Here is a 144,179-nt window from a genome sequence, read left to right as displayed (position 1 = left end):
CGTGGGTTCAAGCCCCATGTCGGGCTCTATGCTGTCAGTGTGAAGCCTGCTTGGGATTCTCTCTCCCTGTCTCTCTCTGCCCCTCCCCTGCTATTTTTTTCTCTCTCTCTGTCAAAATAAATAAGTAAACTTAAAAAAAGAAAAAAAGTATTTCTCTCTTCCTGCCCTGTAGGATGATTTCTGTGTCTGTGTTAGACAGCGTCTGTGCTAGGACTATTATTTGGACATTGAAAACAGGAAACCATCATTGCTTATTAGCTGAGTGACCTTGGATAAGGCTTTTGGCCACTAGTTACTTTCAATTCAACTTTCTCATCCACAAATAGGAATATTAATACCTCCCTTGCTTATATCCCATGGGGTAGTTGTGAGTATCATTGTTAACAGCGGGTGTGAACAATTTTTATAAAATACAAAAGGCTGCCCTAATTTAAGGGATGATTCTGAATCTAATTTTCTTGATGATGGGCTACTTGTCTCCCTCATCAAGTACCAAGCAGAGTGCCTGCTCTTGGAAGGCACTCAGGAAACATTTGCTCAGTGAAGGCAGAATGAAAGCATAAACAAGGCTAGAAGCAGAGGGTGGGCAAGAAAGGTGACGTTTGGCCTATTTCTGATACACTCATGCTCACAGCGCTTGGTCCTAGAGGAGCGTTTACTAGGGCCCTGTCACCTTGTCTGTCTTGAACGCCGATTCTTGTCTCCCCGGCACCATAAGACTAAGTGAATGAAGCTGAACGCTCTGCTCAGTCTCTCTGCCCTGTGCAAATGCACACACGATCCCCTCTTCTCCTGAATCTTGGCATCCTTCCACCCCAGCCCCAGTGAAGCCACTGAAAGCCCTACTCAGCTTCTCAGCCTGACGGCTGCAGCGTTTTGTTTGGCTTCTCAGCTTCTCTGCTCAAACTGATCACTCATCAACAAATGCCTTGAGAAGGAAAGTGCCAAAGACTGCCAGGCTGACTTCCATGAGCCTCCCTTCTCCCTGTGATTTTAGCCTTTGATCTCCCTCCAAAGCCATCAGGAGTATGTCTTGGTATTTGATCTGATGATTCGGATTATTCTCAGTGGGAAGTTTCGTCTGTTACAATCTAGTGCATCACAGAAGTGGAGGTCCATTGTCATTTTTTCAATGTTCCTCAGGTAACAACAGCCGGTATTGAGAGTCCCTGACTTAGGCCAGTATATTCACTGAACAGAGGGAAGCCTGAGGTCCCAAGAGGGACAGAGACTTACCTACGCATCCAATTGGTTAATACCAGACCTGGGACTCAAACCAGGGTCCCCCAAAGCCCAGGCCAGTGTGCCTTCCTTCCATGGCCTTTCAAGAGTCGCCCATTCCGTTTCTGTTTCCTTCCGTCCTCGTAAGCTGACCTGTTGCTTTGGACTGGGAGATGGGCTGCAGGCCCCTCCTGCCCACGCACTACCCCACCCATGGGTGGGGAGTGTTGGGCTCTGACAGACTCAGTACTTCTGCTCACCCCCACCTCCACCTCTTCCGGGTTCCTAGTGCAGACCACCTACTTGTCCCAGACATGCAGTCAGTTGTGGCTCGACCCTAATGGGCCAGGATCGCCTAATTATAGTCCCCGGCTTCCTGAGTAATTATGGGCCTCCCCGGGACTCCAGTGTGCTCCGTTCCTCTCCCACAACCCTGCCCCTCAGCCACACTGCTCACTTTCCTCCTTTGCTTTAAATGCTCCCCACAGCGTTTGAATTCCGCCCAGAGCAGGATTGAGCCCTCCCCTCCTTTGCCCTGCAGCCCTGCTGGTATCCCGATCTGATAATGGGCTGTGTCAGTGGCACGCCTTCCCGCAGAGCAGATACCCTGTCAACCTCTGTCTACATTCCTTGTCCCTAAGCTAACGATGAAAGCCAGGGCTGTTGACTTCCTCCCAGGCTAGACCCAGGTCCCACAGCATGATTCATGGCTGGGAGGGACCAGCTCACCTGGGGAAGACAGCCCTTCATCTTACCCTTCCCCACGCTGTGTGGACCCTCCCTGGGACAGGCAGGGCGGGGGCGGGGAAAGGGCCAGGAGCCCAGCCACAGGGTAATGAGGACCCGAGGCAGTGCGGTAGGGGGACAGAGCATGGGTTTCAGAGCTTCAGGCCCGGCTTTGAGTCCTGTCTCTACCCCTTACTGGCCGATGATCTTGGGTACGATGTCACCCTCTGCACCACATTGTCTCATCTGTAAAATGGGACAACAATCTCAGTATACAAAGCTGACACAGGAGAGACTCAGTAGACAGATGCTGGCACTCTCATTGCCCTTCCCTTCTCCGAGAGAAGGCAGGTCCCAGAGAAGTCAGAGAGTGGGCAGGGATGTCGCAGGGTTGTCACTGGCCCCTGATGCCTTGTCTGCAACAGAGGCTCCTGTCAGTAGTCCCAGACGAGGCCACCCCGCCTGATGTCCTCAAAGTGACTGTCTAGGACCCCTTTCCGTGTGCTCAGAGATGGGGTCGGTGGTGCCAGCCATGATGGGGAGGGGTATGGAGAGTGAGGTCACCCATTTCCCTGAAGTTCTCCTTCCACGCATGCTGAGGGCTGCACTCCTGGGGCAGTGAGGTGCATAGTGTGACCCAGGCTTCTGCACACACCTTCCACCCAGGCATGTGGACCCCGGCCTTCCCCATCTAGGGAAGCCGCCAAGAGCTTCCCCAGGAAGAGGAGGCCGTGAGGGCAGGTGGGAAGGGGCAGAAGAGAGGGCCTCACCCTCTTTCTCTCCCTCACTGCTGGCATAGAGACCCCTGGCAACCCTCTCAGCTAGCTGCTCTGCCCCTCGAGTAAGGGCGGAGAGGGCACCTGATGCAGACGACACGGGCAGGCCGGGGTCCCGGGGAGAGAGTGAGGGGGCTCCCGCTGGACCTGGGGGCTGTTCAGAGCAGGGCAACTTCATCGGGATGAGACTTCTCATGCTTTTCCTGGGTCGACGCTGGAAATGGGGATCGTGGACCCATTCACCCCGGGGACAAGAGAGGAAGCCATGGAAGTGGTTATAAGGGGAGAGAATGAAGAACCGGGGAGCTGTGTCCTGGGGCGGGCAGCGGGTGAGCCCAAAGAAGCAGGCCAGAGGGCAAGGACAGAGGCAGGGGGAGGGGTGGGGGGGGGGAAGCTCCAGGGGCCCTCAGGAACTGAAGTACAACTCTCAATTTTATCCATGAGGGCCTGAGCTCCAGAGTGGGCAGGAATTTGCCCAACGTCACTCCAGGGCCCCCTGACTCCCACCCATCCACCCATCCACCGATCCTCCAGGGGCCCCTCCACCTCTGAATGGCTGTTTTTCCAACCTCAGCAGGCCCAGGTGCCAAGGCCAGAGCTGGGGCGGAGACCGGTGTCATGGCTCTGCCGATTCCCAGCAAGTCCTGCCAGGCTGGGGAGGCAGTCCCTTGGTGGGCACCTCTCTGTACCAGGTTGTTCCAGCTGCCTGGTGCGGGGGAGAGGGGGCTGGGGGGGCTCCAGGGGCCTCTGCAGACCAAAGAGCAGGTCCTGCCTCCTGGCTGCTCCCTGGCGGGTCCACTGCACCGCCAGCCACCCCACCCCTGCCCCCGCTGGCCCCATGACGGAATCCCAGCCTGTGCAGCTGGCACGCCATGTGAGCCGAGCCCACACAGGGCTGCATGCCCCTGTGGGGGGGGAGGTGGGCATGGGCAGGTGGGGGCAGGGAATGGCTGGAAGGTTTTTATTGGCCCTCGTGGGGCTGACTCTGTCTGGGCTCCAGTTTCCCGTTTAGATCCCAGTTTAGAGCTTAAGAGGACGGTATTCACTGATCCACAGAACCCTCTGGGAAGCAGACCCACAGGGAGCAACAGGGGTGGGGAGTGGGGAGAGGGTGCTGGGGGCTGGGGGGCGTAAGCAGGTAGCATCAGCCAGGATTAACAGCAGTGGCATCTTCATTAGCTGGGGCAGAGCCCGGACACCGCAGACCTGGGTCATGGCCACTGGCAGGGCTCCCTGCTCTCTGAGAGGCCCACCTGGGTTCTGGTTTCCGCTCAGGGGACCCTGAGGGGACTGCTTCACCTCTCTGGGCGTTAGTTGCCTCCTCTGTGAAAGGCAGGAATTGGACTGGCTCTCACCTAGCTTGAAAATGCCAGAAGTCTTTTGCAAGAATGATGTAGCAGCAGAATTCTCAGGGAGAATTCTGTACCCGTACCCTTTGCTGAGACCACTGAAAAAAGCCAGGTCTCTGCTGTGCCTTTGCTGCATGATCCTCATGAGGCCAACGAGTCCCCTTTCCTCCAGGAATTCAGAGATGCCTTGGGGCAGAGCGACGGCCACACTCTGCTTTGTGCCCTGAGTGTTCGTACAGCTCTGGGAGCTGGTGACTCTCAGATCTAGTCAGAAGCATATTAAAGTCTTCCGACCCCTGGCTTGGGAACTAAGAAGGGCTCTTTAAGGACAGACCATGTCTTCATCTTGGCCTCTCCCCCAGGCGCTAGGCCAGAGCCAGGTGGGAGCAAGGAGTCCACAGCTATTTGGTGAATCATTCTTTTCAAGCGTGTTCTGAGTTTTCACTGCCATGTGCCAGGCTCCATGCCCAGGGCGGGGGCTGTGAGCTGTGGCCCTCAGTCTCTTCCAGAGGCTCCATAGTCTAGCAGGGTCTGCCAGAAAGGCACTGAGGGTTTGCTTTCACGGTACGGTGACTTCTTTTTCCACGTGTCAATTGAAAGATTCAGCAAGTGGCAGCCTCAGGAGCTCAGAGTAGTCAGGGTGGGCCTCCTGGAGGAGCCGTCCTTTCTCTGGGCTGTTGTGCCCACACACTAACCCTGCAAAGGGGTCTGTTTCTCCTACCTCACTTTTTTGGTTTTCCTCCCCCGTGTCACTTGACTCCATCCCTGGCCCCAGATGCAGAACGGTCATGGGCAAAAGCCTGAGGTTGAGATGAGGGTGGGGCAGGGGGTTGAGTCAAAGACTCAAGCAGAAGGCCAGGCGGCCTCCAGACCGGGACAGACAGTCCTGGCCAGTGTTGGCCTTTTCCCAGAGCTGTCCAGCTCTCCCAGTTCCCAGCTTGAGTGCACGTGGGGAACGAAGTCCTGAAGTCAGAACAGTGAGTTCTCACGGTGCCCCAGACCTCCCGCCAGACACTTACCCGCGTTATCTCAGGGTCCCCTCCTCACAGGTTGTTCGGCCGACTTAGGGAAGTCACGTAATGGGCCCGAGCTCCCAGAGCTCGCAGGCGGCAGGCCTGGCCTTTGTGTCTAGCTAACTAGACATTGTCACTGTGGCCTGGCCTGTGCTGTGTCTCCTTGGTGGGAGAGCCTCGTGAGAGCTGCCCGTCATGGACTGACTTCTCCCTTCTTCTCTCTGACCCTAGGTGCCCCTGGCCCCCCCGGACCAAGAGGACTCAAAGGAGACACGGGCACGAAAGGGCCTGGTGGCAGCAGAGGACCGAAAGGAGACCCTGGCAGCTTGGGGCCCCCGGGACCCCAGGGTCCTCAGGGGCAGCCTGGAGACACAGGACCCATGGGGGAAAGGGGACCGGTTGGCCTTCGGGGTTTCCCAGGCCTCAAAGGCTCAAAGGGCAGTTTTGGAACTGGAGGCCCAAGAGGACAGCCAGGCCCGAAAGGGGACATGGGGCCCCCAGGGCCAGAGGGGCCCCCAGGGTCTCCAGGGCCCTCAGGGCCTCAGGGAAAGCCAGGGATTGCTGGCAAGACAGGGTCACCGGGCCAGCGGGGACCCATGGGGCTTAAGGGTGAACCAGGGATCCAGGGGCCCCCTGGCCTCCCAGGGCCCCCAGGCCCACCAGGAAGCCAGAGCCGCTACTAAGGGCCCCAGGCCCAGACACTGCTGCACCAAATGCCGGGAAGGGCCTCAGGGCATGGCAAGCCCCCACCCCAGAAAGCCACCCTTACAGACAGTTGTGGTTCTTTGATCCCAAAGGGGCTTCTCCCCAGCCTGCCCCTGCACCTCGGGGCTCCCCAGTACTGACTGTACCACAGAAAGCAGCCCCTCACACGCACACACACACGCACATACATTTCCCTGCTGGCCAGGGGGGCCAACTGGGTGTCCCTGGCTGGGCAGGAGGAGAGGGCAGGAGAAGACCCCCCTCTCCTGTGACTGAGCCTGCCAGGGAGGTGGCTACCTTGGGAGGAAGGTCTTAACTCTATTTCTGAATTGTTGACCAACTTGGCTCTCCAGCTTTTTTGGAACCAGCCTAGCTAACAGTTCCCCGTGGCTCCCAGCGGTTGAAAAGACCCGGAAAACCTTTGAAGGGGATGTGGTTCAAACTCTAGGGACAAGGTGGATTTGATGACCAGAACACTCTCCTCATGACCATGGGAGCAGTGTCCCAGGAGTTGCCCCCTGCCTCACACAGGACGGAGGGACTCCACCTGAGTCACATTCTCAGGCTCTGGGCACCGAGCTCTCATGAGTTCAGCAATTTTTTCTTGTCTCCAGAAAATTCCTCACTTCATCCTTGCCTCCTTCTCTCAGGAGCATCTTGGGAGAAATCCAAGCAGGAGCTTCATCTGCATGGGGAGACTATCTAGGCCCTGGAACATTCTCCCAGAGTGGCGCCCAGCAGCTGGGAAGCTGGAAGAAGGGAGGCAGAGGCGTGAGTGAAGATGCCTCCCTTGCTCCATCTGAGGCTGGCCCGCCTGCTCCATTCCTGGGACGGGCCCCTCTGTGGAGGCTGGAGGAGGGCCAAGCCTGGCGACAGCAGCTCTCCCCTCTTGTACCCAGCTCTCCTGCCCACAGCTGCCTGCTGACCTTACCCTGCCCTGACTCAGAATGGCCCGAGGCCTCTCTGCTTGGGCAGGAAGGCTGGACGAGGAGGGAAGGGCCCAAACATCCACAAGAGACTCGCTAGGACACCATCCCTCGTCACCTCCAACTTCCTGTGCACAAGGGCAGAAAGGAGCCCTGGAAGCTCCCCCAGCAGGGTGAAGGCCGCCCACAGGCTAAACTTGTGGTAAAGCTGCCTTACCTTGGTGTTCGGCAGATCCCAACCACTCCTGGGCTGGGGGCCTGGAGCTGTCCCCTCCCCACCCTGACTCAGAGAATAGCCTCTGTCCTCATTCCAAAAGCCTTAATGCCACCTCCCTTCCTGTAATATGTGCAACTGGTTTGCACTCCCACCTGCCCCCCCCCCCAATGCCATGTAATTCTGTCTATATATGATATCATGCGATATAGTATTACTGAGTCAGTAAAGAGCTGTTTCCAGGAGGGAGGTGTCTTCTGGTCCTTTCTGCCCAACCAGGGGCATAATGCCTTCAGGGGCTCTGCCTCACTTGGACTTTGAAGGGGAACCGGTGGACGAAGGGTCCCCTAGATATTCACTGTAGAGTTTGGCCCTAACCCCCTGCCCCTCAATCTAGAGACACAGAGCTGTGGCAGGAATTCACAGCGGTCCTCTGGGGGCCAGGGACCAAGTGCATGTGAGGGAACCACCCATAAAGAGCAGGAACCCAGTGAGAAACAAGGTGAGTTCTATTATTCTTGCAACAGGCTAAACGGAGCCCTAGACAATCTGAGTGACACCTTCACCCTCCCTGTTCTGCAGATAAAACGGAAAAGCAGAAAGAGATCGGGCCAGATCTGCCCCCGAAAGCCTGCCTCTCCAGGATCCACAGGAAACAGAGGACAGCTGGGTCCCCTGTGAATCAGCCAGGTCTGCTCCAGGAAGCCAGAGTGTAGGAGGGAGCTCTGCCCTCGGGGGCTGGCTTTGAAAGCATATGTCTTAGTCCATTTTGGCTATTCTAACTGGATACCACAGACTGGCGATTTACAAACGGCAGACATTTATTTCTCCCAGTTCTGGAGGCTGAAAGTCTAAGATCAAGGTGCCAGCAGACTTAGGGCCTGGTGAGGCCCTGCTTCCTGGTTCATAGATGGCCATCTGCTCACTGTGCCCTCACATGGCAGGAGGGGAGAGGGAGCTTGCTGAGGTCACTTTTCTAAAGGCACTAATCCCATTCATGAGGGCTCCACCCTCAAGACCTAAACACCTTCCAAAGACCCCACCTCCTAATTCCATCACAGCGGAGGTTAGGATTTCAACACATACATTTGGGGGAGACACAAATATTCGGTCTATAGTAGCATAGTATGGTCACTTGCTAATAAAACGCAGCCCAGTACAAGTCCTATGCCCTGTTTCGATTTTGTTTTTTGGAAGGGAGGGGGAAGTGATGCGTGTTAGTAAGGTTTCTCCACAGAAACAAAACCAAGAGGCTATACAATAGTCTCCCATTATCTGTGAGGGGTTCCAAGACCCCCATTAGATGCCTGAAACCACAGATAGTACTGAACCCCATACGTATTCTGCCTTTTTTCCAAATATACCTACCGATGAGAGCGTTTAATTTATAAATTAGACACAGATGAGGCACCTGGGTGACTCAGTTGGTTAAGCATCTGACTCTTGGTTTCGGCTCACATCACGATCTCACAGTTCGTGAGTTCAAGTCCCATGTCGGGCTCTGCACTGACCGTGCAGAGCCTGCTTGGGATTCTCTCCCTCCCCCTCTCTCTGCCCCTCCCCGACTCATGCGTGCACATACTCTCTCTCTCTCAAAATAAATCAACAACAAAAACCTCGTGACTCAATAACGTAAGAATAAAGACGTAAGAAAACTCATGTGTCCTAGACCGTTGGCCACCAGCATCCCCGGCTGTGTGATTTGGAGGGTGAAGTTCAGCTTGATTCGCAGGCGAGGGTGAGGCACGCACCTGAGCCCACCTGTGCTGTCGCCGCCCCCCACAGGTGCATACCTCCACCTTCCCTGTTCAGGGAAGTCCTCTCAAGCCCTACCGAGGAAGGAAGAGAGAGAGTATTTATGAAATAGGCACAGCAGGCAAAATCAGAACTACAGATGCTGAAGAACAGCCGGGTCTTGGGCTTGCTACCCGTGGGAGGCTGCCAGCCTCTCAGGCTTCTGTCTTCACTGTCAAGGGTGACTGGTCTCTTCTCTTGGTGGCCACTGACCTCTCCTCTCTGCTCCCCTCTGTCCCCTTTCTCCTGACCATCATCTTCTGTGTGCATAAGGCTCAGCTTAACTGGGTTACTGCTCTCCCCTGCAAGGACCCTGTCCTTTGATTGCTCATTCCCAACCCTAGGATAGCAATTGAACTGCCAACCCTGGGGGCCCGTCCAGGATCCACCTTGATCCAGTGGGCTGGGACCACACAGGGAGAGAGTCTTGTGGTCAAATTAGAGGCAGAAGGGCCAGACTGGCTCTGAGCGAAGCTGGCCATAAATCTGTGGTTGGCAATAAAGGAATAAGGAGAATCATAGCAACAATAATAGCAGACACCAGTGGGGGACTTATGCAACAGAATACCATTCTAAGCAGTCTACATATATTTTAAAAATTTTAAGTTCATTTATTTACTTATTTATTAAGTAATAATCTCTGCACCCAACGTGGGGCTTGAACTCACAACCCCGAGATCAAGAGTTACCTGCTTCTCCGACTGAGCCAACCAGGTGACCCAACACTTTACATATATTCACACATCTAATCCTCACTACAACTTGTAATGCAGCTATTATATCCATATATACTATTATTATTCGCCCTTTACGGATGGGGAAGCGGTGGTTTGGAGAGATTAGCTTCCCAAAGTCACATAGATAATGAGTTTTTAGATGTACCTCTATTAAAACAGCCTTGGGCAAGTTACCCTCTCTATGGTTCTGTTTCCGTCCCTGTAAAATGGGGATTACAATTGCACCTACCTCCTGAGGTCATTGAGGGGATTAAGTAAGAGGATACTATATTAAAAAAAAAAAATTCAGCTGATTAAATTTGAAGATCTAGTTGGCTTTATCAAGTGATTCACTGAATCGGGCAGCACCCCATCTAGTGAAGAGAGGGAGACTGTAAGGAGTTGTACAACATGGGAAGTTTTGTTTTGTTTTTATTTTTTAATTTTTATTTATTTTTTTCATTCTATTTATTTTAGAGAAAGAGAGAACATGAGCAGGGGCAGAGGGGGAGAGAGAGAGAGAAGAGAGACTGTCTTAAGCAGGCTCTGTGCTCAGCACAGAGCCTGATGTGGGGCTCGATCCTATGACCCCAGGATCATGACCTGAGCTGAAATCAAGAGTCAGACGCTCAACCAACTGAGCCACCCAGGAGCCCCTTGTTTTTATTTTTTTTAATGTTTATTTATTTTGAGACCCAGAGCGTGAGTAGGGGAGAACAAGAGAGAGAGAATCCCAAGCAGGCTCCGCACTGTCAGCACAGAGCCCGAGGGGGGGCTCTGTCTCATGAACCGTGAGATCGTGACCTGAGCCAAAATCAAGAGTCAGATGCTTAACCGACTGAGCCACCCAAGCACCCCAAAATGGAAAGTTTTTGGAGGAAGGAGGGTAGGGCAGAAAAATTATAAGCAAAAGAAAAGAAAGGATTATTTCAGGCAAAATCACCTTCCCCTAGTGGGAAGGGCAAAGGGTTTTATTACACAGATTACCTCATCTTCCTTTGGGGGATGGAGAGGGCCCAGGTCCACAGATTACCTCATTGCTGTTATCAGAAAATTCCCGACTGACAGGTTAAGATTTACATTTCTGGGGGAGACTGAAACTGCAATTAGGTTAGGTACTAAGGCCAGGTCTGATGATCTGGCCTGGCCCAGTTACCACCATTTTGGGCCTGGGGTTTTCTTTTCAACAGTGCATTTGGCCAATTGCTTGGTGCACTGGTCAGCTCGGGCCGCCATAACAGAGGCTGGGTGGCTCAACCAATAGAAATTAATTCTCTCAGGGTTCCAGAGGCTAGGAAGTCCCAGAGCAAGATGCCAGCTCTTCCTGGCTTGCAGATGGCTGTGTCCTCACCTGGTCCAGGGTGTGGGGTAGGGAAAGAAGGGGAGGGGAGAGAGGGAGTGAGAGAGAGCACTCTCTTCCTTTTTTCATAAGGCCACAGTCTTAACAGATTAGGGCCCCACCCTTAAGAGACCTCATTTAACCTCAGCTACTTCCTAGTACCTTATCTCCAGATACAATCGCACTGAGGGTTAGGGCTTCGGCACATGGATTTCATGGAGACACAGCTCAGTCCCCAGTACCTGGCAGTGGTGGTCAGGCGATTAGCAGCCGTTATCATGTGCATTATACAGATGCAGACCTTCTTGAGTGGCGGTCACCACTGCCCACTGCAGATGAGTGGTCGGAACGGGAGCCCTTGCAGCTCCCACTGCCACATTCCCTATATCGTTAGAGCCCAGAGAGAGCTGGTGAATCACCAGGCTCAGCCTCTCTACTTTCCAAGAGAGACAGCAAAGGCTGAGAGAGGTGAGGAGTTTGTCACCCACCTGGGACTAAAGCTCAGGTCCTGGTCCCCTCAACTTCTCACATCTCTGGTTGTGCTGTAAACTCCACTTCTCAGGCCACTTTGCCGTTGGTCACAACCATTGGGCTCCTGATGCACATTCCCCAGAAAGTGCCCGCGGGTCTCTGTCTCTATCCCACCTCATCAAATAGCCCTCGCTACTAATGTGACCCTTCAGAATGTCCAGACCATTTTAAGGTTCTGGAAAGCCCGAGAGCCAACAGGTTTTGGTGGGGAGGGCAGTTGGAACCATAAAGCCTGCAGCAAACACCATGAATCGATACACTGTTCTGTGCAAAAACTCTGTGATCCACCCGCATCACGTGGGATGACTGGGTGGGCTCCATGATAGAATTCCTTCGCGGACATGGAACTGCAATGGGGCAGGCTTCTACCCCGCTGGGCCCTCCATTTGTAGTGGGATTGCAGGCTGACACCACGCATCTCCGACGTTGGTTCCTCTACCAGGGAACAAAGAGAGTGGCCGGGTCTTGACGCCATCAGGAAGTCACCTGGAATGCGCTGGATTTCTCTATCCTGCAATTCTGACCAAGTGCTCTTCCTCCCGCCCTGCTTGGTTGCTCCCCTGGAACTTGCCAGGGCCGAGGCGTTAAAGTCTGAACCCGGACTAAGAGGTGATAGCCTGCGAGATTTCTCATCACTGGATCAGAATCATGGCCTTTGCCGTCAGGTGTTTTACTCCCCGCCAGGTTTGCAAAGCCTTGAAGGAGCTCCCGGGCTTCCTTCTAAGGAGACAGCAAGGGGGCTTCCTGGGGGCCACAGGACTGGGTTATGTCTAAAAACCCTGGGCCTGCCCACCATTCCTCCCCAGGCCACTTCACCGCCCCTCCAGCCTGGGCTGAGCCTCTGGGCCTTCCTCCGGCTCCTCCTCCCTGGCCCAGGCTGTGCTGGCAACATGTGCTGCGCCAGCCTTGGACACACCTGTCAAAACAGAGCCAGAAATGACGCGAGCAGGGAGCTGACAAACACGGTGGGATCATGCCGCGCTTTCCAGCAGCGCTGGGCCGGGGCTGGGGAGGGCCTGGAGGGACGCTGAGCAGCCTCCCAGGGGATTGCTTGACCTGCAGAAGCACAGGTTGTTTTCCTTGCCATCACCTACCCGGTCCTTTTGTTTTCTTTTGCACACTTCAAAGTGCAAGGCTCTCTGTTTGATGTGGTGGGAGATGTTACAGAGGTTAGGGCAGTGCTCTTAGCAGGGACAACCACCCAGGAGGCCCTAGAAATGCAGGCTGCAGGCTTCCACTGCCCACTTCAGAATCACAGAGGGGACAGCACAGGGAGGAGTGAGGGGGAGAAATCCACAGGGAATTCTGGTGCACCCCCCCCCCCCAAAGAAAATTTGAGAACCACAAGTGTAAGAGAGAAAGCATACTATGTTCTTTAAAATTTGTGTGCAGTATCTCGGGGCGCCTGGGTGGCTCAGTCCGCTGAGCATCAAACTTTCGCTCAGGTCATAATCTCACAGAGTTCGAGCCCTGTATCAGGCCCGCTGCGGTCAGCACAGAACCCACTTCAGACCCTCTCTTCCACTGGCTCTCTGCCCCTTCCCCGCTTGTGCCCTGTCTCGCCAAAAATAAATAAAACATTTAAAAACTAATATAAAATAAAATCGGTGTATAGTATCTCATCCAATTCTCACAAACTGAAAGTATTTTCATTTTATAGGTCAGAAAACAAGGCTGAGAAAAGTTAAGTAATTCACTCAAGGCCATGTAGAAGTTATGCAGATTTGAACTCAGAATGTATGGAAGCCAGCTATGGTGAGGTGCTTCTTACAGAAGGATAGGATTGGGGGTTCAGTTGGGCCTGTGCTTTGCACCTGAGAAAGCTGAGGTCCTCAGAAACAGATTTGTTCAAGGACTCAGAGCAAGCTATTGACACAGCTGTAACAAGGCGCCAATCTCAGGGCCTGCTGGGCTTCTCTGGCCCAGTTGCCTTGTCACTAAACATGTGACAAGGCACATATTTAGGATTAGGGATTAGGAAGAGCAATACAGGGGTTAGAGACAGGAGCATAATCTCTGCTGTGAAAGCTGGGGGCTTTACAAAGGAAGCCAGGTGCCCACCAAACTCCCAATGGTCTTTTCCCTAAGTCCAAAATGGGCACCCAACTAAATCCTCTGGGGTGAGGCACAAACTATTAAGTATTAAAATGTCTACTACCTGTGTTTCATCTATTCTAAGTCATGCTTTCTTTCCACACAATCAGATCTGACATGAAGTCAGCCAGAAAGTTTGGAATGACCTAGAATATGATTTGAAAATAAATTTATGTTCATTATCTTTAATCCTAAACAGCGCCCTACATGCAATTATGCCTGGAGACATTAGGCAACAATAGAAACATGAAAAATTCTATACAAACTCTTTCAGAAAATAGAAGAGGAGGGAACACTTGCTAACTCATTCTATGAATCCAGCATTATCTTGATAACAAAACCTAATACATATTACAGGAAAAGAAAATCATAAGAAAACTACAGATCAATATCCTTAGAATATAGCAGCAAAATTTCTTTAAAAAATTTTTTTTTAATTTTAGAGAGAGAGAGAGCACAACAGGGGAGAAGGGCAGAGGAAGAGAGAGAGAGAAAGAAAATCTTTTTTTTTTTTTTTGAGAGAAAGAATCTTAAGAAGGCTCCCATGCTTAGCACAGAGCCCAATGGGCAGCTCAATCCCATGACCCTGAGATCATGATCTGAGCCGAAATCAAGAGTCAGAGGCTCAACTGACTGAGCCACCTAGGCACCGCTAGAAGTGAAATTTCTTAACAAAATTTTAGCAAACTGAATCCAACAATATATATGAAGGTAATATATCAAAAATGAGTTTTATCTCAGAAATACAAAGTTGTTTTAACACTCAAAATAAAGATAATTTGCCACATTAATAGAAAATAAGATAATATAATTCTCTCTATAGATGCAGAAAAAGCATTTGAAAAAATCCAAAATTTATATATTAGAAAAACCTCACCACACACTAGGAATAGATTGAGCCTTTCTCAATCTGTTATAAAACATCCTAAAACAAACAAACAACCTAGAGTTAACATCATTCTTAATGATACAAGGCTTAATGCTTTCCCCTAAGACCAGAAAAGAGTCAAGGATGTATGTATGCTTTTACCACTTTGAGTTAACCATGTATTGACAATCCTATCCAATGCAATAACAGAAGTAAAAGATAAAAGAAGATGCCCAGATTGAAAAGGAAGAAGTAAAACTGTCTTTATTTGAGGACAGTGATTGACTAGGTAAAGAATACTAAGGATTTGCCAAAAAAAAAAAAAAAAAGACTCAGCAATGAGTAAACAAAATTGAGAACACAAGGTCAATAAACAAATATCAATTGTATTTCTATACACTAGCAAGGCACAGCTAGAAGTTGGAATGAAAAACTGTAATACAATGATATCAAAAATGTGAAATACTTAGTAAAAAATTTGGCAAATACATGTAAGACCTGAGATTTAGAAAACGGAAAATCACATTGCTGTGAGAACTTAAGGAAGACTTAAATAACTGTAGATAAATACAATATTCATGGATCAGAAGACTCAATATTGTTACAATATGAGGTTACTCCATATTGATATATAGATTGAATGTAATCCTAATAAAAAAATCCCATCAGGAATTTTTAAAGAAATAGATAAACTTACTCTAAAATTTGTTTGGAAATGCAAAGGACCTAGAAGAGCCCAAACTTTTTTAAAACTATTTTTTTAATGTTTATTTATTTTGAGAGCGAGAGAGCATGAGCAGGGGAGGGGCAGACAGAGAGGGAGAGAGAGAAGCCCAAGCAGGCTCTGCACTGTCAGCACACAGCCGGATGCAGGGCTGAAACCTACAAACCATGGGATTATGACCAGAGCTGAAACCAAGAGTCAGATGCTCACCCAACTGAGCCACCCAGGTACCCCAAAGCCAAAACTATGTTTTTTAAAAAAGAAGAAAGTAGGGACACCTGAGTGGCTCAGTCAGTTGAGCATCCAGCTTTGGCTTTGGCTCAGGTCATGATTTCACAGTTCATGGGTTCAAATACCTCAACAAGCTCTGTGCTGACTGTTTGGAGCTTGGAGCCTGCTTCAGATTCTGTGTCTTCTCTCTCTGTCCCTCCCCTGCTCACTCGCTCTCTCTCAAAAATTGAATAAACATTAAAAAATTAATTTTTTTAAATTAGAAAAATAGAAGAAAGTAGAAAGACATACTACCTGATTTCAAGATGTACAAAGCTATAGTAATCAAGATAGTGTGGTATTTGTATAGAGATAGACTCATAGATCAATGGGACAGAATAGAGAGTTCAGAAATAGATCCACTTATATATTGTCTGTTGATTTTCAACAAGATTGCCAAAGCAATTCAATGAAGAAAGAATAATCTTTATAAAAAGCAGTACTGGAACAATAGTATAATGATATACAAAATATGAATCTTGGCCCTTACCTCTTAACATACACAAAAATTAACTCAAAATGGATTATAGACCTAATTGTAAAAGCTAAAGTATAAAACATCAAAAAACAACATATAATAATTTTAGAATAGTGAGTTAGGCAACAGTTTCTTAAATATGATATTAAAAGTATGTCAACATGTAAAAGCATACAAACACGGACTGTAAAAGAGATTTTCATATAAACAAAGCTGAGCAGTTTATAACCAGTACACTTGCACAAAAAAGAAATATTTTTTTTTGCTTCTTTTTTTATTATTATTTTTTTATTTTTTAATATATGAAATTTACTGTCAAATTGGTTTCCATACCACACCCAGTGCTCATCCCAAAAGGTGCCCTCCTCAATACCCATCACCCACCCTCCCCTCCCTCCCACCCTCCATCAACCCTCAGTTTGTTCTCAGTTTTTTAACAGTCTCTTATGCTAAAAAAGAAATATTAAGGGAATATCTTTAGGCTGAAAGGAGATTATACCAGTTACAAACTTAAGTTTCACACACAACACTCTTTTACCCAATGAAAGAAACAATAAGTGTTAAGTTTATGGATATAAAATACTTTTTCTTTTTATTTCTTGATTTCCTTAAAAGAAAATTTATTGTTAAAGGGATAATCACCACAATGCATTGTGAAGTTATTACATACAAAAAAGGAAAATGAATGATAACAGTGGCAAAATGAAAGGGAGATAGATAAGTGGAAAGTTCTTACATCATATGTGAACAAAAATAACATTAATTCAAGGTAGGATAGGAAGGAAGTATATTGTAACTCTTACAGCAACCACTAAAAAATAAAGCCAAGAGGTAGAACAGAAAAGCAAATAGAAGAGGTAAAATGAAATACTAAAAATACTTAATTGAGCTAAAAATAGATGAAAAATAGGAGTAAATGAACATAAAAAACAAGACAAATAAAAACCCAAAAAGAAAGATATGGGCCTAAAAAAATTATATAATAATTACATTATATATAAGTGAACTAAATACTCAAATTAGAAGACAGAGAATGTCAAACTAGACTTAAAAAAAAAAAAAGTAAGACCTAACGATACGTTGTGTGAAAGAGATGCTTCTAATGCCACACTTTTTCTTTTCTTTCTTTTCTTTTTCTTTTCTTTTCTTTTCTTTTTTTCTTTTCTTTTCTTTTCTTTTTTCTTTTCTTTTTCTGGAAGCTTCATGAATTTGCATGCCATCCTTGCACAGGGCCCGTGCTAATCTTCTCTGTGTCATTCCAATTTTAGTATATGTGCTGCTGAAGTGAACACTCTAATGCCACACTTCTAATTATATAGGTCAGAGAAAAAACATCGCAAAGAAAATTAGAAAAATTTTTTAACTGGTATTAAAAATATAACATACCAAAATTTGTCAGATGCAGATAAAGTAGTTCTTAGGAAAAAAAAAAAATAAAATAGAGCTTAAGTGACTATATAAGTGGGACACCTGGGTGGCTCATTTAGTTCAGCGTCTGACTTTGGCCGAGACCATCATCTTACAGGTTCATGAGTTTGAGCCCTGCATCGGGCTTTCCCTCTCTCTGCTCCTCCCTTGTGCTCTCGTGCTCTCTCTCTCTCTCAAAAATAAACATTTAAATGACTATATAAAAAAAGAAAAGCAATTTTTAAATCATTGATTTATGTTTCTGCTTTGACAAACTAGAAAAAGAAACAAATGTTAACACAGAATAAGATAAAGAGAGACAACTAAAAAAGCCAAAATCAATTAAAAAAAGACAAACAATAAGGAAATTAACACAACCAAAAGTTAGTCCTTTGAAAATATGAATAAAACTGATATACTCTTAACTAAATTTTCAAGAAAAACAAAGGAAGAACAAATAAATTAACAATATCAGGAATGAAAGAGGGGACATCACTATGGATCCTGCAGAGTGAAGTATAATAAGGTAATATTATGAACCAAGTTATACTACCAAATTCAACAATCTAGGTGAAATGAAAAAATTTCTTGAAAGACAAAAATTACAGAAGCTAATACAAAAATAATAGAAAAGTCTCCATAGTCTTAAGTGCATTTTAAAAACTGAATTCAGAATTAAAAACCTTTTCCTAAGAAAATTTATTTTAAACATTTACAAAATAAATAGCAATCTTACACAAACTCTTTCAAAAGGTAAGGAGGGAATGAGTAAAGTGCAAGAAGATAAAATCATAGACCAATGATCTTCATGAATATAAATGCAAAAATTCTTAACAAATTGAATGAGGGTACTAGCAAATCAAATCTAGTCATATATAAAAAAGATAATTCATCATGACTAAGCAGGTTTTGTCACAGTAATGCTAGGTAGTTTAACACTTTGAAAATCAATTAATATGGTTCATCATTTATACAGAAGAATAAAGGAGAAAAATCATTTGGTCATCTCAACAGATGCAAAAAAATTGTAACAATTCAATGTTTTCTAATTAAAAGTCTCAGTAGACTTAAGAATCAAAGGAAACTTCAAACTTTGATAAAGTTGTCTTATGAAAATCTTTCGATTAACATCATATTTAAATGTTAAATACCAAATGCTTTCTCTCTAAAATCAAGAACAAGGCAAAGGTATGGACATACCACTTGCATTCAACATTGTACTGGAGATCTTAGCCAGTGAAATAAGGCAAAAAAAGAAAATAGAAAGACAGGGAAAGAAGTAAAATTGTTTCTATCTACGAACAAAATAATGGTACATGTAGAAATTCCTAAGGAATCTATTAAAAAGCAAACCTTACTTTTACCAAAAAACAACTTCTCAAGGGCAAAGGATACAAGAGCAATACATAAAAATCAATCATTTGTCTATATACTAGCTACAAAAAAAAATGAAAAAGGAAATTAAAAAAATATCACAATAGCATGAAAGAACATAAGATAATTGGGAATAACTTTAACAAAATTTGTATGAAATCTGTATGTATAAAATGACAAAACGTTGCTGAGAGAAATTTTAAAAGACCAGAATAAATGGAGAGATACACACGTTCACAGATTGAAAGACTTAATAGTGGACATTCTCCCCAACTGATCTATAGTTAATGCAATCTCAAAGCTCCTGCACGTCTTTGTTATAGAAATTGAAAGGCAGATACTAAAATGTATATGGCAATATAAATGACATAGAATAGCAAAAAAGAAAAAAAATTCATGAAAAAAAAAAAGAACCAATTTGGAGGACTTACATAGCCTGATTTCAGTAATGACTATGAAGATTTAGTATTCAAGATAGTACGGTACTGTCACAAAGATGAACAGACAAGTGTAACAGAAACAGAGTCAGAAATTAGCTCAACATTAATTAGCCCATTGATGTTTTGTTTTGTTTTGTTTTGTTTTGTTTTGTTTTACAAAGGAACCAAAAGAAGTCAACGAGAAAAAGAAAGATTCTTCAAAAATGGTGCTAGGACAATTGGAAATCATAAGGAAAAAAGTGTATCTTGACCCCTAGCTCATGTTACTCATAAAAATTAATTCAAGATAGATGAAGGCCTAAATACAAATGTTAAAATTATAGCACTTCTAGGAGCGCCTGGGAGGCTCAGTCACTTCAGTGTCCGACTCAATCTCAGCTCAGGTCTTCATCTCAGGGTCATGAGTTCAAGCTCTGTGTTGGGCTCTGTGCTGGGCATAAAGACTTACTTAAGGGGCGCCTGGGTGGCGCAGTTGGTTAAGCGTCCGACTTCAGCCAGGTCACGATCTCGCGGTCCGTGAGTTCGAGCCCCGCGTCAGGCTCTGTCTCTCTCTGTCCCAAAAATAAATAAAAAACGTTGAAAAAAAAAATTAAAAAAAAAAAAAAGACTTACTTAAAAAAAAATTATAGCGCTTCTAGAATAAACGCAGAAAAATACCTTCATGATCTTTGGGTGGCAAAGATTTCTCAGCTAAAACAAGAAAAGCATTAACCATAAGAGAAAAATGTGATAAATTTCATAAAAATTAAAATCTGCACACCAAGAGATCCACTTAAGTATATGATCAGATATGTTACACATTGGAAGAAAACATTTGACAAGTAATTTATAAATAGAATATATAAATATCTCTTGCAACTCAGTAATAAGACAAATAACCCATATAAATGGGTGAAATGTTTGAACGGACTTCACAAGAGACATTTATTAGTGCACAAGAAGATGGTCAACATCATTAGTGATCAGGGAAAAATATAAATCAAAACCACAATGAGATACCACCACAAACCTATTAAAATTAAAAAGACTGACCAAGTGCTGGTGAGGATGCGGTGAGGATGAAACGCTCATATACCACTGGCAGGAATGTAAAATAATACAACCACTTTGGAAAACAGTTTGGTAGTTTCTTAAAAAGTTAGACATAGGGGCGCCTGGGTGGCTCAGTCGGTTAAGCGGCCGACTTCGGCTCAGGTCATGATCTCGCGGTCCGTGAGTTCGAGCCCCGCATTGGGCTGTGTGCTGACAGCTCAGAGCCTGGAGCCTGTTTCAGATTCTGTGTCTCCCTCTCTCTCTGACCCTCCCCCGTTCATGCTCTGTCTCTCTCTGTCTCAAAAATAAATGTTAAAAAATTTTTTTTTTTTAAAGTTAGACGTACATTTATCATATGGTTCAGTCATTCCACTCCTAGGAATTTATCCCAAAGAAATAAAAACATATATCAAAAAATACATTTATTCATAATAGCCAAAAAGTAAAAACAACCCAATGTCCACCGTCAGGAGAATGTATAAAATGCATACAATGGAATGCCCCCTCAGCAATGAAAAGGGAAATGTTATATTGGACACAAAAATATGAGTGAATCTTAAAATAATTATGCTGAGAGGCGCCTGGGTGGTTCAGTTGGTTAAGCATCTGACTTCGGCTCAGGTCCTGATCTCATGGTTGGTGAGTTCAAGCCCCGCGTCGGGTTCTGTGCTGACAGCTCAGAGCCTGGAGCCTGCTTCAGATTCTGCGTCTCCCTCTCTCTCTGCCCCTCCCCTGCTCATGCTCTGTCTCTGTCTCTCAAAAATGAAAAAAGTGTAAAAAAGTTTTTTTAATAAAAAAAATTATGCTGAGTGAAAGAAGCCATCCATAAAAAAGAGTACATAGTGATGATTCTATTTATATGAAATTCTAGAACAGGCGAAACAAATAAAAAATGATAGAAGTAAGATTAGTGGTTACTGGGGCAGAAGTGGAGAGTAATCAACCAGAAAGGGGCATGAGAGTTTTCTGAGGTGACAGAATTGTCCCTATCTTGATTAGGGATGGTGATTACACAGGTGTGTACATTTGTTAAAACTCAAGAAATTATACACTTAAAATGTGTGCATTTTAAAATTATACACTTAAAATGTGTGCATGTAAAGTATACATCAATAAAATTGATTTTAATTTTTTAAAACATTTATTTATTTTTGAGAGAGTGGGGGGAGGGAAAGAGGGGCAGAAAAGAGGGAGACAGAGGATCCAAAGCAAGGTCTGTGCTGTGTGGGGCTGGAACCCACAACCGTGAGATCATGACCTGAGCTGAAATCAAGAGTCAGCCACTTAACCGACTGAGCCACCCAGGTGCCCCAAAATTGATTTTAAAAAACAACTAGGATACCATATTTTACTCACTAGAAGAATTAATATGGAAAAGACTTAAATATCCAACTATAGTGAGAATGTTCCTGTTGGGACTGTATGGTAGAACCTCTTTGGAAAACCAGTTTGGCAATTTCTTATAAAGGTAAATATGCACTCACCCTATGACTCAACACTTCACTTCCATTCCTAGGTATTTACCCAAGAGAAACAAAAACATATTCCACAAAAAGACTTGTACAAAAACATTCACAGCAGCTTTCATCATAATTGCCCCAAACTGGAAATAGGCCAAATATCCACCAACAGAGGAATGGATAAATTGTTACATTTTTGTGCAATGGAATATGAACTACTCCAAAGAAGATGGGGAAGAAGGGGAGGGGGGAGAGGTTGAAGAGGAAGAAAAAAAGCAACAACCAAAATGTATAAGCAATACATTAAAAAAAAAAGAGTCAAAAATACTATATTGAAGAAAAGTAACACACAAAAGAGCATATACACTATGATTCCATTTCTGTTAAATTAGGGGGAGGCAAAGCCATCCTATGACACTAGAGAACAGAGTGGTTGCTGCCTCAGGGTGTGCAGGGGAAAAGCAGGAATCGATGGAGAGACCATAAGACAAGTTTCTGCTCTCATGGAAAAATGGTCTGTGTCCTGACAGCTGTGTGACTTCTCCAGATGTATGCATTTAGGGAAACTCCTCGAACTATGCACATAATCTGTGCATTTCACTGAAGGAATGTGAAGTAGCACTCAATTTTTAAAAATTATTTTAAGAAATAGAAATTTATTTCCAAAAGCTCATGAGTCAAAAAAGAAAAAATAAAAATTACATTGAAATAGACATAGCAAGTATTTTTAAGCCGGTTTATTATGAAATGTCTCATAATAAAATCTCAGAAGCTGAGGAGTGTAGTTGGGCAGTACTTGAAGAGAAAATTAATGGTCTTAAATACTTACATTAGAAGAAGAAAGGCTACCCAGTCCCCTCTCCCGTCCAGAAAAAAAAAAAAAAAAAAAAAAAAAAAAAGAAGAAGAAAGGCTAAAGTTAATGAGCTATGTGTCCAACTTGAAAAGTCTGAAGTCCACCAGAACACACATAAAGTTGAAGGAAGGAAATAATAAAGGCCTAAAATTAATGACATGAGAAAAAGAAAGTTTTGAATGGAGAGGACAGACAAAGCCAAAAGTTAGTTCTTTTAAAAGACTAATACAATTGATAAGCTATATGCAGTATTGATCAAGAAAAATGAAAGCATCAATAACAGACATTGAGAATAAATAAGACAACATTAAATGGAATTGCCATGAACATTTAGTCGCGATACATTTGAAAGCTTTGATGGACCGAACAAATTCATAGGAAAATGTAAGTCATCAAAACTGACTCAAGAAGTAGAAAACCTGAATATTCTGAGACCATTAGAGATGTTGGATCAGTGGTTTAATATATTCCCCCAAAGAAAACACCAGGCTCATGCAGAAAGACTTAGAGGCAAATTCTATCAGAACATTCAAAGACAACTCTAATCCAACACAAATTCTTCCAGAGAACAGATGAAATAGGGAGACTTCCCCAAATTTATTCTATGAGGATAGAAAAGCTTGTTACAAAAATCAGAAAAGGAAATAGATGAATAGATGCAGAAAAATCATTTAGTAAATAAGGCATCCATAAGATGCCTTATTTATTTCATCCTATGTGATAAGAGAAGAAATCTTATCAAACTAGGGAACTTTTAAATCTAAAATGTAGTATCTACCAAAAAAGTCCACAGCAAACATCCTTCCTAAAGGTGAAAAATGGAAACTCTTCCCTTTAAGAAAACCAGACATCACATGCCTCCTGACATGATGTAATAGAAAGTACACAGCACCACCTATTAAGTAGATTTGCCAAAATAAAGAAAAGAAAATTGCCGCTAGTTGTAATCAAGCCTCTAGATCTATCTTCCAGTTTGCCCACAGCATCTCCAAAGAGAGAAACATGTTAACACCATCTTCATGATCTTGAACCGTCAACCTAGAATGACTCATTTTTTCAACAAATAAATGGCATGGGAAAAGTAGCGTGGAGGAGATGTTATAGATCAAAAGAGACATTAACATAAAATAACGTAAAAGTTTATTCAAGAGAGAGGCTTAAACATATCCATCAAATGCAATGTTTGGACTTGGGATTTTAATTCAAACAAATCAGTTTATAAAGAATTTTTGAGAAAATCACAGAAATTTGAACACAGATTTGTTATTATAATATATTAAGAAATTATTAAGTGTAATAATGTATTGTGATTACTGGGGCACCTGGGTGGCTCAGTTGGTTAAGCATCTGACTTTGGCTCAGGTCACGATCTCACAGTTGGTGAGTTTGAGTCCTGCATCGGGTTCAGTGCTGTCGACGAGGAGCCCACTTAGCATCCTCTGTCCCCCTCTCTCTCTCTGCCCCTCCCGAGCTTGCTCACTCTCTAAAATAAATGAACATTAAGAAAATAATGTATTGTGATTGCTTTTTTTAAAAAAAAAAAAACTCTATGTTAAAGATACATGCCTTGATGGGGCGCCTGTGTGGCTCAATCGGTTAAGCGTCCACTTCGGCTCAGGTCACGATCTCCCTGTCCGTGAGTTCGAGCCCCGCATCGGGCTCTGTGCTGACTGCTCAGAATCTGGAGCCTGTTTCAGATTCTGTGTCTCCCTCTCTCTCTGACCCTCCCCCGTTCATGCTCTGTCTCTCCCTGTCTCAAAAATAAATAAAACGTTAAAAAAAAAAGATACATGCCTTGAAATATTTAGAGCTGAAATGATTCGATGTCTGGGATTTGCTTTAAAGTATGCCATGAGATAAGATAAAAAAAAAAAACAATTGGCAAAACATTAACAATTATAAAATTGGGTGATGAGTGGTACATGGGTACATGGGGGTACATCATCTAGTCTCTTGGCCTTTGGTGGAAACCCTCTGTAATAACAACATAAAAGTCAAATAGTGATGATGGTGGTGGTGGCCACAACAACAAATATTATTTTGAAAACAAAACAAGGAAGGCAATAAGCCCTCCTCCTCCTTCACCATCGTGGGGCTTCCCAGGGAGACCAGGCTGCTAGTTAAACTGTCTCCAGCCCATCTCCATGGCTTTTGCTTACACCATTTCTTCCTCCCAGAGTTCCCTTTTCACTTGTCTTTGCAGACATAAGCCCTGACTTCCCGCAAGCCCAGCTCCCAATGTACCTATGGCAGATATCTGCTGTAGTTACTGAATCCCCACCCACTCTTCTTCAAGTAACAACACCCATCCATCTTTTCCTTGGGATAAACACTTCATGTGGTTCAAAGTTGACCCGCCCCGCCCACATCCCCCCAGCGACAGACCAATGACTCAGGTCTGACCAGTGGTAATACCACTGCTCTGTCCACACTCATTGCAGGAATGGACATGTTACCCAGGCAGGGCCAATTAGCCAAAGAATGTCAGCCTCCACGTTTTTGCTGAAAATATTAGAAAAGAGGTGCTTTCTCTTTTTATGGGGTAGCTAGGTGAGCAGACTGAAAGCTTGGAGGGGCTGTGTCCATGTCCCTAAAAACAGGAGGGGATCTTACCTAAGAAGCCACTATAAGAAAGCAGAGACTCAGAGACTCAGAGCCTGGTGACAATTATAATCCCTATATATAGCCACACCTCCTCCTCTCCATCTTCTAGTACATTAATTAATAAAACGCCCGCGCACGTATGCGTGTGTGTGTGTGTGTGTGCACATGCACAAAAGAGAGAGAATGCAATACATTCTGTTCAGGATCAAGAACAAGGGTGCCTGCTGCTATCACCACTTGTCCTCAACGTTGAACTGGAGGTCCTATACATTTCATTAAAGTAAGAAAAAGAAACAAATGGTACAAGGCATATAGTGCATATAGTGCCTGAGATATTTTTTGTCTTTTACGGTCTAATGAAGTGTTCATTTAGTCAAAATCCTTTATTTTGCCATTGGCCTTCTACCATGAACTGAATAGCCAGCCTGCTGCATGATTACATACCCGCCAGTCTGCCGGTCAGTGACCGAACCAGTCAATCAGAAAAGAACTGAATATCAGAAGCAGTGCCTGAAACGAGTGTGTCTGGGCAGCATGAAAGGATCCCGAGAGAGAAATTTGCTAAACCGGTTCTAGAAGTTCTGACCAATGTGAGGTTGATAACTCACTGAGCCATGTCTCATTTATATCTCGTCATCGTCCTACATCACGGAGGAGGGATTCAGGTAGGTCGGGCAGGCTTCCCAGGGCCCTGTCCTTGGAAACAAAAGTCCTATTGTGTTTGGATGTGAGTGTTCAGGCACCGAGAAGGCACTAAATTGCTCTAGAATCTATGTTCGGGAGTAAACTTGTCCAGTCATCTCAGGGCCTCAGGGCCTCAGGGCATTGGGACAAGGGCGGGCCTAGATGTGCTCTCTCAGCTCTGCTCAAGGTGAACCAGACAGACTCTGGGTGGACTCCTAAGGGATCCCAAGGAACCTCTAAGACCAAACTGGACCAGAAAGCTGATTGAGGTTATTTATCATGAAGGACCCATACTTCTAGACATCCTTCCCCTTTATCCAGAGAGATACAACCTTTCCCAGTATTAGGGAACCTGAGAGGCCCACCAAAAGCTGCTCAGTTACTTTGGAATTGCCAGCACCTTGCTAAGCTTGACTCCATGTATGTCCAAGGACGTTTACCGTCCAGTATGGAATAGCAAGAGACTAGAAATTAACCTGAATTCCCATTACTATGAGACTAAATTGTGAGACATCTATAACATGAAATTATGTGGTCGTTAAAAAGTAATAAGGCAGTCCTCTGTGAACTGATTAAGAATAATTTCCAAAATATATTTTAAAAGGTAAAATTTATAAAAAGCGAAGTGCAAAAGAACCTATACATTATGCTATCATTTGTGTGAAAAATGTAAATATGTACATTGCTGTTTTTAAATGTTGAGAATGTCTTTGGAAGGATCTATAAAAGCCTGATGATAGAAGCCTCTGGAAAGGGGAGCTCAGGTAGGGGACAACAGAGGCAGGAGGGAAATCTGCCTTTCCCTGTAAATTCTTTTGCATCTTTTGGACTTTGTGAATGTGTTAAGCAATTGTTTTTATTTTAAAACATAAAAAAGTAAAGAAGCTTCCCAAAGCAAGGAATATTTTTACATTTAATCCAGACTGGGGAGACTTCAGCAAATCATCAGTAGGCCTGTGAGAGTGCAGCCTTCCAAGGACCACATATTTGAATCTCCCAGCTCAGTTTCTCTCCCTTGGCCAGAGGAGCAGAATCTGAGATTCTTATTTCCCTTTACTTTTTTTTGCTTTTTCAAACTCTCAACCCCTTCCTTTCTTCTTGCACTTGTCATGACATCATGATTCATTTCAATATTTCATGGCACGCTAACATTTCCAACCAGACCACTCATTCATCCTGATTATAAATGATGTTGGCACCACTTGCTGAGAGGAGGGGAGCCTGATTGCACTCACCTGGTTCCTGTCAATCCACACGTGAATGACTTCTGGGAAGGCTCTCAGTCTCCTACATTAATCCTGCCCCCTGTGAATTCCTGTAAGTTTCAGTGCCACACTCACCTGGTTCCTGTCACTCTACATATGAGTGGCTTCTGGGAAGGCTGTCTGCTGCATTAAATCTACCCCCTGTGGATTCCTGTAAATTTCAGGGCTGAATGGCCCTTTTGTCCCCTGAGGTTCTATTCTTCCCGCTGACCTCATCCTCAATCCTTTCTCCTCCTAGACCTTGGACTCATTCCCTTGTGAGTCCTATGATTCCCTTCCTGTAGTTTTCAATTATTTTAATCTCTGATCTCCTCCCCACCCTTCTCATTCTCCTCTGCCTGATCACAAAGCCTCCCAGATCACACAAGTTTCTGATGGAGATTATAACACAAGACCCCTAATATCTGACAATTTCCATCCAGGTAATGCTGGACGATTCCGACTTCATGAATTAGGGAACTGCCTGCTTTTTGACCAAATTTATTCACAGACACCTTTCTGGGTAGAAAGTATTGCATAGTGAAAAGAGCCCAGATTCCTAAAAAATAAGTGTAAGAATCCATACTTCACAAAGTAGTAGAGCAGATTAAATGAATTTTGTATATAAAAGGTTATTTTAGTGTCTTGACTCAGAACCAATGCTTAGTGAATATAGTTCTCTACCCCTGGATGTTTTCCAGCTTCATTTCATAGAAACTATGCCAAATAAAGTCTCACTCATATATGTAGGAATACCTCTCATCAAGCATACATATGTAAATCAATTAATATATGTAAATCAATTTATAAACTGATATAAATTTTATAAATAACACAATATAGAAATAATTGTAGGGGTGTCTGGGTGGCTCAGTCAGTTGAGCATCCGACTCTTGATTTTGGCTCAAGTTGTGATCCCAGGGTCGTTGGATTAGGCCCCACACTGGACTCCACACTGCATGTGGAGCCTGCTTGGGATTCTCTGTCTCTCTCTCTCTCTCTCTCTCTCTGCCCCTCTCCCCTGTTTGTGCTCTCTAAAACAAAATTTAAAAAAATTTAAATAATTAATTGTAATAATTACATAAATAATATAATATACATTGATTTACATATATAAATTGATTTATACAAAGATATATAGATCATATTCATATGGCCCAAGAGACAATAATTTTTTCAAAAACAGGAAAGCAAACAGAGGAAAACTACATTTAGAAGAAGAAAGAAATGAGCAGATAGTTGGAGAAATGAAAAGCTGAGAAGGTGAGTGAATGTGTAGGAATGAGAAGTAAACATAGCTTTGATCAATAAGAGGCACACCCCCATGGTAGTTTGGTAAGTACAAGTTATTTGTGACCTAATTTGTAAACTTCACCCATTCACAATAGCAGGAAACAGAAAGAGAAATGGAAGCTAGCCACAGAAAGAGAGATCTGTGCCTATTTATTGCCTGCTGGAAGATGAGCCAAAGTAGTTAAGTACATCTGTGTGTCACCTCAGGTCCCCACAAGATCAAATCACCAGAAGGCAGGACTATAACTGGAAAAAAGGCATACAAAAATAGGAAGGAATGGAAATGGAATGGAAAATGGTGGAGCTGGGTAAAATAATCCATCCTCATCAGAGTCGATCAAGGGTTTTCTAAGTGGTCTCCCTCAACCCTTTACCATAAGATATAGACTGAAGTGATGTTGAGACTTCCTTGTCTGAAATCCACCGATGACTTCCACTTCTGGATATAACAGGGTAACTGGTACCATACCAGCCCTCCCATCATAAACAATCATAACATGGGACAAAATATATGACACAACTGTTTTCAGGCAGTGGATAATGGGCAGTGCAAGACTTCAGTCCCCAAGAGAAAGAAAACCCACAAGGTGAACTCATGATCACCCTGGAGACAATTTTGTAAAAGAGGGCAGAGGGTTAAAGTCTAATCTAAGCATAGCAGTCTTGCTGAGCTGAGGAGTCAGCATGCAGAGTTCAGGAGGGGTAGCTGAAGCAGTGGAACTACAGAGCAGGGCAATGAATAAGAAAGGGATGTACATATAAAAGGCCCAAAAGTTGTGTTTGGGTTACCCATGAGGCCTTGGGTGAGGGCTGTATACACACAGGTAAAGACTACAAAGGATTACTTGTGATGCTAATATGGGCTGAGAACAAACAGAGACATGAGATCATGAATTCCTGGAGATATTGGAGATACATAACAGCAGAGTGGAGTGATGTTATTAATAATTTGTCAACATCTTCAGCATCAGGCTGAGACATCAGAAAAGTTGTGCTTTAGGAGTAAGAACTACACTCTAGATCAAGGCTTATCTTAGGCTCATTATAAAAAAAAAAAAAGCCAAGCTCTGGAAAATGTCCAAGAAAGAAAGTTTGGAGGCTGAGTCCCATAAAGTTCGAAGGTGGGAATAACAAACTTGCCATAAAAAAACATCAAATCAAATCAAGTTCAAAGGGATCAATCAGTGATTGAACTGATTATTAGAACATAAATCAATACTCTACTGAAGAGAATAACAGATTCCATAGTCTCTAAAATGTGTCATCCATAATATCCAAAAATTACTAGACATGGCCCCCAAAAAGAACAAAAAAACAACCAAAAAATGTGACCATTGTCAAGAAAAAAATGTGACCATTGTCAAGGAAAAAAAAAGCAATAAATACTGATCCAGAGGTTACACAAGTGTTAGCAGACAAAGATAATATATTAATATGATAATAAATATATTTAAAGAACTAAATGAAAATACAGTTATAATAAATAACAAAGCAGGAAATCCCACAGAAAAGTGAAAGCTATAAAAAATGGTAATTTTAAAACTGAAAATTATAATAACTGAAATAAAATATTCACTGGATGGAATTAACATTGCATTGGAAACAGAAAAGAAAAAGTCAGAAAAACTTGAAGATAAATCAATAGAAATTATCCAAACTGAAGGAAAAAATACAGCAGGAAAAACAAACAGAACCCCCAGGGGTACTTGGGGATAATGACAAATAATCCAACAGACATGAAATTGGAGAACCAGAAGAAAAATTGAGAATAGAAAGAAAATCACACCTACTAGGCAAACTGCTAAAACCCAAAGATATAGAGAAAATCTTAGAAACATCTAGAGAATAAAACACACATTATATACAGAGGATCAATGATATGACCCTAATTTTTAAATCAGAAGCAACAGACACAAGAAACAATGGAATAAAATCTTTGAGGTTTTAAAAGAAAATATTGTCAACATAGAATTTATATCCATTGAGAACATCCTTCAAAAATGAGGATAAAAAAAGGTATCTTCAGAAAAATTATAGCTGACAGGATTCAGAGTTGAATATCTGCGTTAGAAGAGTTGATAAAGTATATTTTTCATACTAACAGGAAATATTAGATAGAAACTCATATCTATAAAAAGGAATGAAGAACAGCAGAAATGGTAAATGAGTGGATAAATATTAAAATTTATGGAATTTTTATCTTCTCTAAATTGTGCTAAAAGATAACTGACTTTTTAAGAAAAATAATAACATTGTAGAACATTTATAGTGTATGTATCTGCAATATTTTAAGCAGATATAGCAATTGTACGTCGAACAAGGGGAAACATGTAAATGAAATTGTGCTGTTGTAAGGTTATTACATTAGTGAAATGGGATGTGTGAAGTGGGAGTGTCAGGTGCAAAGTAAGAAATAGGAAATGTGAGTTATAAAGTGAAAAGCAGTATAATATTGAATCTAAGTAGGTAGACTTATAAGTTAAAATGCTTATTATTAACCCTAAGCAAACACTAAAATATAATAGTGAGATGTATGGCTAAGAAGCCAATAGAAAAAGTGAACTAGAATATTAAAAATTATTCAATTAACCATGGAAAGGCAGGAAAGCAGCAACAGAAGAATAGAAGACAAAAGGAACAGATAAACACATGGAAAACAAATACAAGGTAGTAGACTTGCACTCTACCATAATAATAGTTACATTAAAGGCTGAAGGACTAAACACTAATTAAAATTCAGAGATTGTGAAGCTAGGTTGGGTTTTTTTGCTTGTTTTTGTTTTTGTTTGTTTGTTTTCATTCGTTTGCTTTTTGTCAGGCCAGGTTTTTAAAAAAGACCCAATTAGATACTATCTACATAGAGGTGCTTTAAGTACAAAGATAGATTGGAAGTGACAAATGGCAAAAGATCTACCATGCCTACAGTATGCATAAGAAAGCTGGCAGGGCTATCTTAATACCAGGTAAAACAGACTTCAAGACGTTAAAGGAGATAAAGAAGAATATGTCACAATGATAAAAGAGATAATTCACCAGGAAGACATAACACTGTTACACATGTATAAACTTAGTAACAGAGCTTCAAAATTCAAAAAGCAAAAATAACAGAACCAAAGAAAGAAAGAAACTCACAGTCATAGTTGGGTATTTTAACACTTCTCACTCAGTGATTAACAATAAGTACCCCAAAAAACTACTAGTAATTGTATAGAAAATCTGAAGCAACTGGAGTTGGTAATTATAGAATGCTATGCCAAATAAGAGCATAATAAACATTTCTTTCAAGGAAATATATGCCATCAAAATAAAACATATATTGGGTCATAAGTTAAGTCTCAGTAAATTTTAATAGATTGGAATCTTACATAAAACATCTCTGGCTATAAGGGAATTGTATTAGAAATCAATGAAAATAAGATGTCTAGAAAATCCTCCAAATAATTGTAAATTGAATATCACACTACTAAGTGACACCTGGGTCAAAAAGATATCATAAGAGATATTAGGAAATATTTAGAATGAAAGAGAAAAATGCAACCTATATAAATTTATAAGATACAGCTAAAGCAGTTTTTAGAGGGAAATTTATAGCCTTAAATATTTCTATTAGATAGGAAGAAAGGTTAAAATCAACTTTAAGAAACTAGATATAGGGGTGCCTGCGTGGCTCAGTTGGTTAAGTGTCGAACTTTGGCTCAGGTCATGATTTCGTGGTTTGCAGGTTTGAGCCCTGTGTCAGGCTCTGTGCTGACAGCTCAGAACCTGGAGCCTGCTTTGGATTCTCTGTCTCCCTTTCTCCCTCTGCCATCCCCTGCTCATGCTTATGCTCATGCTCATGCTCATGCTCTGTCTCTGTCTTTCTCTCTCTCTCAAAAATAAATAAATATTAAAAAATAAAATAAACACTAAAAAATTAAAAAAAGAGACTAGATATAGAAGAGCAAATTAAACCTAAAGTAAGTAGATGGAAAAGAATAATAGAACAATAAGAATCAATGAAACAAAAGCCATACAAACAATAGAGAGTGTTAACAAGGCCAAAAATAGGTTATTTAAACAAATTAATAAAACTGATAAACACCTAGGAAGATTAGTAATAAACAAAAAAGAGAACATATAAATTCCAATATCATAAATGAAAAAGGACTATTACCATAGATCAAACAGACATTAAAAAATAATAAGGGAATATTATGAACAATTTTATGCCAATGCATTTGATTACTGAGACAAATTGGACTTATTGCTTGAATAGCACAACTTATAAAAACTAACTCAAGAAGAAATTTAAAATCTGAATAATACTATATGTGTTATAGAAATTGAATTTTTAATATAAGGAAAATTCTCATTAAGTGAGCACCAGTCTCTGATAATTTCACAGATGAATTCTATAAAATTCTTAAGAAGGATATAATATCATTCATATGCAAACTGTTTCAGAAAATAGAAGAAAAGGGGAATCTTCTCAATTTATCATATGAGGCCAGTACTATAGACTGAATAATTGTGTCCCCCCAAAATTCTTATGTTGAAATCCTAACCTCCAAGGTAATGGTATTAGGAGGTGGAGCCTTTGGGAGGTAACTGGTTCATGAGGAAATAGCCTTCATAAACCGGATTTAGTGCCTTTATAAAAAAGACCTAAGAGAAGTCCCCTACCCCTTTTACCACCTGAAGACACAGCAAAAAAGAAGACTATGAACCAGGAAATGAGCTGTCACCAGACACCAACTCAGCCAGCACCTTGATCTTGGACTTCTCAGACTCCAGAACTATGAGAAATAAATGTCTCTTGTTTATAAGCTACCCAGTCTGTGGTATTTTGTTATAGTAACCCGAACAGACGGAGACAGCCAGTATAAATCTGGTAACAAAACCAGACAGGGGCATTACAATGAAGATAATTATAGACACATAAACTTATTGAAATTCTTTTTTTTTTAAAGTTTATTTATTTGAGAGAAAGAGCACGCGTGCGAGCATGAGTGGGGGAAGGGCAGGGAGAGAGAGGGAGAGAGAGAATCCCAAACAGGCTTTGCACTTGCCAACACAGAGCCGGACACGGGGCTGGAACCCAGGAACTGTGAGATCATGACCTGGGCGGAGAATAAGAGTCGGATGCTTAACCGACTGTGCCACCCAGGTGCCTGTGCAACAATAGATTAAAAAAAAAAAAAAAAGATAATGTACCATGACCAAATAGGGTTTATCCTAGAAATGAGAGATTATTTTAACATTTGAAAAACTGATCAAGGTAATTTACCACATTAACAAAACAAAGGAGGAAACTTATACAATCTTTCTAATGGATGTAGAAGAGTAACTTAACAAAATCCAATAGCATTTCACAATTTTAAAAAGTAATTCCAGCAAATTATAAATAGAAAGAAATTTCTTCAACTTGATAAAGAACATCTATAAAAAACACCCTACAGCTAATCCTATATTTGATGGTGAAAGACTACAGTCTTTCTCTAAAATTAGGAATAAGGCAAGGATCTAACCTCCTACCCTTTTATTCAATATTTTTCTGGAGGTCTTCACCAGGGAAATAAGGGAAATAAAGAAATAAATATTGGAAAGAAAAATGTAAAGCTGTACTTATTCATAGACAGTAGGGTTGTTTATATAGAAAACCCTAAGGCATCTATAAGAAAACAATTATTAATAAGTGAGTTTATCAATGTCCCAAGATAGGTGGCCAATCACTAAAACCCATTGCATTTCTATATACCAGGAGCAAAATAATTGGAAAATTAAATTTAAAAAATTATCTAGCAATAGTAATAAAAACATGATACGTAGGGAAAACTTTACGAAAGATGTGCAATTCTCTATATTGAAAACTATAAAACATTGCTGAGAGAAATTTTAAGCTATCTTTACAAATGGAAATATGTATCATGTTCACATATAGGAACGTTCAATATTATTAAGATGCCCATTCTCTCTATATTCATCTACAGATCCCATGCATTCTCAATACAATCCCAGCAGATTTTTTTTTAATTGACAAACTGATACTAAAATATATATGTGAAAATGCAAAGGGCCTAGAAAAAGCCAACAGAATTTTGAAGAGGAGTTAAGTTAGAGGTCTTTTAATATTTGATATCAAGAGTTACTCTAAAGTAACAGTAATCAAGACAGTGTGATAATAGTGTAGAGATAAACATACAGATCAATTAAATCACACAGAAAATGCAGATAGACCCATACATACACCACCAACTGATTTTCCTCTAAGACACTAAAGAATTTCGATAAGGAAAGAAGTCTTTTCAACAAACGATTTTTTTCCATATTGAAAAAATTAAGCTCAACATTACCTCATACATACCACACAACAAAAATTTATCTTTTATGACCACAGACATAAATGTAAGAACTAAGTCTATAAAATTTCTAGAAAGATATATAGGAGATAATTTTCATGACCTTGTGATAGGCAAAGATTTCTTAGTATACAAAAGTCACAAGCCATAAAAGAAAAATCTTGGTAAGTTACACTTTATCAAAATTAAAATGCTCTGTTCTTCAAAATATACCTTTAGGAAAACAAAAAGGCAAACCACAGAATGGGAGAAAATATTTGCAATGCATATATTAGACAAAGGACTTTCATTCAGGGTATATAAATAACTCTAACAATTAAATTTTAAAAAGACATATAGCCCAATTTAAAAATAGGGAAAGGACTTTAACAGAAATTTTGCAAAGAAGATCTACGAATGACACGTAAGTGCATGAAAAGTGCTCATTCCTTATCAGAGAAATGCAAGTTAAACCACAATGAGATTTCACTACAATGGCTTAAATTTTAAAAATTGACAATACCAAATCTTGACGAGGATGTGGAGAAACCAGAACCTTCATATGCTGATGGTGGGATTGTAAAATTGATGCAACCACTTTGGAAAAGTTAGGCAATCCCCTGTAAGTTTGAGCATACACTTTATTTTTAATGTTTTATTTATTTATTTTGAGAGAGAGAGAGAGAGGCAGAGAGAGAGTCCCAAGCAGGCTCCACGCTGTCAACCTGAGGCTCTACCCAGGGATCGATCCCACGAACCCCAAGATCATGACCTGAGCTGAGATCAAGAGTTGGACACTTAACCAACTGAGCCACACAGGTGCCCCAAGTTTGAGCATATACCTAACAAATGATCCAGCAACTCCACTTCTAGATATTTACCCAAGGGATGCAAAGACTTATATGTAATATTCACGACAGCATTATTCACATAGCAAAAAAACTTGGAGACAACTGAAATAGCCATCAATAGGTAAAAGAGTAAACAAATTGTCTTATATCCATACGCCAGGGTAAAAAAAGGAACAAATTACTGACACAACATCTCTGGTGAATCTCAAAAACTGAGCAAAGGAAGTCAGACTCTAAAGAGCACGGACTGTATGATTTCATCTAGATGAAGTTCTCGAACGGGTGAAATGAATCTATACTTACAGAAACCAGGTAAGTGGTTACCGGGTATAGGATGGACAGGACGGGACTGGCTGCAAAGGAGCACTAGGGAAGTTTTTGGGGCAAAGTAAATATTCTGATTGCTGTCATAGTCACATGGATATATGCACTTGCCAAAATTCATTGAACTGTACATTGAAGTATGTACATTGTATTCTTTATTAATTATACCTAAATACAGTAGGCTAAAAACAAAAACAAACAAACAAGAAGTCTATCCCTACCTTCCCATTCAGGAAGGTGTCGCCGTGGTGAAACTTCCCAGCTCCCCTACCAAGAGCTAGTCTCTACCATCACCAATTCCCATGGCTTTATGTAACCTCTGTTAGATCACTCATCACATGCTATTATGCGCATTGTTTCTAGATCACGAGCTGCTTGAGGCCTGGGACTGACGTGACCACCCACCCACGTTTTCATTACCAAAACTGGGAGAGTCCCAGGCAAATACACGCATGGAGGGATCTCAAGGTTCTGTTTTGATGCCCTCACGCAAACAAGCCCAAAGAGGTGAAGCCAGAGGCAGTGGTAGATCCAGGCCCAAATGCCAAGCTCACTGTCGTGCCCGTGGCTCTGGCCTCTCTACCATGACACTGGGTGTTCCAGAAGGCAGATAAACAAGCCCTGTTTAAGTTTTATGGAGAGCAAACACCTTCCAGGGCCCCATCTCCAGGAAGCTCCACTCCCCACCTCCTGGCCTACCATTTCCCCACTCCGGGGAAGTCATCTGACCCCAAGTAGCCAACTGTTTCCTTTCTCCCCACGCTTCCCAAAGCCACTCTCGAGTGCCAGCGCAGCCTGGTCTTAGTGCTGACCTTCCAGGGAGCAGTTCGGTTGGAAAGTAACTTTATATAAACAAAAACAGCCTTCAGGTTTTCCAGGGGCAGGCTTGTTTTCCTCTTCAGGTCCCGGGTAGAAAAATACCCAGTGGGCGGGAGGAGAGAGCGACGAGGAAGTGACCCTCCCTCCCAGACCTTGGGCCTCTGTCCTCTCAGGCCTGTCCCTCAGGGGCTCCTTTGCCAGAACTCGGTTCTCAGTGGGGAGAGAGGCTGGGGGTTGGGGAGGCTGGGGATTTAAACAATGCCACTGTGTCTGGCAGTGGACTGGATGCTTGACCTGATTAGGCTCCATGAGCCGGGGCAGAGGCAGGGAGGAGAAACTGTTTTCCATTCCCACCCAACAGATTATTCTCCCCTGCATCTCTGCCAAGGCCTCTTCGTGGGTGGAAAAGGCTACAGTGTCTCATTTCCCCAAGGTCGGCCGGTCTTTCTGCCCTCCGCCTGCACAAAAGTTTTGACCTGCCTGGCCTCTCTCCCTTTTGTCTTTCCGTCCCACCAACCAGCTCCCCAACAGAGTGTCTTTCACACGCGCAGCCTCCCTCCTCAGGCCCCGCCAGGGTGAAGCCGGCCCGGGAGTCCTGCTGGCGCCCACATGAAAGCCCTTCCTGTTGAGAACCCACATGGAACAGAAAGCTGCCCACACCCACAGCCCTGGCCCAGGGTCCCTGAACGCAGGGCCGTGGAAACTTGGCCACAGCGCTCCAGGGGAAGAAACAGCCCTGAGCCGCACAGGAGAGGAGCCTCCCCTGCCTGCTGCCAGCAGGGTCCACCAAAGCAGAAAGGAGCCGTGCCCAGGTCCCCTTAGCACGCTGCTTTGCAGCACCTGCGCCTGGCAGAGGACATTTAGAACCGCGGGTAATAGTGCTTGGGGTAGCACTTTGTGTTTGTTAGTGCAGGTGGAGGGAAGACAGGAGCACGCTGCAGTTTCCAGTGCGTTAGCAGAAAAAGTGAAAGCTGAGAAGGCAGGGATGAGGCCCAAAGGGATGTGAGGGGGTGTGTAGCTGGGCCGAGAAGCCAGGTCTGATTCTCGAACTGGTGGCAAAAGGCCACAAGGCTGGGGCTCCCTTGGGAGAAAAAATCTGCTCTGTCAACCTGGGTGTGGTAGCAGGTGGCACAGCTGAGGCCTTTTCCTGCCATCCAGGTGTCGCCTGAGGAAACGGAGATCCAGAGGCGAGCAGGGAGGGCTTGTGATTTGCTCAGGACGGAGCTTCGGCGTCAAAGCCAGGCCTCCTGACTCAAGAACCTCCTACTCTTATTCTCACAGAGAAATCTGGGAGAACACGCACCAAAATGTCAACAACGTGATGACGGGATGAACTTTAATTATCTTGTTGTTTTGGGTCACTTGGACTTTTTTTTTTTTTTTTTACAACAAGCAAGGGTTGCTTGTGTGAGCTATTTCCAGGGGAAAAAAGAATTCTCACCAATGACATGCTACACATAAGACGTTTAGCAGAACGAGGGGCTGGCATCTGCTAATGGATAGTATTAGCTTAAGGTGAAAGGGGGAGAAGAGGAAGCAGGAGGAAAGAGAAAAAGAAGAGAGAGGAACGTCTGAAATGAGGACGGAATCAAAGGAAAACGAAAAGGAGGGCAGGAGGGAAGGGGGCAGGAGGAAAGCATAGGCATGGAGGGCCTGTCCTCCTGCCAGTTTCCTGGGGCGCCGGACGGGCCTCTCGGAGAGTAAGGCACTAGTGACAGCAAAAGAAACATCAGTCAGTGTTCCCTTCACTTTTCTTAGGGTCGATAATGAAAACCCTGGCCTGGGCTGGACTAGAAGGAAACTTCCCGAACTAGCTGGGGAACCAGTTAACAGAAGCATTTACAGAGCCCCTGCATGGGGTTTGTTTCTGGATCTCTCTCTCTCTTTCTCTCTCTCTCTCTCTCTCTCTCACACACACACACACACACACACACTCATACTCGCAGCCGGAAGACACTGAGCCAACTCCCTTCGGAGCATCATTACTGTTTTGAAATGAGTGCTCTTCCTGTCTGTCTCCCGAAGGAGCACGAGCTGGAGGTGAGGGAGGGGTGTCTTTGCTGCCAGCACCCCACAGGGTAATCAAACCATCCTTGGTGACATCATGTTTTCTGAGTGGATGTTTGCTTCAAAAGCTGCAAAATAATCTGAAACTTCCAGCCTCAATGTCTCCCCAGAGGGCAGTGTCCTCTGAATTGGGCCAAAATAGAACCCACACCTCTGCTCATTAAGGCACTAATTAGTAAGGGTACCAACAAACTGCCTCTCTCACACTTCCCACCCACTTCCCCCATAAAAATCCTCATAGTCTGGGTTTCTGTGGGTGCCAAGGGCTGGGAAAATGAGTGCTAAGGGTGGTTAAGGAAGGGAGGGGAAAAGGAAGCATAGGTCCAAGGAGTCTGGTACAGAATGGGGAATGGCCCCCCATCTGCCTTCCTCTGGGGCTAGTGTCTTTTATTATGGGCACTTGGCTAGCAGAAATCCATGGCAGGATGTTGGCAGACCCAGGCAGGAGCAACTGAAAATCAATGCTGATGGTAAAGCCACCCCAGAGAACGCTGGAAATTTAATCCCTCCGTAGCCAAGGTTAACATACCTGAGGCAGAGGCCAGGGCCTAGGAAAGCAAGTGCAGCTTGAAAGAGGGAGCACCCATCATCAAACAGGGGCTGACAGGCCTTGGGAGAGGGACCTCAATGCAGCTCTTAGCTGGGTGAACTTGAATGATTTGCTTGGCCTCTCCAAACCTCACTTTCTTCACATGAATATGGGAATCTAACCATTTACTTACATGTCTATTTGTTCAACAACTATTTATTGAGTGTCTACTATGTTCAAAGTGCTGTGCAGTGGTAACCAAATTATGTCCCTGTTCCAAAGGAGCTTGTAGCTTACTTAGGAAGGACAAGTAGTGCTGCCCTAGGGCTATATATAGGAGCACATAGTAGTTTGGGGACGAGGAACATCTTTCCCATGGTTATGGCATCTAAGCTGAGTTTGTCAATACAGGAAAAGTTTTTGAAAAGAAAAAGGAAAGCAAAGAAACAACATGTGCATAGGCTTTGCAGTAAAAGAAAGCATGGCTTAAGGAACAGAAATAGTTTAGAATGGCCAGAGATGGAGTGTGTGTGGTAGGAAGGACATCAAGGAGGGGATAAGCTGAAGAGGACAATGGAGGTTGGCTATTCATGCTGGGGTTTAGATTTTATCCTAAGTCTATGCTTTAATAGAGGCTTTCAGCAGGGAAATGAAATGATCATATTTGTGTGGCTACAGGATGAAGAGCTGACTGAAGGAGAGGAATACACAAGAAGGTGAAGAGATTGTTAGAAGAAGCCTGTGGGAGTGAACTGGGCAAGAGACAACAGAGGTCTGACTGCAGAGGTGAAGTGAAAACAGAGAAGGGGAAAATGGGTAAGTATGAGAGGTGACTGAGAGGAAAAATCAGTGGAGCTTGAAGACTGACTGGATGTTGTGGAAGAGGCAGCTTTGATGATGGAAGGGGTAGTAACTATTTTAGCACTGGAAAGAAGAAATGTGCTAGTGGAGAATAACATTAATAAGGAGAAAGCCAATCCATGCCATAGACCCCTGGGAAAACTCAGAATGTGAAGGCACCAGGTAGGGAGGAGGGTAGAATGAGGCATGGGAGAAAAATGAGGACATAGGTTAAAAACTTGTCTACCTTCAGAATTATAGCACCCAGATACTTATTTCTTAAGCAGGAGATAGCATTTATTCTTGGAAGAAAGAGAACTGAAGAAGTTATGTACTTAAGGATCCAGGCACCAAATAATGAGGGTGAGATTCAGGGCTGGAAAGGATTAGTTGAAAGTCTGACTATGGAGCAGCAGATCTCTAGCCCCTTCCTCTTGCCCTACCTGCTAATTGGCATCTTTTTCCCAGGTAGGAAAATAGCATTCTTTAGGGGAACTGAATGGTGCCTAAGGAAAAAAACTTCCAGATGCTAATATTCTGGGGGGGGGGGGGTGATGTCTTCTAAAGAAATGGGGAAGTTTCATCCCATTCACCCTAAAGTGATAAGCAACACAGAGCTTACAGTCAATGCTTGTAGTTTCTCATTGTTAAATATGAACACTCAATCTCATACATTCATAGATATGAGAGGCTATAAAACAAGAACAAGGTGCTATGATAAAGGAATAATCATTTGACAAGAAAGAGTTCTTAGAAATTAATAGATAAAAGAAAACTTTTAACAGAAGGTTAGAAGACAAGATTGAGGACATTTCTGGGAAAGTAGAATACAGAAATAAGAAATAAGAGAGAAAAGATAAGAAAAAAAGAGATTAATCCAAGAGGTTCAACAACTGACTAACAGAAAGTCCAAAGAAAGAGAAGGTGGAAAAGAAGAAATTATCAAAGAAATAATGTAAGAAATATTCACAGAACTAAAGAGAACATGACTGGATTAAAAGAACCTGCCAAGAGCCCAGAACAAAGAATTTTAAAAGATCTAAACCTAAATGTTTGATCCTAAAATTTCAGGATACCAAGCATAAAGCAAAGAACTCAAAAAGCTTCCAAAGCCAGAACATACCAACAAATTACACACAAAGGATAAGAATTACATTGGACTCCTCCAGAGTAAATGTATCTTAAAATTATGACAGAAAATTATTTTCTATATCCAGTTCATCTATCAGCTTAGTGTGAGAGGAGAAGAGAAATGATTTCCAAACATGCCAAGATTCAGAAAATTTAGTTCCCAGGGCACCAGGGTGGCTCAGTAGGTTAAGCGTCTGACTTCAGCTCAGGCCATGATCTTGAGTTTCATGAGTTTGAGCCCTGTGTTGGCTCAGGGCACCAGGGTGGCTCAGTAGGTTAAGCGTCTGACTTCAGCTCAGGCCATGATCTTGAGTTTCATGAGTTTGAGCCCTGTGTTGGGCTCTGTGCTGACAGCTCAGAGCCTGGAGCCTGCTTCGGATTCTGTGTCTCCCTCTCTCTCTGCCCCTCACCCATGCTCTTTCTCTCTCTCTCTCTCTCACTCCCTCTCTCTCAAAAATAAACATTAAAAAAGAAAAATTGAAAAAATAAAAAAGAAAATGTAGTTCCCATCCACACTGCCCTAGGAAACTACAGAATAGGTGCCAGCAAAACAAAAAAGTAAACCCAGATAGAAGTCATAGATTCCAGGAAATGGGGTTGCAGCTAGAGGTGTAGCGAAAAAAAAGTCCTAGAGGACACTCTATAGCAGAACTAGTGAGTGACTTGTCCAGACTGGAGAAATATGGACTGCTCTGAAAGAGAGTTCTCTAGGAAAAAACACAGACCTGATAGTGTAAGGGATACAGTAGATTATATAATGGAGCTTCCAAAAAGAAGTATGGACAGTTATGCAAGTAAAAAAAGAACAATTAATAACTCCAGGAAAAAAAAAAAAACTATGCAGGAAAGAGGATGCAATCAGCGTGCTACTTGACTCTGCCACAAACAGTATTTACAAAATCTTAATGATGTAAACCCTGATTACTGCTATAAAATAAAAAATAGTAATTTAACTATATTGAGAGGATGGGAAGACAACAGGTGGGAGAGATTATAAGAGAGACAATATCATATACTATCATAACAGAAATGTCTAAAACTGATGTTTCAAGAAAAAAACATAATCATATTATTTTTATATTGTAGAGTTAAGTAGCAAAAGAAATGGTGGAAGTGGTTGTCTAGGTGGTTGGTGGGGAAAAGGTTTTGGAACGTAGGGAGAGGTTAAACAGATGGTTACTGTTTTTCATTAGACTTTTAAAACCACACTCAGATGTTTCTTTTATACAACTTTTGTGTTTAGGAGATTAAATGTAAATGAAATAGCAAAAAAGAAATGTGAGTTCTCATTCCCATTTCCAACCATCCCCCCTCCTGAGAGTGTGACGAGAATCCCAGCAGAGTAGCCGTTGCCATTTCAGAGTCAGAAAAGGGGAGAAAGACAACTTGCTGAAAGTATTATTTACAGTCTATGACTGTCTTCTGGTCGGAGAACACAGCGATGAAGTTGGTAAAGTACCCAGCACAGAAATCTCCTCAGGAAATGTCAGTTTTCCTTTCCCCCGACCCTTGAATGAGCACTTCCCATCTATTTGATTATTTAATTAAATGAAAACAGTTCAGAGAAAGGCAAAGGATCAGGTAGGAACAGACTCCAAATAGCAGAAGGAGACTTAGTGACCATGAGGTTGAGCACATGGTTTCTACGCTGTGTGATCAGGAGAATTACCTGATGAGATTTTGCAAGAAAAGTTTTCCCTCCTCAAGACCTGGGGTAACTTGGACCCAGGGAGGAAGAGTAAGTGACCAGGTCACGAAGAGGCAGAACTAGAACAAGGTCCCAGCCTCTTGCCCACAGTGTCATGGCCTCTACACACCAATCTGGGCTTCTATGCCACCTTGGTTTTCTCTTAAATGGATCCCATTAGGTCCAGAAAGCTCCAACCATGCACCTTTTTGGAGAGTGTGATTGACATTCAGTGCTGAGGCAAGGAGAAGTTTTGGGGAACGGTGCTTTGAGTCCCATAGAATTCATCTCAGACTCACCTGCCCACCTTCAGATTTCCCAGACCCAGAGGAGCGGTGGAGCTCCTTTGCCAAATAGACAGCTTCCCCAAATGTCCTTCTGTGCCCAGAAGCATGGAATGCTGGCCCAGGGCTAGAGCCAGAAAATCCAGCTGTGTCATTTGCATGGCCAACCTAGTGCTAATACATGGTTCCAGCCAACTCTGATCCATACACTTCAGCACTTGGGCAAGATCCCACCCACTGTCCCTCCTTTCTTCCCTCCCTCCTGATCTCTCTCCCTGCAACCGGTTGATGGGCTGGCCCAGGTAGCTCTACCACAGGACACAGATGTCAGGATCCCCAGGTTACCAAATTCAGTGTTATGTGGTTGCAGAAAATCACAGCCTTAGGGTTGTGTCTCTTAGGGTTGAATAATTAAAATTCCCTTATACTCATTTTTTCCTATATTCTTATAGCTTGGGGCCAAGAAAAATTCTTTTCGGGAGAAGGAATTGAAAATAAAAACAATCTCACTTTATGTTTGCATATCATTTTCTACATACAGTCTCTTTCGTGTATATTATCTCAGATATTTGAACCTCACAAGCGATTTTTATGTTTGCTATTGGAGGCTCTAAGTCCAAGGCCCAACACTGCCCACCTCATCTACCTCTTCTCTTGTTTCTGTTCCCTTCTTGTTGGGTGGAGAAAGATGAAAGTTTTCTGTTCAAGGGGATACCATTAACACAACATGACAGAGGATCTCCTGCTCCCCTCAGAAGTGGTTGGAGCTAAGGAAGGCACTAGAGCCAGAACAACCTAGGCGGAAATCAACAGGCACATTGGGTTAGCTACATTTAGAAATGTTTCTTATGGAGAATTTAAAGCATAACAGAATTAGAGAGCAATGAACTGCTATGAACTGATCACTCAGATTTTAAAAAAAGAGATGAACTCATGGCCATCCTTCTTTCAACTGTATCACTGCCCCCTCCATTTCTAATCTCCCCAAATGGATTGTTTTGAAGCAAATCTGTGTTGTCATAAGATAACCAGGCAGTTTCAAACTTCCCCCAAATGTTCACATAGTATTTGGTTGATATGTCTCTTAAATTTCTTTGAAACTATATGTTTATGCTCCCTCTTTTTCCTTGTGCACTTGATTTGTTGAAGAAACCAGGTCATTTTTCCTATAGAGTTTCCCATATTCTCAATTATGCTGGTTAAATTTTTAATTTTTTTAATAAAATGTTGATTTCGGGGTGCCTGTGTGGCTCAGTCGGTTAAGCGTCCGACTTCAGCTCAGGTCACGATCTCACGGTCCGTGAGTTCAAGCCCCGCATCGGGCTCTGGGCTTATGGTTCAGAGCCTGGAGCCTGCTTCCGATTCTGTGTCTCCCTCTCTATCTGCCCCTCCCCCATTCATGCTCTGTCTCTGTCTCAAAAATAAATAAACATTTAAAAAAATTTAAAAAAATAAGTAAAATGTTGATTTATTTAGTTTGAGAGAGAGAGATAGAAAGTGAGGAGGGGAGGGGCAGAGAGAGAGGGGGAGAGAGGATCCCAAGCAGGCTCCACAGCTGTCAGTGCAGACCTCGACATGAGGCTTGAACCCACGAACCGTGAGATCATGACCTGAGCTGAAACCAAGAGTCAGACACTTAACCAACTGAGCCACCCAGGTGCTGCTTTAATTTTTTTAAAAAATTTTAATGTTTATTTATTTTTCGAAACAGAGAGAGACAGAGAGAATGCAAGCAGGAGAGGGGCAGAGAGATGGAGACGCAGAATCCAAAGCAGGCTCCAGGCTCTGAGCTGTCAGCACAGAGCCTGACATGGGGCTCGAACTCACAAACTATGAGATCATGACCTGAGCTGAAGTCAGACACTTAACCAACTAAGCCACCTGGGAGCCCCTAAATTTTTTTTAATGTTTATTTATTTTTGAGAGAGAAAAAGAGACAGCATGTGTGAGGCAGGGGAGGGGCAGAGAGAGAGAGGGAGACAGAGGATCCAAAGTGGGCTCTGCACGGACAGCAGAAAGAAGCCTAATACAGGGCTTGAACTCACAAACCACGACATCATGGCCTGAGCCAAAGTCAGACGCTTAACTGACTGAGCCACCCAGGCGCCCTTATTTTGGTCACAATTTTAAAACTTATTCCTCTGTCCCAGACATTTCCTATAAACTGGCAGTGAGATGTATACAAGTGAGGTGTGATTTTTGAAAAGAATACTTCATAGGTGATGCTGTGCCATTAAGAGGTGTATAACATCTGATCTTTTTGTGATTTTGGTGAACACTGCTGATCATTATCTAGGTCCACTAGCTCATAGGGGCTTTGATGATTTCAGTACTGTATATTCACTCACAAGCTGGGATTCTTACAGATAGAAGCCTTTAGGGGCGCCTGGGTGGCTCAGTCGGTTAAGCCTCCGACTTCAGCTCAGGTCATGATCTCGCGGTCCGTGGGTTCGAGCCCCACGTCGGGCTCTGTGCTGACAGCTCAGAGCCCGGAGCCTGCTTCGGATTCTGTGTCTCACTCTCTCTGACCCTCCCCTGTTCATTGCTCTGTCTCTCTCTGTCTCAAAATAAATAAATGTTAAAAAAAAAAAGAAGCCTTTATCTTCAAATAATGACTACTTTGAGGAGATCTTATAGGATTCTTCAATCCTGTAGGATTGGTATAAAATTCCTACAGGAAAGGCAGATTGAATTCTTTTTTCCCCTTCCTTTTTTATTTTTGTTTTGTTTTCTAGTGTTCAGAATAAGTTGGTCCCCCCACTATATCAGTCAAAGATGACCTATCAGTTCTTTTTATTGTTTTTATTAATATTATTATAAACTCATAGGTTTTAAGAATGTTAATGTGTTTAACCTACTACACTTATTATTCTTTTTTTTTTTTTTTGTAGTTTATTTATTTCTCAGAGAGAGAGAGAGCAGGGGAGGGGCAGAGAGAGAGGGAGAGAGAGAATTCCAAGCAGGCTGCACACTGTCAGCACAGAGCCTGAAGCAGGTCTCAGTCACATGAACTATGAGATCATGACCTGAGCCTAAATCAAGAGTCAGATGCTTAATGGACTGAGCCACCCAGGCACCCCAGCACTTATATTCTTATTTGGGGCCAAATGAGTCCCATCTTTGGCCTCTTCAAGCTTGTTTCTGAATTTTTCCTACCCAACCTTAGTAGTTGTTGGTAGTTTCCTTGCTGTCTCAGGAGCGATAAAATTTTCTCAGCTTATCTTGTATATTTCCAATATTAGACCTGTATTCTAATACTCTTTAAGGAATTCTGATTCCTTTTGGTGGAAAATGGTATTTAGAATTCATAATCTGGGCACAGGAGACACTCACTGCTACTGGCCGATCACTGTTTCTGATTCTCTTTAATGGATGGAGCTAGAAAATACATCTATTTTGGTGCTATCGTTTTTAGTTTTGAAAAAAATTCAAACTTATGAAAAAGTTGCAAGTAAAGTACAAAGACACCCTCCTTCCCAAATGGGAATAAATTCTGGCATGAATGTCCTCTAACTCCCAAATACTTTAGAACAGTTCTCCATCTTTCCTTGAAATTCATGCCCTTGACATTTCTGAAGATGATAGGGCAGCCTTGTGGAACGTCCTACAGTTTGTGTGAGTCTGATGTTTCCTCATGATTAGATTCAGGTTGAGTTTCCAGGGCAAAAATATCACAGAAGTGACATCACTGCATCTTATTAGGTGACACATGATTTCAATTTGATGAATTATAAATAACATTTGGTTTGGTCACTTGATTAATGTCAGGTCTGGTAGCCTTCTCCATTGTAAAGTAATTCTTTTCTCCTTTGTAATTTAATGTTTTGTTTTTGTTTTTGTGTTGAGACACACACACACACACACACACAGAGAAAGAGAGAGAGAGAGAGAGAGAGAGAGAGAGAGAGAATCCCAAGCAGGCTCCACACTGTCAGTGCAGAGCTCAACACAGGGCTTCATCCCACAACCATGAGATCGTGAACTGAGTGGAAATCAAGAGTCAGACGCTTAACTGACTGAGCCACCCAGGCACCCCTCCCCTTCGTAATTAATGCATATTTTGTAAAGACGTATTCTAAAAACTTTGTCAAATTTTCAATTTAATTATTTACACATTTATATCGTATAGGCTCAAGTTTTCCTATCTTATTAAATGGGTTATAATCCATTGCAATTGTTATTTAGTTTGGTGCTCAGATTGTCCCAGATATGGCCAGTAGATGCTCCTTCAGACTAGTTCTGTGTCTCTCTGACTTGTATCCATTATGTTCTAGGTTCATCTTGTCTTTTGCCCATCCCAGCTGTGAAATAAGCCATTTCTCCAAAGAATCCAGTTTCTTTTAGTGTAGAATAGTATTTGGAAGCCAAGATCAGGACACGGGATGGGTTTATTGCTTTCTGGGGTGTCTGTATTCCTAGGAATTCTCTCAATGGACATAGCTAGGGGAGATGCATGTGCACACACACACACACACACACACACGCACCTATATTTGCTTCTATTTTCATAGAGTTCCATTCTAATCTAACACCAGAGGGTCCATTCTGCTTTTTCCTTTCTGTATTTGTAATACGTTTTTCCAATGCTTAGACAATTATTCCCATTATCCATAATGTGTTTACCCATTGGGTCACTCCCCAACAATCTCCCTTAGCAGCTGCCACTTCCTGTCCTATGAGGATCCCTCTGCCCACCCTACTGGGGCACTGGTCCCCACTTCAGGTGCTGCCACTGACTATGTGGACACCCTCTTCATCCTGCCCCCACTCCAATACCCAGTGTGAGGCTGCTCCTTCTCACAGCCACTCTCCTTGTCCCATTTGGCTCTGACCCCCCATGCTGGCAGCCCACCCTTCTCCAGGGACACTGTGTACCCCCTGGGCTCCTCTGTCCTGAAACCTCAGCATAGACACTGATTTTACTCTTCAGCTGCACGTTATGGCTTTAGGGATGAATTGTTCAAGAAAAGAAAGGAAGGGATGGGGCGCCAACTTTCTGAAGTTGACTTTGGCTCAGGTCATGATCTCACAGTTCATGAGTTCAAGCCCCACGTTGGTCTCTCTGTTGTCAGTGCAGACCCTGCTTTGATCCTCTGTCTCCCTCTCTCTGTGCCCCTCCCCCCCCAAAATAAATAAACATATTTTTATTTTTTTTTTTAAATTTTTTTTTCAACGTTTTTTATTTATTTTTGGGACAGAGAGAGACAGAGCATGAACGGGGGAGGGGCAGAGAGAGAGGGAGACACAGAATCCGAAACAGGCTCCAGGCTCTGAGCCATCAGCCCAGAGCCTGACGCGGGGCTCGAACTCACGGACCGCGAGATCGTGACCTGGCTGAAGTCGGACGCTTAACCGACTGCGCCACCCAGGCGCCCCATAAACATATTTTTAAAATAATAAAGGAAGAGAATTGAAAGGAAAGAAAAGAACAAGGAAAAGGAGGAATAGCTACATTTTTTCTTTAAATAAAGAGAAAATAGGGTGCCTGGGTGGCTCAGTCGGTTAAGTGGCCGACTGGCTCAGGTCATGATCTCGTGTTTCATGGGTTCAAGCCGCACATCAGGCAGCTCGGAGCCTGGAGTCTGCTTTGGATTCTGTGTCTCCCTCTCTCTCTGCCCCTCCCTGCTTGCACTCTCTCTCAAAAATAAATAAACATTTAAAAAATGTAAAAAAATAGATAAAGAGAAAACACTTCTTGAGTATATATAACATTTCTAATTCAGATTTAGGAGGTGGACACGATCTTACTTAATTTCCTTGATTGTGTATCTTCATCTTTTTTCTCTTAAGCTAAAAATCTTAGTTTCTGACAACATCAATATTATTACTTATTTACTTTACCTTATGGCATATTTAATTATTTCAGAATAACAAAACCAATACCATTGCAAATAATATGGTGGAAAAAGTTTAAGATCTTTTAAAGTTCTTTTTATCCTTAGGGTATTCCCTGCTAAAACTATACAGCCAAAGTACTGTGCTTTTTGGTCAATTAAAATATTACTCTCAGTGTGATTAAACCTCCAACTCAAAATGCAGTTATGCTTGTTAGTTTCACTTGCCTTTGTATTTTAGGAATAATTAGAGGGAGAAAAGAGAACTGAGAGTGGTAACAAATTTTGGCAGAAAGAACACTCTGGATGAGGCTAGTTCGGGATAGATGCAGGATAGAGGAGAAAGGTCCAAAAAGTCAGGCAATGGTCAGAGAAAAGGATTGAAAAGCCACAAAAACTACCTAACCTATGCTTTAAATTTAAATTTTTTTTACAGTAATCCCTAACCCAACGTGAGGCTTAAACTCATGACCCCGAGATCAAAAGTCGCATGCTCCGCTGAGCCAGCCAGGTGCCCCAACCATATAACTTCTTTCGAGAGGAACTTGGTAATATCTATCAATATGTACTTGATACTTGACTACCATATAATATTTTCTTACTCACTATAGACTCACCATGTAAATCTCTACATAAGTCTACTTACATGCAGAGTTGCCCCTTGACTCACAAACCCACTTCTAGGAACCTATCCCAAAGACACACCAGCAGCATAAATATGAAAAGATACGTGTTCAAGGCTATTCGATGCAGCACTATTTGTAAAACATTAGGGGTAACACAAATGTCCATCAAGATGTTGAGACAATCATAATAAATGGGGCCAGGAGGGGTCATGATAAACCAAAGTCAGAGGAAGCAGAAACGATGCGGAAACAGAATTATGAGGGAGATATACAGGGAGAGAAGAAAAGAATCGATATCAACTGGAAGTTCCGTTAAGCCAGACAGAAACCTTTATGTCTGAGTCACTCAAGTAACTCAAACACCTGCAATGGTGCTTGGCACATAATGAATGCTCACTAAATAGTTATTGATAAATAAATAAGTTAGCAAGGTAGGAAGAAAGGATGAAGCTGGCAGAGAGCTGTGGTGGCCAAAAAACAAAAAACAAAACTAAACAAAAAACAACTATGCAAGCCACAAAAAAGAGACAAAGCAAGCTTCCTTTCCCTAGTCTACCGTGTTTGTGTTCGTAGGGTGCTTGATTCAAAGCATGCTGCGATCCAAAGGTCTAACTCAGGGTCACGATAAAATCTGCCCTCTTGTAAATTCTACCCCCTGTAAATCAGAATCAAAATATGTATTCAAACTTCTAGCTTTTTTCTGTTGAATAGATGAGAAATAATACTTCTGCGTAGTTCAATTTGCATTTCTTTTATTAAGAGTAAAGTTGAGGGGCACCTGGGTGGCTCAGTCGGTTAAGGGTCCGACTTCAGCTCAGGTCATGATCTCGCGGTCAGTGAGTTCGAGCCCTGCGTCAGGCTCTGTGCTGACAGCTCAGAGCCTGGAGCCTGTTTCGGATTCTGTGTCTCCCTCTCTCTCTGCCCCTCCTCCACTCATGCTGTCTCTCTCTGTCCCAGAAATAAACATTAAAAAAATTTTTTTAATAAAAATTAAAAAATAAGGGGCACCTGGGTGGCTCAGTCGGTTGAGCGGCCGACTTTGGCCCAGGTCATGATCTCGCGGTCCATGAGTTCGAGCCCCGCGTCGGGCTCTGTGCTGACAGCTCAGAGCCTGGAACCTGTTTCGGATTCTGTGTCTCCCTCTCTCTGACCCTCCCCCGTTCATGCTTTGTCTCTCTCTGTCTCAAAAATAAATAAACGTTAAAAAAAATTAAAAAAAAAAGAGTAAAGTTGATCATCTTTTTATATGTTTTTTTAAAAGTAGGTTCCACACCCAAAGTGGGGCTTGAACTCACGGCCCTGAGATCAAGGGTTGCATGCTCTACTGAGCCAGCCAGGCACCCCTGTTTTTATATTCTGAATCGCCATTTGTACTTTTCCTTTTTGGCCCCTTAATGTCCTTTTAACTTTCTGATTTGGGGGAGCTCTATATTGCCTTTGGAAACACAATAAGCCTGTCTTAATTACTTTATGACATAAATTGCTTTTTAGTGGCACAAAAGTTAACAGCAGTTAGCTACAAGGAGGTAAATGCAAGGTGTAAGTAAAACAACTTCCTAACAAAGTCCATTCTAGGTTCACCCCTGGCCTCGCCCTCCCCTTACAATCCCCAAATCAGCCCAAACCTCAGAAACAATAGGAAACCTTATTACATTCTTAGCAACACCATCTGGCCAGAGACCTCAATTATTCTCACCTCCTCTTGCCCCACTGCCTACACCACCTTGTCACCATGTTGGGAGACAAATATACCCTTCCCTCCATCCTCACAGTTATAACCACATCCTAACTGGTTTTTCTGCCTCCAGGCTGGCCCCGCTCTGACCCTTTCTTCACAGACTTTCACAGTGGGAAGGCTTTCTAATGGTGACTCAAAATCTAGAAGCCATAAAAGAAAAGATTAACAAATTCAGTTATATAAATAAAAATTTCTGCATGGAAACTATACTTGATGCAAAGTCCAAACGGAAATAGAAAACTGGGAAAAGAATTTGCAGTGTAATCTCCCCAGTACCAGAGGTCCTATCCATCAAGAAGTCAAGAAGGATGTGAACAAAGAAACAGAAAATGAAATACAAGTGTCCTATATGAGAATGATGAACTTCACTCTTAATAAGAGAGATGCTCTCAAAGGGGGAAAATTACAGTGCACCTCCACCTTTATTATTTTTTCAATGTTTATTTTATTTTTGAGAGAGAGAGAGACAGAGCATGAGCAGGGGAGAGGTAGAGAGAGGGAGACACAAAATCCGAAGCAGGCTCCAGGCTCTGAGCTGTCAGCACAGAGCCCGACGTGGGGCTCAAACTCACAAACCGCGAGATCATGACCTGAGCCAAAGTCGGATGCTTAACCGACTGAGCCACCCAGGCACCCCAGTGCACTTCCATCTTTAAACCAGTAATCTCTCTCATGAGAATTTATCCTGCGGATTTATCTGTACATGTACAAAATAACACTAACCAGGGTTATTCATTATTCATTTTAACATTCCAACAGAGTGGAATCAATCCGTGCGCTATCTAAATGGGACTGATTAAATCAACTGTGGTACATCTACAAAATGGAATACTATGCAGATGCTGTGTTTTAAAAAGAAATATACTTAGGAATGCAAGCTGGTGCAGCCACTCTGGAAACAGTATGGAGGTTCCTCAAAAAACTAAAAATAGAACTACCCTATGACCCAGCAATTGCACTACTAGGCATTTATCCATGGGATACCAGTGTGCTGTTCTGAAGGGGCGCATGCACCCCCCTGTTTATAGCAGCACTATCAACAATAGCCAAAGTATGGAAAGAGCCCAAGTGTCCATCGATGGATGAATGGATGAAGAAGATGTGGTATATATATATAGTGGAGTATTACTTGGCAATCAAAAAGAATGAAATCTTGCCATTTGCAACTACGTGGATGGAACTGGAGGGTATTATGCTAAGTGAAATTAGTCAGAGAAAGACAAAAATCATATGACTTCATTTATATGAGGACTTTAAGAGACAAAACAGATGAACATAAGGGAAGGGAAACAAAAATAATATAAAAACAGGGAGGGGGACAAAACAGAAGAGACTCATAAATATGGAGAACAAACTGAGGTTTACTGGAGGGGTTGTGGGAAGGTATATGGGCTAAATGGGTAAGGGGCATGAAGGAATTTACTCCTGAAATCATTGTTGCACTATATGATAACTAATTTGGATGTAAATTTTAAAAAATAAAATATAAAATTAAAAAAATAAAAAAAGAGAAATATACTAATAAGAAGTATCTCCAGGACGTATTAGTGAAAAACCAAAATTCAAGCCTGTGTACACATATATGTGGCAGACAGCGGCTAGTTGTTTTCCAAAATGTCTCCTCTTTTCTCCTGGCACACCTAAGCGACAATTCTCAGCCTTCATTGCAATAGGACTGGTTATTGATCAAATTCTGGCCAACAGAATATAACCAAAAGTGATTAAATGTCACTTGCAGGCCTGGCCCATAAAACTGTGCCATGCACCATTGACATTCTTTCCTTCTTACACCTACTGGCTAGATGGATAGAAACCTACAAAACTTTCCAAAGCTTTAATGTGTGTTAGAGCCACTAATGAGAAGAAACAAAGTTCTTGAAAGTCTGTATGATCTGCCAACCAATGCCAGACCATTGTGAGAAAAGATAAATCTTTTTTGAGATGTAGGGACTATTTGCTATACCAGGTAGCACACATTGATCATGACTACTAATTAGCTACCAAAGTAGTTAATTCTATGCATCAACCTCATTAGGCTATGGTCCTCGGTTATTTGAGCAAATACCCATCCAGATATTAGTGTGCAGGTGGTTTTTAGATTGATTAACATTTAAATCGGTAGACTTTGAGTAAAGTAGGTTATCCTCCATAATTCAGGTGGGCCTCATTTAATCAGTTGAAGGCCTTAAGAGCAAAGACTAAAGTCCTCCAAAGAAGAAGAACTTCTGTCTCTAGACTGCAGTATAGAAATTCTGCCTGAATTTCCAGCCTACTGACTCAAAATTACAACATCAACTCCTGGATTTCTAGCCTGTCCAACTGGTGTTCAGATTGCAGACTTGCCAGAGAAGCCCCACAATTGCATGAGCCATACTCCTTCCAAAAAAAAAAAAAAAAAAAAGGGTGTGTGTGTGTGTGTGTGTGTGTTGTGTGTGTGTGTGTGTACATGGGCGTGTATGTATTGTCTAAGATAGCCGTTAATGATGAGCCACAGAAAAATGGCATTAGAGCAGGTGGCAGGGGAATCCCACTGGTTGGCTACATGCATGAAATTGAACAAATAAACAAATAAATCGTGGACAATGAAGTCAGGTTTCTCATTGACAGAGAAAGTAGGCATAAATATGAAAAGGGGGAAAGGAAGAATGAACCCTGAAGTATAGAGTGAAATTGAAAGTATCTGTGTGAATTCATGGGTTAACAGATGATACATGGATAGACAGGTAGGTAGATAGATAGATGATAGACAGAAGATAGATAGATACATACATAACATATATACATAGATGATAAATGGACATGTAAAGGGGTATGTGTGTGTCCACTGAGACAGCTTAAGAGCAGGGCACCCCAGTAGAAAAGGAACTCTGACATCTAAATGGCTGATGTTTAAATACCACTCTCTACTAAAAGGAAACAGGAATTCATGGAAAAAATGGCTGATTCCAGGGCTGGGGCAATGGCAGTACAAGATGAGTCTGGAATTTTTCTTTTTTTTTTCTTTTTCTTTTTTTTTTTTCTTTTTTTAGAATTAAGGAAATGCTCAAAGGTGATGGAGATATGTAAAAGGACATGGAAACTAGCTTGAAGGGGCTCCTGCTTATCAAATCGGGAACAATTTAAGCCTCAAAATAATGATATTAATAGTTTTTAATCCACTACTTAAAATAGGAAATCCACATGGATATATGTAAACAAACAAGTAAATAAATGGGAAGAAGAGAAAGCTCTTCCACATAATAAAATGCCACCTAATAAATACAAAAGAATGATGAAGTTTAAAAATAAACCACTTTACGGTCACCCTAGCAATAATTAAATCAGACCAAAAAAAAAAAAAAATCAAAGGATGTTAAAACTAGTAGGTGAGAGTGGAATAAGAAATAGAATAATTACATAGTCTCAAAGGATCGCCACACCAAGTATCTTTTTGGTACAAAGTAGGAAATATGTCAATTTCCAGTGGAGAAACCTGGCAGACACCATCTTAAGTGATTAAAACTAACGCTACCAGGAATGGAACAAATCAACATGTGAAATCTAACAGTGTTCCGCAAGAACACAGCATCACTTCTGTGCTAGTCCGGCCCCCCACCCCCACCCCGGCAAATGCATAATCTGGGTGTAATCACAAGGAAATGTTGCACAAATCCAAACTGCAGGATCTTCTACAAAGGCTGGCTTTATAGTCCTAAAAAAAGTATGTTCAGGGTCGGAAATTCAAGGAGGACCTGTTCCAGAATGAAGCAGACTGGAGAGGCGTGACAGCTGGGTGTGACTTGTATACCCTTGCACGGCATTGACGCCAGTGCTAGAATGTCACTAGGACAATTGGTGTAGCGTAAATGGGGGCTCTGGCTGAAGTCCTTCGTAGCATTCTTGCAACTTTTCTGTAAGGCTGAAAGTGCTCCAAAGTAAAATAGAGATGTGGATGTAGATACAGATACAGGTATAGATATAGATGTAGATATAAACACTAGAATGATACAAAAAATTAATAAAAGTGGTAAGCTAGGGCACTGGGGGATGGGGGAGTGAACGGATGGAGTCAGGTACGAGGACAAGACTTCTCAGTATATATCATTTAATACAATGTTTATTTTATAATTCTATTTTTTAATGTTTATTTTTGACAGAGACAGAGAGCACATGAGCAGGGGAGAGGCAGAGAGAGGGGGACAGAGGATCTGAAGCAGGCTCTACACTGACAGCAGAGAGCCTGATGTGGGGCTCAAACCCACGAACCATGAGATCATGACCTGAGCTGAAGTCAGATGCTTCACCAACTGAGCCACCCAGGTGCCCCTAATACAAAGTTTACTTCAAAACACACAAGTACTGATTACTCAAAAAATAAACCATTTTCAAGAAATATAAAGCACAACACTGACCCTTGTCCCTGTTCTGCCAAAACCTTATCATGCATAGCATTTAGTTCTGTCTGTCCTTCTGTCTGTCTCAAGCAAGCTTCCTTGCTATTCTTATCTCCAGTCACACCCCCTCACCCCTGCCTCCCCAGACCCTCCCTCAGGTTCTATTACTACGATGAACATTTAAGGGCACTAAGTACTCAGGTTGTGCTGGGCATTCGGCACATACCTTATCTAATTGTATGCACTTCCTTGACTATGGCCTTGGTTCCAAGACAGACCCTCTGCCAGGAATGCTCCACCACCTGGTAGGTTCTCACTGATCCTTTGAAACCCACCTCAAACCCAGCCTTCTCTGTGGAAACTTCCCTGGCCCCTGCTAGTTAATTGCCCCCTCCTCTGGGCTCTCAGGGCACTTGGTCATCTGGTCCCTTGTCAGCTGCGGATGTGTCTGCCTCCAGCAACTTCAGCAGTGTCTTCGGGAAAAGTTATCTGCTTTCGCAGAGCCTTAGACAAGACCCGAAAGGGTCAGATGTCTCATGAATGTCTACCTACTTCATTTGGATTGCCAAAAATGGTCCCCAAAATGTCAGACCAGCAATGAAGACCTTTACTTGGCAAAGAATGATTTCAAACAAAATCGGGGATCCTATGGCTCTTATAGCTCAACAGAACCCTGGGAGAGCTCAGAAGTTTGGGGCTCTCAGTAGCTCCATTGTTTCCAAAACTTCAGCAGGATTGATGGCATAACTCTAGGTCCTGTGGGCAATGGGGGAGTATTTCCTTCTTGGGTAAAGGATACAGAACAGTGGAATAATTCATTTAGGCCACAAGAGAAGCAGTATGTAAGTGTAAGAGCAGCTTTTCACCAGCTCAAGACAGAAGGACTCGGGGAGAGGGGGGAGATGCCCCATCTCTGCCCCCCCTCCATTAGGACTCATCAAAATTTCAAAACACCCAGGTGACTGTACCAAAGCAAAAGCCTCAGGCCTTTCTGTTCTCTCCCCTTTTGTGAAGTAAGGGGTCTGTACTCTTACAACTGACTTCAGAAACACAGAAAATAATTCTTATGTTCTTCTGAAAGGGAAAGACTAATTACTTTCCCTGTCTCTTAAATCGACTAGGCTCAGTCCAACAGATACATCCAATAGTATCAAGACACAAATAGAAAATCATTATGTTTCGGGGGCGCCTGAGTGGCTCAGTTGGTTGAGCATCTGACTCTTGATTCTGGCTCAGGCCATGATCCTAGGGTCGTGGAATCGAGCCCCGTGTCCAGCTCATGAGATCAAGCCCCATGTCCTGCTCTGGACTGAGAGTGCAGCCTGCTTGATATTCATTCTCTCTCTCTCTCTCTCTCTCTCTCTCTCTGTCCCTCTGCCCTGCTCATGCTTTCTCTCTATAATAATAAAAAAATTTTTTATGGGACTGCAAACTGGCATAGCCACTCTGGAAAACAGTATGGAGGTTCCTCAAAAAATTAAACTAGAACTACTCTACGACCCAGCAATTACACTACTAGGTATTTATCCACGGGATACCCGTGTGCTGTTTTGAAGGGGCACATGCACCCCAATGTTTATAGCAGCACTATTGACAATAGCCAAAGTATGGAAAGAGCCCAAATGTCCATTGATGGATGAATGGATGAAGAAGATGTGGTTTATATATACAATGGAGTATTACTTGGCAATCAAAAAGAATGAAATCTTGCCATTTGCAACTACGTGGATGGAACTGGAGGGTATTATGCTAAGTGAAATTAGTCAGAGAAAGACAAATATCCTATGACTTCACTCATATGAGGACTTTAAGAGACAAAACAGATGAAATAAGGGAAGGGAAGCAAAAATAATATAAAAACAGGGAGGGGACAAAACATAAGAGACTTAAATATAGAGAACAGAGGGTTGCGGAGGGGTTGTGGCAGGGGGATAGGCTAAATCGGGAAGGGACATTAAGGAATCTACTCCTGAAATCATCGTTGCACCATAGGCTAACTTGCTAACTTGGATGTAAATTAAAAGATAAATAAATTATTAAAATTAAAAAAAATTTTTTAAAAAGATCATTATGTTTGGAATGTCATACCTTATAAAGTATTTTAAGGCAAAGAGAAGCTACTTCCCCTTGCAAGAAGAAACGCAGGCTGTCCCACTCTGGGAGACTGTTAGCATGTGGAGGTTTTGAAGACAGGCCACAGCAGCACGCATGATCCTCTCCACACCGCGACGATGGGGTGGATAATGCAGATCGCTTCCCGGAATGGTGAGGCCTAGGCCGTCTGATGCTGAGCGAGCCACTTTGGTTCTTGGGGTCGGTGCCCTCACCTATTTAATGTGCATACTAGCAAAGAGTCTTAAGGATTAAACAATACTGTATCTGGCACATAAGAGGCAATTCATAAATTCCTGTTGGTTGTTGTCGTTTCCCCCGTGCTTTTTACGTTTTTGCAGTTAGAGAAGCAGACGTGGTCATGGGCAAGTGGATTGTCTCCATCGCCAACTGCTTTTACACAGCCAACCCTCCTCACTAATTTGAACTTCTGCCCCCCAAATATCTTTGCATTTAAGAGATAAAAGGCACAGTCCTTGCTTTCTGGGAACAAATAAATGATTCCTCTTTACTTTGAGAAGGGCTAAATAGAGATAATTACAGAAAACCAAGGAACACAAAGAAAAAGCAAGCAGATCGGCCGCAAGTGGATCAGGGAGAGCAAGGCCTTCCAGGATGAGCGGGACTTGGCCAGGTCAAAGGAAGGGAGGGGACCAAGGCTCCTCCCCAGGAGACACGGTTGGGGTTTCGGTGATTACAGGACACAAGGGTGCTCCAAGGCTGGCTATCAGCTGGGTGAGGAAGTGCCCCTAACTGCAGACAGGAACTCAGAGGTGCCAAGCCGCCCTGGCTACAGAGGCGGGGTCTCCAGCCTCACCGGAAGCGGAAGTGACAGAAGGGGCCAGATGAGGGTGATGGTTCTCAGGCTGCAGAAGCCCGGTAAAGCATTGGGCCCTGTCTCAGGCCCAGACTTTCCCCTTTGTTCTTCCCGTGAGCTTGAAGGGTAGGTCTTCTCGGCGCCGCATTTTGGGAGTGGGAGGTGTAGAGGGGATTGGCGCCCTGGGCAGGCCCCGTTCTCTCCTGGCCGCCGTCCGAGCCCACGGGACGGCTGGCTCACCGCTTTCTCTCACTGGCAGCGCCAGACCTCATCAGGGAGGAGGAGGGATTCTCTCCCAAACAGCTCCAGTAACCTCCTCAATTAGGTTGGTGCACTTCCTTCATAAGTCACGTCAGAAAAATAGCACGTTTTTGTGAATCTTGTCTACAAGTCTGGGGCCTGGTGGGCCTGGGAAGTGAGTGGGTCAGTCCTTCGTGGGTATGTGTATGGAGTAGAAGCGGGGAGAGAGGTAGGCCATTCGGTCTGTGCCCAGCACTGGGTGGATCCCAGTTTGGGGGAGCCTGAAGCTGATACAATTTGACAGGAGGCGCTTTTTAAGAAGAGGAACAGAACATTACAAATGCAGAAATATAGACCTTGGGTATAGGTCTTTGTAAGTGTAACTTCGCCATCACTGGTTTCATGGTAAGCCCACCTCTGCTAAGATGCTCACCACATCCTCCACCCACCTTGTGTGGAGCTGGTGGGAGAGGTGGGGGGGTGGGTGGAGGAAGAGGGACACAGGATGGAGGATAGGAAGAGAGGACTGGCCTGGGAGTCAGGACCCTGGTTCCAGTCCTGCCTCTGCCACTCCCTGGATGATGAAATCAGGGCACATCTCTGTCTGGCTGATCTCTAAGGTCCTTTCCAGCTTTATTCATCCATCCATCCATCCATCCATCCATCTATTCATTTCATGAGCAAGGCCATTTAAGTCATCCAAGCCCCTATTACCTTTTGTATAGAAGCCCTCTCCCACCTCATGTTAAATGCAACAAAATTTATTCATATCACCCATTAAGTATATTGTTGTATTTGCTGTAAAATGTGAAGTATTTTTAAACTTTTAAAAAACATATAAGTTGAACCTTTTCAACTTCACTTTTGAAAATTTCATTCATTCAGCAAATATTTTATTGAGCTCCTAGTGTGAGCCGAGCACTGTTCTAGATGCTGGGGTACAAAGTTAACAAAATCCCTGCCCTTATGGAGCTTATGCAGATCAAGCCCAACAAATAGATACAAAAAAATGTATAGTATGGCAGATGGTGATATGCTTGTGAGAAAAGTAAAGCAAGGGGAAAGGCAAAAAATAAATTAAAAAAAATAAAGCAAGAATGGGGGCAAGGTTGGTTTATTGTCCACAAAGGCCCCCTGGGGTTTCAGTGGTTAGTTCTGGCCTTAGGCCATGATTAATAAAGGATTAGTGAAATTAGCTCTGGTGAGATAAAGTCAGTGAGACTGGGGTCTTGCCAGAAAAACTCAGGACCCTGGAGCTCAGCCTTGATTCAGAGATGATTCAGATGTTGTTTGGCTTTGATGAACTCAATCACTTTACAGATGATTACGATCGCTCAGTAATCAACGTGTATTGCTAAGTTACAGGTTTAAAATGGAATGAAATGTTTATAAGCGCTGAATCTAAGCATATCAGAATGGCATCCTAGTACTACATTTGTAGGCATTCGTTAAGTATGTATTCGATTATGTTGGCTTCTATTTCACTTTGGAAGCCGACACGCGTTTTTAAAGGTCTCACCTATTTTGTATGCCTGGGAAAGCTCGCAGGTATTGTGCCGAAAAAACTGTCCTGTTAATGAACTCCCCTACCCCCCCCCCCCCCCCCCCCACCCCCACCGCCCATGGTCAGCTGTTCCTGTGGGCATGTTCCTGCTTGCCTTGCAATTACATTCATATTAACTCTGGGCTTCTGCATTTATGAAAGAGAGATCATCTCCACCCCATAGGGCAGTTTGAGGCTGCAACAAGATCGCCCCTGGTCCTCACACAGGCGCCCCCCTCCCCAACTCTTTGTGCCTTCCTCTATGTTATCCACAGCAACTCTCCTTGAAAACCCACCCACTGGCTCCCCTGCTGGGTCCTGCAGCTCCCCATTTGGCCTCAGCCCCATTCCTGCAAGTCTGACTCCAGAGCTCCTGTCCCAGAGGCCTGTCGTTCCAGCATCATCATCATGAATTTCCATTAAGTCTCAATGCCTTTGTCTCCTTCACCCTTCTCCTGGGTCAAGGTGGCTTCCCCTTGTCCTCTGGGGACATGTGGGGAACCCACTGCCATCACGTTCTAGGGCCATGTAGGAACCTGCTTCGTTCCCTGCTGCGGCATCCAGACCATTAACCCACCGCTGTCCCCCAGCTCCTCATTTGAAGATCATACCATCTGGTTCTGGTACTTTCCCCTTCAACTCTAGCGACTCTGGCACCTAACGTGTGGGCCTGGTGCCCTGTCAGTGGTGCTAGCCTGCACGGGGATGCCCCACCTGAGCCTGTTCCCTTTCTCCTGATGTCACTCTCTGCTGGTCATCAGCAGCAGGTCCACCACTTCCCAGGCCACATGTCATCCTGCTCTGTGAGTCTCATCTCTGGGCCTTCCCTTTCCCACCATAACCAAACTCACTTCTCCTTAAACCCCCAGTCACATAACCTATCCCATTTTCCCCAGTCCACACCTCCTTTTGTTCCATCTGATTTCCTTCCTCTGGGTTCTGGAGCTCCTCAGCCCCTCGGCCCCTTTGGTTTTGCTCCCACAAAATGGCCTAAACTCATCTAAAATTTACCCCTTAGCTGGTGCACCCTCAGCCCCAGACTGTCCTGTCTTCTTTCTCCTCTCCTGCTCCTTGGCTGGGAGTTGGCCAGTGGAGAGAGTTATCATTCCATATTAAATGGACCAACTATGAAATTATCCTAACCCTACCATTTCCTTTTGGCAATCTGATTCATTTCTCATAAAAGCATGCTTTCATTACTCCAGTGACTATCTCAACCTTCCCCTTCACCCTCAAGTTCTTAATCCTACTCCTACTGCCAATTTCTGAAAATTATCTCATCTGCCATTTTCTGGAAGCCAATCATTAAGAGCTTTGTCATCTTCTCTGTGCTAAAAATGCCTTCCTTGTCCCAGTAGATAAGCTCTTGTCCCCCTGGAGGCATAACCCCCTGGCCCAGACAAAGGACATTCCAGGTACTGAAAACTTGTGAAGAAAGGCCGTGCAAGATTATCTGTGACCTCATGAAAGGCAAGAGATTAGCAATTGTAGTTCTGGTTTTCTGAAGGTCAAAGGTGATTCCCTACAATTTTAGGCTTGGTGAGCTTCTCACCATCTCAGGCAGAGTTATGGAAGGGCTGTTTTATTTGATTTAGAAAATGTTACAGCAATTATTAGGAGCCAATACAAGTTTTCTAAGTCTTATTTTGACAAGGTTGCTGAATTGGTAAATCAGGAAAATGCCATGAATCCATTTGATCTGGATTTCAAGGGAGGTGTTTTCTGACAACCCCATGAGCAAGTAGAAAAATATGGTCCGTATTAAAGTAAAATTAAGAGGATTAGTTACTGGGAGAATGTTGCCCAAAGAGTGCTGAATAATCGATTAATCTCAATCGGAAAGGATGGTTCTAGAAGTTTGCTGAAGGGACTACCCTGAGACCTTCCCCATTCAATGTTTTCCCAAATTTTTTGGATTATAATACAGAAGGAATGTTTACAAATATGTAGACAATATTTGTAAAGGGGACTATTTTGGAGTAAATCATTAAAGCAAGAATTAACTCAGTGGACTCTAACAAGATACCTTTAAGAGGGAAAATTCATTAAACACATAATATTAAGTGAAAGAAGCAAATCATAGAAAAAAACTACAAACAAAATTCCATTTATATAAAGTTCGAAACAGGCAGAACTAAACAGTGTATTGTTTTGTTAGACAAAAGTATGGGATAAAGGCCATGAAGAAAAATAAGGGAAAGGTTATCACAAAAGCGATGAGAGTTGGGAGGGAAGGAGCAGCCATGAAGAGGGGCGGGCACAAAGGGGGCAGGGGTGGAGGTTGTTCAATTTCTTAGCCTGGGCGATAAAACACAGGTATTTATATTATCATTCTCTTTCAAAGTGATTGTATCTTTCCGTGCACTCTTTTGGGTGTTTGTGACATGTTACAGCAAAAAGAAAAATCGATCAATCCATCCACCCATCCCCCTATCTAAAGTCCTCTGATCCAAAAAAACTCCCCAAGGTCCCAGCAGTCTAATCACTGTGATGTGTGGAAAAGACATTGTCAAAGAGTCAGGTGATCTAGGCTACATGTGGAGAAGAATGGGCTCTCGACCCTGCTCTGTGCAGGCCGCTGGGGTCATGGCTAGTGAATGTGAACAGTTGGGGAGCTGCTGTTTACCTGGGAGTTAGGCAAGTGGGGGTGGGGAGGTGATCCATGTGATGTGAAGGGCCATCTTCTGTTCTCAGATGCCTACTTTTTCTGCTAATGGGATGTTTAGGAGCAGTCTCATGTGGCAATTAACATGTGATCCAGCCTTCCAAGCCTGTTCATAGAGGAGGACTTCAACTTGGTCTGTGTAGCTCCAGAAGACAAAATGATGGGTTGAATTCACTGTGGGACTGACTTTGACTCCATAAAGTAATTTTCTAATAACAAATGGCTTTAGAAAGTACCGAGCTTCCTGTCTCTGGATGCATTCATGCTGACACTGAAGGAGTTCTGTTACAGGATGTTGTAAAGGACACAGAAGAGTGTGATCAGCTTAGGTGACCTTCAAGGTCCCTTCTAAACTCCATGGGCTATGTTTCTATGAAATTCCATGATTCTACAAAACCTGTGCATTAATACCCGTAAGGGAAAGCTAGAAGCTGAATCTGAAACAAAAGAAATGTTTTTAAATATAAGCATTGTGTTTTGAACAGCCATTTGCTTTTTCAGTCAATACATGCTATTGGTTTAGAGGGGTCAGGCACCTTCTGTCCTACATTTCTAAGATTTCAATGGCAAAGACCTTCGAGAACCCACCCCCCCCCCAACTCACCACCAAAGCATAGCTTTTCCAGATGTGCTTCAAGATTCTTGGTGCTGGAGGGATACCTGAGGTCCTGTGTTCCACCTCCCATCCAAATGTCAGAATACAACATGGACTCACAAGTTGGCAGCTGGAACCACAACTAGACAGAAACTGAGAACCATGCTATTCTCTCCTGCCACCTGCTGGCCTTCCCCTCAGGTCTTGTTTCTCTAGGACACTGGTGATATCCACCCAGGAGAGTTCATTTCCAGGAGGCCTCTGCCACCCAGAAGTCCTGGGGGAGTGGGGGAGGAGGGTTGGGGGGACCCTGACTGTAAGGGGAAACCTTGGATGACTTCCAATGTTAATGTTTATTTTTGAGAGAGAGAGAGAGAGAGAGAGAGAGAGAGACACACAGAGTGTGAGCAGGGGAGGTGCAGAGAGAGACACACACACACAGAATCCGAAGCGGGCTCCAGGCTCTGAGCTGTCAGCACAGAGCCCAACACGGGGCTCGAACTTACAGACCGTGAGTTCATGACCTGAGCTGAAGTCGGAGGCTCAACCGACTGAGCCACCCAGGCGCTCCCCAGGGTTTCTTAATCTAGGAAAATCGTAACTTCACAGATGACAGTGACTAGAAAAGACCTTCAAACTCATTCTAAGCCAGAGCCCTCCAGTATAGCCCACAGATAGGCCTGGTTTGGCCCAGTGGCATTGAGTAATTTTGAGCTCGCATGTACAAATTTGACTTAAAAATCAGATTCATGATGTCATTTGCTATTTATTGGGTATTCATGAAGTCGTAAAGCTGAGAGCAGTAAGTAGGTGAGTGAACTCCCATTCCAGTTGTGAGACCCACCAATAGTGAGATTACAACAGTCACAAAAGATCCCTACCCTTGGCCTTTGTCTATCTTTCTAGTCTCTGCCCTGCTTTGAGGGAGGGGAGCGACTGCTGGGGAAGAGGGGAACATCAGAGCATCTGGGGAGAGCTAGAAGAGGCGGTGACCAGTCGGACCTGAACTAGCAGGTGGGTTGAAGTTTTGAATTATATTTGTGACTAAAGTTTTGACTTAAATGATCAAGTTTTTAATATCTAAAAGGATGTTGTAATTTAAAAATGGAACCGTTCCATTTTGGGAAGTTGATCAGAAAGTCCCGGAATCTGATCTATTGGTACAAGATATCATCAGAGGGTGAGCAAGAGAATCCAGAGTACTACTGAAGAAAGGCCTGGAAGAAAACAGCCATTTCTTTTTTTCTGTCCTGTCAAGTTTAGCCCCTCTGGTGAATCGGTTAATAAAAACTTATTTCCCCCGTGGCGATCATTGGCCAGAGCTGAGAGGCAGCTGCCCCATTTAGAAGCTCATATGGGGTGTGTGTGTGCACTTGCCCACCTCACGGGCCCTCATTCCCATGACCTGCCTGATCCCCACGGCACTTGAATTTACCCTGCTCTCGTCCTACTCCCCATTTTCCAGCGGGCAAAGGGGAGCCCAGAGGGAACAACTGACTTGTGCTAAGTCACATAGAAAAGGAGCTGAGTGTTCCTGAAGTCCACACTCCTAAAGATAAAACCTAGGCACGGAAATGGTGTCCGGCTCCTTTTCCTTCATTTTACTGTGCAAATCCTCACCCTTCTGTGCCCTCTGCCCTTTTAAACCTAGTTAATAGAATTGAAAACATTTTATTTATTTATTTATTTATTTATTTATTTATTTTACTTATTTATTGGAAAACACTTTAAACATTCTTCACTAGATCTTTTTTCCCATCCTCTGTGTCATGGGAGGAAAAAGCACTGGGTGTTGGGCAGCTAAGGTAGTAGGTGGCAAGGACATCTTGACTTACTCGAGGCCAGTCCTGTCCCCATCACCCCCTCTCCCACCCTCAAGCACAAACTGAGATGAAAGCAAGCAGCCTTCTTCCTTTCCTTGTGTCCATTCTCCACGGAGCTCAGATTCAACTGGAACACAGGATTTCATTGAGGGACAGCCTGTCCTTTAACTCAGTGTCCAAGCAGAGGTGGTTCTGTGGTTGGGGACACCAAGGCACTCCTAATCCTCTTGTTCCTCTCCATTTCTCTCACTGCCTTCCCCTAAGCACCAGCAGCCAGGGAAGTCTGGGAAGTGGCTGCACTGTTTCTTTTGGCTTAGATGCCCCAGGAGGCAAAGGCAGAGAGAAGCCCCTCTCCCTCTCCTTGTTAGTTGAGCCACTGCTACATCCAGGCCAATAAACAGGCAGAAATTCCCCCAGCTAAAGCTGAGTCCAGATGGGGAAATTCTACCTTTGATAAAAAAAAAACTGGTGGTTTTTACGGTTGCCTCCAAGAAGGAGAACTGGGAACACTTGTCCCGCTGTACCCTTTTCTTCTTTTAAGTAGACTTTGTTTTTTAGAACACTTTTACATTTGCTGCGCAACTGAGAAGATACAGAGGTTTCCCATTTATCACCTACCCCCACGCATACACACAACCTCTCTCATTATCAACATTCCCACCAGAGGGGTACATTTGTTACCATGGATGAACATCCACTGACCCATCCTCTGACACAGAGTCTAGTTTACCTTAGGGTTCCTTCTTGATGTACATCCATGGGTTTGGACAAATGGATATTGACATATATCCACCATACAGGATCACACAGAGTAGCTTCATTGCCCTAAAAAGCTGTGCCCTCTGCCCTTTTATATTTAATGAATATAACTGAAAACATTTTTTTTATATTTGTTTTTTGAAAACATTTTCAACATTCTTCCCAGTTCAGAATCCCAGGAGATCCTGGGGGTGGGGGGCTCCTCCAGTAGAGTTCATTCACGGCGCTTTCATGGAAGAGTGGGCAAACTGAAGTGCGGGAGGGTTTGTGTTTCCAGCACTTTCTTTAATCCCTGATGCATGAGAAGTTGTCTGAATAGAAACGAAGGAGAAAACAAGTCCAGGTAATCAATGTATTGTTCTGTTCACCAAGGTTTTACTGTTACCAATCTCCAATCGTTAACTGGTTTTAAACATGGTGGATAATGCTTTTCACCATGGCAGAAGAGGGACCAAGCAGGACCTCACTTTGGGGGTGAGGGGCAGGAACATGGATGTACTGCCTTCTCCCTTCTTGTTGAAAAAGGAAACATTTTCTAACCCCATGCACCTGTAAAGGCTTCTCTGTGACCAAAATTAAGCCCTATTTGAGACCTTCTACCCCTTTGCAAAGACTTTCCCCCCCCTCCCCACATCAAACATTTTAATAATGTCCCAGAAAAGGTCAGGGAGAAGGAAATTTCACAGTTCCTAAGCAGGTAGCTGTAACTTCAGCTCCTCCTGCAGCAAAGGAGGTAGAAAGACCAGGCTGACCTCAGGAAAAGGCAGGGGCAGGGTGCTAGGTGTGGCCACAAAATTTACTACCTGCTAGGAGCTCTGGAAGCACCTTGGGGGAGACTGGGAGATGACGGTGGGTGGGGGTTGCCCAGGGATGCCTTCACATCCAACATTCACACCTCTGGACAGCAGCCTTGGGAGGTCTCATGCCCATTTGCAGATGAGGAAATGAAGCCTCTCAGAGGTGACGTGGATAGACCAGCACACAGCAAAGGCAAAGAGAGCAGGGCCCGCACAGTTTCATGCAAGGTCCGGAGCAGGACTGTCAGCACGGAGGTCCCCATGGTGACTTTTGTACACTGTACAGTGGCTGGCTGAAGATGGGCTGGTTGTCATTCTCATCGATGAGGGTGATCTTCACCTTGGCATAGCCCACACGGTTGGGCAAACTTTCATTGGCAAAGAGGTCAAAGTTGTGGCGGTCCGGAGTCTCAGAGTCCAGGAGGATGGCCACCCAAATGCGAATGTCTGCTTTCCCGTGGACAGAGGTCGGGGAGATGACACAGTGCTGGGAACTGTTCCCTACCAGGTACACCTTGACCATGCTGTTCAGGCCTGGGTTCCATTACTCTGTAATGGACCAGACAGCAGAGATGAAGGAACACTGGAGCTCGGAGCCCCCTCCAGAGGAAATGGAGTTCGGAGAGGTTGAGTGAGCCCTCCAAGGTTGCACAGGACATTGGAGGCAGTGAGGATAAAAGCCCAGGCCCAGCTTCTAGGCCAGGCTGCCTTCCGGGCCGAGGGAAGTGGGGTCAGGGCATCCCCCAGTTGTGGCTCCAGGGACCGGAACAGAGTACCACTGGGCACTCCAGGGCGGGTCTCAGTGAACACCTGCAGGTGAGGCCAAGCAGGGAAGGCTGCCCTGAGAAGGGGAGTTTTGAACTGGTTTTAGGAATAAAGGGAAAATGGATTAGACTCTTAAAACAGTTCTACTTTTGAAAGAGGTTATGTAAGCCTCACTGATACGGAGTACATTAACTATAAAATTAAAAAGTCAGAGTTTGAAGTGATAGAACAAAGCCAAGGGCTTCACAATGGAAGAGAATTCTGGCAAGGCTGAACTGGATAAAGGGCACTGCCTCTAACACTGTTTTTCTCTTTACCTTTTTCAGTCTGTAATTTTGACCCGTTGACCCTGGATTTGGCCAAGAAGCTAAAAAGGTTCAAGAATAACAGACCAGCCTTTAAAACCTGAAAGATCCTATTCTCATAAGCATATCCCAGAAGTCTTAAGCAATGTTAGCCTCCTCTATGCAGGGCAAACTGCTGAGGCAGAAACCAAAATACCAGCAGGAGTGCGGGCAGCGAAGGGTTCATCTAGGCAGGATGTGAAATGTCAGGCCATTAGTCTTATATTTTTACTGCAGTGGTTACAGGATGGGGTTGACATGGGAATGAAAACGCATACTGACTTGGGAGAGTTGTTTTTTTCTCCCCCCCCCCCCCGCCAGCCTCAAATATTGACACCCACGCACCAGGTTTGGGAATGAGTAAAAGCTACATAAGATTTCAAGGGTGAGCCTTCATTTCCCTTGGCCTCCATTCCTTGGCCATCAACAAAAGCAGAAAATGCCAGGTCAGTGCCAATCAGTATGTGCCAACAGCAGGGAGGTTTCTTATTTCACCTGGCCATGGGGCAGAACTAGAGTCACGGGCATGAAGGGGGAAAGTTCCTCAAGTTATTGATACCATGAAATCAGAAAGACACAGTAAAGCAATCAATGAGAGGCAGAAAAACAGAGGGCAGTAGATTCTAATGATCAACCATGGTTAACACACAGTGTCAGATAAGCATTTTTCAGTGTACCCTCGACTCTAACGGGTACGCATTCATCTCTACGTTTTTTTGTATGCAAATTCTGGTTTCAACCTATCTTTCCCATATGGGTTAATTTACTCAAAAACTTAAACCTCTTGGGGCACCTGGGTGGCTCAGTCAGTTAAGCAACCAACTTTGGCTCAGGTCATGATCTCGCGGTTCTGGGAGTTCAAGCCCTACATTGGGCTGTGCTCAGAGCCTGGAGCCTTCTTCGTTCGGATTCTAAATTCTCTCTCTGCCCTTCCCCTACTCATGCTCTCTCCCAAAAATAAACATTAAAAAAAAGTAAAAAAAACCTTAAAACTCCAGAATTCTCATAGTGAAGGAGGTGAAAACCAAATGGATGTGGGTATTGCCCCGACCAGTGAGAAACAGAACTCAAATGTCTTCTAATAATCATTTAAGAATTCCAATATGCTTTTGCAGCTGGGAGAAACTTGAATGTTTCTGTGGCTCCCTCTACCCCCATACCTGCCTGCAAACGCACTCAGTTACAGAATAAGCACTGCCACAGAAGGGCTGCAGCTGTCAACAACGCTGGTCTGGACCACTCCACTCCTCAAGGGTATCATTCCAGCAAGTCTTCACATTTGTAGCCTCGTCCTGGTCAAAATCTCAGCAGACCCCTAGGATTTGTGGCAGGCAGGATTATCAAGTCGTGAACTTCAAATACCAGAGCTCAAGTATCATGGCCCTTGAGCGCCAGGCTTTTGACTTCTCTTCCTGGAATCTCTTCCCGGATTCCTAGGCAATCTTCCCTTCACCCTAGTTTGTTCTTTTCCTCCCACTAAGAAGCAAAACTGTTTGAAGGGCATCATTTCAGGCAGCCAGGAACCTCCCCGTTCCTACTGGCCTAAAATAAGCATGCAGAGCCCATCAGTGAGCCTGAGGCTTGGAGGAGCAAAGTGAAAAGTAAAATCCCCTACACACTTGGTTCTACTCAAACTATAAGCTTTTATTGAATTTTACATATCATTCATCTGGGACATGATGACTATGCAGCTGGCATCTTCTCGTTCGTGAAATGATACAGCACACATAAAGTCTCTTGCCCCGTGCCGGGCCCACGTGTGCCGAGCAGAGAGCTGTCACGGAGTGAAACTCGAATGTGAGTCTGCCTGGGCACTGGCAGTGGCTTCCTCATCTCTGAGCTGTCACACTCGCTGGAGTTACACGGGTCAAGGCTGACAGCTTGGAATTTAAGTTTCTAATTTTACACTTCTGATTTTATTAAGTTACAGACTGTTTCATAGTCTACTTTAACATCAGAAGGTTGCCCACCGACTTTACTCATGTTGAGTATGAGATTTGTTATTCACCATGCTACACTTCCAACCAAACACAGAAAGAGCAGGCTCGCATCACAGCTTAGGAAGAACTGGAGAAGTGTTCTATTTCCCTACCCTGTGCAGTTTTCCCCATAACCTGTTCTATGAGAACAAGGGTTTCCCCTCTCAGATGCAAACGTGGAGGGAGAGCACTGGCTCTGAGCTGGAGGCTAGGGCTTAATTCTCTCTACTCCTCTGCGTACTCCTGACGCCTTCCTTCCTGAGTGGGGAAACCCTGGCACTGAACAGTTAAAAGGCTCACCCAAACCTGTGCTTCGAGACAGAGTCATAAACAATACAACAAAATAAACGTGAGCTACCGATGGGGCTCAGCTAACGCTTATTGCCTATTCTGCTAATGTCAAAGCCTTCTGTGCTTTGGGAAGTTTCCGAATACGTGTTCCTGCACAGGAACTGTGACAGAGCTCCCTTGCCAGAAGATCGTGAGCCCAGGTCAACAAAGGTGGGTAAGAAACAAATTCTTTAGCTGTAAGAGTAAGACAGAGCAGAGTTTGTGAAGTAAATTCAATAATGTGAACCTCACCCACAGGCAGGTGAGTGGGGAAATGAGACAGTTAATAAGAGAAGCCCTCAGGAGGCAGGGATTTGATCAAGGGCACAGCTCATAAAAGTAACGATTGGGAATTTTCCTATAGCAAGTTTAGGAAACATGCCAATAGCAAGAAATGAGATGGCTCCAGTGCCAGAATTTTGACCTGTTGTCACTGAACCAGTGTCCTCAAGAGAAAATGTCCTTGTTGTTTTTTTCCTGGGATCCTGGGTGCTGGGGAAAAGACTGCCCAACACACACAGGCAGGGAGCTAGGAATCCAACTTGGAGAATTCAGAGAGGCCTTGACGTTGTAAACCAGTGTGGGGAGAATTAGGACATGTTTGAAATTCGGACCCCAGGATCTCTCACACTGCACTCAAAATACAGGCCTGCTTCAAAAGGACCAGCTACACCTGTTGTGACGTGGGTTACAGAGGAGTCCTTCGGAAGTGGTGGCAGGGTGAGGTGACGCAGGTGGGGCTAGAGGCAAGATGTCCCCGTTTTCGGTGTTTGCCGCAGCGTGAAAGACGTGCCTCCGTACCGGGCAGGGCGGCCAGCTCACTGAAGAGGCACCGCTATCAGCTCACACTCAATCCAGAGAGGGTTTGGGGAAGGTCATGCACTTTGGCCCAGCGGGCATCTGGTGTGGGGGCGAGATGCACGTGACAGTGGGGGAGGAAGAAGATACCCCTCTAGAACCTGCCATGTTGAGTCTCAGATGGATGAGGGTATTTTTTTTTTAGAGCCAGATCATCCCCAAAACCAGCTTGGGGATGGGGATAATGAGCAGATTCTAAGAATTCATGTATCAATGTCCTTCCAAATAAAAAATGATTCTTTATTATTACATTTTTAAAATCACAGAACCCCAGGGTGAATATTATTACACACACACACACACACACACACACACACACACACACCATCATTAATTTCTGGAGTCATTTCCCATACCCCCTCTCAAAAATCTGGCTGAGCTATGCCTCAGGGAAATTTTCCAGTTTCCAACTCCACACACCAATTTGGGATAAATAGAAACACTGAAGTCTTTTGGTTTTACCCATAGTTCCAAAGTGCTATTATAGGTAGAGTATTTGTTGGAGGAGATAATTTTTGCTGGGTTAGAATACAGTGAAGAATAAAAGAAGTTGCGTGTAGAGCTCTGGGTGTGGTTAAAATGTGAATCTGCATGCCTCCTGACCTGCAGGCTTTATTCTTTTCCCCTTTCATGGTTTTGTTTTGTCTCTTCCTACAGGGACTGCAATAAAAATAGGTCTTCTATTTGGAATCACACTGAAGAGGAGGTGGTTCAGATGAGCAGTCTTGTTACATATTAAGTTATTGGGTCTACAATTGAGAAATCTGAACTCTGGGGTTACAAATCAAAATAAATATTATTTCAAGGTAAATAAACAAATTACTTGGCTGGCTCATGAAATGCTTAATGTTTTTTCCTAAAAGCATAACCGCAACACGGACTTTTATTTTAGGCTGCATCCCAAGACAAAAATCAGGTAACCTACATCTTCAAAAGGACGCAGAGCATGCCTTCCGGTTTCTCCCCTCAGTGCTGAGAAATGGCTCCAGAGCCTGGAAGTCGTCAGGCACGTGGCTTGGGTTACGTGGTGTTCAAGTAAACACTGCCACACGCCCAACCTTGATGAACACTGACTACTTCTCTAAGTACGATGGTACCTGGGGGGGAGGCCCTCGCTCAGAGAAAGGATGCAGAAAAGTTAGGACAAGCTGGGAGCTGAGGACAACTCCGCTAAGAGACTCAGGTGACACAATGGAACGGGAATACTGAAGCCAGCAACCTTCTGAAAATATCACCACCACCATCAAAACCCATAAGCTTTTTTTTTCTAGTCAGGAAATCAAGGCTGAGGGGAACATTCGCATATACTGCTCACTAATACATTCTTCTTAACAGAAGTGAAGCTATTTTAAGAACATGAAAAGGTTTTCAAGACATCTGTTTTCAGGGACAGAGCACAGTAACAAATACTTTTCAGAGCTGGTTCATTCTAAAGTCTATCCCAGGAACAAGGGCAGCCAAGTTTCATGAGGTACTAAGACATGTTCCGGCAAAAATATTTTCACTTTCCTAAAGTTATGTGCTATTTTCAAGTCCAAATATATTATAAATATCTGATCCTTTTCTGTTGGCAAAAAAGGAAACACTTTTTTTTTTAAACTCTGAAGTTGGTAATATTTGTGTAGAATGAAGGTAGAATTTTACTCATTTTTTTATAACTCAGAACACAGATGAAATCAAAACGTCTGCAACTGTCCCTAAATTCACATCTTTAAAAGGTCCTTTCCTCCATTTACATGAATTCATCTGAATCATTGCCGTCCTGTAGGAAAGAGAAAAGGTACACTGTGAAAGCCTTCAAAATAAATAACTCCGTTTTAAAAATGTACACAATTAGTCTTAAGTAATAAGCTTCCTCATGCGTAACTGCAGCGGTCAGAAAGTAAAAAGTAAAATCACTAAATTCACTCACGAATTCTCTATCTGAAAGTAGGAGTTGTTTAAAAGAGCTGGCTTCTCTAAGTTGTTAATAACATAGTGACAAGTGACCAGTGGTTTCCAAAGTATGAAGTAAGGCTCCTTCAGCAAATACACCAAGATAGGAATCCAAACAGATCTTGCCTCAAACCTTCTGCCCATGATCCTGCCAGTATGCAAACCCTTTTTTGGTCTATATTCCATTATTTTGAGCCTCAAGGTTATCACAAGATGTTTTTTCTTTTTTTTTTTTTCTAAATAGGAAAAGTGATTGGGAAGCCACAGGCTAGACACCAAGTTAGTTAGCCTGCCAAGTTATTGATTAAAAACCCGACATGATGGTATGTAGTATAAAGGCGCTGATTTTATTGTGTGGCTTATACACGAGTCCTGAAGGCCAAGTACAAAAGAGTGCCAGACTCCATTTTGAGCTACCGCATGCCCTGAACACTGCTCCGGGTGCCAATGTTTACTAATAGTGTAAGTTTGGGACATTCGCTTGAAAATGTCTCAACCTGAACATATCAATTGTTGCAGCTTCTCTTTCCCATTGCTTGATACCCGAGCTGTTAGAGAAGAGGAGAGGGCTCAGGCTTACAGGTGTATATGTTTTTCACCTTCTTAATAGCTCTTATGAAAGATGGGTAAGGAAACAGGAGATATAGGCAGGAAACAATGGTCTGAAGTTTGGTTTGATCTCCGGTTTCATTCAGTAGTTTCCTCTGTGCTTTTCTTCAATTAGCACAATGCACCCAGGCCACAGTAAAAATGTCTTAGATAACTGTACCCAGAGAAAACTCCTGTTGGTACTCTATGCCAGAACCAGAACTGTGACTGCTCTAGAGTCTGACGCTGACATCACAGCATTACAGATGTTCAGAGAGTCACCATCTATCTCGAAGGTCAGCATTAGATCTGGAACACTGAGGAGGAAAAATGCTCTAAGATAATCTGGGCTGGTGACAATGAAAGTGTGTCACTCTCTATAAAAGCCGGGAGTCAGATCCGCAGAGTTCCGGTGTGTGTGCAGATCTGTATCTGGGGATTACAGTAACTTTTAAATATATGTCTGAGACCAAGACTTTATTTGGACAATTTTTACATTTAAGATTCCCTTTAACAGTCAATATGTTTTTCCTTCTTTTTTTTTTTTTTTTAAAGTTTATCTATTTTGAGAGAGAGCAAGTATGTGGCAAGTGTGAGTGGGGGAGAGGCAGAGAGAGAATCCCAAGCAGGCCCCATGCTGCCAGCTGCCAGCACAGAGCCCAACTCGGGGCTCGATCTCACAAATCGTGAGATAATGACCTAAGCTAAAATCAAGAGTCAGATACTTAACCAACGAGCCACCCAGGCGCCCCAATATGTTTTTCAATGTAGCAAAACAGGTATCCTGTCATCCACCTATAAAGTGATAAGGAAATAAAACTGAATTGAAAGTTAACTATTTATTGGCACCAAATTTAGAAAGGCTAGGTAGAAGTTACAGATTGAAAAGAATTATTCTAAATAGAACAAAAGCTCAAAATTAAAACCAACTTCAGAGTGGAAGACTAATATTTTTCCTGATAAATTTATATGAGCTTAATTAAAAATCAAGTCCTTTGAGCGCCTGGCTGGCTCAGTTGGCTGAGCGTCTGACTCTTGATTTCAGCTCAGGTCATGATCCCAGAGTCGTGAGATCAAACTCAGCAATGGGCTCTGCACTGAGCATGGTTCTTGCTTAAGATTCTCTCTTCCTCTCTCCCTTTCCCTTTGCCCTCTCCCCAGCTCGTGCTCTCTCTCTCAAAAAAAGAAAAAAAAAAAAATCAAGTCCTATCTTATATAAACACTAGGCTTTAACTGAAAATCAACTGAGTGTGCAGCCAAATTAGATCATAAAAGGTCTGTAATCCCCTCAACAGCAGAAAGTTACAAGGAGAATTAAAACCTATTCTTTTGAAGTCGGGGGGAAGGCTGTAAGAGTCCTTCCACTACAAGAGAGAATAAAAATACCCAGTGCAAAAACTTCCTTGGAAATGTGAACCTGATTGAAACCTGGAACTCAGGGACAGAGGAACAAGCAACAGAGGGAAGGGGAAAGGTAGAAGAGTTCGTGATCCTTTGTTCTACAAATCTGACTTGCTAATCCTGGAACTTTTAACATCTGTCACTAATCAGATCATGTGTATGTGTGTGTATGGATATATGTATGTATATTTGTCTGTGTGTATTAATTCCAGAACGCTCAAACTTTAAAAATCAACAATGATGGAAATGAAAATGCCTAATGTCGTACATAACATTATATAGGTGCCAGATTTCTGCTGGTGTAGTCTCTAAATAACAGAACATTTTGATAAACAACAATAAGCACAAAACAAAGACATTAGATTTAGGGTATGTTAAAGACTTGTTTGACTATTAAGCTGTTTTAAGAGTTCCAAGAAATCCAAGAGTAGTTTCCAGAAGCAATTAAATACATCTCATCGTCATTAATCCTGATACTGTGTGGGGAAAGAGAAACTAAGGACTCTATCAGTAAGAAATAACAATGACTGGGGTGCCTGGGTGGCTCAGTTGGTTAAGTGTCCAACTCTTGATTTTGGCTCAGGTCCTGATCTCACGATTCTGAAATAGAGCCCCACATCGGGCTCCATGCTGGTGCATGAAGCCTGCTTAAGATTCTCTCTCCCTCTTCCTCCTTCCCTCCCCCGCTCATGCAGTATCTCTCTCTCTCAAAAAATAATAAAAAATAAAAAATAACAATGACCATTTATATTCATAGACTAAGGAAGAACTTTCATATATATGTCCTTGTTTAAATTTTAGTGCAGACCCATGAAGTAACAGGTCTCTTCCACTGCTGATGAAATCTCCCTCAGAGAGGTTACATCACTTCATTAGGCTTATCCAATTAGTAAATGACAGTTTAAGGCTCTAAACTTCAAATTCAATGCTGTATTTAATTACATAATGCTACCCTGGAATGTTTCAGGATAAAGTACAAGGCTACATCTTTGACTCACAAAGAAGCCTCATAAATTTTGTTCTTCACAGAGACATGAATAAGAATATTGTTCTTACTCATTTTTAGAAGGACATCCAGATATGAACAAGGTGTAAAGTCCTACTAACAATTCCAATTTATGAACTAAATATGGGGTTTGACTAGATGACCTTTAAGGGATCTTACATTCTATTAATTCTTTCTAAGCATCTGAAGCAATACTGCTTAACAGTATTTTCTGTGATGATGGAAATGTTCTATTTCTGCACCATCCAATATGGTAACCACTAGCCATATGTGGCTAGTATGACTGAGGAACTGAGTTTTTAAATTAAATTAAGTTTTCATTAAATTTAAATAGCCACACGTAATTAGTGCCTAGTATCCTACACAACACAGATCTAAAGCATATATAGTTGATCCTTGAAAAACATGGTTTTGAACCACACAGGTCCACTTTTACAGATCTTTTTCAATAAATATAGTACAGCACTGTAAATGTATAAACTTTTTATGATTTTATATTCTTGTCTCTAGCTTCCTTTATTGTATGAATACAGTACATAATATGTATAACATAAGATATGTGTTAATTGGGGCGCCTGGGTGGCTCAGTCAGTTAAGCATCCAACTCTTGATTTCAGCTCAGGTCATGAACTCTTGGTGTGTGAGCTCAAGCCCCGCATCGGGCTCTGCACTGACAGTGTGGAGCCTGCTTAGGATATTCTCTCTCTCTCTGCCCCTCCCTTGCTCACTCATGCTCCCTCTTTCTCTCTCTCAAAAATAAATAAACTAAAAAAAAAAAAAAAAAAAAAGGGGGCATGTGTTAAATTGACTGTTTATGTTACGGGTAAAGCTTGTGGTCAATAGTAGGCTACCAGTAGTTAAGTTCTGGGAGAGTCAAAAGTTATATGCAGATTTTCAACTGCGTAAGGGGTTGGGGTACCTAACCCCATATTGTTCAAGGGTCAACTATATTTGTAAACTACACTATAAAATATGCAATATAGCAAATATATCCACCCAGTTTCAATCTTCTGCAGACTGTTAAGTGATAGCTAAATTGTGCTATCGCCAGTCACTTGAAAATAAATTCGGGGAAGATAGTACTCATGGACAAGAAGTTTCTGACATGGTTCTAAGAAAATAATTAGGTGCTAATGCTAAGAAGATTCTTTCAGTACTGTAATATGGATCATCATTGCTTTTTACCTTAGGAAGTACTATCAGACCACACTTCACAACAACGTACAACAATCTCTTTCCATGAGGTGACCTACTTTAAAAACACATGAGCGAGTCCACAGGGGAGGAGGGGCGATGCCTCATAGAATCCACTTGAGTGTACGATGGTTACCAAATTATGTCAAGCCATCAGCAACACACGAGTCGGTATTGGCTAGTAACTCAATTATTAAAAACTCTTAATTATTTTAAGGCACAACATTAGAGCAAATAACTTGAACATACCTGATTTGAAGACATATTCTCAACTTTCATTAGCGACGAATAGCTCCTAGAAGAAGAAACACACATTTGCAATCAGGTTATCGAGCCAACAAGTATTTCCTGAACATCTACCATGCATCCAGCACTGTTGAGGGTCTTTTTTGAAGAAAATATAATCACTGCCCTCAAGGAGAGTGCAACAGAAAAGAGGCAGAGATCTCTGAACAGTAAATAAGATGTGCCCAGTGCTTTATAGTTTACAAAGTGCTTCCTCAGACTCATGTCATCTCCACACTGACTGGGAGGTAGGTGGCATTATTCAGATGAGGAAATCCGTCTACAGCCAAGAGCAGATCGGATTCCTAGTCGGGGCATACTGCCCAGGTCGCAGATGCTACAGGAATTCAAGCGGAAATGCATCAGCGTGGGCAGGGCTGCTGGGGCCCTCTCCTCAGATGAGGCAGAACCCAAAGGGAGCCTAATAAATATGTGGGATCAGTGAGGGAGGCAGACGCAGAGAATGGTAGGGGCAAAGACAAAGAGTTGGTGTTTATAATGACATTTCAAACCAATTCAAGTGGAGTCTGAAGGCCAAGTAGGGAATTAGGCTGAATGTGTAGGGCCCAATTATGTTGTCCTAATTGAGTGAGTTAACACAATGTGAACAGCAAGAAGCCACAATATAAGATGGGAGTAGAGAAGAGACATAAGAGATTCAACAAGCATTTAGTAAATATCCGTGATGTATAAAGCCCTATGCTAAGCCTGGGTGGAGGATAAGACAGGAAGAAAACAGAAAATGATGAATAAGCCAAAGCCTTGCTCCCAAAGAGCTTACCAGGAAGGGAGATAAGGCCTATTCAAGCCATAGCTATACAAAAAGTTCAATTAAAAATACACAAAGAGACAAAGGAAAGTGATACCACATAATACCAGTGTTTTAAAAAGGGTAATCTGTAGTAGACAGAAAAGAGGGAGAAGGGAAATAAAGGCAAGGAGATTAGTTAATAATAACAGTATTTACCATTTACCAAGTATTCTTTATTTGCTAGAATCTGCGTTATATGCTTCAAAAATTACTACTAACCCCAACCACCTTATAAGGCAATTGATAGTACTATGCCTACTGAATACCCTATGATTTCACTCATGTGGAATTTAAGAAACAAAACAAATGAACATACGGAAAGGGGGTAAAAAAAAGAGAGAAGGAAACAAACCACGAGAGATGATTAAATATGGAGAACAAACTGAGGGTTGCTGGAGGGAGGTGGGTGAGGGATGGGCTAAATGGGTGATGGGTACTAAAGACGGCACTTGTGATGAACACTGGGTATTGTGTTTAAGGGATGAATCACTAAATTCTACTCCTGAAACCAAAATTACACTACATGTTAACTGGAATTTAAAAATTTGAAATGAAAAAAAAAAAATGAACATACAGGAGGCAGAGTCAGGGAAGTTAAGGAAGCTGTCCAAAGTCTCCCAGCTAACCAACTAATGGAGAAGCGGGCTTTTGCACCCACATCAGACTCCTGAGCTCACACTCTTGCCATCATGCTCCAGGCTGCTGCAACGTCCCCACCTGAGGACACGAGTCCATGCTGTTAGCAGCTGTCCTGGTAAGAAAGGATAAAGCTCAAAGAATCAAGGATGACATCAAGGTTTCTAGCTTGGGCAATTTGAAGAAAGTAACGCCACAGCTGAGATATATCCAAGTAGATGTGTACTGTAGAAACTGAAAACTGAGAACTCGAGAGAAGAAATGTCACAGAGACAACCATCTGGGAGATAACTGGAGACAGATCAGGTGAAGGATGTCAGACAAAGTGGTGTCTGGAAGAAATAAATAGGTAAGATCCATACACTACATGAAAGGCACGCTGAGAAAAGAGTGGGCAGGGCAGGAAATCTCAATCATGGCTGCACTGTTAAACCACCTGTGGAGGTTAAAATGACGATGAGTACTCACAAGCCAGGTTCCAGTACCAATGGGTCTGAGGGCCCCTCCTCCGAGCTCCATCCCACCCATCCAATGGCCTATCTGACACTTTTTTGGGTACCTCAAAGGTATTTTCAGATTCATATGTCCCTGGGCAACTCATGGTCACCCCACTACCAAAAAGTTTGGTTCTTTTCCAGGACTCCCTAGCTCAAAGAACTGTATCACTATCCATTCCATTTCATAGACCAGAAACCCAGGAGCCATTCTTTTTCTCTGCCCCCACACCCTCAATCTGAACTATCTTCAGATCTTGTGATTTTATCTACAAAGTTACTTCTCCCTGGTCCACTTCTCTCCACCTCCACATCACCACCCTATTTCAAGCTACCAACATCTGTCGTGTGGACGACTGCACAAGCTTGCTAGCTGGCCTCGACACACCTACCTGGTTCCCTTCCCAATCTTGCTAGCTGGCCTCGCCACACCTACCTGGTTCCCTTCCCAATCTGGTCAGCAAAGCAAGATTTCCAAAACATAAACCTTTATCATACTTGGGTTCAAATTTCAACCTTCTAGGCTCCCAATTTTGAAAAATCTCTATCTCAGGTAGTCATAGTCCCTATCTTTTTCTTTTCTGATTTGTTACTCACTTACCCTCTATTAACTACATTTCTCCATTATTTATTTCTTCTGGCTTCAACATCCACATGGTGGAACCTGGTCTTGATGTTAATAGTGTTTGTCACACTACCACAAAGGCCAAATAAGTGAACACAAGACTGAAATGGAGTAGGTAAGCTTTTACTTGGATGTGACAACAAGTTCAGCTATGGAGATGAAACCACACTACTGGACACACTGAAGACAGCCATGGATACTCTTCCCCAGTATATGCCAATAAATGATGGTGTCTACTGGGAGACTCCCAGGTAACCTGCTTAAAGGTTTTCTCCAAATGCCTGCTCACTAAAACCAAAGGTAGACTGAGTAGAAGCTGTTCTCCTTCTCTCACTCTCCAAGCCAAAGTCACTTCTAAGACTCCAACTACTTTGAAAACCTGTGTGGAGTCTCTCCTGTTATTTTCTCTTACTCTATGTATGGCTTATAAGGTAGCAGTCATGGAAAGAAAATAACATGTGAGGATTCCTCCCTACACCTAACTCTATGCAAAGAATCTCTAAACCAGAACCCCATTAGATCCTAGCCTGACAGGGCATGTGTGAGCTACAAAAACTGTCTAAGGAGCTAACGAATAAGGTGGTGAGAATTAACACACAAAGTCTAAGGAAGGGGAATTTTTACAAAATGGTTAACAGAGGGTGTTAATATACTACCCTCCCAACAACCCAAATATTTCTAAAACCTACCTGAGAAGATGGTCTTTATGGAGACTTATGTACATTACCAGATCATTACAATTTCTGCACACTGAGGACAAGGAGTAAAGGGCTCCATCTACAAGAACAAGATGGAGTTGTCTCCAGGGGCTACTGTTGTGCCTCTGAAAAGGAAGTCAGTGCCTTCTGTGTGGTAGGCTTTGCCTTGTTCACTGCTGAGCTGAAGGCTGATGGATAAGATCCTACCTAGAGCTCAAAGAACTTGGGACAATGCAATGGCAATTTGATCCACTTTTTTCCATTGCCATTCTTGTTCAAAAAGCTGAGAGGGTAAAGGAGACCAGAGTCTGAATAATGGTTTCAGAATTGGAAGGAAGCTGGAGATCTGTGGATGTGAGGCTGTTGAGTGTTTCTTCACTGAAACCATCTGGAAGCACTGGGGATAGCTTCCAAGATAAGAATAGCTTCCTGGCTTCTCTGTAGAATCCCCTGCAGATTCAAAAGTCAATTTCTTAAGCAATCAGAGCAACTAAAGTGGACATTCCCTACCAGATGTTCCAAATAAAAGAACCAACTGCTGGTGAAACTTAATAAAATTTTCGCTGTCAGAAAGCCAAGAGAAAGACTTTGGAATGAGAGGCTTCTGTAGGCACAGCATTTGACCTCTCAGGTGGAAGAGTCAAAGACCAAAATTAAAGTGACGTATGAAGCCCTACGGATGTGAGAAAAGATTCTAAAACAGCTCAGAAGCGCGGAGCTCGCTGCTGGGATCTCGCCAAAGCTGCGGAACACGGCACCCAGACGGCAGCGGTGAGCCTGCCAAGCCAACACGTGCTAGGTCACTGCGTCGGTCCCCAGCCCCGCAGCTCTGCCCCGCCTCCTGCTACCTTCCGGCAGCTTGTGAAAGCAAGTCAGTTTTGTGGCGTCGGTTTCACAGAAATGAACACCAAAAAAGTGGGGTCTTTTGGTTTCCTGAGATCCGTGAAAGTGTATTAAAAAGAAAGCGGTAGGGACGAAGTAGAAAAACACAGAATAGAAAAGTGATTTTTCCATTTATTCCACTTACGTTTTCCTTTTGATATATATGTTACCAGAGTGATAAGAGGATAAAAATTTGTGTCTGAGAAAACAAATGGAAAAAATACAAGTGACTAGGGACAACTTAGAAAATAGGATTGATTAGGAGCACCTGGGTGGCTCAGTTGGTTAAGCGTCAAACTCTTGATTTTGGCTCAGGTCATGATCCCATGGTTGGTGGGATCAAGCCCCACATCTGGCTCTGTGGGGATTCTCTCTCTTTCCCTCTCTCTCTGCCCCTCCCCTGCTCACACGTGTGCTCTCTCTCAAATAAATAAATCAACATTTTTAAAAAAAGAAAGAAAATGGGACTAAATTTGCTCTTGAAGCAAAAATTTCATTCAATAACAATGAGAATTTTCCCCCTCAGCTAATTTAAATGTTTTGTGTTGTTGAAACAATAAAAGAAAATTTGAGATATGAACATTGTGTTTTAATTTAAACTAGTAAAATCAAACATACAAAATTCCCTAAATTTTACAAGTACACAGCTTAATTTGAAACAAAAATGTAATGTATTTTAAGATAAATTGCCATAAGTTACTTGATTTATAGTAAAATTTTACTTTAATACTGAATAGACTGAACGAGGCAGAAAAGTGTGGTAATAGTGTGTACGAACTTGAGAATCAGATTAACTATGTGACTTTGGGTGAGTTACTTACATGCTTTTTAGGTTCAGTTTGCTCTTCTAGAAAACACCAATAACAATATTTGACTTACATGGCTATTGCTAGGATTAAATGAGATCACGCAGCTAAACCCAGTACAGTGTTTGGAAGATGACAAGTGTCCCAAAATGTTAGCTATTCTTAAGTTTTTAAAGTTTTTTAAAAAACTATTATTATTTTTCATTTTAGAGAGAATGTATGTGTGCAAGCAGGGCAGAGAGAGAGAGAGAGATGGAGAGGGAGAGAGATGGAGAGGGAGAGAGGGAGAGACAGGGAGAAAGAGGGAGAGGGAGAGAGAGAGAGGGAGGGGGGAGAGAGAGAGGGAGGGAGGGAGAGAGGATCTTAAGCAGGCTCCATGCTTAGCATGGAGCCAGACACAGGGCTTGATCCCACCACCCTGGAATCATGATCAGAGCTGAAACCAAGAAATGGACGCTCAAGTGACTGAGCCACCCAGGTGCCCCTCTTATTAAGTTTTCAAGTACATTAAGTGATATTATTATGCCTAACATATTAGGTTTCTAAACAAAATTGTTAGGTTTGTAAAGGGCACAAGAAGGCATGTTTTCGATCTTTCCTCCACTCCACACTAAAAACAAAAATGAGTAAGCTACTCTCAATCCCATACTGCTCAAAATTACACACATTTTACTGCACTGATCAAGTTGATAATTTTTCTTTCACTCACAACACAAAGCAGACTCACAATCTAGGTCAAAAGAAATCTGTGCATTTGTTTATCTCATGTTAGCAGATTATAACTCAAGATAACACTTCTGGAGTTCTCCATTTGAAAATTATATTTTAAATGAGGCCACTTATCCTGTTTTAGCAGAACCCCCAACAGGAATACATGCATGCAGATAACTAATACCAGTACTTGATCATAATACCTGCATTCTGACCCAACAATCTTTCTAATAATCCAGTGTATTCTACGGAAATCAAGTCAGCATGTGGCAAGACAGCTCATTTTGATCCTATGCCATTTCCAAAGGCACAGCAATACATCTTTCCCAATTTCTTTTTGTTACATTTACACAAATGATATCTATGGAAAAATGTGGGAAAATCTAGAAATTCTATAAGTAGAAGTTGCAGGACTAGATTCCTTCTTCGACAAAGAAAACCTAAGAGCCTCCTCAGGTATAGCACAACACACCCAGTGGTAGGGAGAATAATGATCCTACTCAAAGATGTCTACATCCCAATATCCAGAACCTGCAAATATGTAACTTCATCTGGCAAAAGGGACTTTGCAGATGTGGTTGGGTTAAGGATCTTATATGGAGAGGTTGTGGATTGTCTGGGTGGGCCCAATGTCATTACCCTGGTCCTCAAAAGCAGAGAAGGTTGGAGAGGGGGCTGTGACTTTGGAAGGAGGGTGTAAGAGATGCCAGATTGCCAGTTTTGACGATGGAGGAAGGGGCCACAAGCCAAGGAATGTGGATGGCCTCTAGGAGCTGGAAGAGGAAACAGATTCTCCCCTAGAGTTCCAGGAAGGAACACAGCCCTACTAACACCTTCCTTTTAGCCCAGTGAGAACCATGTTGGACTTCTAATGTATGGATAGGTGGAACTGTAAAATAATAAATCTATGTTGTCTGAAGACACTAAATTTGTGATAATGTGTTACAGTAGCCACAGAAAACTAATACAGTCAGTATTCTTATACACTAGTATTTCAGGACCCAAATTGTATTTTAACTATGATTTATCATTTTACTTATTTTTATTTAGAAAAATTTTTTTTGATTTATCAACCACCAGCCTTTTTATTCACAGTGTCATATATCTTTTTTTCCTATTTTTTAAATATGAAATTTATTGTCAAATTGGTTTCCATACTACACCCAGTGCTCATCCCAATAGGTGCCCTCCTCAATGCCTATCACCCACCTTCCCCTCCCTCTCAGCACCCATCAACCCTTAGTTTATTCTCAGTTTTTAGGAGTCTCTTATGGTTTGGCTCCCTCCCTAACTTTTTTTTTGCTTCCTCTCCCCCTTGGTCTTATGTTTTCATTTCACTTATTTTTAAAAATTTTTATTTTTTTAAGTAGGTTCCATGCCCAACGTGAGGACTGAACTCACAATCCTAAGAGAGAGTCACACACTCTACTGACTGAGCCAGCCAGGTGCCCCTCCTGTTTACTATTTTAAAATGGAGTGTTTTGCGATAGGCCTCATGACATTAATTACTTCAAACTTTCAAAATATTAACAAAAACGGTTCTAAAAACAGATTTTAGGCACTGGTCTTTGGAGCTAAGACAACCTTATTCAAATATACTAATTGATGTTAATCCGTTAATATAGCATATTTTCTTCTGAAGAGGTTTACAAACCAAACTCTAAAGATAACCTATGATAGTTTAGCTAAGAATAAAACCAGCTATTTTATTTCACATGCTCTCATATCCTGCCCCTATAAAAGCATGTCATTTGACCAACGCATCCGCATAACTACCTTTTTCTAAGCTGTTTAAGGCCCTGAGCTTGTCCTATGTCCCTCTCTCCACCAGTATATACTTCCTTCAGGTTGGTCCCTGGTGAAAATCAGCAGTGAGGAATCTCCAAGGTCAACACCAATACCGTAGCTCAGACATACCTAAGTTCGTCCATTTCTCGCTTCTTCTTCATCTCTTCCTTCTCTCTCCTTTTCATTTCCTGAATTTGGGCTTTTTTCTCATTCCTCTCTTCTCGGTCTCTGCATTCCTTCTCTGCCGCTAGGTCTGGAAACCGCTCCATTCTGGTCTTTTCTAATCGGTTCAGGATCTCATTCACTTTCTTCTCCACTGTCACAATTTTCACCTTTGAGAAAGGGGGGAACAAAACTGAAATCTTTTTTTTTTTTTAATTTTTTATTTTTTTTAACATTTATTCATTTTTTTGAGAGAGGAGACAGAGTGTGAGCGGGGGACGGGCAGAGAGAGAGGGAGTCAGATTCTGAAGCAGGCTCCAGGCTCTGAGCTGTCATCACAGAATCCAACATGGGGCTTGAACCCATGAACTGCAAGATTGTGACCTGAGTCAAAGTCGGATACTTAACTGACGGAGCCACCCAGGCACCCCCAAAACTGAAATCTTAATCATACGTTTTCCCCCCCAGAACAAAGGAGTCGCTGTCTAGGGGCTGAGCAATGCAGCTGAGAGGGACTTAGAAAACATACATCATACTGAGCCTTTGACAATGAAAGTGTTAGACAGAGAAGACCAGGACTCCACTCCGTGTCCTCTGGTGGCGAACAACACTTACATCCTTCTGCCTGTGAAAACCTATCTGTCCCACATCCATGTCAGCTGTTTTCTTCAGGTTAGACCACGGTGTATATACCACATTCACATTGTTCATCTTGCAGCCTGCCAAGAGAGACTGTCTTCAACATGCGGGTAGGACACTAAGCAATGCATTCCCTCACCCACTGGCAAATTACCAAAATCCAACAGAGGAAAAGGCTTCGCATAAATAGCCATCGAGTGATTCAAACCACAGAACACTTTTTTTTTTTTAAACCCACCCACAAATGGCAAATGGCAAAGGTGAACAACACAATTCAAGCAAAAGTATTAGGAAGGAAAGCAGGGACTTCTGAGACTCCCTTATATCGGATGCAAAGTTTATGATATGCACTTTTTTTTTTTTTTTTTTTTTTTTTACAGTGAAAAGGATCAAATAGGTTTCCTCAAAGGAGTCCTTGATCCAACAAAGGCTAAACAGCAAGATAAAGCAAAAGGCCAAGGTCTGGGATTTAAGGGACCTGCACCACCATGATCAGCTATGTCACTCAGGGAAAGTCCCCACAGCTCCCAGAATCCCATTGGAAACATGAGGAAACTGGACTGGTTCAGTAGAGGTGTTTTTTGTTTTGTTTTGTTTTGTTTTTTTAGTTTCTTTTAGCAGTGGCAACTCTGTTACCAAAGAAAACATATCAAAGTAATAAAAGCACAGATGCTTTGGAAGAGTGCAATGCATGCACTCTTGCTCAAGTGGAAGAATCAGACCAACCCAAATCACAAGACAGTCTACAACTGGTCTCCACTCAAGGTGTCAATGTCTTGAAAGACAAAGTAGTGCCTTTAGATAAAAAGAGACTAGAGACATGGTGAGGAACTATAACACATAATCCTGCATCAGAAAAAAAAAAAAAATGCTATAAAGGGACCATAGTGGGAGAACTGGAAAAACTTACATGTGGGCTGTGTATCAAATAACAGTATTCTATCCATGTTAAATTTCCTGAAATTTGATCACAGTAATACAGTCACTTAAAACAATGTCATTGCTCTTAGGACATGCTGAAGGGTTATAAGATCTATAATTTTCCTCCAAATGGTTCAGCTAAAAAAAAAAAAAGAAACCAAAAACCTAATAATTAGAGCATTATAGAGAGAAAGCAAATGCATACAGAAAAATTGTTGAATCTAACTACAGGGTATACAAGAGTTATATTTTTCTTGTAACTTTCCTGTAGGTTTGAAATTTTTTCAAAATTAAGATTGAAAAAAATCTCCATGTGCATGGTGCTAGGGGAGATCCAATATGGATCAATGGGTCTTGCCTTCCAAAACTGAAGGAAGGCAGATAAGTACATAAATAACTATGATGAAAAACAGAACTTATCAAATGATATTGGAAAGGTATAGGTAGAATGGTGAAGTAGCTCAGAAAGGGCAGTGGTCACCCACACTGGAAGAAAGGAAAGGCTCCACGGGAGAGGTTAATACAGTCTAGTGGTTAAGACAGAAGACTACAAAGACACTGTCTGACTTCAATGCAGCTACTGCCACACTTCAGAGCTCTGAGACCTTGGGCAGGTTCCTTAATTCCCTGAAGCTCAGCTCCCTCATCTACAGATGAAAATAATATGCATAACTCAGTAGGGTTGATAAATGAATTAATCTGTAATGTTCTTAGCACAGTGCCAGACATGTAATTAACATTCAACGGTAACTCTACTACCATTACCACAACTACTGGGTGGACCTTGAACCTTAGTTTGGCGCTAGACATGGGATGATTGACAGGGAAGACAAAACTGAGGGCAAAGGAGACAACATAAGCAAAGGCATAAGGTAGGAAAACAGCAAATACGTGCTTTGGCTGGACTGTGAAATAATCTGAAGGGAAACAAAGCCTGCCGTCAGATCAGAGATGCTTAACTTCCAGCTTAACAAGTCTGGACTCAATTGTACAGGTAAGGTGAGGCGTGTCACAGGGAGTGTCGAAGCTTTTAGAAAGTTTAATCTAGCAAAAGATTCTAAAATGAATAAACTGGCTGACCAGATTCTATGATGACAAACAAGATTAACCCAACGCCCTCGGTTCTGAGGTCAAGCAGGGGGGAAAATATTTCAACTGCACCGCAACAGGAATGGAGTGTCCCTAGCAAACCCCGCAGGAGAACCCCTTCTTCACTCCTTGGCATCCTCTGCTGGGGACTCACGAGTGAAGTTCCTGGGCTTGGCTCCTTATTTTGCTAAGTGAGCTCTCACTGTGGAAGGCCAAAGAGCGGAGAGAAGTAAGGCAGTATTCTCTTCTGTTTTCTCTAGAACTGGTAAACTATAAAGAGATTACAAAGCAAGAGACTGGGCCCAGAATAGAGTCCAAAGATCCTTTAATAAAGTTACATCTGCTAGCCAGGGGCATGGAAAGGGGACAAGAACATGTGAAAGAGGTTGCAACACACAGAGAATAATGATTGTTTTAACTTTATTATTTTTACTTTAATAAAAGAAGCTCTTAACTGGAAATCTTAAGAAACCCTGTCCCACTCATAAAAATGGAATGTCCTAAAACTAACTGCAACTTAATGATTTACGGGGCTGAAAGTCAGTGGCTCTACAAGACCAGCCTTCTACTTTCTTTGGCTAGGTATCTGACTCATTAAAGCTGCCCAAGTTAGATTTAGGAAACACAGTCTAAGCGATGGAGAAGGGGTACACGGTTAGCTCCTGTCCTGTAATCACCTACCCCTGGTACCTGCTCTCAGTCTGCCCTGTGCACTTATCCTCCACCCAAAGCAGATTTCTTTCCAACCCTCTGGATCACCTCTGACCCTCACATCAAACCAAACTTACCTCTACTCTACCTAGGTCTATGTCCTACACACCAAAATCCAACCTCCTAACTAGCTTAATCATTCTTGGCAGCATACCATCTCCTTCCTGGCTCCCCTTTTTAACTCTCATTTCCTCCCCAAAAGTTGTCCTTCTTGACCTATACTGACTACTGACAGATTAAATCTACTACTGACAGTAGAAACAAAGAAGCACCAAGCCCAGAATTACAGGCCTTACCTAAAACACTTAGAGCAATTGTTCTCAACCCTCTCTGCACATTATAATCTCCCGGAGAGCACTGTAAAAATATGGATACTCCTGGATCACCCCAGACCAACCAAGTAAGATTCTCTGGGAGATAAAAAGATCAACAGACTCGATACCTTCACAATTCGCAGGGAGAAAGAAGTATTTAGGAGGAGAAGGAGAGAAAGAAAAAGTAGGAAACAGGGATGTAGAGACTTGAGCTCTAGGATCTAAGGACAAATGACAGAAATAAAGACATCACACAACATTAAAAATAAAACCACGAGACACATTTCTTGCTTAGCCATTAACCTCATTTCTGAAAGCCTTTCTACATAACCTCAAGGGTAGGCAGGTCTAGACAACTTTCTAGTCAAAGGAAGGAAGACAGGGTAGAAAGAGCCAAGAAAGGGCCACCGTCATTAGAGGGGTGGGGAGATGGGTTTTTAGTTCTCTGATAGGTAGCAGAACTGCCACTTGAAAGGACAAAACAGGGGAAAGGCATACTACAAATTATTCCTTTGACTCCAGCCAAAGTCCCCGACATATTCTCTGAAAGTATTCTACTTCAGACACAGAAATCGGTGTTAATTCTGAAAACACCTCTAGGAAAACTGACCTTGAATGCTATTGGCCTTCACAAGATGGGCACAGTCCATCAAGACTTCCTTTGGGATGTCTTCTATCTTTTCCCCCTGAAACAAAAATAAACCAGATGGTCGACTACCTTGTAACTGATCGATACTGGAGCACTTACAGGGTTTTAGTGCCTTACGAAGCACAATTTTATTAAAAGCAGAGACTCTTCACTATATTTCAGAACACTGAAAAATGAAGTCTATTATGGGAATGTTTGAGAGAAGGCAGTACAAGTAATACAGAAAATACTAACACTTAAGAAGTGAGGAAAAAGGGTATTGAAAACCCCCCACCACAATATTAACTATAATTATGCCTGAGTAACTTTCCCCTCTTTCTTGTTACTTTCTTCTCTTCATTCTTACTTCTAGAAACCGTGTAGGGAAATGGTGCCCTATTTTTGATAAGTGGAAGTCTTCTTTGCTGAGGTCCTTACGACCCTGCTCACAAAGAGACACCTCATAGTTTTGGCTGTCAAACATCTGGTAGGTCATCTATCAGCCTTCATTAGAAACTCAGCTCTTAGTGTGTTAGATACAACCATCCACCCTAAGGGAAAAATAATATTGACTCATTTTCTGTACAGATAATGTAACAAAGTCAAAGCTGAATAAGCAAAGCCATCCCAAAACAACAAAAATACTTCAGAGGCAAGAGCAATGGAATCACCTCAGTACTGGCTCCAACCAGGCATGGGATTAAAGAAGCACTTCTGTATGGGAACGAAATGTTCTTCCTACTAAATACTTGAGATTAATTTATACCATCATGTTTCTAAATTTGTTTTTGTTTGAAAATGGGGATCTCTCAAATACATAAATTGTGACCAAAAAATAAGTGATTTAAGTTTGCCATTACTTCAATGACCTATCTCAGGCTGTGCAATTCTCTGACCACTAAAATAAAGGATTCTGAATTTCACATCTTGATAACACAATGTCATTATTAAGAATATCAAACATTACACCAGGTTATAATATGATGCCTTCAGGGACTTCTAAAATACACAGAAGCAGATTGACCCTACGCTAAATAAATCAAAATGAGTAATTAAAAAACAAAACAGCTACCATGTTTTAAGTACCCACCATGTGCCAGGCACTAAGTAAATAGCCATGTGAAATAGTTTACCTTCACTTTAGCAATGAAGAAACGAAGCTTAGCAAGGTTAAGTAACTGGGCCAAGGTCCCCTAAATCTAGTAAGTGACAGGACAGAGGTGAGAGATGAACCCAGGGCTAAAGCCATGTTGTAGCAACTGAGCCCAGAGTAGGGTGCTTAAGAAATTCTCGTGGAAACATACTTTCTTGGTCCTTGATGTCAGGCTTCATCCTGATAGCCCTTCTTAATACCTGTGTCTGTCAGTATTCCTAAAGCAACCTCATCTTCCTGTTTTGCTACTTCTAATATAATACGAGCAGACTTAAAAAAAAATCACTCAGCTTAGCATTATGAGTAAAGTCAGAGTAAACTCTGTGGAGAGTGTGAGGTGCCCTCAATACGTAAACGTCAGAATGTAACTGTGGGCTTTGTGCCATCCATGTTAATGAGATTAGAGACTCTTCTATGGGTTTTCAAAAACCAAAGCAGCCTAGGAAAGAATACTGCTGAATATCTGTGATCTTCAAGGTCTAGATTGAATTCAACAACAAAATTAACACATACGATGCTTAGCATGTGCCAGGCATTATCCTAACTGCCTCAGTCATGCTAGCTCACTTAATCCTCAGTAACATAGGTACTGATTGCTCCCTTTTACAGATGAGAAAACGGGCACAGCTAGGTAACTTGCTCAAAGTCACACAGCCAGTAAGCAGCAGAGCCAGGATTCAAATCCAGCAGTCTGGATCCTGAACCACTCTAGTCTTATTCCATCACTAACACGTACTTGGTACCTATTAAGTACAAAAGGCTATGCCGTTTACTACAGATCAACCATGTAAATGGTGCCTAAAAAGCATTTATTTTTACTGAGCACATTATGTGCTTCCAAAAGAAAATGAAATTAAATTTCTTTTCACACATGGAGAAACCGGTGGTAATGTCAACTTGGGACTACTGCTATTACTTCCATTTTCTGACACAGAGTCTAAAGGAAAAAAGTTTAATCTGAACCAAGAGGAAACTTGGTAATACCATACTTTATTTCCTCTAAACTTAAAGTAGTTCCAAAATGGCAAGAAGTTGCCAAGGAGAATCCAGAGTTTTGTTCCAGCACAGAGTTCACAATCTTTCTCATTTCCTTTACAACACAGTTCTCAAAAATATCAACAGTATAAATAAAGATGGGGCACAATGTTTAACCTTGCTAGTAAATTAAGAAGTGAATATTATAACCATAATGAAATAGCATCTTGCATTTATTGAAAAATTGTCAAAAGGTTGCTATATTTTTTAAGTTATAAAATCCCAGGAAGGTCTGGAAAACCTGTATATATCAGGTAGCATTTTAAGCTAGCGCAATATTTTTAGAGGGCAATCTGGTCTTTGAAACATCTCCCAAATGCTTCTATCTTCTGGCTCAGCGATTCTACTTCTGAAAAAAAATTTTTTTTAATGTTTTTATTTTTGAGACAGAGAGACAGAGCATGAGCAGGGGAGGGGCAGAGAGAGAGGGAGACACAGAATCCAAAGCAGACTCCAGGCTCTGAGCTGTCAGCACACAGCCTGACGCAGGGCTCGAACTCACAAACTGTGAGATCATGACCTGAGCTGAAGTCGGATGCTTAACCAACTGAGCCACGCAGGCACCCTGAGAATTATTGTAAAAAAACCCAATTCAAAAAGAAAAACAGAAAGTGGTTCATAAAAAAAAAACTTCGTGTTGGGGATTCATGATGCTGAAAACTATAAACAACTTATATTCTGACAGGGGAGCTTTAGGACAGGGGAGCCAGGTAACTGTGGCATATCAACTCAAAGCAGCCAGTCAAAACAATAAATATGAAAATAATACAGTAACATGAAAAAGTTTTCAAAACTGTCACATGAAAGAGTAATACAATCAACTAGGGGAATTAAAAATTGTTGTAATAATACAATCAACAGGATGGAATATAAATGGAGACAAAAGAATTGGAGTGCATGGCATGACATCACTGAAAGGCATGGGGTAAAAAAAAAAGCAGCTTACAAATAACTTTGGAAAACAGCATTTCAACTGGAAACTGTAAGGCAAAAAGACAAAAATAACTGCACATATAAACAGCATACTTTAGTTGATAAAGTTGTTTCGTATGGGGATAAAGCTTAACACATCTGAAACCACTTCCACATATAGTGGGAGTCAAAAAGCAAATAGATGGTAGATGGTGGGAACCAGGCTTCTCACTGTGAGAAGGAATTAATAGAGAAGCAAAGAGAAAAGACTAGAATGGCCTCTATAATAACAGATTCATCACAGACATCAGTTTGAGCTCATGCTTAACATAGATACAGATAGAGAAACAATCCAACATACGAATTACTAATGTGGGTTAATATACATACATGTACTTCCTAGCTCTTTCTGCTGAGAGGGCCTAGAAGCAATGACACTCTAGGAGCAGTGAGCACACCAAGTCCAGATCTTGGCTCCTAAATACAATTCCCCAGTAAAAGGAATCAGGGTTCCTTGGAGAAAGGCCCGATTCTAGGACTGGGGCAGGGAAAGTACAAGAAGAGCCTACACCATCTTAGAGTGTCACAAAGGAAGTGCTCAAAAACCAAAAGGATGGGAGCATATCAAAGCAACACAGGAGCCAAGCTGAAAGAGCTCCAACCAAAGCTGGAACAATTTCAGCAACCAAATAACATAGAACCGATTATAACCTGAAGTATAAAATAAATGTATGAGTCCATACTGATACACGTAAACTACTGTAATATGTAGGGGAGAAGAGATAGAATCTTCTTTCTACGTTTATGTAGATACTCCCCACTCCAAGAAGTGAAGCTTAATTCCATCCCCTCCCCTACAAGTATGGGTTGGACTCGGTGATCTGTGTCCAAATAACAGAGTATGGGAGAGGGGAGGAAACCTGGCAAACACTGGCCTGGCCAGGAGATGAAGGTTAGCATCACTGGTGATAAATCCTACTAATGCACGTGCCCCTGACATGATGTGATGAGGAGGGCACTCCACTCCTGTGCTATTCTTCCTCCAAAACCCGTAACTCCAGTCATGAGAAAAACATTGGATAAACTCAAATTGAGGGGCCTTCTGTAAAAAAACCTGACCAGTACTTCTCAAATTGCCATGCTCATGAAAAACAGGGAAAATCTCACTTTCAGGGCGTGAACTGTCACAGACCAGAGACTAGGCAGACGTGACAACTAAACACAACATGGGACACTAGACTGGATCCTGGAACAGAAAAATGACATTAATGGAAAAACTGGTGAAATCAAAATAGAGCCCGGAGCTTAGTGAACAGTAACATACCAATGTTGCTTTCTTTGTTCTGACAAATCTGCCATGGTCATGTTAAGACGTTAACAATGGGGGAAGCCAGGCATGGGGTATATGGGAACCCCATGTAGTATAGACTATTTCTGCAACTTCTTTGTAAATCTAAAAGCATTCCAGGGGCGCCTGGGTGGCGCAGTCGGTTAAGCGTCCGACTTCAGCCAGGTCACGATCTCACGGTCCGTGAGTTCGAGCCCCGCGTCAGGCTCTGGGCTGATGGCTCAGAGCCTGGAGCCTGTTTCCGATTCTGTGTCTCCCTCTCTCTCTGTCCCTCCCCCGTTCATGCTCTGTCTCTCTCTGTCCCAAAAATAAATAAACGTTGAAAAAAAAAAAAAAAAAATTAAAAAAAAAAAAAAAAAAAAAAACACACCAAAAAAGAAAAAAAAAAAAAAAAAAAAAAAAAAAAAGGCAATACACATACCAAGTACGTATACCCTATGATTCAACTGTATAAAACCTATGAATGTTAAGGCATTAGAAATAATAGTGGTCTTATGTTACTCGGAAACATTGCATCTTTTTCCTTTACTATTATAATGCTGTGTTAAATGTCCCAAAGAAGCCCCTGATAACTGGGAACATCTATCCTTGGTGAGGCAGGACAATCACATGAGTGTGAGAAAAAGGAACCACATGTGATCTCCACTGGAGAAGACAGAAGGTCCAGAACTGTCAACTGAAATGAAAGGGAGAGAGAGCAGAGGTGACGAACATACCTAAAGTTGCAGGATAATTAGAGCAGTGGTTCTAGCTAAGGTACGTACACTATGTCCCCTTTCAAGTTTCAAAGTCACCAGAATTTCCCTTTGTCATTTTCTGGGTCAGGGGTAGGACAGCTCTTCATTTGCTACCTTTTTTTATCTTTTGCACATATTTATTATTTTAAGCAATTTAACTGCCAAAAAAAAAAAAAAAAAAAAAAAGGACAGAGGACAAGAGAGGATGCTCATCACTAAAGAAAAAGCATGAGTCCATGTTTAAATCCAGTTACCTTATGTAATCGAAGGTATACATGAGCCGAAGAGAGTTTGTCCACGTGAAACCTACAAAGAATGAAAACTACTTTTAGCAAGAGGTACAAGACAACCATCTCCTCAGGCCCCTTTCATTTAAAGCATTCCAATCCAAAAAGTATTAACTCAGTGCTTACTACATGTCAAGCATCATGGGGAGTAAAAACACGATCACTGCCTCCAAAGGGCTCACTGTCAACTGGGAGAGGTAAGGTAAACAGGGCAAGTTCTGCAGCTGCAGGAGACTAAGAGCCAAGCTGAATACTAGAGACAATAAATGGAAATGCCTTGGAAAGGGCAATTTTTTTTCAAGTGAGAAAGAGCTATCAGTGATCACAAACTTCACTGATCAACTGAGACTCAGAGGGTATCTGACTAAAACACAGGACGTAGAGAAAACACAGGGAAAGGAATTTCAGGTGAGGAGAGAAGGGAATGAAAGAAGTCATCAAGATCCACGGTGTTGCAAGCCTGGGAGACTGGCAGGACTATAGAGGAAAATACTTTACAGGTGGAGAAGGCACCAGTTTGGGGAAAAAAGATGAGAGGAATGGTTTGGGACGTCCTAAGTTTAAAAACAATCCAAAGAGAAGTACAGAGTTGGACAAGCCATAAAATGGGTCAGACCAACAATTCATCCCTCCTTGTATCTGACAATGGCACTAATATGTTTTCTGGGAAAGCACGGGGATTGCCCTTTATGATACAGTCCTAAAAAAATCCCAATGTCCTAAATTTACCTTTCATTAAGCCTCTATCATCCACCAATTGAAAGAAATCTTTCTAAACTTAATTCCTTTTACACCCTAGTCTAACATTTGGAGATATTTACCAAATAAAGTTGACGTTCTCTCTTTCCAGCTTCCAGAGATGCCCCCAGAATTCTCGCACCAAACAACGGTAACACATGATGGTCACTTTGGGATTCTGATAACATTAGTCATCTCTTCCTTACTCCTCATCTTTCTAGACTGAAGAGTGTTCAGTAAAACCCTAAGGAGGCACCACTACACCCCATTATATATTTCTCTAGACATTTTCTTAGCATTAATGTGTTTTTAGAAGTGAAAATGGTCACACACTCATGCCTACTGTAAGACGTGGACAGCATGATTCTATACAAATGTTAAGATTATGGTGTTTCTAATGCCCTCTTAAGGAAGTTAAGCATTTTGCTAGTCACCATGGATACAGAAAAATACTACACATTTTTGGCAGTCTGTGATACCTCTAGGTTTTTTTTGTTGTTTGTTTTTTTTTTTAACATGTATTCATTTTTGAGAGACAGAGTGTGAGCAGGGGAGGGACAGAGAGAGAGGAAGACACAGAATCCAAAGCAGGCTCCAGGCTCTGAGCTGTCAGCACAAAGCCCAATGCGGGGCTCAAACTCACAGACCGTGAGATCATGACCTGAGCTGGAGTCCCACATTTAACAGACTGAGCCACCCAGGCGCCCCCTCTAGGTTTTATTATTATCCATTACTGGTAACCAGAATTGGACATTGGTTTATTTTTCTCATATAAGATTTATATTCCCTATAAGAGATTCCTACTGATTACTGTCTTTAGCTTGGCCTTTTCCACTGAAAAAAAATGTGTTTTTGCAAATCCAGAAATTATGTATCTAATTATCCTCTTTCAGGATCTTAGGAAGCAAGTTCAGTTGAAAAGTAACTTGCCCCATTCTGACTTGTCTTAAGCCAATTCTCTATTTATAACAACTCTTTCCTACATACCCATAGTAAATCAATTGTATCCTGATTTTTCTTAAAGGTCTGACATGGAATTTTGTCCAAAGAGATACATAAGTAATTCAATGTCTATCTGATGGAGTCATACAAAAGTAATCAAAATCCTAAAACACACACGGGAATATCACTGCTGATGCACAGAGCAACTCCAGGCTGGGAGGTATATTGCTACAAGGGCAGGGGGAATGTGTGGAAGTGTGGGGCTTTGGTTGCACTGTAAATCAAAAAAGCCAGCTCCCTAAACAAACTATCTTGGGGAGGTTCCTTAAAAAAAACCTTCCCAAACCTCCCAAAATGTTTACTCCGAAAAGTTTAAATTATGCGTAGTAGAGTTCCCTATTTCCTTCTGGTCCTTGTTATCGTCCTCTCCCTACTTAATCACTGTTTTCTTTACTGAATGCAGAGACTAAAAAGTTCAGTAAATGAGCACCAATGACCTGGGGATGCGGACGCAGGGCCTCAGAAGCTGGGCAATTGAACTCCTGAAAGTGGGGTCCCTGGAGATACTATTCTTTGGGGGTTTGGAGGCAGTAAACACACACTATTTCTATCTTCTTTTGTTTAAAGATAAATTCAGTTCCATTCTCATTTAGTCCTGGGAAAATCCTTTCCTTAAAGGTGTTTTCTGGTATAAACTCAGATGCTGATATCCACGCAGGTGAAGTTCTAAGGTTTACCTCAGAGTGAACCAGGCTGAAATGTGCCCTGGGGAATATCGATCAACTGAATCATTCTTAGCATGCCCAGGAATGTTTCCAGGATTGACACAACAGTCTTGAAATTTAGGGCTGGCTATTCTACCTCACAGCAGACCTCGAATAGCTTCTCAAAGTAAAAGTCAATCACTTCCAGCAAGAGTCATGAATTTCAGGGTGTCAAAATGGGTATCTGTAGACACCAGTTTGGTTAAGTAGCATTCCAGGAGATAGTCAACCATAATGAAATCAAAAACCCAACTGAGACTACATAGGGCGTAGGCTGTAAATTGGAAATTTCTCTTCCACTTACTTAAGTGTAAAAAAAAAAAAAAAAAAATCAGGTAAAAGGCTGTGGCAAATTGACTTTTGTGGTACATCTGGATATGTAACCTTTTCTATGCAGGTGTTTATGCTTCAAACCTGACATGTTAAAACTTCACAGCAGATAACTACATAACAGATGCAGCCACGTAACAGATGCAGTAGCTCTAATCTCCCTTGACAGGATCTGGAGATCTCTGGGTTTTAAGAACAACTGGAATAATCCAGCCTGGTGACAGGTGCTCAAAATGGAGACACCAGAATGCAGTTACTGTGAAGAAATGTCCAGCAGAGATCATTTCTACACAGGCAAAGAGTTAGTTAATTAGGAAGTCAACAAATATTTTTTGAACATGTACCAGGTGCCAGGTCCTATGCTAGGTAACGGGATGTGGGACTGAACAAAACAAGTGATCGCTGTCCTCGTGAGGCTTATGGTCTAGGGTTCTAGGAAGGGAAGCAGCATTCAATCCAGAAGCCCTCAGCAGTGCAAACTGAACACCTGAAGTGAAGGGGGTACCAAGCGGTGTCTCCCTTGATGACACTTGTTACCTGAGCTCAGCAGATGGGCCTGTGCTGGAACAGGGGGCAGATAAAAAAAAAAAGACTTTAAAATTCCTCAGGTTTGTCGTGCCTCTTGGTTCCTGGAGTGTGGACGTTTAGAGAGGGCAGACAGGAAAGCATTTCCTGCTTTTTAAGTTAGTCTCTGTGTAATAGTTTTCCTAATAAATGTCCAATGCTGTCCACTTCATTGAAAATCAAGCAACTCTCCTAAAAAGTGACAACCTAAACTCTGTCTCTGTAGGGAATTAAATGAAGGATTCGGGCCCACACTTGGAGAAGAGGTCCGGAGAGAGTTGCAGCAATGGCCTGAGGAAGGAAGGAAGTCACCCTCAGACAAAGAGCAGTAGCCTAAGGGAAGAACAAAATTGGTGATTCAGAACTAGAGCCGGCTGGGGGGCCAGCAACAACCACAGCAGATCCGTTCAGTTTCTTTTAGCCTTAGTGTCCTCATCTGAAAAATGGGCACAGTACTAAGAACTATTTTACAGGGCACTGTGAAATTGAGTATATCAATAAGGTAAACACCTGCCAATACTTTGCATCTAGTTAGGTATTCAATAACTAATGACAGTGTTCATTATTACTATCATTAAAGCAAACAGGATCCATGTGCCTATCTTCAGGGACAGCATTTGGTAGAGGGGTGTTTGTGGAGTTGTGGAGACCACACCCCACTCTAGGTGTAGAATCAGGCAAACTGAGTCCGAGAGTGTTACATCAAAGTAACAGGAGTCCAGGTCCTCCTAAAAGGTTCCAGGTCTGAGTGGTAGAAACTCCCACGTGGCATTCTAAGGCAGTTAGAAAAAGAAAAGAATGCAACTAAAATGAGGAGTTTTTGGTTTGTTCTGTCATTGCTTTTTGGGCTGGGTTTTGTGAGCAGCAAATGAAATTATCTCAGAAGGCAAAGAAAGCATGATTATTATTTTTTAAATTTCCAGAAAATATTTTAGAAAGAGGGGGTAGAGCCTGGATCGAGACAGGGCTAACCTCATGAGGGAGTTGAGAAGACAAAGGGAACCCAGCCTGTTTTCTTTAAAGCTGGACCTGGTCAGATGCCCTATCTATTCCATCCACATGGAAGCTTCTATTTCCCTCACCACTTCTTGTGAAGCCCTCATCCATCTTCTCAAAAAGAGTGGCCTGAGCACATGAGTGTGGCGGTCTCACGAAACCACTCTGAGAAGACACACCATGAGGTAAAAGAAAGCTTCTGAGGTCCGGCCTCCAACCTCAAGGTTGCTGAGACATCATCCCCAGTCGACACGGCAATTAGAAATGAAGGGAGCTGGCAGTCAGCTACTTATCACCAAACATGAACAAAACACAAAGTAGGAGTTTCAGTTTTCATCATAAAAGTGAGGTGGTTGGCCAAATCCAAGAAAGTATATAATGCATAGAAAGCAGAACCGAAATTGTGACTTACCAAATATCTTCAGGCCAGCCATACTTTATTAGATCTTCGTCTAGAGTGAGATACAAGAAAACAAAGAAAAGGTTAAAAAAAAAAACCTGTCAAATGAAAATATGCCAGAGTTTATACCAATCCTTCCCACAACTGTTTCTCTCCCTTAATGGAGAAAAGAGTAGTTGAGAGAGGCTTTGATGCCTGAAAATAGAGAAAAAAAAATTTGTAAAAATAGCTTTTAGAGTTGTCATAATTGATACAATTTTTATAATACTTAAAAGAAAGTTCAAGATATTTCTAATTTTTTAAATTGTATTTATTTATTTTAGGGGGGAGGAGCAGAGAGAGAGGGAGAGAGAGAGTGCCAAGCAGGCTCCGCAGTGTCAGCATGGATCTCACAAGCTGTGAGATCATGACCTGAGCCAAAACCAAGAGTCAGACACTTAACCGACTGAGCCACCCAGGCACCCCCAAAGATATTTCTATTAAAAGTTAGTTAAACTTCAAATTAGAGCAGCTGAGAGGTTAGATGAGGTCTTGGGAAATTGATTCACTGTAATAAACTTATTTGTCAAAATGGTTTTGTTCATCAGTGAACTGTGTTTTACTTCTTAAAAGAGACCTCTTAATTATAAAATAGTAGAAAATTAGAAAATAAAACCACCACCAGAAGTATAAAAAAGGAAATAGAAATCACCTAAAATTCTGTCACATATGAAAGTAAAAATAAAACAGAAGAAATAGCTATAAGTTAAAAGTAACTGTCTCTGCAGGACAAAACAAGGACAGGATGGAAAATATTATTATGATACATATTCTGTTACTATTTGAATTCTAAAGCTATGTATTTCTTAGATAAAAGTAAAATTAAAAATTAAAAAGGTCTTTGGAAACAATGACTACTTAATTCTACCATATGAATAAACTTTTCTATTGTTCACATGTTTTGTTTATTTTTAACTTTATTTATGTATTTTGAGAGAGAGAGAGAGAGCAAGCAGGGGAGGGCTAGAGAACAAGGAAGAGAGAGAGAATCCCAAGCAGGCTCTACACTGTCAATGCAGAGCCTAACGTGGGGCTCAAACCCACGAACTGGGAGATCATGACCTGAGCTTAAGTCAAAAGTCAGATGCTTAACTGACTGAGCTACCCAGGTACCCCTGGGCTGTTTTAATTACAAATGCTTCAGTAACTATTTTTAAAATAAATATGTTCATATTCCCGATTATTTCCTTAAAGCATACTTATATTTGTAAAAGGTAAATTATTAGTTCAAAATGTATACTTCTGTATTTTTAAGACTAATAACATATATCACTACAGAAAGGTAAGACCTATACACACGAACAGCCATGCTAATAATTAGAAATGAATTGTGTCTAATACAAAAGCGTTAAAGTATTAGATACAAAGTTAAAAATTATAAGGCAAACAAAATGATTGATGTGATGACTTAAAATGTACCCAAGGAAGTATAATCTATCTAACTTGAATGGGGTATTCATTTTCCAGAAAAGCAAAAGGATGATAAATCTTGGATAATCTTAGAAACTGTAGACACTAGGGGCACCTGGGTGGCTCAGTCAGTTAAGCCACTGACTTTAGCTCAGGTCATGATCTCGCGGTTTGTGAGTTCGAGCCCCACAGCCCCTCTGTGCTGACAGCTTGGAGCCTGGAGCCTGCTTCCCATTCTGTGTCTCCCTCTCTAACCCTCCCCTGCTCACATTCTCTGTCTCTCAGAAATAAACAAATGCTAAAAAAAATTTTAAAAAAAACTGCAGACACCATACATTTTCTGAAGGGCTTTGTATTAGCTTACATGGGAAGCTGAGCCAATAGCCAACAAGTAATCAAAAAAAGGAAAGGGAAATATAAAAACCTCTTTTCCTCAGTCAGGCAATGTTTGGCCTCCTGGTGACACCTGCTGGCTAATAAAAGGAAAACATCTGAAAGCTTTTTAGTGAAGAAAGTAAATTATTCAATTAAAAATGCACTGATGTTCCATCCAGCCCTTAGGCTGAAGTCATCAAGGCTATCACGAATAAGTATGATGTGCTAGGAGCACTAGGGAACACGGTGCTTTAAAAATGTAATCTCTTTTTTACAAAGCAATCTAGGAAAGTTGGCACCTCCAAATGACTCCAAGGGCTCCTGGGGTTTTTTTTTCCCCACATACATTTTATTACTTTTTTAAAATTTATTTTAAGAGAGACAGAGTGGGGGAGGGGCAGAGAGAGAGGGGAGACAGGGATACGAAGCAGGCTCTGCATTGTCAGCATGAAACCTGAAGTTGGGCTTGAACCCACGAACCGTGAGATAACCACCTGAGCCAAAGTCGGACTCTTAACCGACTCAGCAACCCAGGCACCCCTCTACATACATTTAAATGACAGCAAAACTCGACTCAAGTGGACTCTAGAAAGAATCTAAATTTACATCTGCAGACATAAATTCTATATTTAGATTTATATCTGTAGATATAAATTCCTACAACAGACATTTAAAGGATTCTACGTCAAGCCCACCCTAACCCACTCCTCCTTGGCTCTCCCTAATCACATTTATGCTGCCCCCTCCTCTACTTCTACAGCACTTATTCATATTGCTTCATTTCACCTATACTTTTTAAAATAGACATTTTTTATTTTACTCTTTCTTTTTGAGAGTGCGTGAGTGAGCAGGGAGGGGGAGGGAGAGGGAGAGAGAATCTTAAGCAGGCTCCACGCTCAGCACAGAGTCCGATGTGGGGCTCGGACTCATGAACCGTGAGATCATGACCTGAGTCAAAATCAAGAGTCTGCTGCTCAACCAACTGAGCCACACAGAGGCATCCCTAAATTAGACTTTATTTTTGAGAGCAGTTTCTAGGTGCAGAGCAAAATGACCGAATACTTGTTTTTGCATGTGCTTCTCCACCTTTAATACTATGAAAACAGAGACTACATCTTCCTCTTTGGATGCTCAGACAGGCTGGCGTATGGGTCCACACAGATAAACTCTAGCAAACACTGAACTAAAATGGAAGGAAAGGGGCGCCTGGGTGGCTCAGTCGGTTGAGCGTCCGACTTCGGCTCAGGTCATGATCTCACAGTCCGTGAGTTCGAGCCCTGCGTCGGGCTCTGTGCTGACAGCTCAGAGCCTGGAGCCTGTTTCAGATTCTGTGTCTCCCTCTCTCTCTGACCCTCCCCCGTTCATGCTCTCTCTCTGTCTCAAAAATAAATAAATGTTAAAAAAATAAATAAATAAAAAATAAAACGGAAGGAAAAAAGAGACCTGGTGGGAATGTCACTGGCACAGCTGCCTTAGGTCAGTAACACTAGCAGCCCAGCAGTGTGAGCCAGTATCAAGGCAGTCCTTCACTGTAAGAAATGTATCAAGTCCCCTGCCCAGAGTTACACGGTGCAAAACCCAGGCAACCATACGTAGCAGCTCTCCTTTAGGTGCTTCTCAGTAACCTAAGTCTTGGGTTAGCATCCTTGATATGGTAGAAAGGAAAGCAGATTTGGTTAGGTGTGGATCCCTATCTACTGCAGATAACCAGGGCTGGTTATAAACAGCCTCCTTGCTCGAGGTAATACAAGGAGATAGCATCCCTGGTCAGCTACATTCATCAGGATGGGGCTACGAAAAAAATACAAGTTGCCTCTGATGATGTAGGAGTTACTAAGAGAAACATAAAAAGTATACTGCAGACTGGGTGCCTCCATTAAGTCAGACTAGAGACAATGTCATGAATTCATTATAATGAAAAACTGTTTAAAAATTAGTTATTTTATTCTGCTGGTTTTTTTCTCTTGGCTAGGATGTAATAGGCTTGCTTATTCTGATTCTGCCTTATGGTAACCAGTATTACCACACAGTTCTAAACCATTTATATAGATCCGATTAAGAACTATATATATTTAAATATCGGGGTGCCTGGGTGGCTCAGTTGATTGAAGGTCTGACTTTGGTTCAGGTCATGATTTCACAGTTGGTGAGTTTGAGCCCCACACTGGGCTCGCTGCTGTCAGCGTGGAGCCCACTTTGGATCCTCTGTCCCCCTCTCTCTCTGCCACTCCCCACTCACACTCTCTCTCTCTCAAAATTAAACAAAAAAAATTTAAAAATAAGATTTAAAAATAGCTATTACATATATCACGTTATATATTTTATACATGTTTTATACATGTTTATTACTTTTTATGTTATGCATACATATATGTTTATGTTATGTTGTATGTTAATCATATATATGTGTTAATTATAGTTATATATTTACACATATCATAGTTACACATAACATTACTGTTCTTTGACATCTTTTAATTTTTGGCCTTACTTATTTCATTAATGTCAAATGTCCCATGCTGAAGAATGTTATTCTTGTCTCTTTTAAAGAATCAAGTTTAAACTGTTGTCAGTTTCAAACTGCACCTAGAACAGACACTGATGGTTGTAGGGGGTTAAAAGAGCTAAAGAAGCTCCAGTGGTGACAGCTGCCATTACTGAGTGCCTACCCTGGGCCAGGCACTTTACCCAGGCTCTTTGGTTTCACCTTCACGACCCTGCAAGGCAGATACTGTCTCATGATCCTCTTCTTCCATTTCAGCAATGTGAGGTTCAAAAAGGTTAAGTAACTATAGCTACTTTATTAAGAGCTGGGATTTTAAACCAGATGGGCCAGACTTCAGGGCTGTCTTTTCTAGGAAATTACACTAGCCCTGTGAGAAGAGCGATTGTATCTTCCCCAAGCGTGAAGAAGTGTAATTCTGTCACTTCTCCAAGCTCCTTTGTTGCAGATGTTTTCTCCCTCAGCCCAGTGCTGTCAACTCAATGCTCTAGAGCAAGAAAGCTAAACTTCTCCCTCTTCACTCATGCAGTCAAAAGGCCATCCCCTTAAACGGTTTTTCCTTTTAAGCTTTAGTTCAAATTCATTAGTGGGTATAAAAATTAATTGAGCAGGTTGAGACTAGCTTTTTAAAAACAAAACAAGAGGGCACAGCGAAGAGTATGGGTATTTTTTGTAAATTTTTGTTTTAGTTACATAAATGTATGCAATATGGAATAATGTAGTTCATTCTGAGGAGAGTGGTCAATAAAGTCTGAAAAAACTGTTAACATTTCATGACTCAAAAAGAGCCATCTTCGGCCTCAAAAAAACATAATAGATATGTTTCCTCTATTCCTAAATGTGGTAAAAATGTACAGAAAATGAGCTTTTCAACCAAGTCACAGATTATTTTTACTTGACATAAACTAGCATAGGTTAACCTGATTCGTATCACCCTAAATCAAATGATACCACAAAAACTCTTAATAAAGTTAACTTTCTAATCAGCAACAAATGGTCTAAGAGGCTCTAATGTTATTTGATATAACTAAATTCTAGGAAAGTAAACCCACTGGAGTTAATGGACCTAACTAGTAGTAGTTAGTTGAAAACTCATATCCAACCAACCATGTGGGGTGGGGGGAGGGGGCAACTGACACTTACCTGTTAGAAATTTCAAAATCAAATGCTTTTGAAAACTTACTTTCATATTTATCCTTTCCCATGTAAATAGTGTAAGCAGATGAGTTAACTAAGACAAAACAAAAATATAAAAAACAGTTAGATAACTTCATCCCCAGCAAAACTGCTTCATGGGAAAATCAAGTGACAAATGCTTCGATTAGGGGTTGCAAGACATGGCCTGTAGGTCAGATCCAGCCCTGTCTTTGGACAGCACACAAGCTAAGAAATGACTTCTACATTTTTAAAGAGTCGAAAACACAAAATGAAGAAGAATAAAGCTACAGAGATGTGGCTCACAAAGTCTAGAATATTTACTACTGGGTCCAAAGAGGAAACGTTTACTGATCCTTACTATAGAAGCTACTTCCCTACTTTCATCAGGACATAGTTTAATACAACTCCAGTTTAGTCCTATAATTTTGCCGTCTTCAAAAGAGTTAAAAAAAACAAAACGAAACAAAAAACCCAACCTTCACCTCAACCATTTAAAAACAGGTTCCTATACTTAGCTAAGCCTTTTCATTATTTAGCCAATATTAGTTTTTTCCAGGTGTGCTACACATTATAATGGGCTCCTAACCTATTCTGGGGAAACACGGTTTTCAAACATCTTCTAAATCAGTGATTCTGAACCCTCATTACACATTAGAACCACCTAATTGTGTCCCAGCTCCATTAAGACTAACCAAATCCAAATCTCTGGTGGGTAAGCAATAGTGTTTTTTTAAAAGGATCTCCAACTATTTCCAATGTGAACTCAGTGTTAGGAACTCAGTGTAAGTCAAACTGAATATTCTAGGTATGGCTTACCTTAGAAATGACATTTGCTTTACTAAGCTAGTGTCTTTTAATGTAGGCATCTTCCATCTGGGGTCAACTAAAAAGTTAACTTTCCTAATTGAAATTCTATCTGGGTTCTGGGCTTCCAAGCTGGTCTACCAAAACTTGTTTGACCCCATTTGTAGCAAAACTCCTGAATTAATGGTCACTGGGCCCCTAGTCTGGGCAGTTTGTTGACTGTCACTAGACAGCACAGAACCAGGATGTGTGAGTGGAGCTCTAAAGGCCAGGGAGCAGCACTCTTTCATTTATAAATTCTTAAATAAATTGCCTGTACTTCCAGTAATGAGAAGCTCTCTAAATTATCATAGTTGCCTCTCTTGGGGAGGGAAAAATCTCAGATCCTTCAGTCAACAGTTATAATGACTACAACCCAAAATTACTTGGAAGTAGTTGAGAGAACTAATTGGAAAGGAGAGAGTATTTGCATTCACAGAAATATCTGCCTATAATTGAGCATTACATTAGCTTGGTAAGGCCTTAGCATAGCCAGAACAGCCATTATAACAAATACCAGAAGTGCACAAATAAAACCATTTCAGATTCTCTCTGCACGACCTAGCAATATTCACCCTTTGATCCTACAATGTCACCATTAAGTACATACTATAATTACTCTATCAAGCAATGATGTTCTTTTTACAAACTAAACACTCATTAATTGAGACTGGTTAAACACACTATAGAATATCCATAAACAAATACCAGGCACCCACCGAAAAGAAGAGGTAGCAGCAATTAAATAGAACAGCATTTTTGTATATATAAAGCAAGATTCAATTTGTAAAAAATGAATATATAGTTGTATGTACATATTTACAAATATATTTTTAATATATGCACCTATTTTCTGTATATGTATGGAAAAATATACATATAACTGTTAATAATACTTACCTTGGCTAGCTCACTTATGAAATATGTAGATGGTTTTGTAATCAGACTGAAAGTAATTTTTAAAATGATTAAAATAAAATAAAGCTGTTTGTGCAGGCTAAGCCATCTAAATCACAACCAAGAGAACGACACACTATTGTTTGGACGGTTGACCTATAAAATGAGGTGATTAAGAACATAACTCAAATGCAAACTGAAGAATATTCTACAAAATAATTCAACAACAGTGTCATGAAAGGCAAAGGCTGAGCAACTGCTCCAGATTAGAATAGACTAAAGAGTAATGAATGACAGTGGAATGCAACAATGATTGGTAATTGCCCTTTGTTATAAATGCATTAGGACACTAATGCAAACTGAACAAAAGCTGCTGATTATATCATAGTATTGCTGCAATGTTAATTTCCTAATTTTGATAATGAGGAATGTTTTGTGATTTTAGAGCGGGGGAGGAAACCTGAAGTATTTAGGGGTAAACTGCAAATTACCAACAAATGGTTCAAGAAAAAAATGTCTGTGTGTTTGGAGAGAGAGGTAAAGAGAAAGGAAAAGAAAGAAACAGAAGTTAAAATGTTAGAATCTGGGGGAGAGGTTATAAAGGAAATCTTTTATTATTTTTGAACTTTTCTTAAAGACTGAAATTAGTCAAAATAGAAAATTGAAAACAAAAAGGAGCAAGAATTCTCAATGAAGTTCCTGTCTATGTTAATAAGGATGAAAGAAAAGTAAATTGAATTATTCTAGTACTTTTGTTATTCTTGCCCAAATAATATGTTTGATTAGTATGGGAAGTAATTATCTTGAAGGTACTGGATTCAGGTATAGCACCAGTCCACTTTAGAGACTCTGATAATTTCATAATTTACAGAACAATCTATCTGGATATAGAGGCAATTAAAAGGTACTAAAAGTACAGGAGGACTCAATGAGCTAAGTGTTGATACCTTGTGGGTCCATAAATCAGATGGTCTTGAATTAGTGGAAATACAGAAAGGCTAATGTTTCATTATTCCATTATGACAGGGCATGAAACATGAATGAAGTTAAAGAGATTTTAGTCAGATACTAATTTTAAAAGGAAAGGCAGAAAAACAAAACAAAACAAAAACACCCTCAGATTTTCTCCCCATTTAAAAAATTTTTAAACAGTGGGGCACCTGGGTGGTTCAGTGGGTTAAGCACCTGACTTCAGCTCAGATCATGATCTCACAGCTTGTGGGTTCAAGCCCCACATCAGGCTCTGTGCTGAGAGCTCGGAGCCTGGAGCCTGCTTCAGATTCTTTGTCTCCCTCTCTCAAAAATAAAATAAAATATTAAAAAAATTAAAGAATATCTTTAAAAATTTTTTTAAATGGTAAACCATAAGTTGGTTGAAATGCTTGGCTATCTATAAGAAGTCATTTCCTGAAGATTCTGTATGTTCGAGCTCTTTTCTGTAATGGAATTATGTAGTTTTACCACTATTTAACTGAAAAGGTTATAATTTTTCCATTAACTTTGTAGTTTTAAAAGATTTGCTGCACAAGTGCATTTTTGTTAAAGACCAAATATTTTTCCAACAAGAAGCAACTGTGACCTTATAACAGAAGCCAATGAGAAAAATATGACCCATAATCTGTGGGCACCTGGGTAAGTATGACTAGTGCTCAAAAAATTTCGAATGGTTTTAAGGAGAATTAGGCAGCTAGCATAAAATACATTTAGTACCTATATACGCTGCCTGTATTTTTTTTAATGTTGATTCATTTTTCAAAGTGAGCGGGGGGTGGGGGGGAAGAGAATGGAATAGAGGAGCCTAAGTGGGGTCTGTGCTGACAGCAGAAAGCCTGATGCGAGGCTCAAACTCACAAACCAGGAGATCATGACCTGAGCTGAAGTCAGACTCAACCAACTGAGCCACCCAGGCACCGCACCGCCCCCCCCCCCCCGCCTGTATTTTTTTATTCCATTGTTGAGCCTGTACGGATATCTGTGTTGTTGGGAAGCTAAAAACTGATGCAAACAAAACAGAACAGAAAAGACGAAGGATGAAAATGCTACCAGGGGCCTGTAACGATTTTTCAGGCTAGTGTGAATTTTATTTTTGATAATTTTAATAATATGGGTAAGACAAGCCAGATCTATAAAGGCAGAGAAATAGCTTATGGCACACTGTGGCAGTCTAGACTACTGAACAAAATGGTGCGATGTGGCAGTGTGATGGTACAGGAGGGGTGAGTGGAAGCTATCTGTATTACAGATTCCTTGGGTCTTACTGTTCTCATCTTTACATTATCACCCTATTCGAACCCACACAAGCAACATGGAACTAGTTAAACTTAAATCTCACCTTTTACAAGCAAGAAGTGAGAGTAGCAATAGAATAGCATGCGTTTTGACTAAGTTAAAAAAAAAAAACAAACACACACACACATTAGTTTATTCAACAAGCATTTATTAAGTGCTATGAGCCAGGCACTAGGCTAGGGAAACAAGATAAGGAGATCCTGCCCCTGTCCTCAAGAAGTTTACACTCTATCCAGATCAAGCAGACAGCATTTAATACTATATAAGAGCAACGCCAAAAGTACACATGCGGTGTTAGTGGGGTGCCCCAAAGAGGTTTATCTAAGCAATCTCGGGGGGGGGGGGGGGGGGGAGTAAGATCGGGAAAGGCATTTGAAAAAGATGGGCCAGAGTTGTCTTAAGGAAGTTAACTGGGGATTGACCAGGCAAAGGGAACAACATAAGCAGGAAAAACGAGGTCCAGACCGTAGCATTTCCTGGGAACTAAAAGCACCCTTTTCTTGTCAGCCAAAGACAAATCAGAAACACTATCACATGTCAATTTTTGATATCTGGGACATCAACTCTGCCTCTTTTTATTGTTTTCTGTTGCCTTCCAAGCCCTACCACCCTATCCTAGAACGGTACGGTGCCCTTCCTGTAAGGCAGAGTTCTTGGCAGGTATTTCCTTTCTCCCTCAAAGTGAATAATTACCAGGACGCAGCCAGAATAAAGGCTAAGGAGGTGAGGGTGAGACCTGGGATGGGGGTGTGAAAAAGCCCACAAACTCTGCCCAATTCCAGATAGCGAAAGGAGGTCTCTCCAAAGGAAAAGAACTTCCGAATGCAAAGACAGCAGGTGTGACTGTCCATTTACCTCCCCGCAGGCCGTGGTCAGGGGCACACGGGGACGACAGGGACAGATCCAAGTGGGGACCGAGAAGGGGAGGGAAGAAGCACCCAGTGACGAGCAGGCGCTTTAGGCGAAGTGCAGGCTGAACAGCAGCCTGGGGGTCCCGGCTTCGGAGCCCCGTTGTCGAGCTGTGACTGAGGAGGTCACAGCGCCCACTCACCGCTGCTGCTGGTAAAGTAGAACACCATGATCCCGGCGGCGGCACAGCGACTCCAGCGCGGAGTAGGAGCACTCAACTCGCAAGATACCAGGATACCAGAAGCGCGGAGGCCGCCTGTCCCCCGGAACTCCTCGCTCACTTCCGGCGGACGTCGGGTCGCGTCATAACGCCAGCCCGTCGGCGCCATCTTTAATCCTGGCGAGGAGGAAGTTATAGGCGGGCTAAGAGGCTATATTGGCTTGGGGGTTGAGAAGGAAAGATGGAGCTAGGGCAATTCGTGGTTGGAAGACACAGCGAGAAAACTCTGTCTTCTTGAAAGAAAAACACCTTTGGCCGATTTTATTTGCAGAACTTTCACCGAGTGGGCAGTCTTATCTTGAGGCTTATGTATTGGTTATATCTGCCACCCATCACCGCCTTACGGGTTCCCTGGCAGCAGAAACTGTTTGCCTTCTTCACAGGTGTTCACTGTGCTATTCACAGTACTTGACACTGAGTAGAAGCTCATTTTACTTGGAAATGAACCCGAATTCCTCCACCTTTCGCATTCTAGTTCCGCCACTTGTAAGGCGCTCCTTGAGCACACTGTGCTTCACACCTAATCTGCTAAATGGAGATGAATAGACCAACTAATACATAGGTTATCTTGCTAAGGTTAATAGGCGTAAAGGGTTTAGAACTTAGTGCTCAACCAAAGTGGTTTGTTAGTGATATTCCCCAGAGGCATATGCTTATTGAGGTTTGGACTCTTGGACTGTTCTGCCTTTAAATCTGAGATCTCCCATCTATTACCTGTGTGTGATAGGGCAAATTCCAAACCTCGAACCTCGAGATCTAACTGCTTTTGTCAAGTTGGAATAATTGTACTCACGTAAAGCTCCTCAGCAGTTAGTTTTGACCTGATTTTTTTCTCTTCATTCCAACAGACTATAGTCTATTAAGTGAAGTGCATCACTTAACTAAGAATGTGCCAAAGACTGTACCAGGAGTTAGTGATCCAAAGATAATAACAGCAGCTGACAACCCAGGAGTACTTTAAGAAGAACCATACGGCTTCCCAAAGCAAGAACCTAAGCTATATTCTATAAATAGTAATTGTTTCTAGGCCCTCAGTTTTATTCTCAGTAAAATGGGAAAGATAATACATATCTCAGATTGTGACAAGAAGTGAATGAAATAAAACTCGTCAAGCGTGTGAGACTGCCTGGCACATCACAGATGTTCAGTGCCATGATTTAATTTTTTTAATTTAAGTTGAAAAATTAAAAAAATGAACTAGAAATCTAACGTTATTACCAATAAAAAAAACGTTAAACTAAAGACAAAGTTTTAAATGTGGAAGATAACTGCCTTGAAAATCTTGGGGAGACTCCTTTGCAAAAACATGCTAAGCCAAGCGACCCCAGAATGTACCTGGAGTTCAGGAGCGTGCCTTTATTCTGCCGAAAACTACATTTCCCAGAATGCATCTAAACAAGACCACGGGAAAGGAGCGCTGCGCTGCCGCAAGGGATTATGGAAGGCGTGGATTCCCAGCGGGGAGAGTGAGTTTCACCTGCCAAGGGCGGGAGAATGTTTGGAGACCGCCTTTCGCACCGACCCGGCCAGCGCTAGTGAGCGACCAATCACCGAGCCAGCCCCCTGGAAGGTCTGAAAAGCGGCGAATCAGAACGCAGAGGCTTCAGCCTTCACGGGCGCGCGGTAATTTGAATACAGTGGAGGAGACACTGGCTCCGCTGGAGAGAGGTCGCCGGCTCTGAGGCTCAGGTGAGTGCTGCGGCGGGCCGAGGCGTGGGGTGGAAGACCGAAGAGAACGGGAGACTCTGTGGAACGTGGGGGTGCATGTCGAGGACAAAGAGCTTTAGCTCAGGGCTTGGCTGCTGGAGACCGAAGCCACCCACAGGTTCTCCGCACTTAGAGGTCACCGGGTTTCCATCTTTCTGACGCACTTTTCTGTCATGCCTTCTCTCATTCAGCCCCAGAAGAGTTTTCTCTTAAGCCGCGGCTGGACATTGAGTTCCAGAGACCCTGGTTTTCCTTTTAACCTTGAACGTGCTTGTGTAATACTTTTTTAAACGTACCTGATCCGAAGGAAGGGGAGGGGAAACCTTCTGTTGAGCCAACATACCATGCTGTCTCATGCTCGAGAATGAACGTGCATGATTTTATTTTCAGCAGCCTTAGGAGGTCCGAGGATTTTACAAACTAGGAAACAAGCGGCTTGCTCAAGGCTCCTCAGCCTGGAAAATGGGAGGGGATTATGCTAAACCCGTTTTCTTGCTGAACTCTGAAGGAAAGGCTAGAAACTGGTCTCTGCCTTCACTGAAAAGTCAGGCTGTTGGGGAAGACAGTTAAGCCAGCAAGAAAATGCCTTAAATGGCATATTAAAGAAGTGTGGGGTCTGGCGAGGGTAGTCACAGGAAGATAACCCCGCAGAATATTTTAACTTGGTGTGAATTAATCAGGCTAATTAAAGAGGAAACTGTGACCTGAAATGGGGTTAAAAAAAATACTTCCTCCTTGGGAGGATTATTTTCCAGCCTGAAACAGATGTACTAATTCTTTTATTTCTTGTTCCTAATTGTTACTGTGATGCAGTGTTTTCCTTTTTTTTTTTTAACCTCCATGGCTTAAATGTTTATTAAAGTGATTTGCTTTTTAAAATACCCTCACCCATGTAAAAACTTTTTCAGACTCTTAAAGTAAAATTTTGATATGGTGATTTTTATACAAATTGGATACATTTGGTTATTATAATTTTCCTATTGATTTTAGGAGTTCAGTTAAGAAGATGTCAGCTTTTACTCCAAGAAAAAAGAAGCAGCGTTCTTTGAGCTGTGACAAGTGAGTCTCATTTTATGGGTAGAAACTCTTAAAAAAGAAAAATCCAACCTCTTGTCTGTCTTATCTTCTCTCTTCTATTTCTTAAAATTTCCACTATTCCACTTGTCTGCTCCTCGTGGCTATTATATATTCTTTTTTTTTTTTTAATGTTTATTTTTGAAAGAGAGAGAGTGAGACAGCATGAGTAGAGGAGGGGCAGAGAGAGAGAGAGGGAGACAGAATCTGAAGCAGGCTCCAGGCTTTGCGCTGTCAGCACAGAGCCAGATGCGGGGCTCGAACCTACAGACTGAGATTAAAACCGAGCTGAAGTTGAACGCTTAACCAACTGTGCCACCAAGGCGCCCCCACTATAGTATATTCTAATTCTAGTCTGGAAATATTGTAAGCTTTCAAAATTAATTATTTGGTGCCTTTGGAGAGAATCAGAAAGAGCTGTTTTCTATGACTTGGAAATGTATGTCAAATCTTTTATTTCCTTGCTCCTCTCAGCTCTCTTATGTAATAACTAACATAGTGTTTTTCATATAGTACTCATCTTTGAGCATTCTTTGAAAGTCTGCTCACTCAGTGCTTACTACATGTCTTAACAGGATATAAATTACTTCCCGCAGAATAGGCTTGAGGTCAGTTTATTACATAGAACTAATCATTTTAGGGGACATGTAGCCTGTCAAGCCAGGTGAGCTATAACTCTATGGGCTATAATTTGTATATGGCCACAATTTCGATATAGGTTTAAAATGTTTTTTAATGTTTATTTATTTTTGAGAGAGAGACAGAGACAGGGTGTGAGTGGGGGAGGGGCAGAGAGAGAGGGAGACAGAGAATCTGAAGCAGGCTCTAGGTTCTGAGCTGTCAGCACAGAGCCCAACACGGGGCTCAAACCCACCAGCCGTGAGATCATGACCTGAGCTGAAGTCGGCCACTTAACCGACTGAGCCACCCAGGCGCCCCTAGATATAGGTTTTGAAACATACACATACACATACCCACATGATATCAAATCCTTTTTTTTTTTTTTTTTTTTTTTTTTTTTTGAGATTATTTTTGAGAGAGAGTATGTGTGCAGGTATGTGCCTGCAAGCGGGGGAGGTGCAGAGAGAGAGGGGACAGAGGATCTGAAGCAGGCTCTGCACTGACACCAGAGAGCTCCATGCAGGGCTTGAACTTGTGAACTGTGAGATCGTGCCCTGAGTCAAAGTTGGATTCTTAACCAACTGAGCCACCCAGGCACCCCAAATCTTCTTTGTTAACAGTGTTTGTTTTTGCAAACATTATTGGGACCTTATTTTTGAAAGATATTTGAATCCTTTGGTAAAGACAAAATTTGAGAATCCTATTTTTATTTACATATGTGGGTATGTATGTATTTTTTTAATGGGGGCAGAGGGAGAGAGAGAATCTTAAGCAGGCTCCATGCTCAGCGAAGAGTCCTATGTGGGGCTTAAGCTCATGATCCTGGGATCATGACCCGAACCGAAATCAAGAGTCAGATGCTCAGCTGACTGGGCCACCCAGGTACCCGGAGAATCCTATTGTTAAACTGATAGACAATGTTTATGCATGGTTATTTGGTAGAGAGGATTGTTTTTAGTATGACCTACCAGTATAGTTGTTTATTACTTAGTAGTAGATTGGCATTAAATTGAAGCAAAATGATACTTATCAATGGACTTTGTTTCTTTTCATAGCCTATTATCAGACATCCCATCAAAGAAATTAATTTTGGACTTTGCTGAAAACGTATTTCCATCACCTGATCAAAAATACATTTCCCAAAGCAGTGATAGCAATGAAGAAAAGGTACTTTGCTCCCAGCAAGGCCATTTCATTTCAAGTTCACTCAAAACAACTGAAAAATCCAGATTGGCATCTGCAAATCAAGGTTCACCATTTAAATCTGCTGTGTCTACTGTATCCTTTTACAACAAAGATCAGTGGTATCTGAATCCATTAGAGAGAAAGCTGATAAAAGAGAGTAGATCCATTTGTCTAAAAACTAATAATGAAGACAAATCTTTTCCCATTGTGACAGTCTGCTCCAAGAAGATAAACAAAAAGCAACAAAAGTGTTTAACTTCTAAATATCAACCGAAATATAAATGTATCAAGCCTGTATCAAAGAATTCTAAAAAATCCAAGCAAAATCGAGTGGCCTATAAGCCAGTTGTGGAGAAAGAGAATAATTATTACTCAGCTCAAAATAATCTGAATGCTCCTCGGGTTCTAAGCCAAAAAGTCAAACCACAAGTTACACTCCAGGGTGGAGCGGCCTTTTTTGTTAGGAAAAAGTCCTGTCTTAGAAAATTGTCTTCAGAAAACAAGCCATTACTGGAACTCACGCAAAAGAATCCATCAGAAGTGATTGAAGATTCTGATGTAAAGACTGTCCGTAAAAGAAAAGGTTTTGAGACAAGGCAAGTGCCAAAGTGCTTGTTACTAGAAAAGGAACCGAATGTTGAACTGCTTTGTGCAAGAAGTAAAAATGGAGAGAAATTAATAAAGGTAAAGAAAACCGAATATGTCACTTTAAAAACTAAGTTGGCTATCTGAAAAAACTTCAATATACCAAAGAGATATATATATATATAACATGGCTGAACAAAATTTTGGTGTCTTTGCAGCCCAGAGGACTGTTTTTATTAGCCAAATAATATAGTTTAACCACTAGAAAGAATTTAGGGCAGGTGCAATGATGGGACTTTTCGCCTTTTTTTGGCTTAAGGAAGCCTACAACATTTTTTTGCATTAAGGTATACATTTCACTAAATCCCCTTATTACTAAAATCCAGAGAAGCTTAGCAATTTTTATTTGGTAGTGTTTTTAGTATGTGGAAATAACAAAACTTAGGTAGTGGATTTCCAGCATATGGACATAATTGTTTTTTGTTTGTTTCAGCTTGTCATTTAAAGTACTGGATTATTCCACAAAATTTAAATTAAAAAAAATTTTTTTTAATGTTTATTTTTGAGAAAGAGGGAAAGATGGAACACGAATGGGGGAGGGGCAGAGAGAGAAGGAGACACAGAATCTGAAGCAGGCTCCAGGCTCTAAGCTGTCAGCACAGAGCCCAGTGTGGGACTGGAACCTATGTAGTGTGAGATCATGACCTGAGCCAATGTCGGATGCTTAACTGACTAAGCCACCCAGGTGCCCCTCCATAAAATTTAGAGAAGACAGAAAGTATTAAAAAATTTTTTTATGGGGGCGCCTGGGTGGCTCAGTCGGTTAAGCGGCCGACTTCGGCTCAGGTCATGATCTCGCGGTCCGTGAGTTCGAGCCCCGCATCGGGCTCTGTGCTAACAGCTCAGAGCCTGGAGCCTGTTTCAGATTCTGTGTCTCCCTCTCTCTGACCCTCCCCCGTTCATGCTCTGTCTCTCTCTGTCTCAAAAATAAATAAACGGTAAAAAAAAAAAAAAAAAAAGAATTAAAAAAAATTTTTTTATGTAAGCCCACTACCTAGAGATAATCACTGCTCATGTATAGTTGGGTTTTGGTTTATTTTATGTAGTATGTTTTCATGGTTGCCATTCTAGGCTTTTTCGTTCTTGCTCATATTTGACACAGCCAGCCTGGACTAGTGTTGTTTCCTAGAGATAGGATACCAAATTTACAATTTTCTAGGGGGAAAAAAAGGTGAAAAATGTTTAACCCAATATATTTTAAATGTTACCATTTCAATATAATCATAACAAGTGATTAGTGAGGTATTTTTTTAATTTTATTTTTTATTTTTTAAAATTTACATCCAAATTAGTTAGCATATAGTGCAACAATGATTTCAGGAGTAGATTCCTTAATGCCCCTTACCCATTTAGCCCATATACCCTCCCACAACCCCTCCAGTAACCCTCAGTTTGTTCTCTGTATTTATGAGTCTCTTCTGTTTTGTCCCCCTCCCTGTTTTTATATTATTTTTGTTTCCCTTCCCTTATGTTCATCTGTTTTGTTTCTTAAAGTCCTCATATGAGTGAAGTCATATGATTTTTGTCTTTCTCTGACTGACTAATTTCACTTAGCATAATACCCTCTGGTTCTGTCCACATAGTTGCAAATGGCAAGGTTTCATTCTTTTTGATTGCCGAGTAATAATACTCCATCGTGTGTGTGTGTGTGTGTGTGTGTGTGTGTGTGTATACATACATATATATATATATATATGTATGTATACACACACACCACATCTTCTTTATGCATTCATTCATCGATGGACATTTGGGCTCTTTCCATACTTTGTCTATTGTTGATAGTGCTGCTATAAACATTGGGGTGCATGTGTCCCTTTGAAACAGCACACCTGTCTCCTGTGGATAAATGCCTGGTAGTGCAATTGCTAGGTTGTAGGGCAGTTCTATTTTTAGTTTTTTGAGGAACCTGCATACTGTTTTCCAGAGTGGCTGCACCAGTTTGTATTGCCACCAACAATGCAAAAGAGATCCTGTTTCTTGGCATCCTCGCCAACATCTGTTGTTGCCTGAGTTGTTAACGTTAACCATTCTGACAAGTGTAAGGTGGTATCTCACTGTAGTTTTGATTTGTATTTCCCTGATGATGAGTGATATTGAGCATTTTTTCATGTGTCGGTTGGCCATCTGGATGTCTTTGGAGAAGTGTCTGTTCATGTCTTTCGCCCATTTCTTCACTGGATTATTTGTCTTTTGGGTGTTGAGTTTGATAAGTTCTTTATAGATTTTGGATACTAACCATTTATCTGATATGTCATTTGCAGATATCTTCTCCCATTCGGTTGGTTGCCTTTTAGTTTTGCTGATTGTTTCCTTCACTGTGCAGAAGCTTTTTATTTTGATGAGGTCCCAGTAGTTCATTTTTGCTTTTGTTTCCCTTGCCTCTGGAGATGTGTTGAATAAGAAGTTGCTGCGGGCAAGATCAAAGAGGTTTTTGCCTGCTTTCTCCTTGAGGATTTTGATGGCTTCCTGTCTTACATTTAGGTCTTTTATCCATTTTGAGTTTATTTTTGTGTATGGTGTAAGAAAGTGGTCCACATTCATTCTTCTGCATGTCACTTTCCAGTTTTCCCAGCACCACTTGTTGAAGAGACTGTCTTTATTCCATTGGATATTCTTTCCTGCTCTGTCAAAGATGAGTTGGCCAAATGTTTGTGGGTCCTTTTCTGGGTTCTCTATTCTGTTCCATTGATCTAAGTGTCTGTTCTTGTGCCAGTACCATACTGTTTGATGATTACAGCTTTGTAGTATAGCTTGAAGTCTGGGATTGTGATGCCTCCTGCTTTGGTTTTCTTTTTCAAGATCGCTTTGGCTATTCGGGGTCTTTTCTGGTTCCATACAAATTTTAGGATTATTTTTTCTAGCTCTGTGAGGAATGCTGGTGTTACTTTGATAGGGATTGCATTGAGTATGTAGACTGCTTTGGGTAGTATTGGCATTTTAACAATATTTGTTCTTCCTATCCAGGAGCATGGAATCTTTTTCCGTTTCTTTGTGCCTTCTTCAATTTCTTTCATGAGCTTTCTATAGTTTTCAGTGTATAGATTTTTCACCTCTTTGGTTAGATTTATTCCTAGGTATTTTATGGTTTTTTGTGCAACTGTAAATGGGATCAGTTCCTTGATTTCTCTTTCTGTTGCTTCATTGTTGGTGTATAGGAATGCAACCGATTTCTGTGCATTGATTTTATATCCTGCAACTTTGCTGAATTCATGAATCAATTCTAGCAGTTTTTTGGTGGAATCTTTTGGGTTTTCCATATAGAGTATCATGTCATCTGCGAAGAGTGAAAGTTTGACCTCCTCCTGGCCGATTTGGATGCCTTTTATTTCTTTGTGTTGTCTGATTACAGAGGTTAAGACTTCCAATACTGTGTTGAATAACAGTGGCGAGAGTGGACATCCCTGTCTTCTTCCTGACCTTAGGGGGAAAGCTCTCAGTTTTTCCCTATTGAGGATGATATTAGCATTGGGTCGTTTATATATGGCTTTTATGATCTCGAGGTATGCTCCTTCTATCCCTACTTTCTTGAGGGTTTTTATCAAGAAAGGATGCTGTATTTTGTCAAATGCTTTCTCTGCATCTGTTCAGAGGATCATATGATTCTTGTCCTTTCTTTTATTGATGTGATGAATCACGTTTTTTTCCAGATATTGAACCAGCCCTGCATCACAGGTATAAATCCCGTTTGGTCGTGGTGAATAATTTTTTTAATGTATTGTTGGATCTGGTTGGCTAATATCTTGTTGAGGATTTTTGCATCCGTGTTCATCAGAGAAATTGGTCTATAGTTCTCCTTTTTAGTGTGGTCTCTATCTGGTTTTGGAATCAAGGTAATGCTGGCTTCATAGAGTTTGGAAGTTTTCCTTCCATTTCTATTTTTTTGAACAGTTTCAAGAGAATAGGTGTTAACTCTTCCTTAAATGTTTGGTAGAATTCCTCTGGAAAGCCATCTGGCCCTGGACTCTTGTTTTTTGGCAGATTTTTTTATTACGAATTCAATTTCCTTACTGGTTATGGGTCTGTTCAAATTTTCTATTTCTTCCTGTTTCAGTCTTGGTAGTGTATATATTTCTAGGAATTTGTCCATTTCTTCCAGATTACCCATTTTATTGGCATATAATTGCTCATAATATTCTCTTATTATTGTTTTTATTTCTGTTGTGTTGGTGGTCATCTCTCCTCTTTCATTCGTGATTTTATTTATTTGGGTCCTTTCCTTTTTCTTTTTGATCAAACTGGCTAGTGGTTTATCAATTTTGTTAATTCTGTCAAAGAACCAGCTTCTGGTCATTGATCTGTTCTGTTTTTGTTTTTTTTTTTTTTTTTGGTGGTTTTTCTTTCTTTAAGAAGTCCTCTAATCTTTATTATCTCCTGTCTTCTGCTGGTTTTGGGTTTTATTTGCTGTTCTTTTTCCATCTCCTTAAGGCGTAAGGTTAGGCTGTGTATCTGAGATCGTTCTTCCTTCTTTAGGAAGGCCTGGATTGCTATATACTTCCTCTTATGACCGCCTTTGCTGCATCCCAGAGGTTTTGGGTTGTGGTGTTATCACTTTCATTGACTTCCATATACTTTTTACTTTCCTCTTTAACTGCTTGGTTAGCCCATTCATTCTTTGGTAGGATGTTCTTCAGTCTCCAAGTATTTGTTACCTTTCCAAATTTTTTCTTGTGGTTGATTTCAAGTCTCATAACGTTGTAGTCTGAAAATATGCACGGTATGATCTTGATCTTTTTGTACTTACTTAAAGGGCTGATTTGTGTCCCAGTATATGGTCTATTCTGGAGACCATTCCATGTGCACTGGAGAAGAATATATATTCTGCTGCTTTAGGATGAAATGTTCTGAATATATCTGTAAGTCCATCTGGTCCAGTGTGTCATTCAAAGCCATTGTTTCCTTGTTGATTTTTTTATTAGATGATTTGTCCATTGCTGTGAGTGGGGTGTTGAAGTCTCCTACTATGATGGTATTACTATCAATGAGTTTCTTTATGTTTGTGATTAATTGACTTATATATTTGGATGCTTTCACATTTGGCGCATAAATGTTTACAATTGTTAGGTCTTCTTGGTGGATAGACCCCTTGATTATGATATAATGCCCTTCTGCATCTCTTGATACAGTCTTTATTTCAAAGTCTAGATTGTCTGATATAAGTATGGCTACTCCAGCTTTCTTTTGTTGACCATTAGCATGATAGATGGTTCTCCATCCCCTTATTTTCAATCTGAAGGTGTCTTTAGGTCTGAAATGGGTCTCTTGTAAACAGCATATAGATGGATCTTGTTTTCTTATCCATTCTGTTACCCTATGTCTTTTGATTGGAGCATTGAATCCATTGACGTTTAGAGTGAGTGATTAGTGAGATATTTTAAATTCTGTTTTTGGTACTAAGTCCTTCAAGCCCATGTTTATTTTCACTTGCAGCATATCCCAGTTGGAACTAGCCATGTTGCAAATTCTTCTTAGCTACTTGTGACTGGTGGCTACCCTAACAGACCGTGTGGGTCTGACACTTTCTATTATTGACCTCTTATCAGTAATCTTACCAGAGGAAAGTTTCCCCCACCCCAGGTACCTGGGGCAGAAAGCAATTGAGACTTTAAGAGAGGCTGTCTCCCAGTTTGGGGCTTGCATGTCTGTGGTGACTTGTTTATACTCGTCACAACCTATGCAGCTAGAGAAATGATAGGCTTTCACATGCTGTTCAGTACATCCTGAGGCTTATTTATTGAGCAGTTCAAACTCTCTACAGTCCTTGCCCTCCTCACCACCTCCTCTCATTATCGTTCTTATTGCCTCCTCTCAAATTCAACCCCAGTTGCTACCTCTTGTAGTCATCTAAATTTCAAGTCTCAGTAGCAAAAATTATAAATTGGTGGCCAGTAGGCCACATCCAGCACGTGGGTGTTTTGCTAGGCTTACATAATGTTTAACAAAAAAAAAAAACAACAAAAAAAAATTGAGCCAGCATTCTAAAGAAATGGTGTTTCATGAAAGTTGAAGTCTGATGTATCATGAAAAATGGAAATCTGACCAAGCGAAGCTTTCATTCCTCTATAGCAAACTCTTGGGACAGATTATCAGGCTACCATTTGACAGGTATGAGCTCCACTAAATCAACGTGTGTGTATGTATTTAGATCAGTCCAGTTTTGCTATGAATCAATTTCACTTACCTGCTGTCCTTGTAGGCATTTAAGTTTGCAATCCCTACTAAATATTTCTGCCTGCTTATCAAGTATTGCCAAGTATATTGTTAAATGGAACATGTTCTTGATGGCTAAGCCATGACACTCCGATTTTATTCATTCTTCATATTTTTTTCTACCAAAAAACACCCCTGTGTCTTGATTGGAGTTTTGGTGATATGAGTGTATAAATTTATCAAAACTGATATATCTGCCCTTCACATAAATGCACATCAATTTTTTTTCAAATGTACAATTTGCACTAAAATTCTTAGTTTAGCAAAACAAAGTGGTGGGGGGGTTGCTGTCTGCATTTCCACCCATCCATCTCCTAGTTAGTTTTCTCTCTATTTGGTGATGAAGATACGATCTTTATACAGTGACATGATGAATTCTCTGGAACACTCTCTTTTCACTTTCTTTTTTCAACTTCATTTTCAGGGGCTAGATACTGGGTTCTGTCTAGTTTTCAGTAATTTTTGAGTACCTAGGCTTTGACCATCTTACGTTTGTGGAACTGAGCTCAGCTCAAGATTTTTTTTTTTTAAGTTTATTTATTTATTTTGAGAGAGCACAAATGGGGGAGGGACAGAGAGAGAGGGAGAGAGAAAATCCCAAGCAGGCTCCACACTGTCATTGCAGAGCCCGATGCGGGGCTTGAACTCAGCCAACTGTGAGATCATCACCTGAGCTGAAATCAAGAGTTGGACACTTAACCGACTGAGCCACCTAGGCACCCCACTCTGCTCAAGATTCTTAAGATTTTGTTAAACACCCACTACTAGTATTCATCTCTCCTAGCTAAGGATGACTTCTCTTTTCATTAGAGGGTACATCACCTTTCCCCAACTCATGGAGCCCTGAGAAATGGCAAACTGATGCGTTGTCCCATCTCTGCTGAGCTGTAATGGTCTTGAATAGGAGTTCTTTTTTTTTTTAATGTTTACTTATTTCTGAGAGAGAGAGAGAGAGAGAGAGAGAGAGAGAGAGAGACAGAGTGTGAGCAGGGGAGGGGCAGAGAGAGAGGGAGGCACAGAATCCGAAGCAGGCTCCAGGCTCTGAGCTGTCAGCACAGAGCCCGATGCGGGGCTCCAACCCCCAAGCTGTGAGATCATGACCTGAGCCAAAGTTGGACACCCAACCAGCTGAGCCACCCAGGCGCCCCAGGAGTTCTTTTTTAATCAAAAGTTTTTTTTTTTTTTTTCCCTTTCCTCCCAAGCTGTATATTCTCTTAAGTCTCACCAAATTAGTAGTGTTAGTGAAATATTTCAGAATGCTTTCCCTTTGTCTTACCCACTTCCCTGCTACTGCCCAGCAAGTGGGATTTAGAAGCCTCTCCAGCTAGTCCAGAATGTTCTTTTTCTTTCCTTGGCTGCCTGTTTTTAAAGCTTATGACAGAAGGTTGTCCCTTCCAATTTGGTGGCTGCTGGGGAAATTTTTGCCATTTTTACTAATTGTTTGGGTTTTTTTTTTTTTTTTAACTTATTATCATAGAAGGAATGTTCTGTAGTCTTCATCCTGTTATCTCTATCAGGAAATAGATGTTTTGACAGAATTAAATATGCACACTCTTATGTACATTTCATAAATATAGGGGAAATTATCCTTAAAATAGTCTGAAAGTTGAGGATTTAAAGTCAGTTAAAAAGTCTAATTTGTAATAAACTAGATATTTTGTTTTAGAAATAGATCTGTGGGGATCCGTTCATGAAATAGAAAATCGTTAAGAATTAGAGTTTTTTTTAATTTTCCCTATTCATTTTCAGGATTCATCAGGTGGAGTAGTTTCTTCAAGAGAATGTAAACCTAATGAAAATAAATGTTTTCCTTCAGAAGATTCTCTCAGTGAAAACAAGGCGGGTAAGTAAGATAAAACTTCTCAAAATGAGTTCATGTAATTCATTATATGTGTCGATAGGGAATTCTATACAATAATTTTTTTTTTTTTATTCAGTATGTGTACTTCTATTTGTATCTTTATGTTTATCTCAGTGACACTGTTTTCTGTAGTAAGCAGTGTAGTGCAGTTTGAAAACGAGGAAGGTAAGGAGACCTTTGGCTGGAATTTAAGACAAAATACTGATGCATAATTGGTCTATGGGATATAGCCAGGGTACTTAAGCTCCCTAGAACTTGGTCTTTTCATTACACCTACTCTACCTGTCTTTTACCCAAAATAATAGAAAGGAGTAAAAACAATTTATGTTATATATCCATCATCAAAACTCTACTGTAAGTAAGCATAATTTATGAAGCCATCAAAAGGACACTTGGGCATCAGGAACCTTGGGATTTTGTCTAGGTCTGCCACTAATTAACTGTGTGGTCTAGGGATGAGATCTCTAGTCTTCATTTTTAAATTTCTCTTAGTTCTGAAATCCCATTACTAACTTGTAATGTCATTGTTCAATTAAACAGTATTTACTAAACCATGAATATACACAGAGGTTAACATTCTACTTACCAACCAGATTCTGGATAACTTTACTTTGTTGGTTATAGCTGTAAGTTTGAAAATAAATTAAAATTCTTGGAGTGTATATATATTGATTACAGTGAGAAAACTGCAGTTCACAGGAAGAAAACAGATAAAACAAAGAGCATAGTCTGGAGCAATAGCCCTTAAGAGGACCTAATGATATATAGAGAAGGATTGTTCATAATGATAATTCTGAGATACCCTGTTAATAACTAGTATTTACTAGGTGCTGAATATGTACCAGGCAGTGCTAAGTGTTAGTATGTGTTATGTTTCCTATGGGTTGTGCTATTACTGACCTAATAGAACATGTAACAGAACAACAGTGGCTTTCTCTTTACAGTAGTTAATAAAGTTTGCTTTTAAAATAAATTTATTTTAGGGGTGCCTGGGTGGCTCAGATGGTTAAGCAACCAACTCTTGACTTTGGTTCAGGTCATGATCTCAGAGTTCATGGGTCAGCACATCGGGCTCTGTGCTGAGAGTGCAGAGCCTACTTGGGATTTCTGTCTCTCTCTCTCTCTCTCTCTCTCTCTCAAAAAATAAAAAAAAAGTGAAAAAAAATGAAAATAGATTTATGTCAGTATACTAAAGTCCATTTAAAGAAAAACATTTCATGAACAAAAAATACAGATGGCACAAGAATATGGCAAAATTCATAAAGGTACTGTACAAATGGTAAAGGATTGTAACAATAATTACAGTTTATCATTTCTCACAACCTTAGGAAATGAGTTCGTATGCCCATTTTATAGAAGAGGAAACAGACTTAGGTTAAGTAACTAACCCACAGCAGATCAGACCCGTCTTGGCCTTGTTTCTAGAGAATGAACTCTATTTTTCAATGCAAAGTTAAAAGTTTGCTTTTTACTCAGTAGCCCTCTTGTCCCCTATTTTTCTCTAAACAACTACTATTTTAACTTTGGTCTTTTTTTTTTAATAGGACTTTTATTTTGTAATAATTTTAGATTTATAGAAAAGTTATAAAGACAGTACAGAGAGTTCCTGTATATTACTCCCCTCATTTCTCCCATTGTTATTATCTGATATCAACATTGTACTTTTGTCAAAACTAAGAGACTGATAGTAGTACATTACTATTAACTAAGCTCTAGACTTTATTTGGAGTTCAGCAGTTTTCCATCAATGCCCTCTTTCTGTTCTACAATCCAGTCCAGGGACCACATCGCCTTTAGTTATGTCTCCATAGTGTCCTTCGGTCTGTGACATTTTCTCAGTCTTTTCCTTGTTCCATGTTTTTCATGATTTTGACATTCTTGAGTACTGGCCAGTTATCCTGTATCATGGCCCTGAATCTTGGTTTGTCTGATCTTTTCTCATCAATAGAATGGAGTTAATGGGTTTGGGGAAAGAATGCCCCTGACGTGAAGTACCCTTCTCACCACACTGGATTGGGGGTACTGATGTCCATATGAGATTATAGATGTCCATGTGACATCACTTGGTCAAGGTCAAGTTTGTCAGGTTTCTCTACTGTAAAGTCACTCTTACTCCTTTTCCATACTCTGTTCTTTGGAAGTAAGTCACCAAGTCTAGCCCATCCTTTCATGGAGGGGATTAAGCTCCATCTTCTGGGGGAGTGGAGATATTCACATATATTATTTGGAATTCTTATGTAAAGAAGTGTTGTCTCTTTTCTCCTAATTGTTTCCTCCATCTTGAAGTAAATGGAGTCATGGACACTTAATAGTATGGACTCATGAATATTTTATATTTTGGGTTGTAATCCAATACTACGTTATTTATTCTGTTCACATTGTTCTAGTTTTTACCAATGGGACATCTTTTCAAGTCATCCTCTTTGGCATGCCTTGTCCTTTTGTTTCTTTTGAGCACTTCTTTATTTTCTGGCACTACAGGGTATTCCAGCCTCATGTTGTATTTTCTCTGCCCCAGTCCTAGAATCAGCCATTTCTCCCAGGAAACTGGTGTGTTCTGTTAGGCTTCTATTTAGAAACCAAAATCTGGACTTAGTGTGCTCACTGCTCTGGAGTGTTACTGCTTCTAGGCCTTCTCAGCAAACAGAGTTAGGAAATATACATATGCATACCATGTATGCACACATCTATAATTGTTTCTGTATCTCTCCATCTGTACATATACTAAATAAACGTAAGTTCAAATTTGCTGTCCTGGTCTCTAATCTAATACCACAGGGTTTATCCCATCCTTTCTTGTTTATCCATGGCTTCCCTTAGACAGGGAAAAACCTTTCCAATATTCATTACCCACCCACTTAATTGTTCAGTCCCAGTACACCTGCACAATAGTTTCAGAATCGTTAGTTCATACTCCTGTGAGAAATATTTACCAGTTAGAGTCTAATATTTACAGTCCTTTTGTCTTTAGCCTTATAATTTCTAATTAAAACACAGTTTGATAAAGATATTTAGGTCAGCTGCCCTTTCTTCCCCTACCTCCTTCATCGCGGTCATGCCACCCTGTTCTAATACAGTTAGATTCATTCGTCACAGTGTGCATTCCATCCTGGGATCCCTCAACGTCATGGCTGATGTTTAAATTTATAAAGTTCAACTTAATATTTTCTTTCATGTACTGTGCTTTTGGTGTTATATGTAAAAACATATCCAAACCCAAGTTGTTGTGGAGTTTTCGCTCACATTTTCTTCTAGAAGTTATATAGTTCTACATTTTACAAATAGATCTGTGACCCATGGTGAGTTAATTTCTATAGAAGAGTGTTGTTGGGTTTTTTTTTTTTTTTTTGCATATGACTGTCCAATTGTTCCAGCACATCTGTCGACTCTCCTTTCTCCATTTAATTACTTTTTCTCTGTCAAAAATCAGTTGACTGTATGTGCGTGGGTGTGGTTGGGGCTCTCTATTTTGTTCCATTGATCTAGACCATACTGTCTTGATTATTTGTTAAGTCTTGAAATCAAGTGATTTCAGTATTTAGGTCTTATTAACATTTAAAGTTTTATGATTTAAAGCTTTGAGTTTATTTTATAATACAAATTACTGTCATTTTTTTCCCCAACCAGTTTCTCCTGATTCTGTTGTCTACCCGATCTTCAGTGTGTCTTCAGTCAATACAAAAAGGTAAGGATTGCTCTTGTTTTAATGTTTAAGGTTTATTTGAGTCCTTCTGGGTATCTTTCTTTCTTGCACTATGTAATTTGGAGAGTATTTTTTTTTCCTCCCCACTAAGGGGATATTGAGAATAAGATGAAATCAGGCCCTCTCCTAGAAATTTCATAAGAACCTAAGAGTTAAGAGAAGGGAAATATCTTTATGGGTTTGAGTGATAATAATTGCTAACATTTTTATACAGTACCTGACCTATAATAAATAGTTTATATCCATTATTTCACTTGATTTTTAGAACAGCCCAGAAGATTGATACTATTAATAATTCCATTTTCAGCTGAGGAAACTGATAGTAATTCACATCGCTTAGAAGCAACAGCTCTTAGCAGCCACAACTAGAATCCGTATCTGAATTAAAGCCCATTCAGCTGTATTGCCTTTCCTGGGTGATAGTATATTAATGATAGTTCATGTTTAATGAGCATTTACAACCTCATGATGTAGGTACCAGTGTTACCCCATTTTATAGACTAGGAAACTGGCCAGAGGAGTGAGTAACTTATAGCAGCTTTAGTGCTGTTAGAAATCCTGGCTAAAAAGGGATACAGGAGTACTGATGCATAGGGGCACTTGTACCCCAATGTTTATAGCAACACTCTCAACAATAGCTAAATTATGGAAAGAGCCTAAATGTTCATCAACTGACGAATGGATAAAGAAATTGTGGTTTATATACACAATGGAGTACTACGTGGCAATGAGAAAGAATGAAATATGGCCTTTTGTAGCAACATGGATGGAACTGGAGAGTGTGATGCTAAGTGAAATAAGTCATACAGAGAAGGACAGATTCCATATGTTTTCACTCCTATGTGGATCCTGAGAAACTTAACAGAAGACCATGGGGGAGGGGAAGAAAAAAATGGTTAGAGAGGGAGGGAGCCAAAACATAAGAGACTCCTAAAAAATGAGGACAAACTGAGGGTTGATGGGGGGGTGGGAGGGAGGGGTGGGTGGGTGATGGATATTGAGGAGGGCACCTGTTGGGATGAGCACTGGGTGTTGTATGGAAACCAATTTGACAATAAATTTCATAAAAAAAAAATCCTGGTTGAAGCTGCCACTATGCTAGTCAAAGCTAAGACTGGGAAGAGGAGAAGCATGAATGTGAGAACAATAGGCTAGAAAGCTCTGGCAAAGAAGTATCTTATGGTCTTAACATCTTCCTAAGTAGTTTTGGTACTTCTGTCCCCCCTTGATGATAAATAACTGTATGTATTGAGCAAGGAACTTTTTAGCTGAGTTCTACTTTTAGGGTACCTCCATCACCTCAGAAATTGGGTTGGGTAGCAACTTTCCCTCTTTAAAGGCCATGTTCCTAGTTTTTTGCACCTTTCTGTTTTTTCATCTATGTCTTCTTTCATGACTATTTATTGAGGATTGAAATCTACCACAATTAGCTGATATAAGTGTATAAACTAATTAATCTAGCCTAAGGAGATATGAGAATACTATTGGTTGGATTGTTTGAAATTTCTCTTTATGTAGGACCCAAAGGGTCAGATCTCGTCAGTCACTTGTGGTTTAATCTATGACTTTTACTTTAGGCAGATTACAGATTCTCCAGGTTCATTGTCTCACATTCATTTTTTGTTTATTCACTCATTTGGCAAACATTTATAGAGTGCTATATGATATTGAACTATTATACTGAGTTTTGGAGATGTGAAAATAAATAACACATGGTCCTATCATGGAAGTTATGATTAGAGGAGGACGGGCATTATAATAAAATGTTAAAATTGCTAAGATAGAAATAAAGAGATTGTGGTCATACATGCAGGGATGGGAATTTGCTGAGTTACTCAGCAAAGGTTGTATAAACGGCACGAGTCAAGCAGCCTAGAGAGTGTGTTTTGTGTTACGGGCACATACCATTAGTGGTTTGTCAAAGCAGTTCAAGAGCGTCACGTCCAGCATTTTTTTTTAATGGAATAATGCATCTCTCACAGTTATTTATTAACAGTAAGTTATTTAGTAAAACTTTCTGGTTTTAGTTTTATATGTGTATCTATATTGGTCATAATGTAAAATAAATTTCTTACCGTCAAATGACAGGATAGTTTGGCTTAGCTTAAAAAACACTGGACTCTTATTTTTCTAGTGTTTTTTTTTTTTTTTTCTTGTGAGTTTTCTCTGAATCTCTTGCTTTGGTCACCTGGTTTTTTTTCCTTGCCTTTTTTTTTTTTTTTAAACCTCTACTCTCCACAGATTTTTATTCCTTTGGTCCTTGGAAAACAAAGGTCCTTTTATTATAAGACTTGGGTTACAAACTCAGGGCCTATAGAGATTGGGTGGAGATTGGAGCCAAATGGGGAATGCATACCTCAAATAAAAGAGCATGCATTGTGTTAGTTACATTCTTTGAAGAAATAATGGTCTGGTGATCTTACAGTGTCTCTTGCAATATTGGAAATACACATTTTTAAGTGAGATCTCTAGATTTTAAAATATTGGTAGCTAATCCACAGTTTTATTTATTTTTTTAATTTTTTTTTAACGTTTATTTATTTTTGAGACAGAGAGAAACAGAGCATGAACAGGGGAGGGGCAGAGAGAGAGGGAGACATAGAATCTGAAACAGGCTCCAGGCTCTGAGCTGTCAGCACAGAGCCCAATGCGGGGCTGGAACTCACGGACCATGAGATCATGACCTGAGCCAAAGTCGGACGCTTAACCGACCAAGCCACCCAGGCGCCCCTAATCCACAGTTTTAAACACTGTAAGCCAATCAAAACATATCTGCGAGCTGTATTTGGCCCAAGAGCCTCCAGTTTACCACCTCTTTAGGCCAGTCCCCACATTCTTTCCTAATTGGAACAGGTTGCCTCAACAACATCTATCCAGCCAAAATATTTTTTTCCTAAGTTTGAAAATAGTGGGGTGATGCTTTAAGTGTGAGGACAAGTGAATATATTAACCTCACTCACTGCCCAAGTATAGAGTTGTTGGATATAATATACTGGTTAGCTGACTTCCTGTGGAACTGTGAGATTCAAGAATAGAATCTTCTTATTTGCTGTGGCATTACAGGGATTTCTTTATGCTTAGGGTAAGCATTGCCCTAAAATTTGGTAAAGCAAAAAATAAAAAAATAAAATCACTTTTTAAGAGTTAAGTCAACTGCTATTCTTTACTAGTTACCTTGGGTAAGTTACTGATCCTCTCTGAGTGGGCCTCCGGTTTCTCATTGTTCTGAGCCCTATTGCTTCATTAAGTTATTGTCAATAGAAGGCATTAAAAATTGCAAGGTGCTCTGCAAATGTTATAGACATAGATGTTTTCATCGTAATTTCTCAGACATTTCAATTTATTAAATAATGTTTATTAACTTTTATTTCAAAGATCTTTAGCTGAACAGTCTTCTGTGGGATCCATCATATCTGCTAACCTCTTGAAACAGATCAATACACAGAAAAGTACTAATACTAGAGATACAAATAAAGAAACAAAAGACCAGCTCATCATTGTGAGTAAATTTAAAAGCTCCTCCTGTATGTGGCTCTCATGTAGAACATGAAGGCAGACATGTTGTCTTAGCAGAGTTAACATGGTTTATAGACATTCTGAGTTGTGTATATGCCAGCTTTGTTGTAGTGGTAGCATTTAAACTAGTCAAGTAGATTTTCAAACTGATAGTGTTGGGCAATGTGTTATGAGATACAATGGAAGTTAATAAGCCATGACAGTGAATATTCCTGAATTTTCTATATTTATGAATTTATCTGTGCTTTTCTGAACTTTTATTATGTACTGTATTTATTTTTTATCAACTTTTGGGGCAAAGAATTTTAATATTCCTAATCACTTAAGGAAAAACACTATATAATGAATATACAAGTCCTGGGATTTTTGCCCTGCCTCTTTGAAACAAGGCTTTTTCAGGTCTCTTCACTTAAGAGCTTAATAATTATGCTCTATTTTTCATCTTAGCCATTATCTTTATGATTTGATTTGATTCCTTCTTAGAACTATGGGTCAAGCGAAAGAATCTTGATTTTTTTTTTTTTATACCATCAAAGAGACCATTTCACTTCTTGCATCAGTTTATTGCATTTTTAGGTCTCTTCTCATTCCATTTTGTTTAGGAGGTGGAGGGAGGGGACATAGTAACCAGACTTTCATTTAGTATTTCACTTGTGCCAGCATAAAAGAAAAATAGGGAGAAATTTGAATGAATGGTTACATGAACTAAATATAGAGCTATTTGTGATGTGTTTAGATGGACTTGTTCTTTTCCCAATTACAGGACGCAGGTCAGAAACATTTTGGAGCCACCATGTGTAAGTCCTGTGGCATGATCTACACCGCATCCAACCCTGAGGATGAAATGCAACATGTCCAGCATCACCACAGATTTCTGGAGGGGATCAAATACACAGTAAGTCAAAAACAGTCTTTCAATTTGTTCTAAAAGTAAAACTGCTTTAAAAGGTACATTTCTTTTGCTTAAATATTGGAAGATCTGTATCTTTAAATATCATCTACAGTTTTGTTGTCTTAATATTTGAGGCTGATGGTACTTAAAAGCTAACTTAAAAAGTTTTTCTTTTTTAACATTTATTTATTTTTGAAAAACAGACAGAGTGTCAGCAGGGGAGGGGCAGAGAGAGAGAGGGAGACACAGAATCCGAATCAGACTCCAGGCTCTGAGCTGTCAGCACGGAGCCCAACATGGGGCTCAAACCCACGAACTGCGAGATCATGACCTGAGCCAAAGTTAGATGTTTAACCTACTGAGCCACCCAGGCGCCCCAAAAGCTAACTTTTAATAAAAGTGCCATTTCAGACTTTCTATCCTGATATAAGTGTTGTTCTAGGTTGAGTGAACACCCTTCATCCTTAACTCTAGCCTTTTGAGCGGAGCTGCACAATTAGGATATAAAACTCAAAGACTTGAGGAGACCCTACTTCCCCATACCTCCTCACGTTATTAGGAGTATTCTTTGTAGATAGGGTTAGAAAAACCGCTTTTCTGTGATTTCTCCAGGCTTTTTCTTTTCTGAAAGGAGAGGTCCCACCTTTTCATCAAGCACGCTTCTAGTATAATGCATCCTGTTGTCCTTTATGTTCTACCTGCTATTCAAATGCATTTCTTTTTTTTTTCCTATAATATTTTTAGTGTGGTTTATTAAAACTCTGCTTATCCTAGCCCTCTTCTACCTTCCCACTCCTAATAATTCATCATTTTTTCTCTATATTCTTATGAAGTCCTCTTAATTGACTTTCCATTATTTTATAGTAGATAATATAAATGTCTTCCAGCACGTAGGGTGTCAGTCAGTCTGTTGAGGACAGGTACTTTATTTCAGGCATCTTTTACTTCCCTTCCCACATTCCTTTAGTCAGATTTTGTCCTTTTTTGCATCATTATTGTTCATCTTTTTGTCCTCTCTAGACCAAATTGTTTAATGGTTTTGTGTGTGTGTGTGTGTGTGTGTGTGTGTGTGTGTGTGTGTGTTTTCTCTCTCTTCAGATTAAACTGAGTTTTTTTTCTTTCGTCAGGGCTGGAAAAAAGAACGTATAGTAGCACAGTTTTGGGATGGGAAAATTTTGTTGGTCCTGCCACATGATCCGAGTTATGCTATCAGAAAGGTATGGAACATTAGTTTCTTAATCCTTGTTCTCCTACTCCCTCTCCTCTCACCAAGAATTCAACCCATGTTGAAGTGTAAAATCCCTTTGCTGATAGCTAATTCATTCTGGTGATTCTGGTTCTCATGCAGGCGTCAAATTCATAGTGGTTTATACAAAACTAAATTTAGAATTACAAGATGAAGTGACAAAGATTTAAGAGAACAGATAAGGCTCTATTGCTTATCTTTTACCTTCGTCTTCACTTGTGAAAGATAAACTAAATTTTTCAGTATTGAGAAATTAATGACCGCAGAGTCTCTCTCTTATGTTGTTACTGCGTGTCTCATGGGCTGGATGTATTCAGTGCACATTGAATAAAGCTGAAACAAAATCTGTTTTGGCACTTCCCACCCCTTACTCCCCCTAGGCATCTGCATTTCTTTCTGCTGAAAGTGCTCTTTAAAGTAGGATTTTCAGACTCTGTTTTCAAAGTGGCAGATACATGCATCAGTAGTAAAATAATTTTGGGGATGTGCAAATTTAGGAAATAGAGGTAAAAGGTACACATTTTCTGTACATAAATGTATATATAGTTTCCGTTCTTTTTAAAACAAATTAATCTCTTTTGTTTTTTAACATCATTAGGTAGAAGATGTCCAGGAACTTGTTGATAATGAATTGGGCTTCCACCAAGTTGTTCCCAGATGTCCAAACAAAACCAAGACTCTTCTCTTCATATCTGATGAAAAGAGAGTAGTTGGGTGTTTAATTGCAGAGCCCATCAAACAGGTGTGGTATATGTCTTTTAAATTATTGGCATAATGTGTGAGCAAAATAAAGTAATTGGGTGAAGGCTTCAATAAGCAGTTAAGAATGCTACCATTGATGGGGTGCCTGGGTGGCTCAGTTGGCTAAGTGTCCAACTCTTGGTTTTGGCTCCGGTCATGATCTCGTGGTTTGTGAGTTCAAGCCCTGCATTGGGCTCTGTGCTGACAGTGTGGAGCCTGCTTGGGATTCTGTCTCTCCTCTCTCAGCCCCACCCCTGCTCATTCCCTTCCTCCCTCCCTCCCTTCCTCTCTCTCTCTCTCTCTCTCTCTTAAAATAAATAAGTAAACTTAAAAAATAAAAATAATAAAAAAATGCTACCATTGATGGCATTTTCCCCTGCTAAAGTATCCTGGACCATATAGATAATTGAAGTCATTTATTTCTATTATATTTGGTATTTTGCTGTATATAAAAGCAGGATAAGTAAGTCTGTCCTGTGTTCATGTAGTCATTTCCATACCTGGACTAGTGATTTTAAATAAGCAAATCTGTAGAGCCCAGATATTGAGGATGTGGCTTAGTGCAGGTTAATATATTTGGCAAAATAATTATTATCCCTTAATTAGAATCTATTTTAGGTACTAATGAGCAATGTTCTGGAAGAGGAGTTGGCAAACTTCAGTGCCTGGGCCATGTGTGGCCCACCACTTGTTTTATAAAGTTTCATTAGAACAGAGATATGCTTATTTATTTCCATATTATCTGGTTGTTTTTGTAACAGGTATAACAGATCACATGGCCCAGTGAACCTAAAATATTTATAACTTGGCCCTTTACAGAAAAAGGTTGCCAGCTTTTTTTCTAGAATAGAGAGAGTTTTTGCCTTCAAGGAGCTTATAGTATAATCTTTAGCAAAGGAGAATTATAGTTCAGAGGTGTTCTTTTTACCTGACTTTACAGGATCCCACACTTAGGTCTCCTTCCTTTTAAAAATATTTGATTTCTCAATACATCTGAAAATGATACTAGCATAAATTTTTTACCTTTGTGTAAATGGTTCCCTTTCTCCCCTCATTTCTACTATCTTTATTACTCTTCCTTATTTTCTCTTTTTTCACCATATATACATATACACACATATATACATATATATATATATATACACACACACACACACACACACACACACACACACACATATATGTATACACACACACAATATAGTGTCCCTCGTGTGTTTTTCAGAAGCTGGAGAGAAAAGCAGCTGGTTTGTATTAGTAGTCAATTTGGCCTTTTATTCTAAAGAAGTAGACTATTTATGTAGTGATAATAAGCAAATATAGCTAAATAACATATATTCTCTTCTACTTTTTCGTATTTCAAGAGCAATGTTTTCTTGATGTTAGTTAAAACTTAAGTACCCACCTATCAGAGCAGCTATATTAAAAAATAGTGACAAGGCACCTGGGTGGCTCAGTCGGTTGAGTGTCTGACTCTTGATTTTGGCTCTTGTCACAATCTCAGGGTCATGGGATGGAGCCCCATATTGGACTCCACGCTGAGTGTGGAACCTGCTTAAGATTCTCTCTCTTCCTCTCTGTCTCTCAAAAAAAGATAAAAAATAGTGACAATATCAAATGCTGGCAAGGCTGCAGGGAAAACTAGATCTTTTAGACATTGTTGGAGAGAACATAAAATGTTAGGACTACAAGATTGAGGTTGCCAGGGCTTAGAGATGGTTGAGGGAAAAGGTGGACATTATTACACAGAGACAAGAGAAAGATCCTTGAGATGATCCAGTAGCTCTGTATGCTGGTTATGGATACAGATGTGATAAGTTGTTCCATGACATGGGAATATATGCAAACATTATACCTATGTTAATCCCTTGGTTTTGGTATTGTACTGCACCTATAGAATATATAATCATTGGAGGAAGCCAGATGAAGGATACATGGATCCTCTGTACTATTTTAAAGATCCTTAAATACCACCCAAATTTCATAGTTAATATGCAAAAATCTTTAGTATTATCATTTTTTTTAGGATATCATAAATAAATGCAGTTTAGACTGGAGAGAATGGGAGAAGTTTATGTACTATATTAAAAGTAAGAGTCTGATTTTTATAATTTTTTAATCAATAGAAGAAGGAAGTTTCATAATGGTATGTAATCCACTGGAATATGGGAATATCTCAACACCAGTATTTTTTTAAGCATTGTGTGACCATATTTATTTATTTCCAGAGAAAGAGAGAGAGAGAGAGGGAGCTTGCACACAGGGGAGGGGCAGAGAGGGGGAGAGAGAGTCCCAAGCAGGTTCTGCCCTGACAGCACAAAGCCCAATGCGGGGTTTGATCTCATGACCTGAGCCAAAATCAAGAGTTGGATGCTTAACCGACTGAGCCACCCAGGTGCCCCCATGCATTGTGTGACTATAAGTGGATAAGAATCTAGGAAGTATCAGAATTTTAACATTTTTGGTGAAGGTAATAAGATTAATTTTAGATACTTAAGTCTTGTTTGAGGAATGGTTTTTACAAAGAAATGTGAACTCAACTGTACTATTAGCTCTAGATGCGTCTGTATTATCATTGTAGGCCTTCCGTGTCCTGTCCGAACCAACGGGTCCAAGCTCTAAAGAATGTCATCGGGCTTGGCAATGTTCAGATGTACCAGAACCTGCAGTCTGTGGAATAAGTAGAATCTGGGTCTTCAGACTGAAACGAAGAAAGCGCATTGCAAGACGACTGGTGGATACTCTCAGGTAAGAAATAAAATAAAATAAAATAAAATGGATCTAGACCCAGATTGGCTTTCCCAGAACCTTTCCTGGTTTATGAGTCAAAGGGAATGATGTTATAAAGACACTTCTGTTTAAATACTGCCAAAGTCAGGCTAAGGCCAGCAATGGCACTGGAAAACAAACAAGCAAATACACTAGATGTACTCAGTTTAGGGCACAACATTCCAAATGTGAAACATTGTAGCCCAGTGCTTATTAAACCACCTGTGGTGAAAGATGAGTTTAATTGCAGAGCAACACTTTAATAAAATGAAAATGAATTGCCTGAAAATGAAATAGGAAAACAAAATTAAAAAATGAGAAATACAAGTCCCCATTTTTATTAGATTCAGCAGATGTGAACTTTAACATTGCAATAAATATAATTTATACAAACAAAATACAGGCTTAAAAAAAGAGCTACAGAAATTGTACATTCATTGTTCATTGACTACTGTGTGACTCAGTAATTGATGAAGACTTATAAATCTAACTAAATGTAAAAATGAGTTAGCCAGGCAACCCACAAAATGGGAGAAATTCATCTAATAAGAGTCCAGTATAACCAGTATATATAAAAGAACTCTTACTATACAACAATAAAAAGACAAATGGCCCAATTAAAGATGGGCAAAGGATTCCAATACACAGTTCTTCTTTGAAATACATATGGCTGCCACCAAGGATTCGCAAACCAAAACCATGGTGAGATACCACTTCATACTCACTAAACTGTTAGTGATATGACTTACTTGCTCGTTAACATACCTGATCTAGGTTGGATGGATGAGTTTCGTTTCACAACACTTACTCTCTCGACCTCTATACTTAAGAGAACAGGTTACAATCCAGGGACCATACTTTGAGGAGTGATCTAGTCTTGTGAGTCCTGTACGCTTTTTAGGGAAGAACACCCAAGACCGCTGTGGGATCCAGTGTTGGGCCATAATCCTAGTCACCTGCACATACCTTATAAAGGGGAGTAGTGAGAATTAGTGTCTATAATGATTTTATTTGATAGTTAATTATGAAAAATCTCTATTTTTTTGAATGTTTGAGAGAGAGACAGAGCATAAGAGGGGGAGGGGCAAAGAGAGAGGGAGACACAGAATCAGAAGCAGGTTCCAGGCTCTGAATTGTCAGCACAGAGCCCGATGTGGGGGCTTAAACTTGTGAACTACGAGATCTTGACCTGAGCCAAAGTCGGATGCTTAACCAACTGAGCCACGCAGGTGCCCCGAAGTACCTCTATTTTTTATATTTTATGTTAAATACTTTATACTAAGAGATACAAATTTGGCATGGGAAATACCAGTATCTAACCTAGTTCCACCAGGCAGTAGTAGTCCAATGCTTCTCAAACTTAAAAGTGCATAGGAATCACCTGAGGATCTTGTTAAAATGCAGGTGTAATTGAGTAGGTTGGAGTGGGGCCTGAGATTCTGCATTCCTGATATGCTCTCAGGTGGTAATGAGTGTAGATCATACGTCGGGTACTAAGGCAGTAAGTAGGTTATCTATAAGCAGAAGTTTCCCTTAAAGGAGAAATAAAAACCCATGCATCTGAGAACACATCTCTTTTCTCACATCTGTGAGTTGAAATACAGGTAACATAAGTGGCAGCTATCCTGTATGAGGGGCCTTAGGCTTCATTCTCTCTGGTTTATACAGGCAACATATGTTTAAATCCTTACAAAGGTAGAATATCGCCCCTAGTTGTTTTACATAAGAAGCAACAGAGGCTCACCAGGGATTATTAGTACACGTTTACACAGACAGGCTAGTAAAAGGACAGAGTTAGGACTCAAACCCACAGATCTCATGTTCTTTCTATAACTGATGTCACTTTATAAGTGAGACAGTAAGCTCTATTTAATCAAACCAGTATTTTGCTTTGGATTCTAGTAAATCCAGCCATAAACTTTGTGTGAAATTATATAGTATACCATATACTTAAATCTTAACTTCTAATTGAATCCAATCTTTAATTTTATATTTTTAAAATTTCAAACCTGTGGGGTGCCTGGGTGGCTCAGTTGGTTAAGTGTCCAACTTTGGCTCAGGTCATGACCTCACAGTCGGTGAGTTCAAGGCCTGTGTCGGGCTCAGTGCTGACTGCTCGGAGCCTGGAGCCTGCTTCGGATTCTGTGTCTCCCTCTCCCTCTGCCCCTCCCTGCTTGTGTTCTGCCTCTCTCTCTCTCTCTCTCTCTCTCAAAAATAAATAAAACCTATAAAAAAGTGCAAGAATAGAAAAAGAAGCCCTTATTTACCTTTGCCCAAATTCATCAAGTTTTAACATTTACTTTCTTCTTGAATTAAAGATAAGGTATGTATATTACGCCCCTTTAGTCCCTCGTACTTCAGCGTGTATTTCTTAAGTCCAAAGATCTTTCCTCATGTAAGCATACTTGAGTTATCAAATACCGGGTGTTTAGTGTTGATGTAATGCTTTCCTCTACTGTATGGTCCATATATCAGTTTTGTCATGTGTCTCCGCGTCCGTCATAGCATTTCTTTTTCCTGTCTAGATCACATTGCATGTAGTTGTCCTAGCTCTTTTGTCTTCATCTCCTTTCTCTCTCTTTCTCTCTCCCTCTCTCTCTGACCCTCCCGTATACTCTCTCTCTCAAAATAAATAAACCAAAAAAAAAAGTGCTTAAAGAGATCAAAATTGTATATTTGGACTGCTTTAAAATACGTATGCTAATGTTTAATCAGAATTTTAAATTAGTTCCATTGTTAAATTGTCTTTGCCTCTTTTTTAGGAATTGCTTCATGTTTGGCTGTTTTCTCAAGACTGATGAAATAGCATTTTCTGACCCAACACCAGATGGCAAGTTATTTGCAACCAAATACTGCAACACCCCTAATTTCCTTGTATATAATTTTAATAGTTAAAGCCAGTCTCTACTATAGAACAGTTACTGTGTGGACAATTTCAGACAGCCCCATATCCTATAATATGAACTATTTCATAGATACCAAAATAAAAATACTAAGACACACATATATACACATAAACCTGTATTAGTTTCATTTCTTATGAATCAAAAAGTGAGGGATAAATTTGTTGAAAAGTATCTGGGGACTCAAAAAAAGGAAAAGTCTTTGGATAATATATACTGACTAGCATTGGAATCCTTAATTATGAAACTTGATAGCTCTAACTGGAAAATGACATGCCTCCTTCATCGAAACATTGACAAAGCAAGGTGGTTTCCACAGAAATGTGACCATTTCTCTCTTATGAAGCACACTTTTGCACAGGGATTACCTCATGCCCCATCAGAAGCAAATAAAATTTAAAGATAGGCAAATAATTTCCATGCCCAATCTTCAATGGTAATTCCCAAATTCTGTACACAAAATTTTTAGTTTATAGGTATTGGCTGTAGCAACTGAGTTTCAAAATATTTAGAAAGTGTTTCGAATTTTTAATTTGTAATAGGGCTTTCCCATCTTTATGGTAAATAAAGAATGAGCAAAATTTCCATATCCTTTGATGTAGAACAGAATTCTGTAGCTTAATGTTTTAATCTTTTTGCAAATCATATCAATCAAGACATACTTGTCATCAGATTCAATTAAAATTAACCGTAGTAATTGCACTATTGTCATTTCATTCATTTCAGTGTGAAAATGCTAACTGTACTAATCTTTAGTACACTTGTTACTGGGGATTGATGTCATTAACACAATAGATGCCCATTTCGTTTAGATGATTCATATGGTTACATTTTTAATATTTTTGCATGTTTAAAATACATCTTGTTCTGAGACATCTGGCGAAGGTGGTGACAAAATGAATAGTGATAGAACTATTACTATTTTATAGTAATATAACTGAGGTTAGTAAATGAATATATCTAGGCCGGAGAACTCGTGATAACATTATGTAAATACACCTCCGTATGCACACATTTTTCTAGTATAATTCTTGGATACTTTCTTTGAAGAGCAAAGAATTACTCATATTGTTTTGATTCTAAAAATCACTCAACTGCTGTCTGGTGGTAAGACGCTAGGGAAGTAGTTTTCCAGGTTATAACTCGGTAGAATCTGTTCATGTGCATTCTTTTATTTGCCTGTAAGGTAACATGTTTCCAAAATTTAAAAGCCTGCATTCCAGAAAGAATATGGAAGTGTTAAGATGTAATTTTGCAAACATTTTAATGCTGTTTTCTGCACTGCTGTTTTTGTTTTAAATATTTTATTTAAAAATTTTTATTAACATTATTTTGCTTGCTCAGTGCTTTTGTGATGAATCAATTAAAATTCTTCTCAATATTCTCTTTGTCTATTTTTTTATACAACCAAATGTATTGATTTTTTCTGTATTTTTGTGATTATAAAAACAGTACATGCTCCTTGATTCCAAAAACCAATCATTGAAAATATAGCCAACACGAAAACCTGCACGCTGGATGTTTATAGCAGCTTTATTCATAATTGCCAAAACTTGGAGGCAGCCAAGGTGTCAGCCACAAAAAGGCACATAGGAAACTTAATATTACTGAGTGAAAGAAGCCAATGTGAAAAGGCTGCAGACTGTATGATTCCCACTGTATGATATTCTGGAAAAGACAAAACTGGAGACAGTGAGAAGCTCAGGAGCTCGAGGGGAGTGGAGGATAACTAGGTGGGGCACGGGACTTTGAGGGCAGGGAAAGTACCGTGCAGGATACTGTAAACGGGTCCATCTCTAACGTTGTCCAAACCCATAGAACGGACAACACCAAGAGTAAAGAAACCCGATTTGTCAACGTAGGTTCATCAGTTGCAACAAGTGTCCCTAGTGGTGGGATGTTGGTAGTGGGGGGCCATGCATGTGAGGGGCAAAGGGTTTGTGTGGTAAATCTCTGCTTCCTCTGATTTTGCTGTGAACTTAAAATTGCTCTAAAAAAAAATAAAAGCTTCAAAAAACAAACAAAAAAAAAAAAAAACAAGGAAAGCCTGAGAAATTATCATAGCCACAGAGACACGACAGCTAAATGTAACGCAGCGTCCCGGCACAGAAGGGCAAAATAAATCTGAATCAAGTATACCTTCATTAGTGTGTCAGTATTGGCTCATTGGTATGTTAATTGTGACAAATATACTAATGTAAGACGTGGGTAATAGGGGAGGCTAGGTGTGGGGTATATGGGAATTCTCTTTGCAGTTTTCCTGTAAAGCTAAAATGGACATCTCCATTATCAACGCCTTCATAATTACTACCCAGGTCAAAAAAGTAAAACACTGCCAGCTGCCCAGAGTCCGCCTCACATTCTCTTTAATCATTTTCCCCAAATGTAACTACCTTTTGATGTCTAAAAGTTTCGTCTGGTTTTGAGCTTAATATAAATTGAGTATGTTGTCAAGATGCATCCATGTTATTCTGTCTAGTTGACACCCATTTTCATGGTTGTATATTCCATTAAAAGAATACACCATAATTTATTGGGGTGGCTGAGTGGCTCAGTCGGTTGAGTGTCCGACTTCGGCTCAGGTCGTGATCTCGCGGTCCTTGAGTTCGAGGCCCACATCAGGCTCTGTGCTGACAGCTCAGAGCCTGGAGCCTGCTTCAGGTTCTGTGTCTCCCTCTCCCTCTGCTCCTCCTCCACTCATGCTCTCTCTCAAAAATGAATAAATGTTCAAAAAAATACCATAATCTATACTACTGTTGATAAGCATTGCTACCTTTGCCATTATATGCTACCTTTGTGATAAACTGCGTCCAACGTATGGGTCTCTTTCTGCCTGTTTATTCCCTCTAGCCTCGCTGGTCATCCTTACACCAGTACCACATTGTGTTATCAGATTCCTGAAGTTGGTATTGTAAATTCTTCCACCTTTTTTCTCTCCGGGAGTATTTTGTCTATTCTTGATCCTTTGCATTTGCATGTACAGTTTACAATCGGTTTAAGATCCTCAAAAAGCCATCACCAATTAAAAAAAAAAAAAAATCTGTTGGGATTTTACTGGAATTGCATCACATCTACAGATCCGTTTGGGAGGATTGAATGTAAAAGATATATTTTTCTGGTGTATTTCCCCATTTAGTTTCTCAGCAATTTGGGGTTTTCAGTGTAGTTATGTAATTTTTTAGGATTTACTCTTAAAGCATTTGATACTTTCTTTGAAACCACTGGAAATAAGATTGTTAAAGTTTCATTTGCTGATAAAACACAACAGACTTTTCCATATTGATCTTTGGTTCAGTGGCCTTTCTAAATTTATTTAATTCTAAAGATTCATTTGCAGATTATTTTTGGATTTTCAGGTTGTTGGTTTTTTTTTTTTTTTTTTAAGTTTATTTTGAGAGCTTGCATGCATGTGCGAGCGAGGGGGGGGTGGGGTGGAGAATCCCAAGCAGGCACCACACCCAATGCAGAGCCAGACACAGGGCTTGATCCCAAGAACCGTGAGATCATGACCTGAGCTGAAATCGAGAATCAGATGCTTAACTGACGTGAGCCAGTCAGGTGCCCCTGGGTTTTCAGTTTTGAAGTAATGTCTCATTTCATTTTTCATGAAAATACCATTTTCATGAAATACCATAGACTGGGTGGCTTAACAATTTAGCTCTCTGGTTGGTTCCCGAGTCCAGTTAAGTCCAATTTCAAGGCACTGGCAGATCCAGGACCTGGTGAGGGCCCACTTCCTGCCTTGCTTGCGGTCTCCTTGCTGTATCCTCACATGGCAGAGCTCCTCTCTCTGTCAGGGATACTAATCCCTCTCATGAGGGCTCTGCCTTCATAATCACCCCCCAAAGGCACCCCCTCCCATCACATTAGGGATTAGTCTTCAACATGAATTTCAGAGGGACAAACTTTCTAATCCATAGCAACTATAAAATATTTACCATAGCTTGTTAGATATACACTCTTATGTTAAGGAAGCTCCTCTCTATTCCTAGGTTTCTAAGAGGCATTTGTTTTTCTAAGAGGCTTTTAAACATTTAACGCTGGATTTTATCAAAATTTTTCTTCTTTGGAGGTAACTGATTTTTCTTCATTGGATGAATATGGTGATTACATTGTTCTTAAGTCAACCTAGTCTTGCTGAAATAATCTCAACTTGGCCCTGAGGTTTTTATGTTACTGGCTTTGGTTTACTACTATTTTGTTTGGGATTTTCTTCATCTGTTCATGAGAGCGATTGGGTATCTATAGGAGATGCACTGATGTTTCCTTTTTTCATTTATGATGCTTTTTTTTTTCTTTTACTCTCTAGATGACCCTTGCTAAGGCTTATTAGGCTTATAAATTTTATTCGTATTTTCAGAAACAACTTTTGGCATTGTTGATCCTATCCATTATAGATTTCTCCATTTTCTATGGTAGGTTTTGTCTTTAAATTTATACTTCTTTCTTTCTTTTGGAAGGGAGTTTTACTTTTTCTTATATTCTTAGCTCACCAATTTTTCAGGTTTCAATAGCATTTAAGACCATATATCTCGGGGCACCTGGGTGGCTCAGTTAAGCATCTCTTGATTTCAGCTCAGGTCATGATATGATCCATGGGATCGAGCTCTGCGTCAGGTTCCTTGCTGGGTGTGGAGCCTGCTTGGAATTCTCTCTCTGCCTCTCCCTGCTCATGCTGTGTCTCTCAATAAACTTTAAAAACAAAAAAGACCATAAATCTCTATAATCACAATTTCAGCTGTATCCCACA

The 144,179-nt window shown here is 41.3% G+C and overlaps 3 protein-coding genes and 1 non-coding gene across 5 annotated transcripts in view; 2 read left to right on the top strand and 2 right to left on the bottom strand.

Annotated features, from left to right (window-relative positions):
• The window catches only part of SCARA3 (scavenger receptor class A member 3), a 50,013-nt gene extending 42,838 nt beyond the window's left edge, over positions 1-7,175 (top strand). The window contains exon 6 of the mRNA XM_049632388.1: positions 5,317-7,175. Within this exon, the coding sequence (XP_049488345.1) occupies positions 5,317-5,768 (452 nt within the window). The 3' untranslated portion in view covers positions 5,769-7,175. The remainder of the gene's footprint in view (positions 1-5,316) is intronic.
• A 9,754-nt stretch (positions 7,176-16,929) lies between these two features.
• LOC125924096 (U6 spliceosomal RNA) lies at positions 16,930-17,036 on the bottom strand. The gene has a single exon (XR_007458279.1). It is a non-coding gene; the product is annotated as a U6 spliceosomal RNA (small nuclear RNA).
• Positions 17,037-71,402: 54,366 nt separating this feature from the next.
• On the bottom strand, positions 71,403-110,408 carry CCDC25 (coiled-coil domain containing 25). 2 transcript variants are annotated; one of them, XM_049632408.1, is made up of 9 exons: positions 110,279-110,408; positions 105,224-105,271; positions 99,726-99,765; positions 94,947-94,998; positions 89,490-89,565; positions 85,821-85,924; positions 85,173-85,375; positions 77,557-77,602; positions 71,403-72,945 (listed from the first exon to the last, which is right to left on the bottom strand). In XM_049632408.1, the coding sequence occupies exons 1-9, from the start codon at positions 110,304-110,306 to the stop codon at positions 72,916-72,918; spliced, it is 627 nt and encodes a 208-aa protein (XP_049488365.1). In that variant the 5' UTR covers positions 110,307-110,408; the 3' UTR covers positions 71,403-72,915. The 2 variants fall into 2 exon arrangements, with proteins under 2 accessions (XP_049488365.1, XP_049488366.1); XM_049632409.1 differs by lacking the exon at positions 105,224-105,271 and having other exon boundaries at positions 110,279-110,407.
• A 509-nt stretch (positions 110,409-110,917) lies between these two features.
• On the top strand, positions 110,918-140,804 carry ESCO2 (establishment of sister chromatid cohesion N-acetyltransferase 2). Its single transcript, XM_049632389.1, has 11 exons — positions 110,918-112,045; positions 113,054-113,122; positions 114,814-115,627; positions 123,548-123,641; positions 127,287-127,344; positions 130,738-130,861; positions 131,642-131,773; positions 132,898-132,987; positions 133,615-133,758; positions 136,339-136,505; positions 139,289-140,804. The coding sequence occupies exons 2-11, from the start codon at positions 113,070-113,072 to the stop codon at positions 139,419-139,421; spliced, it is 1,809 nt and encodes a 602-aa protein (XP_049488346.1). The 5' UTR covers positions 110,918-112,045; positions 113,054-113,069; the 3' UTR covers positions 139,422-140,804.
• Positions 140,805-144,179: the final 3,375 nt, after the last annotated feature.

This window comes from Panthera uncia, chromosome B1 (genome assembly GCF_023721935.1).
Source record: "Panthera uncia isolate 11264 chromosome B1, Puncia_PCG_1.0, whole genome shotgun sequence".
In the NCBI taxonomy this organism is placed as follows: Eukaryota; Metazoa; Chordata; class Mammalia; order Carnivora; family Felidae; genus Panthera; species Panthera uncia.
The sequence above is the reverse complement of the archived record's forward strand: the minus strand, read 5'-3'. Positions and strand labels throughout refer to the sequence as shown.

What these genes read in the sequence shown, in the direction of transcription:
- ESCO2 (XM_049632389.1), top strand. Translation starts at nt 113,070, where the DNA reads ATGTCAGCTTTTACTCCAAGAAAAAAGAAGCAGCGTTCTTTGAGCTGT. An exon ending in TCTTCAGTCAATACAAAAAG is followed by an intron (nt 127,345 to 130,737) that starts GTAAGGATTGCT and finishes TTTATTTCAAAG; the next exon opens with ATCTTTAGCTGAACAGTCTT. An exon ending in TGGAGGGGATCAAATACACA is followed by an intron (nt 131,774 to 132,897) that starts GTAAGTCAAAAA and finishes TTCTTTCGTCAG; the next exon opens with GGCTGGAAAAAAGAACGTAT.
- CCDC25 (XM_049632408.1), bottom strand. Translation starts at nt 110,306, where the DNA reads ATGGTGTTCTACTTTACCAGCAGCAGCG. An exon ending in GGGAAAGGATAAATATGAAA is followed by an intron (nt 99,766 to 105,223) that starts GTAAGTTTTCAA and finishes ATCTCACTCTAG; the next exon opens with ACGAAGATCTAATAAAGTAT. An exon ending in GTTTTCACAGGCAGAAGGAT is followed by an intron (nt 85,376 to 85,820) that starts GTAAGTGTTGTT and finishes CCTTTCTCAAAG; the next exon opens with GTGAAAATTGTGACAGTGGA.